This window comes from Trachypithecus francoisi, unplaced genomic scaffold (assembly GCF_009764315.1).
Source record: "Trachypithecus francoisi isolate TF-2019V2 unplaced genomic scaffold, Tfra_2.0 Lachesis_group9, whole genome shotgun sequence".
NCBI classification, from domain to species: Eukaryota; Metazoa; Chordata; class Mammalia; order Primates; family Cercopithecidae; genus Trachypithecus; species Trachypithecus francoisi.
The window spans coordinates 10,945,245-11,071,367 of record NW_022681474.1 but is presented as its reverse complement, the minus strand read 5'-3'; the positions used below and the strand labels follow the sequence as shown (position 1 = coordinate 11,071,367).

The following is a 126,123-nucleotide window of genomic DNA, read 5'->3' as shown; positions in this document are numbered from 1 at the left end:
TGACGAATTCTTCCCTCATTGTGTTCTTTGACTTTGAACAACTCTTGCCTCTGTTCTGCACCTCCCCTTTTTCAGTAGCCTCTTTAGATCCGATAGCAATCCAAGGGGAGGCAAGGGAGCCTGGGGTGGTGGAGGACACCCGCAATGACCAACCTGTGTGCTTGCCACTGCTGGCTTCTGCTCCAAAGGCACCCTCTCCTCTTCTCCACACCCCATCCCCTCTTCTTTCTCTCTTGCTCCTCATCTGAGCTCCTTTCCTAGGTTGGGGAATTCCCTACCTTATAGACTTATGAGGCATTATAGCTGCTGAAACCATCAGATCCTTCCCCAGCCTTCCCTGCAGCTGAGGGGGTAAGGTCGAGACCTCCACGGGGGAGCCAGACGCTCCTGCCCAGCCTCTGAAGGTGACTCAAGAGACAAAGTAGCAGCTCAAGAAGTGGTGCCCATGCAGATCTAGCATCCTGGGTTTGCCAGAGCCATTCTCTGATGTGAATTTGGCCAGAGTCCTGGCAGCTTTGACTAGTTCTCCTGACTTTCTCCCAAACGTGTGAGCTACTCAATACCTTCCAATAAATTCCTCTCTGATTAAATCACCCAGAGTTGGATCCCTAGTTTGCAACCAAAACCCCTGACTGACACACATGTTATCTCATATAACACTCACAGCCACCCTTGGGGCAGGTGGTGTTATGGTCTCCACTTTACAGATGAGAAAACCGAGGCACACTGAGGCCAAGGAGCTTGCATATGAAGTCACATAGCTGTGAGGGGTGGCAGCCCCCAGATTATGTCACCAATGCAGCCTAAGACGCGGCAGAAAATGCTTCAGGAATGAGGCCAGGTGTGGTGGCTCATACCTGTAATCCCAGCACTTCGGGAGGCCAAGGCAGGCAGCTCACTTGAGCCTAGGAGTTCAAGACCATCTTGGGCAACATGGTGAAACCCCGTCTCTACCAAAAATACAAAAAATTAGCTGGGCGTGATGGCACATACCTGTGGTCCCACCTATCTGGGAGGCTGAAATGGGAGGATCGCTTGAACCCACGAGGTTGAGGCTGCAGTGAACTGTGATAATGCCATTGCATTCCAGCCTGGGCAACAGTCCTGTCTCAAAAAAAAAAAGAAAAAAAAAAGAAAAAGAAAAAAGAAGAAGAAGAAGAAAATGCAGCAGTGACAAGAAACTCCTGGTCACTCAGCACAGGCTTTTCCTGAGGACAGAGATGTGTGGTGAGAGCCTGTACAGCCCTGCCTGTAGAACAAGAGCTGTTCCATCTCAGCTTCATCTAGAAAGGCGATGTTTCCTACAGATTTTTGTTTTAAGCGTGGAGCAGAGGACCATACTGTATAAACAGCAGATCAGGAAAATTAAGCATACTGTTTTAGTGAAAGAAAACTGAGTTTTATTCTTCTTCTTTTTTTTTTTTTTTAAGAAACACATCTCTCTCTGTTGCCCAGGCTGGAGTGCAATGGCATGATCATGACTCACTGCAGCCTCAACCTCCCAGGTTCAAGCCATCCTCCCTCCTCAGCCTTCCGAGTGGCTGGGATTCCAGGCGTGCACTGCCACCACACCCAGCTAATTTTTAAAATTTTCTTGTAGAGATGGAATCTTGCTATATTGCCCAGGCTGTCTTGAACTCCTGGCCTCAAGTGATCCTCCTGCCTTGGCCTCCCAAAGTGCTGGAATTATAGGCATGAGCCACTGTACCTGGCCAATCTGAGAATGCATCCTCGTGGTTCAATGACTTATGACTTTATCCTTCACTCAGATTCCCTAAATGTCAGATAACCCCAGCACAATTATCAAAATGTGAGAATTCATAACTGTCTAATAATAAGTTAAAAATAATTAACTTGCATGTCATCAACTATCCTATGAATATCCTTTTGGGGGTTCAGGATCAGCCCAGGGGTCCCCCAGTGCGGTTGTTGGTCATCGTGTCTCTTCAGTCTCCTTGAATGTGGAACGCTTCCTCCACCCCGCTTTGTCTTTCGTGATTTGGACATTTCTGCGGACGTCCTGGCTGGGTATTTTGTTGCACATCCCTTATTTTAGGTGTCTCGTGTTGCCTTGTGATTAGATTCAGCGTATGCATTTTTGGCAGGAATACCACAGATGTGACTTGGTATCCTTTTCTATGAACCGCGTCTGGGAGGACGTGACGTTGATTCCGCCCATTCCTGGTGAGGTCTGCCAGATTTCTCCCCTATAAAGTTACCATTTCCCCCTTTGTCATGGATAATTATCTGGTGGCGAGATGCTTTGAGTCTGTCCATATCCTGTTTCTCATGATATTTTGCCCACTAATTTTAACATCCACTGATGATTCTTCCCTGAAACAAGTACACTATGGCATTTGCCAAATGGTGATTTTTCTAGTTCCATGATTCCTCCTACATGTATTGGTTGGAATTTTACTGTAAGGAAAAGCTTTCTCTCTTCCCTCATTCATTCATTCATCTATTTATTTAAATCAGCATGGGTTCAAGACTCTTCTTTAATTCCATGGGTCACAATCCGTCTACTACCATAATTTATCTTGTTCTTCAGACTGTCCCAGAAGAGCCCCTTCAGGTCAGCCCTGGTGTCTCTGGGACACGCCCCTATCATTTTGGGGCATCACAGATGCTGCCGGCTCATCTTGTGCTTTCCCACCCTAATCCTCTAACCCTCTGAGATCTCCTGGTTCCTTTAATTGCAGGATGGTATTCAGAATGCCAAGACCTGGGAGGTAGATGCACTTATTTACTTTCTTTTTTTTTTTCTCTGTTTCTTGTTTGCTTGCTTTCTTGCTTCTTTTGAGACAGAGTCTTGCTCTGTCACCCAGGCTGGAGGGCAATGGTGCAATCTCACTGTAGTCTCTGCCTCCTGGGTTCAAGTGATTCTCATGCCTCAGCCTGCTGAGTAGCTGGGATTACAGACATGCGCCACTATGCCCAGCTAATTTTTGTATTTTTAGTAGAGACAGGGTTTCACCATGTTGGCCAGGCTGGTCTCAAACTCCCAACTGCAGGCGATCCACCTGCCTCGGCTTACCAGAGGCCTGGGATTACAGGTGTGAGCCACCGCGCCCGGCTTCATTTACTTACTTTCCATGTTAATAGTTCTCTCCGATGCTGTGGATCATGAATCCTTTCACAGTCATATGCATGTGCGTGCACACACACAGGAATGGTCTAGGAGCCCATGCCCAGCAGGTGGGGTTTCTCTCAGCAGCGGTGCCCACCCAGGCACCCCCTCCTCCTCACTCCTCTTGGAGACCACAGCTTCCTATTCACTACCCTGGGGCAGTTAAAGCAGCCCCTCCCTGCTCCCAGCTAAATAATAATGATGATATGGCAATGATCATAATGATGAAGATAATGTTAATATAATAATGATTATGATAATGATAATACTGATGATAACAACAATAGAAGCACCTATTTTTTAAGCTCTCCTTGTGCTGTGTGGACAAAACATTGAGGCTCAAAGAGCATTTTTCACACAGCATAGGAAGGGACTCAGCAGGGACTCAGACCCATCCCAGATCCCCCAGCCTTCTGGCAAACTCCAGGGAGGTGGGAAGCTTGAGGAGGGGGATCCACACCACACGTGGGCCGTGGCGTGGGGACAGCCAGGCAGTGGGAATGGCTCTGGACTCTCACGTCGGGGATGTGGCAGAGGCCTGGGGGTGGGCTCTGGACTCTCACATCGGGGTGTGGCAGAGGCCTGGGGGTGGGCTCTGGACTCTCACATCGGGGATGTGACAGAGGCCTGGGGGTGGGCTCTGGACTCTCACATCGGGGTGTGGCAGAGGCCTGGGGGTGGGCTCTGGACTCTCACATCGGGGTGTGGCAGAGGCCTGGGGGTGGGCTCTGGACTCTCACATCGGGGATGTGGCAGAGGCCTCAGGTGGGCATGGACAGGAAAGGCATCGGCCTCAAGTACTCCGTGGACCTAGCTGGCCCTGCCCCCGGCACTCCTTCACACACATTCTTTTTTGCCAGCGTCCCAGCCCTCATCAAAGGATCCCAGCATGCTTCCCAAAGCCTGCAATTCCTTTGCTGGGAATGGGAGACAAAGCCGTACATTCTGTCATCAGAGAGGAAAGGCCCAAAATGCAAACACACAGCCATAGAGGCTGTTGCAGGCAGGAATTTCCGAGTAGAGAGTGTCAGATCCCCTCCTACTGAGTGTCACCCTCCCTTCCGAGACAACGTGGGAGCCGTCAGCCTACAAACTGGAGAGAACTCCAGGAAGGAGCCCTTTTCTTCCTGCAATGAGGACAACCAGAAGCTGTGGCCACGGCACCTGCTGTCCCCGGAGCCTGGGCACTGACGTGAGGGAGGAAGGCGGCACCTCCCTTTCCCCCTGCCCTGGCCACAGGAGCCTCAGGATTGAGAGCTCATCTGCAGGTAGGTCTGCCCAGGGAGGGGTCCCTGCATAATGGGTCTGAAGCCCCTGGGGCCCTGGGGTCCCTACCCTAGGTCACCTGTAGGTGTAAGTCGTTCCTTTCTCTTCAGCTCTCAGGTGTGGTCAAGAAGTAGTGGAGTGGTCAGCATCACCTGGGACTCCGCCTAGAATGCTAGAAATGGGCATTCTTGCCCCCCATGCCCACGAGACTTACTGAGTTAGAAACTTGGGGTAAAGGCCAGCAATCGGTGTGCCCAGCCCTCCAGGTGGGTGGTTCCGATATCTGTTCAGGTTTGAGAACCTTTGTGCTCAGGACCTCCGGTTACCAAATCATGCCACTTACGGTGACCATTCTCAAATGATGACAGAAGGAAGAAGGATGAGGAAGACTTGAGCCTGGCCTGGCAATCCTTGGTTTCCTCACGAACCCTTGTGATCGGGTTACATTTTGAACACCACTGGGATGTGCTAAGAGCTCCTTTGGACCAGAGAGCAGTGCTCACATCAGTAGTCCAGCAGTCTGAGCACGGAGATGTCAGCAGACACACTTGAAAGTTTGGTGAGTAATAATGAAAGTACTCAGTTCTGGGACTCATACTATATTGTTGACAGGTCTGGGAACAGAGTCTCAACTTAAAATTACTTCAGATCTTTTCTCCAAGTCTGAAAACCAGAGGGACCGTGCCCACAATCCCCTCCGTTTCCCCGACCAGCATGGCTGTGGCGAGTTTGTTGTTCAAACCCGGATGGCTCAGCAAATCCAACCCCCTCTGCCTGGTACTATCGCCGCATGGATCTGCAGGGGCAGCCGTTCCTGCCAGGCGGCTTTGCCTTCTGCGAAGGACAACACAGAACCACTCTTTGAATTATTTGACATTGACATCAATCATAATTGGCTGACTCTGGTTGGTGGTGAGAGAACCAATGTTTCCAGGGATTATTAAACAACCACAAAAATCTGAGAGGGCGGTTATCTGAACGTGGAACAGAAACAAGACAGTAACGAGTTCCAGTGTTCTTTTTTTTTTCTACACAGGATTCAAACGAACTCAGAGTAGCGAGATCAGAATACATCAGTCTGACTTGTTTTTACTCATAACACTTCTGATACCAAGTGCGTGGGTTTTTTTCACACTGACAACCAGTTTCCCAACTCTCCAGACACCAACTGGGTGGTCTACGACTCCATTCAAATGTGACACTAACTCCACAGGCTCTGAGGCTTGGTCCCTCAGGACTGCCCTGAGTTCGGACACCACCCTCCTGGCTCCAGCCTAGAGTACCCATATTTCTGTCCAACTTGGCTACAAAGTAGGGGGTTTCCTACACTCCTCCCTCCCTCCCCCCAGTTTCACATTCAGTAATTTGCTAGAACAGCTCACAGAACTCGAGAAGGCACTTTACTGGTACTGGTTTATTATTAATATAAAGCACTGGACTCAGAACAGTCAGATGGAAAAGATGCTTAGCATGAGGTGAGGGGGGTGAGGGCCAAGGGGCTTCCCCATCTTCTCCAGCCTGCCACCCTCCCAACACACCTCCATGTGTTCACCAACCCAGAAATTCTCCCCATTCTATCTTTTTTTTTTTTTTTTCTTTTTGAGTCGGAGTCTCGCTATGTCACCCAGGCTGGAGTGCAGTGGCATGGTCTTGGCTCACTGCAACCTCTGCTTCCTGGGTTCAAGCAATAATCCTGCCTTAGCCTCCTGAGCAGCTGGGATTACAAGCGTCGGCCACTATGTCTGGCTAATTTTTGTACCTTTAGTAGAGACGGGGTTTCACCATGTTGACCAGGCTGGTCTCAAATTCCTGACCTCCAGTGATCCACCCACCTCGGCCTCCCAGTGCTGGGATTACAGGTGTGAGCTACAGTGCCTGGCTCACATTCTGTCATTTGGGTTTTTTGTTTGTTTGTTTGTTTGTTTGTTTTGAGGATTCATTACATAGGCATGATTGATTAATCACTGACCATTGGTGATTAACTCAATCTCCAGCCCCTTTCCCCTCCCCAAAGGTCAGAGGTCTAAGCTGAAAGTTCTGACTAATTCCAGCTCCCAGCCCCCATCCTGAAGCTGCCCAGTTCTCTCACTGACATCCAAAAAACACTCATCCTTCTGGAGATCCCAAGGGTTTTAGAAGCTCTGGACCAGAAAACAGGATCAAAGACCAAGTATCCAGCCACAGCACCATCCACCTCTGAGGGCATGTGCTTGGCCTTACCACGACAGCGGTGGTGCTGAGTCTGATATAGGCAGGATGACGCACGCTTTATCTGGAACCCCTGGCCTTGGACAAAATTTGCCTTCTGTAGCAGGTAAGTCCATGGAGCTAAGTCCAGGTCCACCTGCCATTGCAATTATGGCAGGGAATATTACAGAGGGAGCTGACGATTATGCCTAACTTTGGATTTGGGGTGCCCTTCTGTTCCCCACCTTCCTGCTCCACTGACACCCACACCTGCAAAGGCGGTGGCACAGAAGCTGAAGTCAGGGCTCAGGACCCGATCTGTAGCCAGGCCCATGAGCAGGATCTGTTTTGAAGGCTCTACCAGCAGCTGTGTCCCAAGACAACTGACAAGACACCGTTCCACTCCACAGTGGCTTCCTCCCCGTGGCGTCATCTCCCTTCCAAAGAGGGAGGAATTTGGACTATTACCCATGAACGATAGCAGGCTAAGAAACAAATTATGATTAAGGAAAGATTAAAGGAAAAAAAAAAAAAAAAACCACCCACATCTACTGGCTGTACCTTTCCTGCATGATTTTTGCCACCGCATGGAAAGCGGGCCAATTGATATTTGCATGGGTGTTTTAAATATCAGGAGATTAGGCCGGGTGTGGTGGCTTACGCCTGTAATCCCAGCACTTTGGGAGGCCGAGGCGGGCGGATCACAAGGTCAGGAGATCGAGCCATCCTGGCTAACACGGTGAAACCCCGTCTCTACTAAAAATACAAAAAATTAGCCAGGTGTGGTGGCGGGCGCCTGTAGTCCCAGTTACTCGGGATGCTGAGGCAGGAGAATGGCGTGAATCTGGGAGGCGGAGCTTGCAGTGAGCCGAGACGAAATGGTGCCACTGCACTCCAGTCTGGGAGACACAGTGAGACTTGTCTCAAAAAAATAAAAAATAAGTAAATATCAGGAGATCATGAGATTTGCTCCTGACATCTTTTTTTTTCAAAGTGCAACAGAAAATAGCACTTTTCACAACAATTAACTGTTAACTGGCTCCAAAGAAGGTCTGCTTTTTAGACATTTGGAAGGAATAAAAGGCATCTTCTCAGATGCTGGCCTTTGCAGAGGCAAGGTCAGTGGTGCTGGGAGTTGACTCCCTGCATTTCCGTATGTCCGTTTCTTAAGTCGCACTATTACTTCCCTTGAGTAAGGGACGTAATATTGAGTAATATTTACTGAGCTGTGTGTGAGAAACTGTTCCAGGCTCCAGGAAAACAGAGAACAAAAGAAAAAAAATTGGCTGCTTTCATAGACACCACAAACGAATAAGCACCTAGGGAGTCGGTCAGGCGGTGACCCGTGCGGTGGAGAGAACGCAGCTGGCGGGACGCGGCGGGGTCGAGTTAAACCGAGGCAGTGGAGAGGTCCCCAGAGAAAGAGGCGAGTTTCTGGGGTGCTCCCTCCAGCCAGCAGTTAATTTCAATTCTGCCGGGCGCGGTGGCTCACGCCTGTAATCCCAGGTACTCGGGAGGCTGAAGCGGGAGGATAGGTTTGAGCCTGGGGAGGTCGAGGCTGCAGTGACCTATGATCGCACCACGGCACTCCAGCCTGGGCGACAGAGTGAGATCCTGTCTCAAAACACACACACACACACACACACACACACCCCAAACCAAAACAAACAAACAAACAAAAAGAAAAAATTAAACAATTTCAGTTTGTTCAATTTGAGTCAGCTGGTGATTTGAGCCTGTCCCCAGTGCCCGTAAGACATAAAAGTAAAAATGGGATGGAATTCCCCCAAGTCCCGTCCTTTGGGAAGGATGGCTCGGAACAACCTGAGGCGCAAAAGGAGTTGGTTTCTTCCCCGACCAATTTTCCCCTGTTCCGTGGAGTTCGCAAAGGCAGGCGGCAGCTCCGAGGCCGGCAAGTTCTGCGTCTGGGGGCTGCGGGCCGCCCCTGCGGGACCGGGGGGAACTGGGCAGGACAGGGCGGCCCGGCCCACGCCCCGGCTTCCCCCTGCAGCCCGAGGGCACCCGGAGCTCACGGCTGGCGCCGCCCCGCGCTTCCTGCCTCGCCGCGGATCCTCCTCCGCGCCGTGACGCGCCAGGCTTTGACCAAATATGTCCCTTTCCCCTCCCTCGCCCGCCCCGCCGCCCGCAGGCGCCCCGAGCCGCGGGGCTGCCGCCTGGACGTCGTCCTGTTTCGGTGTCGCTGGCCGGCCCCGCGGGGAGCGCCCCCGGCGCGATGCCCTTCAGGAAAGGTAGGAGTCCCGGTAACGCGGCCCACGCCCCCAGAGCGCGCGGGGACCTGCACGGCCGCCTGTGGGTACCCAAGCCTTAGGTCCTCGCCAGGCGCGGAAGCACTGTGCACCCGGGCTGCGGCGGTGCCGGTTGGGGCCGAGCGAGACGCGCGCCACCTTGTTCCCTCCGCCCTGCGCTGCGCCCCGGCCCCGCGTGCCCCTCCAGATCCTCCCTGTCTCCTCCGGCCCCGCGTGTCCCCTCCAGCCCCGCGCGTTCCCCTCCGGCCTCGCGTCTCCTCTCTGGCCCCGCGTCTCCTCTCTGGCCTCGCGTCTCCTCTGCAGCCCCGCATTGTCCCTCCAGACCCACGCTATCTCCTCCAGACCCGCGCGTCCCTTCTGGCGACTCCGCGGCCGCCACCACGTGCCCCAGCCGGGGGCGGCACTTGCAGCGAATTCCCGCTTCCCTCTGCGCTCCAGCCCCGGGCCGCGGATAGACCAGGGCCCCGGACCCGGAGAGACCCGGAGGGCGGCGGGATCCGGGGTCCTGGGGGCGGGCGCGGTGCGCTCGGGGGCACGGAGCGGGACAGCGCGGCGCGGGAGGGAGGCAGCTCGGGCCTGAGTCCCGCCTCTGCCCCTCCCGCCCTCTGGCCCCGGGGAAGTCATTTCAGCCTCCAGCCTCAGTTGCCTCCTGGGCAAAACTAGCGCTTGGATAGGGACGGTCGCGTGAGGATGGGAGCAGTCCCTAGAAAAGCAAACCCCGGCCAGCTGATGAGCGCGGCCCGCCCCCTCCTGCAGGGGCTACCCTCTGCCTTCTCCGCCCTGCGTGCCAGGACTGCCAGAAAGGGCCAGCTACCTCATGTTCCCTGCCCGCGCCGGGGGGCTCCCAGCGCACTGGACCCCGGTTTACAGGCCGGGTGGTTGGAGGCCCAGCACGGCCCAGAGCCCAGGGCCACTCTCAGCTCAAAGCCCCGGGAGAGAAGTGGGAGCTGCAGAAGTGTGGGAAGGGGGGCCTCGATTTGACTTTCAAATCGGAGTTGTGTGACTCCTGCGGACGGGTGGCGGTGTGGGAGGGTGGGGTCGGGTGGGGCGTGGGGAGCCTGGCCTCTCCCGGCACTGGGCCTGTGCTGTGCGGTCTCTCCCTCCCCTCACCCACCCTCCTGCCTCTCTTTTCTCATAACTCAGAGGCACGGCCAGGCCAGCCTGGTGCTACCGTTGCCTGGAGGTTGTACTGGACTTGTTTTTCAAACAGTGGGTGCCTAGGTATCAGCGTGGGCTCCTGGCGGTGAAGGGGGTGGCTGCTGACTCTCCTGTCCCGTTGGGGTAGGGAGATGGGGGAGGGTGGCCAGAAGGAAGGTGACAGCCAGCAAGCAGGGGCTCTGCCACTCACCTGCCACTCCTCCGTCAGCTGGACACGTTTAGGCTCACGCCCACTGTCCTCGGTGTCTCCATTAATCCAGGCGTGATGCGGCCACCTTGACTCTCTGGGTTCTCTGGAACCCGACTCCCCGCCCCCCGCCCTCATTGACTGCAGGGGACAGTCATTTATCTCTGACTTCATCACTTCTGCCCACTTTTGTAGATGTGGGCTCTGGTTGGGAAACTCTTAAAAGGGACCGACTTCTGTTTAACTTGTTAGGGCACTCAGTAGGGTGCCTTATGCGGCAAGGTATTACACAGCCAAGCTGCTAATGTATTATTTGCATACGAAGATTTTGCTTTATGACAACGTATTTTAGTGTATTATTAGATCACACGGGACAAAACATTTGCAAACTGCCAACCACGGTAAGCTTTGGTTTTGTTGGTTATTTTTATTATTGTTTAATCTGAAGAGACCTTGCTGCATGAGGAGGAAAATGTTATCCTTCCATTTGGCAGATGCTCCTTCCAGGGGTCCCAGGGTATAAGAAACAGACTTGTTTGGCATAAGTGCTGTCTGCATTGTCCAGATGCGCTGGTGTGAGCCAGGGCACAGGCTCTTGGAGGCTTTATCTAGGCAGAGCTTCCCCAGTTGCAAATGGGAGCTCTCCCTTAGAAGTAAACACAGCAAGTGGGAACTGCAGGGAGCCCGGCCCTTGCTGGATTTGGTGCTGAGCCGTGGTCTGAAGCAGCCTGGAGGGGACAAGGTCCTCCTGTGAGGGACAGCATGGCACCTCAACCCTGCACTGTTGGGAGGTGCAGGAGATGCCAGTGCAGCTACTCTTCTGTATTTTTTGACCTTTGAGCTATCTGAATGTGTTAACTATTCAGAAAAGTAATTTAAAAATTGGGAAATGGAGAAGGCATCCTGTGCAGGCTGGAAGCCGAGCAGGGACAGCTGCGGATTCCCTCCCCAGGATGCACTTCTGCCTCTTGACAAGCTTTAGACTTTGGGATCAGCTCCGTCAGGGGCCCGGAGGGTACCAGGCAAGTCAAGGAGTTTAATGATAGGGAGGTTTGGGTAGGAGATAGGAAAACCTTAAGGGATAGTGCAGAGCCCTGGGCATTAGCACCTCCAGGTTTAAAATGTCAAGCGGCAGAGCCAAAACTAGGGACAGCCTGACAGGGACTGTGGCCTCTGTCGGAGGGGGCAGGCAGTGTGTAGCCTGCAGAGAGGGAGCTGGGAGAATCCCCACCTACACCTCACTCCTTCCTCCCTCTGATCTCACGGCTTTGGCAGCCAGAGGGCCGGGGAGCGGTCAATACAGGGGAGCCTGACGGGGTGGTCCATACAGGGGAGTCTGATGGGGCGGTCCATATAGGGGAGACTGCTGGGATGCAGAGCCGGGTGGATTTCCCTTTCGGAGGAGAGAGGGTCTTCAGGGCACAACAGAGAAGCAACCAAGGGTCTTAGGTGCTGGTCCTGTCCCTCACTTATGGGAGGACTAGCGGACAGCTACTGAATGTAGTTACGGGAAAGGTGAGTGGTTGCATGCCACGTCATTCATTCATTCTCTAGACTGGGCACTTCCTATGCACCAGGACACACCAGGTACCAGCTGAACAGAAAGACATGGCGTCTCCTCCCAGGAGCCCACCTTCTGTGCTCTCCAGCAAGTGCCGGGGAGGGGAGTCAGAAGTCCCAATGCAGGGCAGCTCTCAGTAGGAGGAGCCTGAGGAGGCTGAACTCCACACTGAGGAGGTGTGGCACTGGTTGACCTCCTGAACTGTCACACAGGCTGTGGTAGGGTTGGTGCCATGGTGCTGGCTAGAATGGAGCCAGAGGGACTTAGACCTCATATTCCACCTGTCCAACATGGACCGCAGTGTATGGCACGTGGCAGGCAGGAACGATATCAGGTGGGTGATGGCTGCATCTGGGTCGTGTCCCCTATGCTCAGCGCGAGGCTGGAGCAGCAGCTGGCAGTGGCAGTCCCGGCCCAGATTGGGGAACGATGCCGCAAGCATTGCGTTCAGGGCTCACAGCTCTTCCTGTGGGTCTCCAGGGTGATGGTGGTTAGAGTGGGAGGAAGGTCTGCGTCTTTGGCCAATCTGTCTGGAAGAAGGAGAAGTTAGTATCTTGATGTGAAACATAAAAGAAATTCATGAGAAGAAAAGGAGGCAGGAAACACTTCAGCTGGACATGGAGAGGAAAGTCATGCATATCATGACTAACTTTGGGAACCACAATGGAGGTACGCTGGGGCAGTTCTTCCTGTGCAAGAACTTCTCTCCTTAAAAATCAAATAGATGGGCCAGCGTGGTGGCTCATGCCTGTAATCCCAGCACTTTGGGAGGCCGAGGTGGGAGGATCACTTAAGGACAGGAATTGGAGACCAGCCTAGACAACATAGCGAGACCCTCTCTCTACCAAAAACATCAAAAATCAGCTGGGGGTGGTGGTGTGAACTTGTAGTCCCAGCTACTCTGGAGACTGAGGTGGGAGGATCGCTTGAGCCCAGGAGTTCAAGGCTGCAGTGAGCTATGATTGCACCACTGCACTCCAGCCTGGGTGACAGAGCAAGACCCTGTCTCTCTAAAGAGAAATAAATAAATAAGATAGGTGGTGTAGATGGTGACTCATCTCAGGTGATGGAGGCATGGCTCTGCTAAGAGACTGTGGTCTTGAGCAAATTGTTGAGGTCCTTTTCAAGTCTAGAATCCTATAAAAATGTCTTCAGACAGCAGTGTTCCAAGGATTTTCTTGCACATTCCACCTTTAGAGGGACAAGGACTAGCAGGTGAAAGTTCTAATAATAAATAACAATAAGGCCGGATGCGGTGGCTCACGCCTGTAATCTCAGCACTTGGGAGGCCGAGGCAGGTGGATCCCCTGAGGTCAGGAGTTCGAGACCAGCCTGGCCAAACATGTGAAACCCCATCTCTACTAAAAATACAAAAATTAGCCAGGGATGGTGGCGGCTGCCTGTAATTCCAGCTACTTGGGGGGTTGAGGCAGGAGAATCACTTGAACCCAGGAGGCAGAGGTTGCAGTGAGCTGAGATCGCGCCGCTGCATTCCAGCCTGGGTGACAGAGTGGGATTTCCTCTCAAAACAAACAAACAAACAAAACCAATAAGATATAAAATGCACTGTGTGAGATGTGAGGGCAATCTGGCTGTGACATCTGTCACCCCCGTGATTGCCAGGGTTGACTTGGCTCATCTGGCTGGCTAGGTGGGTGTCCCCTTCCTCCCTCACCACTCCATGTGCACCCCTCCCGAAGCTGTGCGCTCGGTCCAAGAGGACCACCATCCCCGATAGAGGAGGACCGGTCTTCGGTCAAGGGCATACGAGTAGCTGCGTTCCTCTGCTAGAACCTCCAAACAAACTCTCAAAATGCACTGTGTGACCTTACTAAAATATCCTCCAGTTCCATCCCAAGGATTTCACTCTTTTTTATGGCTGAGTAGTATTCCATGGTGTATATGCACATTTTCTGTATCCATTCATCTGTTGTTGGACACCTAGGTTGATTCCATGTCTTGGCTGTTGTGAATAGCGCTGCAATAAACATGGGGTGTGGATGTCTCTTCTCGCCTTTTAAGTTCATGCCTTTTCTGTCACCTTTTCCATTGATTCTATGCACATAGCAGCTCTTGCAGGTATATCCTGTCCCGTAACTAGACTGAAACACTCATTTGTTCTCAGAATGCTTTCTGCATGGTCACTTGGTGAGCTATTTGAGTTACGATCTATACCTCATGCTTATATTGGACCTGGTGATAGCAAGTGTTTCATAAATTCTTCTACTTGGTTAATCTGTCGTTTTCTTTTGAAATGAATAGTTGCAGAGCCACATTAAGATCCTTATAGGCCAGGCGTGGTGGCTCATGCCTGTAACCCAGCACACTGGGAGGCTGAGTGAGGTCAGAGGATTATTTCAGGCCAGGTGTTCGAGACCAGCCTGACCAACATGGCGAAACCCCGTCTCTACTAAAAATACAAAAATTAACTGGACGTGGTGGCGGGCGCCTGTAATCCCAGCTACTCAGGAGACTGAGGTACAAGAATCACTGGAACCTGGGAGGCGGAGGTTGTGGTGAGCTGAGATCGTGGCCACTGCACTCCAGCCTGGACGACAGAGTGAGACTGTCTCAGAAATAATAATAATAATAAATCCTTATAAACCCTAAATGCTGAAAGATGATGGCCATCCCCCCATGTGTAATTTAAAATAAAGACAATACCCAGCCATAAATGTAGGGAAGATGAACACATTCCTGAATTTCACTATGGTCATCATTTGGTTCCTTTTTGGAAATACCAAATATCAAGTTCTAAATACCACTGCCACCCAGGGCGGCAAGCATGGACACTGTCTGCATGCTGGTTAGTCCAGCCCTAGACCCAAAAATACCAAGGGCTCCTAAGTCCTCAGGACTGTAGATCTCCTCAATTCCCAAGCACGCATTGTATTTCTCTGCCCCCTGCGAGTCTGTCCTTTAATTTCCGACGTCACTGGGAGTTCCCAGGGTGGGGCCTGCATCTTCATCTTGGTCCCAGCACCCAGCACTGACACGGTGGTCTTCCTACTGCCTCAGCATTTGCTGTGGACACCTTTCGGGCTGGAAGCCCAATCACACTGTGTTCTCCTGTCCTTCCCAGTATTTTTGTACGTAGATGAAATTGGATAAAATGAACACGGGGAAAGGAACCACAAAGTCACACGAGAAGCATGGGAAGGGTGGGGAGGACCCAGGCAATCAGAGCGTCAAGTCTTTTCATAACACCCACCATCTCCTGGCCCTCAATATCATGGCTTTCTGAGCATCTGCACACGGAGACCATTCGCTTTGCTCATTATGCAGGACTGTGGTCATGTCTATAGATCCTTTGCTGCAGGGGACATTTCTGGAAGCTGTTCAAGCAGGAAGGCACAGGCGGTAGAAATCATGCTGCAGGCTGCATGATTGGGCGCTTCATGGAAGCCACTTAAGAGCACTTGGCCTCAGCTTACCCATCTGTCAAAGAAGGGGGTGAGCTAAGATTCTCTCCAGTTGGAGATTTGTGCTTCCTAATCGCTTGGATGCTTGTCACACACACTGAGTCTCCAGCCCCTCAGCCTTCCTGGCTAAGTCGGCTGCAGGAAGCAAAAGGAATTCCGCCTGCACCTTTGTCCCACAAAGACTTTGTCCTGGGCACGTGGCCAGGTATCTCCTTGCACCTCCAGGTCAGGCTGGCTACGTTTTCAGGCAAGTGGCAAATGAAGAGGCCATGACCTTGAATTCTCCAGGCGACGTGCTCCTGGCTTTGACTCCGGGACTGAAATTTATGTCCAAAAAATGTCAGTGTTGGGATCTAAGCTCTTGAATGCACATTCTAGGTTCTCTCCTATTAAGACAGTTTGGGACTGGGCGTGGTGGCTCTCACCTGTAATTCCAGCACTTTGGGAGGCCAAGGTGGGTAGATCACTTGACATCAGGAGTTTGAGACAAGCCTGACCAACATGGCAAAACCCCGTCTCTACTAAAAGTATGAAAAATTAGCTGGATATGGTGGCAGGCACCTGCAATCCCAGCTACTCGGGAGCCTGAAGCAGGAGAATCACTTGAACCTGGGGGGCAGAGGTTGCAGCGAGCCGAGATCGTGCCACTGCACTCCGGCCCGGGCGACAGAGCCAGACTCCGTCTCAAAACAACAACAACAACAACAACAACAAAAAGCAAAAATTGCCTATCATTCATGACTGCAGAGGAAGAGTTCCAAGATTCCCAGCCACGCGGTTGAGACGGTGGGCCAGGACAGCAGGCAGACAGACACAGGAAGGGAGCCCCAGTCTAGAACACCGTCCCACTCACTGTAGCTCCCTGCTGGCAGTGTGCATGACTCTTGGTGGTATCTTGTGTGGGGGTCTGAGCTAGGGGCCTGGCCCCAGGAACGTCACAGGTTCTGGTTGGGGCAGCCACAAGGTGTCTGAAGAGTAGAGGGTTTGGTCATCCTCGCACTTCCGCAAGCAGCCTCTCCAGCTGTGGCTCCGGAAGGTGCTCTGACATGACAGTTCAAAAACACACTTCCCCCTGGCCTGGGCTTCAACACTCACTTGTCAGAAAGTGAGGTCCTGTATGCCCCAGTCCTCAGCCAGAGGAGCAGGAAGCAGATTTCCCAGAGGCTGTGGCCCCTTGCATTGGTGAGGACACTGGGATGCTACCTCTGTTTGAGGGGTACCTGACAACTGTGCTTTCTTAGGGTGGAGTTGGTCTGGTGTCGTGACTGTCTGCTTGAGATACTGACCCCTGGCGATCAGATTCTGGAAGTCCTCTCCTGAGGCTGCTGAAGTCATCCCAGAGGCTTGTCCAGCCATGGGAGTGGAGAAAGATCCAATCAGTCAGGCAGGGGCGAACGGGAAGTCGGGAAGGTACCCTCTCCCCTCTCCCCTCCCCGAGAAGTGTGGACTTCAAAAGGAAGCGAGAAAGAGGAAGGTCTTGCCTAGGCATGGGGTAGACCTGTTTGATGCAGGCGGACTTCAGGGAAAGCCGGTCCTCAGCGCCATGGTGCTGTGACTGTCGGGCGGCAGGCATTGGCTCACAGCCATGGTGGGGACGCCCTTGTTTCTCACAAGGACAGAAATGCACTCCTGCAGCTCTTGTTCCTGGCTTCACATTAGAATTAACTGGGGAGCTTTAAAAAAAAAAACAAAAAACCTGATGCCCCAGAAATTCTGATTTGATAGTTTCTGCCTTGATGCTTAGACAAAAAATGTCCTGAAACAATACTTAACCTCAGACAATACTGTACATGCTGATGTTTTCTAGTCTGTTCCATTTCATTAAGAAAGATTCTGGTCTTATTCCAGTAAATTGATTTCAAGGCCACTAATGGGTGGTGACCCGCACTTTTGAGATGTCTGTTCCGGGCATCAGCTCCCACTGCAGAGGCTGGGGAGCCAGACAGCTCCCTTCCCAAGCTCTGCAGTGGGAACTGATGGCTGGAACAGTTCCTGCAGCCGGGCTCCAGTGTGATTCACGTCCTGCGGCAAGTTCTGGGTGGTCCAAGTGAGGCAGAAGCCTTGCTGGGGGCTTTACCCGTCCACACTGCTGTGGAGTCTCTGACCCTCCATGGAGGCTTCCTCAGCCAGGCAGCGGGGGAGGAAGCGTCTGGTAGGAGGGTGGAAGGCATCATGATAACTAGCCACCCGCAGGGGCCAAATCTCTCTGGGACGTTTGCACAAGGAACATTCCGAACCCACGAATAAAGGAGGGCTGCAGATCTTGTAGCTGAGGAAATTCAGTAGAAAAGCAAGAAATGTATGGCCAGGTGCCGTGGCACACACCTGCAGTCCCAGCTACTCGGGAGGCTGAGGTGGGAGGATCGCTTGAGCCCAGGAGAGCGAGACCGGTCTGGGCAACATAGTGAGATCCTGTCCCTACAAATAAAAAAATTAAAAACTTAGCTAGGTGTGGAGGCATGTGCCCGTAGTGCCAGCTACTTGGGAGGCTGTGTGGGAGGATTGCCTGAGCCTGGGAAGTTGAGGCTGCAGTGAGCCTTCATCGTACCGCTGCACTCCAACCTGGGCAACAGAATGAGACCTTGTCTTTAGAAAGAGAAAGAAGAGGCTGGGCACGGTGGCTCATGCTTGTAACCCCAGCACTTTTGGAGGCTGAGGTGGGCAGATCACCTGAGCTCAGCAGTTCAAGACCAGCCTGACCAACATGGTGAAACCCTGTCTCTAATAAAAATACAAAAAATTAGCTGGGTGTGGTGGTGGGTGCCTGTAATCCCAGCTACTCGGGAGGCTGAGGCAGGAGAATTGCTTGAACTAGAAGGTGTTGAGCTGAGATCGTGCCACTGCACTCCAGCCTGTGTGACAGAGCGAGACTCTGTCTCAGGAAAAAAAAGAAAAAAAGAAAAAAAGAAAGAAGAACAAAGAAAAGCAAGAAATGTAAATGAAAGGCCAATGGGCTGCCCTGTCCTGCAGGTGCCTACCCTCATCTGTGATGTCACTGAAGTCACTTTCATAAGCTCTTAAGTCCTTCAGCAGTACCCAGTAGGCCAGGGGCAGATGTAAGTGCAGAGGCTGCGGCAGTGAACAAAACAGACAAACCCCGGCCTTGGCGCTTACGTGTGAATGGGGTAAGCCTGCGTGGCTTTGTCCTTGGTAGATACTTTGAGTGGCTGGTAGGAGGTCATGGTGACCTCCCTGGGCTGGTGAGCAGTGAATGCTGCATGTGTCAATGGGTGTGAATACCAAGAAGAAAATAACTCAGGAAAGAGGAGGGAGAGGGGCTGGGGATGGTGGCTCATGCCTCTGATCCCAGCACTTTGGGAGGCTGAGGCTGGCGGATCACCTGGGGTCAGGAATTCGAGACCAGCCTGTACAACATGGTGAAACCCCATCTCTAATGAAAATACAAAAATTAGCTGGGTGTGGAGGCGGGCGCCTGTAATCCCAGCTACTCAGGAGGCTGAGGCAGGAGAATTGCTTGAACCTGGGAGGTGAGGTTGCAGTGAGCCGAGATTGCGCCACTGCACTCCAGCCTGGGAGACAGAGCAAGCCTCCACCTAAAAAAAATGGGGGGGAGTCAGGGACGGGGAGGGAGGATTGTGATTGCACACAGGATGGTCACTTCAGGGGACATTTGGACCGAGACTGAGGGGAGGGAGACAGCAGACAGTGCCATTGGCTCAGGAGTGTGTCCAAATGGGGAAGTGCGAGGCAAAGGTCCCGTGGCCAGAGCGGCTGAGCACGGGAGGAACCTGCGGGCCGGCACTGCTGCTGCAGGGTGAGAGGGTGGAAGCCAGGTGGATGCAGCCTTAGGAAGGGAGTGGCGGCTCAGCAGGTCCTCATCTGCCACAGTAGGGCCCTGGAGATGGGAAGGCCTGGGAGGTTTTGGTGGAGGTGCAGGCTGAATTAATTTTTTTTTTTTTTTTTTTGAGACAGGGTCCCATTCTGTTGCCCAGGCTGGAGTGCAGTAGCACGTTCTTGGCTCACTGCAACCTCTGCCTCTCAAGTTCAAGCGATCCTCCTGCCTCAGCCTCCTGGGCAGCTGGGATTACAGGTGCACGCTACCGTGCCCAGCTAATTTTTTTGTATTTTTAGTAGAGACAGAATTTCATCATGTTGGTCAGGCTGGTCTTGAACTCCCGAGCTCAAGTGATTTGCCCACCTCGGCCTCCCAAAGTGCTGGGATTACAGGCACAAGCCACCGTGCCTGGTGGGTTGAATTAACGTGATACCATCAAACGTCTCCACCACGTGTGGCTGCTCTCCTGCGAGCAGATTGTGGGGTGGTGAGGGAGGCAGGGAGACCAGGTGGGAGTCTCTGGGCCTGCTGCAGGTGGCTGGGATCAGGGTGGTGTTGGGGGTGGCTGGATTCTGAATATATTTAGGAGGCAGAGGCAGCGGGATTAGATGGATTCGCTGTAGGGTGAGAGAGAGTGAATCATGGGTGGCTCCCCCAGCTGCCTTCTGTCTGATCTGGGGAGACGCTGGGAGCGAGGTGGCCAAGGTGGTCCAGGCCTGGGTTGTAGTGAGCTACGGAGAGCCCACACTGCCACAGCAGCTGCACCTCCTCCAGGCCCTGTCCTTGGTAGAGGCTGTGAGTGGCCCATAGGAGGTCATGGTGACCTCCCTGAGCAGCTGTTTCTGTCCATGGTTCAAAAGGATGGGACCCAGTAAGCAGCCTTCCAGAAAAGTCCACCATGCCCCGGGTCAGTCATCAGACAAAGCCGTTTCAAGAAGAAAATGACTGGGACAATGGGGGCTGATGCTCATCCTCACCGGCAAAGAATTCCGAAAAGTTCCGAGGGGTTTACTCTGGGCACTGGGCATGCTCTCTTCCAAGCTGGGAGAAAAGCACTTACGAGTTTTTTCACTTTCCCAGTGTTTCCACGTAAATACTACACAATTGCCAACCAAATGTCTGTCCTTCCCTCCGTTTCCATAAATGTCAAGGGCTCCATTGTAAGGGGGAAGCATGAACCCGCACTCCAGGAAGGCTTCCTGAACAGACTCCACCCAGGCACCTGCTGACTGGGTTCGCTTCCAAATCAGGGTACCGGCTCTTCCTTCTTTGTCCAGATTTCCCTGGTTTTAACCTCGACAGTCAGGTCACCCCTACCTCCAGCTAACCCTCATGCCCCAGGCTTGTTGAAAGTTAGATGGCCTCATTTTAGAAAAATAGATTTAAAAACCTCATTCGTCTTTGAACACAAAAAGAAAGAATAAGAAAGTAGGCTTTGTGGCCCTGGGCTACTGGCTTGAAACTTTGGAAGGTATTTTTCTTTCTTAAAATGTTTTTTTTTTTTTTTTTTTTGAGATAGAGTCTCGCTCTGCCGCCCAGGCTGGAGTGCAGTGGCCGGATCTCAGCTCACTTCAGCTCACTGCAAGCTCCGCCTCCCGGGTTCACGCCATTCTCCTGCCTCAGCCTCCCGAATAGCTGGGACTACAGGCGCCCGCCACCACGCCCGGCTAGTTTTTTGTATTTTTTAGTAGAGACGGGGTTTCACTGTGTTAGCCAGGATAGTCTGGATCTCCTGACCTCGTGATCCGCCCGTCTCGGCCTCCCAAAGTGCTGGGATTACAGGCTTGAGCCACCGCGCCCGGCCAAAATGTTTTTATGTTTAGGAGATACTAGTGCAGATTTTCTCCATGCATATAGTGAGCATCCTACCCAATAGGCAGTTTTTCAACCCTCAACCCCCTACAATCCTCCCACCTTTTGGGGTCTCCAGTGTCTATTATTCCATCCTGTGTGTCCGTGTGTTACCCATTGTTTAGCTCCCAGCGAAGAGATATTATATATGTACATATATACATGCATATATGTGTGTGTATTTTTAGAGACAGGATTGTGATCTCTCTCCCAAGCTGGATGGAGTGCAGTGGCATGATCATGGCCCACTGCAACCTCCACCTCCCAGGCTCAAGCAATCCTCTTGCTTCAGCATCCTGAGTAGCTGGGACCACAGGTGTGCACCACCACAGTCTGCTTTTTTTTTTTTTTTTTTTTTTTTTTTAACTTTTTGTAGAGACAAAGTCTCCTTGTGTGGCCCAGGCTGGTATCCAACTCTTGGGCTCAAATGATCCTCCCACCTTGGCCTCCCAAAGTGCTGGGATTATAGGTGTGTGTCACCACGCCCAGCCTCCAAAGAAGAGCAAATTCTCTTTTTATTTAATTAAATTTAATTAATATTAATTTTTATTTATCTTTTTTGAGATGGAGTCTCTCTCTGCTGCCCAGGCTGTAGTGCAGTGGCACAATCTTGGCTCACTGCAACCTCTGCCTCCCAGATTTTAAGTGATTCTCCTGCCTCAGCCTCCCAGCACCATCATGCCCGGCTAATTTTTGTATTTTTAGTAGAGATGGGGTTTCGCCATGTTGGCCCGTCTGATCTTGAACCCCTGACCTCGTGATTCGCCCACCTTGGCCTCCCTAAGTGCCGGGATTAGAGTTGTGAGCCACCGTGCATGGCTCAAATTCTCTTTTTAAAGTATCCAGGCTGGGTGTGGTGACTCATGCCGGTAATCCCAGCACTTTGGGAGGCCGAGGCAGGTGGATCACCTGAGGACAGAAGTTCAAGGCCAGCCTGGGCAACATGGCAAAACCTCTTCTCTACTAAAAATACAAAAATTAGCCGGGCGTGGTGGCAGGCACCCGTAATCCCAGCTACTCTGGAGGTTGAGGCAGGAGAATCGCTTGATCCTAAGAAGTAGAGGTTGCAGTGAGCCAAGATTGTGCCACTACACTCCAGCCTGGGCCACAGAGTGAGACTCTGTCTGAAAAAAATAAAAATAAATGATAAAAAATTTTAAAAAGCAATTCTGCCAGACTTATTAGAAAATGGAAACAAGGATTTTATCATCAACTTGCTGCCTCATAATAACAGCAAAGGAATCTGAATCTGTAAATAGCTGTGTTTTCTTGTGAGAACATTCTAGAAGTTGAATGTCATCCGTTTATAATAAATGAGTCAGCATGTGGTCCCCCAAGAATCCCGTCTGCTGTTGTCACACCATTTCCTGGGTCCTGTTTATAAATGGGGTATGACAAAGGGAAGCCACTTTAAGCTGAAATCATCTTTTGTTCAAATCCTGGATTATAGAAAGGCTTTTTCATTATGATTTCAGTGAAGCGGAAGGTCATGTTATCATGACTGCTTTATAGGAAATGGATTTCTCAACCTTATAAAACTTTGGAAAATTCATTATTTTGAATGAGTAATATGTAACACACAGCATAACAGTAAATCCTAATCCACGATACGGAAAAACTGACTTGACTGAGTAAGAAGGCACTCCATTGTTTCTCTGTGGCTGTGTTCTTTTCTCTGGCTTCTGTGAGCAATAACTGAATGACTGGTAAAGCCTTTTAAAAATCAGGCCGTGTGTAACAAAAGGAAATAAATTTCACCTCTTTAGTGATCAGGAAAATGCAGATTGAGACCAAAATGAAGACATGTTTCACTTTGTGTGCCGGGTAGAAATGAGGAAGTCTGATGGCTCTCAGCGGCGACAGAATGTGGACCACAAAAGCCCCTCACACATTGCTGGTGGGCCTATAAGTGGTACAAATGCCTTGGAGGCAGTTTGGTCTTTTCTTTGGTGTAAAGTTGAAATTCATATACTTTGGCTAGGTGCGGTAGCTCACGCCTGTAATCCCAGCACTTTGGGAGGCTGAGGCAGGTGGATCACCTGAGGTCAGGAGTTCAAGCCCAGCCTGGTCAACATGGTGAAACCCTATCTCTACTAAAAATACAAAAAATTAGCCAGGCATGATGACACACACCTGTAGTCCCAGCTACTCTGGAGGCTGAGGCAAGAGAATTGCTTGAACCTGGGAGGTGGAGGCTGCAGTGAGCTGAAATCGCAGCGCCACTGCACTCCAGCCTGGGCGACAGAGCAAGACTCCATCTCAAAAAAAAAAAAAAAGACATTCACCTACTCTGAAACCAGCAGTACCACTCCTAGTATTGCTGATGCTCACACAGTCATGTTCATAGCAGCACTCTCATAGAAAAACCTTTACACAGCACAAATGCACTTTGACAGGAGGATAAATTATTCTTAGTATATTCACACAAGGCAATATTATAAATAAGCTACACTCAAATAGACAGCAACTCTCAATATTGTTGATGACTATTAAAAAATCCTAAAACAGGCCAGGTCGTAGTGGCTCTTGCTTGTAATCCTAGCACTTTGAGAGACGGAGGTGGGCAGATCACTTGAGGTCAGGAGTTCGAGATCAGCCTGCCCAACATGGTGAAACCCTGTTTCTACCGGAAATACAAAAACTAGCCGGGTGTGGTGGCAGGCACCTGTAATCCCAGCTACTCGGGAGGCTGAGGCAGGTGAATTGCTTGAACCTGGGAGGCGGAGGTTGCAGTGAGCCGAGATCGTGCCACTGCACTCCAGCCTGGGTAACAGAGCGAGACTTTGTCTCAATAAAAAAAAAAAAAAAAGAATGAAAGGAAAAAAAGCACCGGACACAGTGGCTCACACCTGTAATCCCAGCACTTTGGGAGGCCAAGGCGGGTGGATTACCTGAGATCGGGAGTTTGAGACCAGCCTGACCAACATGGAAACCCGTTTCTACCAAAAATACAAAAAAATTAGCTGGGTGTGGTGGTGCATGCCTCTAATCCCAGCTATCTGGGAGGCTGAGACAGGAGAATCGCTTGAACCCGGGAGGAGGAGGTTACGGTGAGCCAAGATTACACCGTTGCACTCCAGCCTGGGCAACAAGAGTGAAACTCCATCTGGAAAAAACAAAACAAAACAGCAACAACAACAAAAAATCAAAATCATTACATATGGTAAGGTACTTTTTATTTTTATTTTTTTTGAAACAGGGTCTTGCATTGTCACCTAAGTGATCCCCCCACCTCAGCCTCCCCAGTTGCTTGTGACTTCAGGTGTGTGCCACTATGCCTGGCTAATTTTTTTTTTTTTTTAATAGAGACGAGGTCTTGCCATCTTGCCCAGGCTGGTCTTGAACTCCTAGACTCAAGCAATCCTCCTGCCTCAGCCTCTCAGAGTGCTGGGATTACAGGCATAAGCCACCATGCCCAGCCTATGATAATTTTTAAAATAAAATTAAAACAACTAAAACTCAACAATGCTTTTTAGGAATATATACATAATAAAACTATACATTTTTACAAGATTCAGGATAATGGTTACTTCATTTGAAGGCAGGCAGAAGCAGAGGATGGGGGAACATACAAATATATGTCACTTAATGTCAATAATTGAGATGTCAACTGGCTGATGGAGTCATAGTTGTCTGTTATATGAAACAAGCAAATACAAAAGAGGGCCATTCAGGCATCAGTGATGAGAACCTGAGATGAGGCGAGGACTGTGATTGCTCCAACATCCTCTCTCCCTGAGGTCCAGAAAGCAAGAAAGAATGAAGAGTTTCCCTTTTGACTTGTTGCAAGATCAGCAGCTTCCTGGGCGCAGTGGCTCACGCCTGTAATCCCAGCACTTTGGGAGGCTGAGGCAGGCAGATCACCTCAAGTCAGGAGTTCCAGACCAGCCTGGCAAACATGGTGAAAACCCTGTATACTAAAAATATGAAAAATTAGCTGGGCACAGTGGCACGCACCTGTAATCCCAGTTATTCAGGAGGCTGAGGCAGGAGAATTGCTTGAACCTGGGAGGTGAAGGCTGCAGTGAGCCAAGATCCTGCCATTGCATTCCAGCCTGGACGACAAGAGCCAGACTCCGTCTCAAAAAAAAAAAAAAAAAAGGAGGATGAAGCAAATATGGTAAAATGTTAATAATTGGTGAACCTGGGTGAAGATATATGGAGAGATTCTTTGTACTACTTAAGCATTTTCTAAATTTGAAATTGTGTCAAAATGAGAAGTTAAAAGAGAAACAACAGGTCACTTCTCCAGTCATCTCCTAACCCTGATTCATTTGGCCTCTTTTTTAACTTCTTTATTATTTTTTTTTATTTTTTTGAGATGGAGTTTCACTCTTGTAGCCCAGGCTGGAGTGCAATGGTGCGATCTTGCCTCACGGCAACCTCTGCTTCTCGGGTTCAAGCGATTCTCCTGCCTCAGCCTCCCGAATAGCTGGGACTACAGGCGCCTGCCGCCATGCCCAGCTAATTTTTGTATTTTTAATAGAGGCGGGGTTTCGCCATGTTGGGCAGGCTGGTCTTGAACTCCCGACCTCAGATGATCCACCTGCCTTGGCCTCCCAACGTGTTGGAATTACAGGCGTGAGCCACGGCGCCCGACCTCATTTGGCCTCTTCTTTCTGTTGCTCAAACACTCAAGACTCATGACTCAGGGCCTCTGCAAGTTCCCCCTGCCTGGAGCACTTTAACAGCAATCTGAGGATCCCATTTGTTTGGGTCATTTGTAAAGGCAACTTTTCCCATTTGTAACTAACAAATTATCTGTGGAGAGCTTCTTTGCAATCACTCACAAAGTGTGAATCAAGTATCCTGTTCCCAATAATCTTTATAAAAAATTTAAAAATTTATTATTTTATTTTGTCATGTCCTTGAGTCATAGATATACGTATGTGTGTACATATATACATATATACACACACGTATATATATGCACATATATATATGTGGAGAGAGAGAGAGAGAATCTCGCTTTGTCACCCTGGCTGGAGTGCAGTGGTGCCATCAGGACTTGCTGCAGTCTGGAATTCCTGTGCTCAATTGATCCTCCCACTTCAGCCTCCCGAGTGGGTGGGATTACAGGTACGTGCCACCATGCCTGGCTAATTTTTTAATTTTTAATTTTTTAGAAACAAGGTCTCACTATGTTGCCCAGGGTGGTTTTTAATTTCTAATGTAAAAATTTTTAATTGTGGTAAATACACTCATAATTTACCATCTTTAACATTTTTAAGTATACAGCTCAGTAGTGTTAAATACATTCACAGTGTTGTGCAGCCATCACCACCATCCATCTCTAGAACTTTTTCATCCTGCAGAACTCAAACTCTGCACCCATTAAACAATAACTCTCATTCTTCACAATCTCCAGCTCCTGGCAGCCACCATTCTTTCTGTCTCTGAATCTGACTGTTCTAGGGAACTCATGTGAGTGGAATCTTACAATATTTGTCTGTTTGTGCCTGGCCTATTTCACTTAACATCATGTGCTCAGGGCTCATTCATGTTGTAGCATCGGTCAGAATTTCCATCCTTTTTGAGGCGGAGTAATATTCTGCACGTTTACTCACATTTTGTGTATCCACTCATGTTGATGGACACATGGATTGCTCTAACTTCTGGCTGTTGTCAATAATGCTGCTGCAAACATGGGTCTACAAATATCTCTTTGAAATCTTGCTTTCAATTATTTTGGGTATGTATATACAAGGAATAATCTTTTGTTCAATAGTTTTAGCATCTATTGATGATTCTTGATTGAAACACTTATTATCAGAGTGTCTGTAAAATGGCTATTTACCATTTTTGTCATTCTTTCCACATTTATTAGTTGGCATCCTTTTGTAAAGAAGCTCTTTCCTGCCCATCCTCCCTTTTTCTAGCTTTAATTTCATCATTATTAATAGTAGTAATAGTACCAGTGTGGACTCGGGGATTTTTAAAATTATGATTGCATGTGTTAGAATCCATTCCTGACATACTCAATTGGTGCTCAAGCCACTCCCAGTTTGGCTGAGAACCCTTTCAGGCCGGCCGCTGTGTCCTTGACACGTCCCTTCAGCTTTTGAACTCTGTCTTAGCTCCTGTTCCAGGCTCCTTGTGTCCTCCCCAGTCTCAGCCTTGGGATCAGCCACTCCTCCAAGGAGCCCTGGGGACTTTCAGTGGAGGATGGTCCTTAGAAGGCTGGATCTGGGCTTTTGTGTGCCTCTTCTTGCTACCGGATTACTGTCCGTGTTTCCAGGGCCTTCTCCCCGGATGGAACTGGGAAACATTTTAAAACTGTAAATTCAAACGGATCAGTTATTCCAGTCCAGCAGCAGAGTTCTTCCTCTCCTTCCCCCGTCCCGTAATTATATCTTTCATTTGCTTTCTATGTTTTCCCTAGGAATGTTGTCTTCATCTTGAATCTCCTTTGCTACTGGCTGTACTCATTAGCAACATAAAATTCCTCGTGATAACCTCTGACCCCCATCCCATGTGTGATGACACGGAATAGAAGGAGATCAGACATTCAGTGCAGAGGTGGGGGCCAAAACCAAGCCTCCCGGAGCTTAAAAAAAATATCTGCAGAGACGGGAGAGTCTGGAAGGGAGCTCCACCACAAATATTTTAGGTTCCTTCTATCGTTCTCAATCATTGCACGAGTGTATATTACTTTCTTAATAACAAAAAGGAACTTTTAAGGTAACCCCCCACAACCCTATATAGACTGGATGTCAACTCTTTAGTCCTAGATACACCTGGAGCCTGGCGTCGTGGGGACAGAGGCAGGTCCCTGTGCTGAGGGCGGTGAGACAGGGCGGGCAGGCGGGGACCCAGCTGGGAGGTCGGGGGGCCAGACGGGACACCAGCTCCCGGGAGCCCCGCTCTGGGCATGGTGCGCGCCCCTACACCCCCATTGCACCCCGCGCCTGCTCCCTCCCGGGTGCGCGACCCCACCCCCCCATCCTGCTCCCTCCCGGGTGCACCTCGGGCGCCTAAGCCAGCTGGGTCCGGGCCCCAGGAGCGGTTGCAGGTCCGACGGGGGCGTGGCGGAACCGGCGGGGGCGTGGCGGAACCGGCAGGGGCCTGGCCTGGGGATGGTTCGTTCGGATTGGCTGCTGCCCCCGTCGCACGAGCCGGTCAGCGCGCGCCCCGCCCCTCCTGGGCTGTGCGGCACGCCGCGTTCACGTGCCGTCGCACACCCTCCCGGCGTGCCCCGCGCCGCCCCAGCCTGCCCTGCGGCGTGTGTCCAGCTCGTGAGCTAGGCATGGATCTGGCGCTGGGTCCTCTGCGCTCTGGGGCTTTGAGGTTGTGTTCCCGGCAACGGATGTTTTCCAAGAAGGCCTGGGAGCGGCTGTAAATAATACCCGAGAGGAAATAGGCCCGGCAGGTGTTTTTGCGAGTCCCGGAGTTGGGTGGGGCTGCGGCGGGCTTGCAGGCCGCAGAAGAGGAAACAGACTAGAAAGGCTTTAGGCATATGGACTCTGCGGGGCGGCTCGGCAGCGCAGCCCCTTTCCCTCTGGGTTGAGGGCCCCGGAGAACTGGACGGCCCACCCCGCCCCGCGGGTGGATGCGGGACCGGGGCGGGTCCGCGGTGGAGGCGCCGCCCAAGCTCTCTGAGCCCCTGGGGACCGCTCCTATCCCCTGGTATGGGACCCAGACCCGGTGAGGACCTCTTATGCAGTGGGTCTGTGGCTCCATCTGAATCTTCATGAAGAGGGCCTGCAGTGAATTTGGGGAGAGTGAGTGAACGGGTGAAGGGTCAGGAAATAAGTCTCATGAAGCATGGTTGAAGAATTGGGGATGTTTAACCCAGCCATGGCAGGACGGGGGACACTTGACCCCTGTTTGGAAGTATTTGAAAGACTTTGGAGGGGGCCAGCTGCTCCACACCTGTGGGTATTTCTCGTCAGATGGGAGGAGACACTGAGAAAACAAGTAAGGCACAGAGACAAAGTATAGAGAAAGAACAGTGGGCCCAGGGGACCGGGCATTCAGCATTCGGAGGACCCGCACCCGCGCCGGTCTCTGAGTTCCCGCAGTATTTATTGATCATTATTTTTACTATCTTAGCGAGGGGAATGTAGCAGGGCAACAGGTGGGGAGAAGGTCAGCAGGGAAACATGTGAGCAAAATAATGTGTATCATGAATAAGTTCAAGGAAGGGTACTGTGCCTGGATGTGCACATAGGCTAGATTTGTTTCTCTTTACCCAAACATCTCAGTGTAGGAAAGAGTAACAGAGCAGTATTGCTGCCAGCGTATCTTGCCTCCAGCCACAGGGCGGCTTTCTCCTATCTCAGAATAGAACAACGGATGGGAATATTCGGCTTTACAGGGAGACATTCCATTCCCAGGGAGGAGCCGGAGACAGAAGCCTTCCTCTTAGCAAAGAGGCCTCCCTCTTTCACTCCTCCTCCTCAGCACAGACCCTTCAGGGCTGTCAGGCTGTCGGGCTGGGGGATGGTAAGGTCTTTCCCTTCCCATGAGGCCGTATCTCAGGCTGTCTCAGTGGGGGGAAACCTTGGACAATACCTAGGCTTTCTTAGGCAGAGGTCCTTCCGGATTTCCACAGCGCATTGTGTCCCTGGGTCATTGAGAATGGAGAATGGCGATGACTTTCACCAAGCACACTGCCTGCAAACATATTGTTAACAAGGCACAGCCCTAAATCCATTAAACTTTGATTTAATACAGCACATGTTTCTGTGAGCATAGAGTTGGGGCTAAAGTTAAAGGTTAATAGCATCTCAAAGCAGAAACAATTTTTCTTAGTACAGGGCAAAATGGAGTTTCTTATGCCTTCTTTTTCTATGTAGACACAGTAACAATCTGATCTCTCTCTTCCCCACAACTTCCTTACGAGGAAGAGGCTAGGCTTTTCATTCTGCCTCCGGGCACAAAACAGACTTTTTCCCAGGTGGAGAATTTCAGGTCAGTTACACAGAGCCAGGCAGGGATGAACGTGTCTGGCATTCTCTGCTGGAGCCAGCTGTTTACCTATGTTAGTGGGAGAATAGTGGAGCTCAGATGTGAAGTCTCGTCTGCCAGACTCCAAAGGCCTTGCCTTTTCTTGATGCATGTATTTTTTTGTAAATGTTTAAGTTCAGAGGTACAAGTTCAGGTGTACAGAGATCCACCCGTCTCGGTCTCCCAGAGTGCTGGGATTACAGGTGTGAGCTACCACGATGGGGTTTCGTCATTTTGGCCAGATTGGTCTCAGACTCCTGACCTCAAGTGATCCACCTGCCTTAGCCTCCCAAAGTACTGGGATTACAGGCATGAGCCACCACCCGGCTCAGCATTTTTTTTTTTTCTGAGTCTCTTCCTCCTTCCACCTGATGCATCTATTTTAGTGGAATGGGTTCCTTTGTGAACAATGATGTTGCAGTCATTCATGAAGTAATAAAGCATTTGTGTATTGATTGATTTCTTTGGACTGGAGGGTTTGTCCAGCCCTGTTGAGCTTTGTCATTGTCTACTTCAGGGGAAGAGGGAGATTGTCGCTGGTCAGAGGAGAATGCCAGGGCTACTCTCAGATGGAGGCAGCCTCCCATCTCACCAGCAAGTTGGATCTTGAGTAGTACCTGTTTCTGGCCCATTACCCCTTTAACAAGGGGCACAGATGCCTTTGGACTTGCTAAAAGAATAATCATGACTTTGAGTTTAACAAACATGGTTACAGTATTCCACTGCCATCCACCTTTCCCACTTCTCCTAGCCCCTGTTCTTCTCCTCCTCCTCTTCCTCCTCCTCCTTTTCCTTCTCCTTCTCCTTCCCCTTCTCCCTTCTCCCTTCTCTCTTCCTCTTCTTTTTTTTTTTTGAGACAGTTTGGCTCTTCTTGCCCAGGCTAGGGTGCAATGGTGTGATCCTCAGCTCACCGAAATCTCTGCCTCCTGGGTTAAAGCAATTCTCCTGCCTCAGCCTCCCGAGTAGCTGCGATTACAGGTATGCACCACCATGCCCGGCTAATTTTGTATTTTTAGTAGAGACGGGGTTTCTCCATGTTGGTCAGGAACTCCCGACCTCAGGTGATCCGCCCGCCTCGGCCTCCCAAAGTGCTGGGATTACAGGCGTGAGCCACCTTGCCTGGCCTCCTAGCCTTTCTTTTTTGCAAACCTGACACTCCTCCCCTCCACCCCATATGCCTGGACAAGGCCAGCAGTACGACTCACACAGGAAGAGCTGAGGACTGGAGGAGTGAGTAACTTTTACCTGAGTACGTTTCAACCCTCCAGGTAGTACCAGGTACAGTATACTGAGAAGTCAGGACGAAAACGCCTGTGCTGGTCTCATTCAGCTCTGCAGCCCTCAGTGTCCATCTGATACTGAGTCTGTAGTGAGGATGCGTAACAGGGTAACTGTCTCTGAGCTCCTGGATTCATTTGCTGAATTAATAGCTTCATACTTTTCTCTGAAGAGAGGAACACTTTAGGAGTCTCTCTTTTGTCTCTGCCACATTTATTAAATTGTCACATTTTAACACATTTTAAGCCATTTTAACATCTCTTGGGAGAAGGTAAGAGTTGTGGAATGTGTATAAAGAGACAGTATCTTGTTGTTCTTGGATCCCTGTCTAGCAGGTGTGATAACAGTTTCTTATCAAGAACCCAGCCAGGAAATTACCAGCCAAACCCTCTTCCTCCATTGGATTATCTGAGGCAGCAACCCTATCTGGTGGCCTCTCTGCTCTGAGCAGTTTGTGGAGCTCCAGAAGATACCTCTGATGATCCTCTTTTCTTCCTTTCGAGGGATCTCCTGGATTATTCCTAAACTTTGGTCTTCTTCCTCTCCTCTGCCCTCAGGTGTTAAGGAATTGAATATCTATGGAGGTAGCCAGCCCAGCCCTGAGCGACACTGTAGAGAAGGTGAAATTTTGTTTCTTTGCCTGTTTCTGGTCCTTTGTCTCTTGCTAAGTCCCTAGATCTTTCCTGCTTTCTTCGAAGTCACATCCTCAGATTCTTCATCTGCATCATCTCTAAATGAAAGATAGTAGCTCAGTTTGCATTTTAATTGATAGCTGAGATCTCTAACTCCAGAGATGCTATCTAACAATTTAGGGACAGGTTAAATCACATTGTCTTCCTTCCCTAGCCTGCCCCACTCTCCAACCCCAGCATTTTCATACAGAAAGGCAGCTTAGGTAGGGGTGACTGGAGGCGGTGGGAGGCTGGTGGAAGATGAGGCAGTGAGTCCTGGAATCCTCCACTTTGCTCCCACTTGCTGAGCGAGGGCCCTGGCCACCCACCCTGACCATGCTTGTATTCATGAGCTGTCCTAGAATGGCTGCCTCAGGCTGGCAGCTGAGGATGCCAGGGGGCAAGGCAGCACGGTGGCTTCAGTCAGCCTTCCTGGGTTCTGATGCAACCTCCGCCACTGAGTAGCTGTGTGACCTTGGAGAATTTCCCAAACATCTCTGAGCTTCAGTTCCCTAATGTGTCAACCTTATGCAGTTGTGAGGATTACACGAGCAGCTAAGCACAAAAGGCTTCTACATGGCCTGGTAGAATATCAGGATCCCACCCTGCTTGTGGCCACTGGAGACCCTATTATAATCCAGAGTGCTTCCTAAGTGGGCCTTATGATTCCTGTCTTAAAGGAACTCTGCCCAGCAATGACAACTTGGCTGTTGCTACCACCATTATGCTTGAGTTTAATGGGCCAGAAAATGGAATGGGATGGTCCACACAGCAGCTGCCCACTCGCAGGTGCTGAGGATATTTGCAAGTCTGTTTGAGCCCTTAACATTCAGGCCTGGGGGTGAATGTGGGTGAATGCGGGCAATAGGAGCGAGGCAGCTCCAGTGGTCTGACATATTCAAGGCACTTCCACAGAATCCATCTGCCCAGACAGCCTCCTAAAGTCCTTCGCTGAATGCCTGTCCTTCCTCTCCCCCTAAAAGTTATCTAAAAGTCCCCACTCCTTATACTTTTCTTTTTTTTTTTCCTTTTGAGCCAGAGTCTCGCTCTGTCACCCAGGCTGGAGTGCAGTGTCATGATCTCAACTCATTGCAGCCTCCCCCTGGTTCAAGCAATTCTCCTGCCTCAGCCTCCTAAGTAGCTGGGACTACAGGCGTGTGCCACCACGCCTGGCTAATTTTTTGTATTTTTAGTAGAGACAGGGTCTTGCCATGTTGGCCAGGATGGTCTCGAACTCCTGACCTCAGGTGATCCACCCACCTCGGCCTCCCAAAGTGCTGGAAGGTGAGCCACCGCACCCAGCCTTCTTAAACTTTCTTGTCACAGTGGATCTGCTTGGGTGGCAGGTGCACCTACCTGGGGGAGAGCATGTTTTCTGTTCTTTTTTTTTTTTTTTTTTAATACTTTAAGTTCTAGGGTACATGTGCACAACGTGCAGGTTTGTTACATATGTATATATGTGCCATGTTGGTGTGCTGTACCCATCAACTCGTCATTTACATTAGGTATATCTCCTAATGCTATCCCTCCCCCCGTCCCCTCCCCACAATAGGCCCCGGTGTGTGATGTTCCCCTTCCTGTGTCCAAGTGATCTCATTGTTCAGTTCCCACCTATGAGTGAGAACATGCGGTGTTTACGCAGGGAGGATTGTGATTGGGTCTCTGGTGGCTACAAGCAGGGTGGGGGTCTTAATTTTAGTGAGCAAGGGGCATGAATGCTCAGACCTGGGCCACCATGGAGTTGTTGGGGTGTGGGTAGGAGACTGGCGTCACCCATAAATGCAGAGTAGACTCACTTCCCCTAGGATATTTGACTGTGATCTTGGGCCGTTGCATCTGTTCCTCAGGCCCGGAGGGTTCTCCTCGGATAAGATGGGCGTGAACTTGCTACGCTGATGGTGGAGGCAAGTGGCTGAGGAACAGGGAGAGTGTGTCCAGCACTGCCTAAGAATTCAGTGATGTCTCCTGGGCTTTCCAGAGGCTTACAAACATGCGGAATCTCTAAAAGTCACTCAGAATTTGGAACTCTAAATTTATGTCTCAGGGTGAAATCCCAGCCCTGGGCTGTATAAATATGGTAGGTAGTGGCCGGTAGGGTCCCAGCAGGGGGAAGGACTGGCTTCTGCCTGACTCCTGGTTTTACATTTCCGTAACATTGTTACGTCTTGGATGCGCATTTCCTCAAACCTTTCCCAGGTTCCTTTTGGTTCTGGGTCTAGGATACTGAGAAGGTTAAAACGTTGGGAGTGCGCTGGGCTCGCTCTCTGGAAAGGCTTTACTTTTTCTGTTCCCTATTTGCAGTTCCCTTAAATTAGTAACATTTTGGGACCTTCTTTTGCATTGAATTTCTGGAACGTCTGTTTGTGGTTATTTTGAAGTGGGGGTGGGAGGACATGCCTGGGCCCACCCCGTGGTTCTTTAATGAAGACAGTAGTTTTCCTTTTAAGCCAAAGAACCTTGTTTACCATTTACCAGAACTCTGGAAATAGATATTTAATCCCCAAACAGATGGTGATATAGATATTTAATCCCCAAACAGAGGTGATGGTGTGTCTAGAAGCAATATTTACCCTGCGTAACTTTTTGGATCGCCTGGTAATCTAGAAACGAGAGAGAACACTAATTGCTTCAACATTAAAGAAACCACCTTCCAGACTCACTCCCTCCCCCACCCCTCCTTTATGTTTTCTTTTTTTTTTTTTTTTTTGAGACGGAGTCTCGCTCTGTCCGCCCAAGCTGGAGTGCAGTGGCGGGATCTCAGCTCACTGCAAGCTCCGCCTCCCGGGTTCACGCCATTCTCGTGCCTCAGCCTCGCAAGTAGCTGGGACTACAGGCGCCCGCCACCTCGCCCGGCTAGTTTTTTGTACTTTTTAGTAGAGACGGGGTTTCACTGTGTTAGCCAGGATGGTCTCGATCTCCTGACCTTGTGATCCGCCCGCCTCGGCCTCCCAAAGTGCTGGGATTACAGGTTTGAGCCACCGCGCCCGGCCTATGTTTTCTTTCTTGTTCCTCTAAGAAATGAAATATAGAAGACGAAAATATAAACTGGACTACAGCAACGTGCAGTGGCTCATGCCTGTAATCCCAGCGCTTTGGGAAGGAGGATTGCCTGAGGCCAGGAGTTTGAGACTAACCTGGGCAACACAGTGAGGCCTCTTTCCTACAAAAAATTTTAAAAGTAAAAATAAATTTAAACCAGACTAGAAACTTTCAACCACAGAAATCCATGGGGCCATTGAAGTGCAAATGGAAAGACCAGGAGCAAAAGCAGAGGGTGGGGACAGTGTGGAGGTGAGGACAGTATGGAGTTGGAGACAGTATGGATGTGGAGACAGTGTATGGAGGTGGAGGTGGTGACTGATAGCCACTGGGGGCTGTGAGGAGCTAGGTTGGGCTGGGGTGGAATGGCAAGGGCTGGACAGAAAGTGCTTTCAGAAAAGCCCAAGGATAAAGTCCAAAGAGATTAAAGGTTAGAAAAAAAGTAAAGCTCAGGAAGAGGAAGATAACAGGTCCCCAGGGGAGCTCTGCCTAATCCAGCAGCTAGGAAGACAGGATACACCTCAGGCCCTTCCTTAGGGCAAAAGGATTACTCCTTGCAGGAAGGAAATATTACAAAGTCTTTCTTGTCTATTTTTTTTTTTTTTTTTTTTGAGACGGAGTTTCGCTCTTGTTGCCCAGGCTGGAGTGCAATGGTGCAATGGCGCATTCTCAGCTCACTGCAACCTCCGCCTCCCGGGTGCAAGTGATTCTCCTGCCTCAGCCTCCCGAGTAGCTGGGTTTACAGGCATGCGCCACCACGCCACCATGTCTGGCTAATTTTGTATTTTTGGTAGAGATGGGGTTTCTCCATGCTGGTCAGGCTAGTCTTGAACTCCCAACCTCAGGTGATCCACCCGCCTTGGCCTCCCCAAGTGCTGGGATTACAGACATGAGCCACCGTGCCTGGCCCTTCTCTATTTTTAACTCACGTTTTAAAATGTTTCTTTTTGTTTTTGGAGACTGTCTCGTTCTGTTGCCCACGTTGAAGTGCAGGGCTAACTGCAGCCTCAACCTCCTGGGCTCAGGGAATCCTCCCAGCTCAGCCTCCCAAGAAGCTGGGACTATAGGCATGTGATGCCACACTCGGCTAATTTTATATTTTGTAGAAATGAGGTCCCTCTGTGTTGCTCAGGCTAGTCTCAAACTCCTGGACTCAAAAGATTATCCTGCCTTGGCCTCCCAAAGTGCTGAGATGACAGGTGTGAGCCACCACTGCTGGCCTAGATTTCTATTTTTTATATGGAATTTCTATCATGTACATGATGTGTTCGTGCAGTAGCACATGTATATTAGATACAGATAAGTAGGTTGTGGGGGTAGTAGTTTGTGATCAGAAAAGGTTTTGGCTGGGCGCAGGGGCTCACGCCTGTAATCCCAGCACTTTGGGAGGCCAAGGCGGGTGGATCACAAGGTCAGGAGATCGAGACCATCCTGGCTAACACAGGGAAACCCCGTCTCTACTAAAGAATACAAAAAATTAGCCAGGCGTAGTGGCGAGCACCTGTAGTCCCAGCTACTCAGGAGGCTGAGGCAAGAGAATGGCATGAACCCAGGAGGCAGAGGTTGCAGTGAGCTGAGATTGTGCCACTACACTCCAGCCTGGGTGACAGAGCAAGACACCATCTCAAAAAAAAAAAAAAAGGTTTGGATATCTCAGCTCAGAGCCACAACGAGAGTGGGGAGGGAGCCTGCACTTCTCAAACTCAAATGCCTAGGAGTCTTTTGGAGATGGCGTTCAGATGCAGATTCTTGTTCCGTAGATCTGGCTGGAGCCCAGAGTTCTGCAGCTGGAGGGCTGATTCAGAAAGCATGAGTTGGTGCTTTTCCTCTTTTTGCCTCAGTACTCCACTGGGAGTCTTAGTCATGGAGGGAAACCCGAAAACCACCGGTGTTCGGGGCAGATGCTCTGACGCATTCTCCCAGAAAACCCTGGGGACTGCGAGAAAGCCCTCGCTGGCTCACTTGTTTGCTGGGATCAGTTCCCATCAGGCATGTGGCTGTGCTTCTTGGTATTGATTTGCTTCTTGGTCCCATGGCTTCTGCAGCCTGCATCAGGGGAAGGCAAGGTGCTGGTGCAGCCAGAGAGAAGCATACTCCTTTCCAGGGAGGAGAGGGAGGCGTACAGGCGCGCTTTTTGGAGCAGAGGAGGCAGAGGAGTCCAAGCTGGGTGCAGTTCCTCTGCTGTAGCCCTGAGCCGGGCAGAAAGGATACTCTGCTGGCCTTTCCTGACCGCACACTTGTCACTTGGTGACACTGTGACCAGTGTGAGCAAACGTTCAGAAAGCACATTTAAACACTGTTACTTAAAATTGCAACTCCAGAGGGCCAGTGTTCTTTTTACCATGTTCCAAATGAGGAAACCGGGGTGCTGAATGATTAAGTGACTTATCCAAGACCACAGGGCTTGCAAATGGCAAGTGGGAGGATTGCTTGAGCCCAGGAGTCTGAGACCAGCCTGGGCAACGTGTTGAGACCCCGTCTCTACAAAAAATTAAAACGTTAGCTGGGTGTGGTGGCACATACCTGTGGTTCCAGCTACTTGGGAGGCTCAGGCAGGAGGATTGCTTGAGCTCAGTAGGTCAAGGCTGCAGTGAGCTGTGATTGTGCCACTGCACTCCAGCGTGTGCCACAGAACAAGACTTGATCTCAAAAAAAAAAAAAAAAAAAGTTCACCTAAGGCAGACAACTTGTCCAGGGAGGACAGAGCTAGATGTTCCTGTGGCTGGCATGCTGGGGTGCATCTGTCCTCTGTCCTGCAAGCAGGCCGCTCCATGCCAATCTCCCGCATCTTCACCTCCTGTCAGGCCAGTGTCCATTGCAGTAGTCCGGCTCCTCCCAGCATCCCCTTACACAGGATCTGTGTTCCCTTCGTGGTTTAGCCTGCGTGTCCTTCCACCTGGGACGTCCACTCTCTCAGTGCTGTCCTCACTGTGCCCTACTTGTCTACTTCGGGAACTCTCCTTTACCACTTACCTCACACCCTTCCTCCAGGAAGCCCTCCCTGACTATTTAGGCAGAGTTGGAGCCTCACCGTGGGCATTTCCCCAGCAGAAACGGTCCCACCACAGCCGTTGCTTGTGGTCATGTCTGTGTTTGCCAGCAGCCCACAAGAGGTCGAGGTGCGGCCTGCAGTCCTCAGCTGCTGGGGCTAGGCAGTGCTGTCCTTTCAGCCTGAAGGGGGCACTCAGGAAGAGGCTGTCCACATGTGTGCAACTTTTGTGTGTCCTCTCCATATGGTTACAGCACCGCTTCCTGTGAAGGAGTTGAGCTAGGGGTTGTGCTGAATGCAGAGAACAAGGTACAAACTTAAAGAGGCTTAGGGTGTGGAGGGGAACACACACGCCTTCCCCCACCTGTGTATGCTCACATGAAAAGGTGCAGACAAGTCTTTGACGTAGTGCGGAGAGTAAATGCTCAGAGAACAGCAAGGGAGGGATGTTAGTAGACACGGAGGGAGTGGACAGAGGCAAGGGGGTTTCTGGGTCTCCAGAGATCTGGAGGGCTGGGTGCAGGAAGGTATGTTTTGGGAGAGCAGCAGATCAGCTGCAGGGGTGGAGAGCGAAGGAGGGGAAAGGTTGCTTGAGGCCTCGTTGCAGAGGACCTTCCATGAAGCCTGAGGAGGTTGGACTTGGTCTTAGTGGCAGTAGGGAGCCGGTGATCATTTTTGAGCAGGGGAAGAAGAGAACCAAAGTACTTACTGTTTTAGGAAGATGCGTCCCCGGTCAGCGGAATGCACAGTGGATGGGAACGGGAGGCCGGGGGAAGAGATGGGGAGTGAGGGCCTGTGGTCCAGGTGCGGCCTTTAGAGTTTCATCTGCACAGACAGTAGGCACGGAAAGAACATAGATTATATGTGCGGGAAACCTGATGTGAGTTGGGATTTGGGGACTGACCAGGTGTGGGGATTGGAGCGGCTTGAAGAGGCAAGTTCCAGTAAAAGGAACCATTAGTCCTTACAAGGTGCTCCTTACTCCAAAGCCTGGATTTTTTCTGCTGACCTCTCTGAGCCTCGGTCTCCTCTTCTGTAAAGTAACAGGCTTGGATCTCTTGTGATTCGTTCTGGTCTCCTGGCACCGATCTGCTGATCCCTTCATGCCAATGACCCAGGCCTGTTTACCAGGAGAAGCAGACATCGCGACCTTTCCCGTCCAGCCTTACAGCCTAGTTTATCTGTCCAGGACAGGAGTTCATAGAGGAGTCCTCTCCGGTAAACAATAAACAAGTGCCGTTCCGTCTGCCTCGCGGTGCCCCCGCACCTGCCTGGCCACGTCACACCAGCAGACGGGACGCAGGCATCGGCTCCAGTTCTGTGGAGTGAGAGATTCCGTGGCCTGGGCTGACCTGGGCTTGTAGGCCTGGAGCTGCCTGCGGGCCCCGCCGGGGAAGCCAGGAGCTGGGGCTCGTTTGTCGGGCGTGTGTCTGTTTCTGTGGCACTGGGCCTGCTGCCTCTGGACTGTGGAGGTTCAGTGACTGACGCAGGGTGAGAGCCACGGTTGGGGGGACCCAGGCGTGTTTCTGTTTCTGTGGCACTGGACGTGCTGCCCCTGGACTGTGGAGACCCAGTGACTGGCGCAGGGTGAGGGCCAGGGAACGAAGCCCCAGAGGAAAGTGTGTTCTGGTGGTTCTGGCCCTGTGGTCTCGGTGCAGTGCAGCCGTCCTGCGGCTCTGCTGGGGGCAGCTCTGGGGTGCCTGTGTGTGTAAAAACCCTGGGCCTCAGGAATAGCTTCTATTTTGTTTCTTCCTTTATTTTATTTTATGTTATTTTTGTTGAGACGGAGTCTTGCTCTGTCATGCAGGCTGGAGTGCGGTGGCGCCATCTTGGCTCACGGCAGCCTCCACCGGGATCCCAGGTTCGAGTGGTTCTCCTGCCTTAACCTCCCAAGTGGCTGAGATTACAGGCTCCCGCCATCACGCCTGGCTAAGTTTTGTATTTTTATTAGAGATGGGCTTTTGCCATGTTGGCCAGGCTGCATTCGAATTCCTGATCCCAAGTGATTCGGTCATCTGCCTCCCGCAGTGCTGGGATTACAGGCGTGAGCCAGCGTGCCCAGACTGCTTGGTTTCTTTTCTCTCAAAATTCAATTGTCCCCAACTTCTCTCCTCAACCCTCAGTTTTACCCCTTCTTTGCTTCCCATGCACAAGTAGAGAGAATATGAGGTTGTCATTTCAATGGCCATCATGACCAGAACATTTTGAGATTGCATCTCTCGGTCTTGCTCCGTCCCTTCTCTCTTTTCCCTCCTTTCCATCATGGCACTTTGGGGCACTTTCAGGTACACGGAGTGTTGGCATAACAGTAAATATCCTGAGGCAGGGAGCACTTGGATGTGCCTGGCATGGATTGCAGTGTTTGTAGGTGGGAACTCATCTGAGTGTGGGGACCACAGTGCTGTCGTCATCCCTGTTTGACAGATGGCACAGCTGGGGCACCGCAGGCGCTAACTAGCCAGGATCTCTCCCCAACCAGCTCTAGGGCTGCAACAGGAACCTGGCGTCTGGCTCCAGGGCCTGGGCTCTTATCTGGGAACAGTGTTGTTCTTATTTGTCCAGATCAACAAAGTCACTGTAGAGAAAGAAAAAAACAAAACAAAATCCAAACCAAGTAAGCTAAAAAAAGCTTGGCATGGGAACCCAGTTCTGCATTTAGTGGTGTTCATAAAAGAGGCTACCCAATTGGCCAATAAGCATAGAAAGCCATTCAACCTCCCTAATTATTCAAGAGATGCGATTGAAAGCCACAGTGAGATACTACTGTACACCTGTTTCAGTTAGAGTGGCCAACAAGAAAAAGACCACATGTTGGTGAGACGGTGACTCACAGGAACTCTCATATTGGAGTAGAAATCCATACAATCATTTTGGCGGCATTGACCAAAGCCGAGCATCTGCACGCAGAAGGATCCAGGAAGCCCCCGCCTTGGCATAGACGCATGCACTCAAGGGGCACAGAAGAATGTTCACTGCGGCGCCCCAAAGGGTGAGAGCCCCGAAGCAGAAAGAATGCAGTGTTCCACCAATGTGGAGAAATAAAGTGTGGTGTTCGTGCAGTGGAATACTACAGAAGGATGAAGAAGAACCAGCTCTTGCAGGAAGGGACACAGTGGAAGAATCTTACGGGAAAAATGTTGAGGGAAGGAAACCAGGCCGAGTAGAACTAATAGAAAGTTCAAGACCCTGCAGGTCGTCTGTGTCCGATGTCAAGACACGGGTTCCCTTGAGGTGGTGATGGGAGGGGCACGGGGGCCTCTGTAGTGACCTGGTTGATGGGTGGGGTTGCATAGGCGTGCTTTCCTGTGAGGATGGTTGAGCTGTGCATTTTGAACGTATTCCATAGTTCTCATTTACCTATTTAATTATGTAAGAGATGGGGTCTCCCTCTGTTGCCCAGGCTGAAGTACAGTGGGGCCATCACCGCTCACTGCAACCTCGAATCCTGGCTCAGGTGATCCACCCACCTCAGCCTCCCAAGTAGCTGGAACCTTAGGTGTGCGCCATCATACCTGGCTAATTTTTAAGTTCTTTGTTGTCCAGGCTGATCTTGAACTCCTGGACTCATGCGATCCTCCTGCCTTGGGCACCCAAAGCACTGGGATTATAGATGGGCACCACCATGCCTGGCCTCCATGTTCTATTTCAATAATATGATTATTTGAAAAGGGACTTGGGTGCCAGGAAACCTGGGCCCTCCCTAGTCCTGGCTGCTCCTAACTTGTGAGTGACTCAAGCTGTCTGCGGTTCCACTTTCTGAAAGACTGATGGCTTGGACTAGATCGTGGTTTTCAGATCTGTCCTAGCCACAGAACCCTGTCTTCAAACAAGCCCTTACCTGCAATCTGAGCGTAAAATGCTACCTGGTGGGACTCACGAGTGAGTTCTGGACAGGAGAGGAGACGGCTGTCGCTGGGCTCCAGGATGCGGGTGGCAGTGCCTGACTTCCCGCTACTGCCCCCTGTGGGAGACGAGCTTCTTGAACTGGGGCCTGATTTCCCAGGCCAGCCTCTTGGATCCTGTGGCTTCAGGTTCTCCTGGTCATGCAGTGTCCTGGTTCAGCACTGAGTTGTTCCCTAATGGTTTCTGTGTGACGGATTCCTTCGCTCTACAGTGAACTCTAATAGGGTAGGCTTGACTGGCTTCTGTGGTTTTCCTCGTAGTGGTCAGGATGAACATTCACAACCTGCCTGCTGACTGAAATGGGCATTCCTCTCTTACAATGCTCACCAGATTGCTTTTCTCTTACACATAGTGGAGGTCAATAAAATGGAGTTTGTGGGACGTTTCTTTTCTTTCCTCCCTCCCTCCCTTCCTTTCTTTTTTTTGAGATGGAGTGTCGCTCTTGTTGCCCAGGCTGGAGTGCAATGGCGCGATCTCGGCTCACTGCAACCTCTGCCTCCCGGGTTCAAGCGATTCTCCTGCCTCAGCCTCCCAAGTAGCTGGGATTACAGACGCCCACCACCACCCCCAGCTAATTTTGTTTTGTATTTAGTAGAGACTGGGTTTCACCATGTTAGGCTGGTCTCGAACTCCCGACCTCAGGTGATCCACCCACCTTGGCCTCCCAAAGTCCTGGGATTACAGGCGTGCGCCACTGTGCCTGGCCAGGACATTTCTGATGCAGGGATAAGGTGGGGAACTTGGGAAGTGGTATACACCACTGACGGCCTGGGGTACATGGGGTGGACACATTGGGAGTGGATACCTGAGGTGGGCATGTGGGGTGGACATGTGAGGTGCATGTGTAGGGGTTAGACAGCTGAGGTGGGCACATGGGGTGGACGTGTGAGGGTGGACACATGGGTGTGAGTGGTCACCTGAGGTGCACAGGTGAGGGTGGATATTGTGAGGGTGGTTGTCAAGAGGGTGGGTGCTGGTTCAGGGCTGGCATGAAGACCCTGGTTATGGGGGAGCCAAGGTGCCCAAGGAAGCCCTCAGGCTGCAGGTGTTGGTTTGGCCCCAGTCTTGGTGGTGACAGGACCTTTGGGAATCCGAAGCCCAGTGACTCCCGGCTGTGGGGAGCTGGCAGGCTTCATCTGCCCAGCTTCTCTGCCCCAGTTTTGGGCCTGTCTGTGACACCGATGTGTGCAGCTTCATTCATTCCTCCTCCACTCACCCACCTGACCACTGTGTGGGACGCCCCTACCATGGGCCAGGCTGGTTCCAGGGTCCATCAGCAACAGAAACAAAAATGCCCTGTCCTCTTGGGGAGACACAACCAGAAACAAGAGAACAGCAAAGGAGACGTAGGACATGCGGCTGATACGGGCTTAGGGGAAACGCAGGCAGGAGAGGAGGCTGCAAGCTCGTGGGGCCATGAAGGCTGGGCTCTGAGGGCGTTATTTTCCCCAGCCAGGGCCAGGGTGGGCATCTCGGCCTCGAGTTGATTTGAAAGGATTTGCTGCTGTCAGAGCCATCCCATCATGTGCAGCATGGACTGGGGGGCATTTGAAGGCAGAGGGCCTAGGGTGTGTCCAGCTCTGCCTGTCCCTGGGCCCCAGTGGGCACGGGCCCTTCTGCTTCTGGAGAGTGGCCTGGCTGAGCCGGGACAGAGCGCACTGGTCTCTACCTTGGAGGCCTGACTCCCTTGGGACGTGGCCCTGGCCCAGTTCCCGTCTCACTGCCAGCCACCACCTCCCCAGCACAGGGTCTTCCGCAAGTGATCTCATCTCTGGGGTGGCTTTCTTATCTCTGGAAGAGCAGTACTATCTCCCTGGTGGAGTCATTCTAAAAATGAAAGGCAATGTGTTCAGAGTGCCCAACATGCACCTGCTGTATTCAATAAAAGGGAGCTGGTATTCATTTAACAGCTGAGAAGAAAAATAGTTAACGCTTCTTGAGCTCTGTTTATCTGCCTTGTTTTATTGGAGGAGAAAGTGGGGCACGGAGAAATTCAGTTAATGGTCCGAGGTCACACAGCGTGAGTCGGGAAGGAAGGGGCAGCTGGAATTTGAACCTGGCAGTCTGGCTTCCCTCCGGGGGAGAGCAGCGGATGAAGGTGAAGGCAGCAAGAGCCCGAACTTGTCTGCGTTGCCCTGCTTTTGAGCCATACAAATTGAAGTTTTTAAATCATTAATCAGTTAACAGCTTGTTCCCTTCTGTGCTGGACAACCCCCAGCTGCAAGGGGCAGGAATGGAGCATGGGGGAGGCTGTAAAATAGATCACTCAGGCAGTTTCCCAGCGAGCCCCCCCAGGAATGAACAGAAGGGTTTCTCTCCTGTGGGGGGATGATGCCGTCCATGGGGGTCGTCAAAGGACAGATGTGGAGGCCCAGGAGGACTGCAGGCAAGGGGGAAGAAGTGGAGGAACCCGTCTCCCCTCAACTGGATCATCATAGGCTGTGTTGCACTGGTGAACCAAGGTGCCAAGGCTGCAGCAGCTCAGATGGGAAGGGGACCCTGTTTTCTGAGCATGCAGATGCCAGGATTATAGGACATTTCACCAGGCACAGAAACCATGAGACCCCACATTCCCCAAAGGCTGCTGGCTCCAAAGTGGGGAGGGAGTGGTTGTTCCCAGGTGATAAGTAGTGAGATGACCGTTCAGCCCTGAAGACAATGTTCTGTGTGAAATAAGCTAGACATAAACAGACAAATACTGGCCGGGTGCAGTGGCTCACGCCTGTAATCCCAACACTTTGGGAGGCCGAGGCAGGAGGATCAGTTTCCGCCCAGGAGTTCAAGACCAGCCTGGGAGACATAGAGAGACCTCACTGCAGGGTGTGGTGGGACATAATTGTGGGCCTAGTTACTCAGGAGGCCAGGGTGGGAGGATCACTTGAGCCTGGGTGCTCAAGGCTGCAGTGAGCCGAGATCGTGCCACTGCACTCCAGCCTGGGTGACAGAGCGAGACTCCGTCTCAAAAAAAAGAAAAAAAAAAAAACAAATACTGCGTGATTCCACTCTTTTGAGGTCTCTAGAAGAATCATATTTATAGAGACAGAAAGTAGGATGGAGGTAGCCAGGGGCTGGGGAGGGAGAATGGGGAGCTGGTGTTTAAATGGGGATACTGTTTCCATTGGAGAAGATGGAAAAATTCTGGAGCTGGATGGTGGCGATGGCTGCATAACACTGTGATTGTGCTTACTGCCCTGAACTGTGTGGCTAAAGATGGGGGAAATGGACAATTTTATGTATGTTTTGCTACAAGAAATCAAAAAGCAAAGGATGAGTTGGAGCTGAGGTTCCTGGTTTCTGGTCTCCTCAGTCTTGGCGGATTCTTCCTGCCTGTCTCCCCAAGTTTTCTCTCTAATCCCTCACCCGGCTTTTCTGGGCAAAGGCCAGCCTGCTTCCACCACCCCCTTCTCTTTTGCGTCTGCATCCCCCCAACATTCACATACACGCACACACTAGCACGCACGCGCACACACACCCCCCTTGAGGTCTAGATTGGGGGTCTGAGCAGCCGGGCTCAAGTGATCCTCCCACCCTGGCCTCCTGAGTAACTAGGTCCACAATTGTGTCCCACCACACCCTGCAGCGAGGTCTTGCTATGTTTCCCAGACTGGTCTTAAATTCCTGGGCTGAACTGATCTGCCCGCCTTGGCCTCCCAAAGTGTTGGGATTACAGTCTCAGGCCCCGTTCTCCTTTTAGGCTTGTGCCACACCAGGCTGAGAATCAGAGACTGGGTGTGGGGCCAAGGGGAGCTGGAGGAGGGGGCAGGACTGATGCTTCCCTGTCTTAGCTGGGCGACATCCAGTTACAGTGACGTTCACCATCCAGTCCAGTGTCGAGGGCCAGGACAGGAGGGCAGATGGCTGAGCCTCCGCCAGACAGGGCAGTGCCCGTCCCAGCCCCCCAGTGTCCTCACTTGCTTCACAGAGGTTCAGCTGGAAGGACCGTGGGGCCCCACGGATCCACCTGTCGCCACAGGTTCAGAACATGGATGGGGCGGTGCCCAGCAGGGTCTCTGGCTCCAGGACACAGTGCACAGCCACACCCCGCACACGCCCCAGCCCTGTCCCTAGGAGACTTGGTCCTTTTGTGTCACACCTCTGCTCTCCCTGGAGTTGCAGGGGATTTTCTCTGGAAACTACCTAGTAGTTTAGCGTTTTAAGAATGTATCCAACCGTCTTTTAAAAGATCCACCCAGTTCTTCATTCTCAAAAACAAAACACAAAGACCTTTGACAGCTGCTGAATGGCTTGTCATAGAGCACACAGGAGAAAAGGCCGCAGGCCCAGCACGAGGCCAACTTTGGGGCTGGCTTATTCTAGAATCTAGACTATTTTATTTTTGCTCACGAATTATCTCTAAAACACCTCCAGCTCCACCAGGATTCTGTTTACTAATCGCTTCCTGGGCACCTGTCTCTCATTTCCTCAACAAGGAAAAGAAGAATACTCGCAGTCAGGCGCCCTAACCCCAGCCTGAGGCTGGGCGTGTAATTGGCACCATGGTAGATGGTGGTGAAGACTGGAATCTGGCCTGGCATGGTGGCTCATGCCTGTAATCCCAGCACTTTGGGAGGCTGAGGCGGGTAAATCACCTGAGGTCAGGGGTTCGAGACCAGCCTGGTCCAAAAAAAAAAAATATATATATATATATAATATAAATACATATATAATATATAAATAATCATATGTATATATAGTTTCAAAAGCCAGAATCTTTACATGACAGGCATGAGCATCACTGGAGAAGCTTTGTGTTTTTTATTTTATTTTACTTTTGAGACTGAATCTCGCTCTGTCACCCAGACTGGAGTACAGTGGCGCTATCTCGGCTCACTGCAACCTCTGCCTTCTGGGTTCAAGTAATCCTTGTGCCTCAGCCTCAAGAGGAGCTGGGATTACAGGCACCCACCACCACGCCTGGTTAATTTTTGTATTTTTAGTAGAGACGGGGTTTCACCATGTTGGCCAGCCTGGTCTCGAACTCCTGATCTCAGGTGATCTGCCTGCCTCAGTCCCGCAAAGCTAGGATTACAGGTGTGAGCTACTGCATCCAGCCTGGAGAAGCTTTTTAAACATTGCACCACCAAAAGCCACATCCTGGCAATTCTCATTTAATCAGTCTGGGATGGGGTTGACACAATGGGTGGTTTTAAAGTTCCTTGGTGATTCTTTCTTTTGTTTTTTATTTTTTGAGATGGAGTCTCGCTCTTGTCGCCCAGGCTGGAGTGCAACGGCATGATCTCGGCCCACTGCAACTTCCACCTTCCAGGTTCAAGCGATTCTCCTGCCTCAGCCTCCTGAGTAACTGGGATTACAGGCTCCCACCACTATGCTTGGCTAATTTTTGTAATTTTAGTAGAGACGGGGGTTTCACCACACTGGCCAGGCTGGTTTTGGACTCCTGACCTCAGGTGATCCATCTGCCTTGGCCTCCCAAAGTGCTGGAATTACAGCACTTTATGAGCCACCGCGCCTGGCCTTTTTTTTTTTTTTTAAGAGAGGGTGTCTAGCTATGTTGCCCAGGCTGGTCCCAAACTCCTGGGCTCAAGTGATCCTCCCGTCTCGGCATCCCGAGGTGTTGGGGTTACAGGTGTGAGCCAGTCTGCTGGCCTCCCTCGTGGCTCTTATGTGCCACGGGTATTGGGAACTTCCCCCTGATCTCCATCATGGTCAGACTTAGCCAGCAGCTTCCCATGTTCACTCTTTTTCTCTCCCCAGATTATTTAGCAAATTAGCCTGGATCTCAATTTATTGAAACCTGACAAAAAAAAAAAAAAAAAAAAGCCCTGATTAAATAACCGGGAGACCCAGTTATTTCCATGAGGACACTAGAGGAAGAAGCACTCGGGTGACCACGACATGCCGCACGAGGGCTTCTGTGGCCTTGAGACACATTGCTCTCTGCCCACAAGGACTCTCAGTTCTTTCCCTGCTTCTCTCCTTTGATCCCTCTGCTGGGGGCGGATTACAGAAGGAACTGCTGGCTTCCTCCATAATCTCTTTACAAGGCCCCTTGGGGTGGGCTGTTCTGAGCTGGTTCCGCTCATCCGCTTACTCACAATGGCAGGAGGGTTAGCCACTAAGCTGTTTTATCAGTCATTGATAACTTCTCATAAGTGAGGGTCACATTCTTTTCTGAAAACACGTTTTGACAAGGAGAGAGAGAACACGCCATAGAAACAGGCCACCTCCGGGGCGAGGAGACAGCAGAGGGACACCAGGGTCTCCCATCGGCTTACCTCTGGTCTTGCCCCTTTTCCACTGGGTGCTGCTGGATCTGTGGTCCAGCCAGGGGCTCAGCCAGGTCACTACCTGGCAGTGAGGCCCTCATCCAGTTATACCAGATCAATACTTCCTTCCCTCCTCCAATTTTTTTTTTTTTTTTTTTGAGATGGAGTTTCGCTTTTGTCACCCAGGCTGGAGTACAATGGTGCGATCTCGGCTCACTGCAACCTCTGCCTCCCAGGTTCAAGCGATTTTCCTGCCTCAGCCCCCTGAGTAGCTGGGATTACGGGTGTGCGCCACCATGCCTGGCTAATTTTTGTATTTTTAGTAGAGACGGGGTTTCGCCATGTTGGCCAGGCTGGTCTCGAACTCCTGACCTCAGGTGATCCACCTGCCTCAGCCTTTCAAAGTGCTGGGATTACAGGCATGAACCACTGCGCCCGGCCCCCCTCCTCCAGTTTTAAGAACTCGAGCCCGTCTCCCAGTGGTATAAAGTGTTGCTGATAGGGAAGAGCAGGAACCTTGGTGGCCCCAGTAGAACTGCTGGTGACCCTGGCTGTCAGAGATACAGCAAGGCCAGAATAGGAAGGTGTTTGGTGGTATTTTCGGTGGTATATGATAGAGAAATGATTATAAATAAAACTTTTGTTTTTTATTTTATTATTAATATTCTAATTAGAAAGTGAGAATTTTAATGATATTCATAATATACTTAACAGGGATGCTTTTGGCTGTAAGGTACTGGATCCTGGACCAGCAGTGGCTTAACCCCGTGGAACTAATCACATGACCACATCATGTCGCATCCTCAGCAAAGAGGGTAGATGGGCCCAATGACGCCTCATTCCTGTGGATGGAATGGAAGATAACTTTTTCTGAAATTAGGGGTCTCTGTCTCCCTCCATTAGCCAATCAAGGTTCGTTCAGCTGAGCAGTGTGGAGTGGTCGCAGGTATACCAGTGAACAGTGCCCCCACAAAAAGTGAAATTCAGCTTCACCTTTCTTTTGTTATTACTACATGCTATTTAGTTATCAAGGGAAACTGAATTTTTCACAGATCGTTTCAAGAATGGCATTGTGTATGTGAATTGGAGATTAAGTGTATAAACACCATGGTCTTGTCTGGTTGCAAAGTCTAGTATCTTTCCTCTCTCTTAAAATTTTTTCGTTTTTTTGTAGACATGGGGTCTTGCTATGCTGCCCAGGCTGGTCTCAAACTCCTGGCCTCAAGCCATCCTCCCTCCTCAGCCTCCCAAAATGCTGTGATTACAGGAGTGAGCGACTGCACCTAGCCTTTTTTCCTTCTTTTTATGATAAAAGGCTATCTTTTAGAAGGTGCTTGTTGAAAAAGCATGTTATAGGAAGAAGATACTGTGGCTGAGACTGCTGGCATCCCCCATTACCCCTTCTCTCTGCTTTCTCAGTAGCAGAATCCCAGGCAGTTGCCCAGCTGAGAGGCTAGGTTGCCTCCCTGCATTTGCAGGGAGGTGTGCCGCCAGGACTGAAGCTGGCCAGGGAGACCAATGTGGAAGTACGGTGTGGACTTCTGGAAAGTTGTCTCAAAAGTGAAAAGGCGGCCGGGCACAGCAGCTCATACCTGTAATCCCAGCACTTTGGGAGGCCAAGGCGGGCAGATCACTGAAGGTCGGGAGTTTGAGACCAGCCTGGCCAACATGGTGAAACCCTGTTTCTACTAAAACAAAAACAAAAACAAAAAAAACTGGGCATAGTGGCAGGTGCCCGTAATCCCAGCTACTTGGTTGGGAGGCTGAGGCAGGTAAATTGCTTGAACTCAGGAGGTGGGGGTTGCACTGAGTTGAGATTGCACCACTTCACTCCAGCCTGGGCCCCAGAGTGATACTTTGTCTCAAAAAAAAAAGAAAAAGAAAAAGAAAAAGTGAAAAGGCCAAGTGCCTTTTTGTCCTCTCTCACTTCCTCGTACTGCCAGTAGTAGTTTGGTATTTAAATAGTGTAAAGGTGCAGTGTGGTATATATTACGCTGTCTCATGTACAGTAAGTGATGAGATGGGAGAAGTTTAGGCAACTACTGTAGGCTGCATCTCTACAAATTACTCATTCATGTTTGGCAGGTCTTTCATTGTCAGCAAATGGAAAGTCAAATTAAATGTATTTGTCGTTATCTTTCAGCATTGGTGTTTGAAATATTAGTCATGTCTTGATTCATTGTTTATTCAAAATAAGAATTTTTAGCTGCCATAACCTAAGATGGGTTTAAAAAAGGTAAGAATTTTGCTCGGAAAGATGCACCTTCGGAAACTGAGGATCATCCTTTTGAGGTGAATGTGCAGAATTATTACCATTTATACTTCTCATGAACTTTAACGTTTTTGAGTTTTAGCTGTTTTGAAATAATTCCAGACTTACAGAAAAGTTGCAAAAATAGTGCAAAGAGTTCCCATAGCACTCTCACCCAGATTCTGCAAGTGTTACCATTTGACTCTATCATTCTTCCCCTCTCCATTTCTATCTATCTATCTATCTATCTATCTATCTATCTATCTATCATCTATCTGTCCATCCATTTACCTACCTACATATATATACATATGTATATATATCTGTCTCATAACGAGGAAGAGAAAATGTATTTATATGGGGGTGTGTGTGTGTGTGTCTGAAGACAGAGAGAAATACGTGTCGCGCCTGGCCCACATTTTTTTTCTGAACCATTTGAGAGTTAGACGCAGACATGATGCCCTTTTGCCCCTAAATACTTCAGGGTGTATTTCCTCAAAACAAGCGCAGTATCATGATTGAAATCAGGATATCAACGCTGATACAGTTCTGTTATCGAATATGCAAACTTCAACTCTCACCAATTTTCCCACTGCTGCTCTTTACCTTTAGCAAAATCAAGAACAACATTTTGAGTGATCCAAGGTTTCCTCCAGGTTCACAAGCTTATCATCTAGTGTGTCCTCACTCTTCCCTGCCTCTCATGGCCTTTGTATTTTTGAGAAGTGCAGGCACTGATTTTTTTAAAACATTTTTTAAAAAAAAGTTTAAAATGTGATAAAAATGTATGACACAAAATTTACCATCTTAATCGTTTTTAAACGTACAGTTCAGTAGCGTTAGGTATATTCCTGCCATTGTGCAATAGAGCTCTAGAACATTTTCATCTTCTAAAACTGAAACTCTGCACCCAGTAAACAGCAATTCCTAATTTCCCCCACCCCCTGCCCCTGACATCCACCTTTCTGCTTTCTGTTTCTGTGGATCTGTTGTATTGACCTTGTGTAAGCAGAATCAGATGGTGCTTTTCTTTCTGTATCTGGCCTGCTTCGCTTAGCAAAATGTCCTTAAGGTTGACCTCTGGTGTAGCTGTGACGGATCTCCTTCCTTTTTAAGGCTAATATTCAATTGTCTGTAAATTCCACATTTGACTCATCCATTCATCTGTCGATGACACTTTAGTTGCTGTACCTCTTTGCTATTGTGAATGATGCTGCAATGGGCATAAGTGTGCACATATCTCTTCAAGAGTCAGGTCACTTATTTTTTAGAATGTCCCGCAACTTGGGTCCATCTGTTTCTTCTTTCTAATTAGCTTTAGGTTCTGTGTGTTTGGCAGGGACGCTCGAGTAGTAGTGATGTGCCCGTCACAGACCAGACTGGTGATGGTGAGGTTAACTTTTTTGTTTTTTGGGAGACGGTCTCATTCTGTCACCCAGGCTGGAGTTCAGTGGCGCGATCTCTGCTCACTACAACCTCCACCTCCCAGGTTCAAGCGATTCTCCCGCCTCAGCCTCCCCAGTAGCTGGGACTACAGGCATGCACCACCAAGCCCGGCTAATTTTTGTATTTTTAGTAGCAATGGGGTTTCATCATGTTGGATAGGCTGGTCTTGAGTCTCGGAACTCCCGACTTCAAGTGATCCGCCCGCCTTGGCCTCCCAGAGTGTTGGGATTCCAGGCGTGAGCCACCCACCGCGCCTGGCCTGAGGGTAACTTTATCACTTGCTTAAAGATGGTGTCCGTCAGTTTTCTCTACTATATGGTCACTATATTGTCCCTTTGTGATCAGTAAGGATTCGGTGGGGAGATATTTTGAGTCTCTGCAAATATCTTTATTTTATTTTATTTATTTATTTTTGAGATAGAGTCTTCCTCTGTCACCCAGGCTGGAGTGCAGTGGTGTGATCTCGGCTCACTGCAACCTCTACCTCCCGGGTTCAAGTGATTCTCCTGCCTCAGCCTCCCGAGTAGCTGGGATTACAGGCACCCACGACCACGCCCAGCTATGTTGGCCAGGCTGGTCTTAAACTCCTGGCCTCCAGTAATCCACCCGCCTCAGCCTCTCATAGTGCTGGGATTACAGGCGTGAGCCACCGTGCCCAGCTGCAAATGTCTTGTCTGTTATCAAACTTCCACCTGCTTGGTGATTCTTATGTGAAACAATTATTCCTGCAGTGATTACCCAGGGATGACCTACAGATGCCATCATTCCTTCTATACTTATTTGTTGACATTCTACCCTAAGGAAAAGCTTTCCCATCTCCTGCACTCATTCCTTCATTCATTGTATCCACAGTTGAGTGGGTTTATGGGTTTCTCTGTTTCTCCAGGTCATAGTCTGTTACTATCAGCATTCATTTTGTGTTCACATTGTACAAGATTTTGGGTGCAGTGGCTCATGCCTATAATCCAGCACTTTGGGAGACTGAGGCAGGGGGGATTGCTTGAGGCTGGGAATTTGAGACCAACCCGGGCAACATAGTGAGACCCTATCTCTATAAAAACCAACCAACCAACAAACAAGAAAAAACACAACGAAACAGATTGTACCAGATTTGACCAGTAGGGAACCCTTTAGAATAGGCTCATGTCTTTCTTGACACATCCACATCATCTTCCCGTTAACTTCTATTTCAACATCAGGATTTTTTGTGCTTCCTGTCTCTACTTATTTTGGAGATAGGGTCTTGCTCTGTCACCCGGGCCGTAGGACAGTGGTGTGATCTTGGCTCAGTGCAACCTCCGTCTCCCCAGTTCAAGGAATTCTGATGCCTTAGCCTCCTGAGTAGCTGGGATTATAGGCGCCATGTCCAGCTAATTTTTGTAGTTTTTGTAGAGATGGAGTTTCGCCATATTGGCCAGGCTGGTCTCAAACTCCTGGGCTCAAGTGATCCTCCCACTTCTTCGGCCTCTCAAAGTGCTGGGATTACAAGAGTGAGTCACCACACCCAGCCAGCTTCCTGTCTTTCAACAGTGATCAATTATGTGTGTACATGACGTACTAAATAACAAAGATTAACTCTGTTTCAAGCTGTCAAGTGTCCGAACACTGAAGGCTGTCACAGGAAAATTATTTAAAGATACATTTGTTAAAAATACATTGATTGATTAAGAAATTAGAAATTGAAACAGAACTATTTCTACTTGGGGCGTGAACCCCATATCACACTCTGCATCCCCACCAGCAGGGACTACTCAAGATCCATTGCATACCAAGGGTCTTGACTAAGGAATGTCCCACTCAGTCTAGGGCTCCTAGCCCCTGGACTACCCAAGTTGGTCAAATGTATGCCTAACTGTTACATCAGCCATTTCACTTAATATAGCAGTTCTAGATTCAGAGACTTTTACACAGAGAAGAACCCCGAGATCATTCTGAACTTGAGGTGCAGAACAGTGTGTTGTGCAAAGTCACAGAGTTGCTGAGAGGCAGAGCTGGGATGGGGGCTCAGGCCCCGCCTAGAATCACAGGATCCTTATGTACAGGGCTAGTCAGAGGCCAGCGAGTCTGATTTGCGGCTGTTGGGGAAGTCCCTCTGGAATGGTTCTGACAAGTAGGCATCTGGCTGCTGCATTTGCCATCTCTCTGGCCCACCGCTGTCCACTGTACAGCAAAGGCATCTCCTTCTGCCTTCAGATCAGCATCTGGTTTCTGTTCACAGGAGCAGCGCGATGCAGGACAACCCCCGTGCCTTCATCAGTGGCTCCATCTCCGTTCACAGCCTTGTTCTTTCTCCCGTCTCGCTCTTTAGCCATTTCTCACAGGGATGGTTTCCAGGTGGCTCGGACACCCTGGTCGCCATTCCCTTTGGGTAGATTAGTTTATGAAGACCAAATTGGATATGAGCAAAAGCACTCTTGGAAAAACGGTATTCAATCAATCCCTAGATAAGCATTTTTTTAAGTGTCCAGGCCCACCCCAGGTGTCTGAATAGATTTCTTCTGATCTTGGCTGCTCTGTGATTTGGCCTTCACCCCTTGATTTACCCAGCAGATCAATGACATTCCCCAGTAGACACACACACACACACACACACACACACACACACACACAGCTTCCTGAGGAGGAGTACACAGAAGGGAACACGATCCAGTCTCAACACTGGTGATTACAGACCGTCCCATTCTCTCATTTGAACCCTACACATTGATCCAGCCCAGCTGGGAGGTTTCCCAGCATCTCGTCAGCAGCCAGCATCGCTGTCCAAAACCTGCCCGTTCTTTTTTTGTTTTTGTTTTTTTTTTTTTTTTTGGCTTGATTTGGCTCTATTTTTAGAATGTTTTCCCCTGGGAGAAGGAAGAAATATGAGGGGAACAGAGCAGGGAGAGGTGCCAGCTGTGGCTTGCCAGCCTAGGATTGCTCCACGGCATGCGTCTACACTGCATTCATGGGCCGGCCTTGCCACACAGAGCCTGGCCCCTGCGGGTCACCCAGGCACGCTTCCCGTACCCAGCAAAATGTGATCTGGGTTCCAGTTTCTGTTCTCCCCAGTCCTGGGTTAAAACTCCGTTGTTTTGACATTGACTCTTCCCCTCACCCGTGTGTGTGTGTGTGTGTGTGTGTTGGGGGATGTCACTGATCTGCTGGGGAAACCAAGGGGTGAAGACCAAATCATAGAGCAGCCAAGATCAGAGGGAATCTATTCGGACATCTGGGGTGGGCTTGCACAGTTACAAAAAGTGCTCATCTAGGGATTGGTTAACCTAATACTTCATAGTTTTTCCAAAAGTGCTTTTGGTCATATCCAATTTGGTCTTCGTAATGACCTCTTGAGGTAAATGGGGTTGCTGTTCTCATTCTACAGATGATTTTACTATGAATGGCTGTCTGTCCACCTCAGAGCCCTGCAGGATTTACGAAAACTGCTTCCAGCTTATTATGTGAGCCAGTACTCGCTCCTACTTAGGATCATATATTGAGGTTGGACATGGTGGCTTATGCCTGTAATGTCAGCACTTTGAAAGGCAGGAGATTGCTTGAGGCCAGGAGTTGGAGACCAGCCTGGGCAGCATAATGAGACCCCCGTCTCTACAAAAACAAAATGTAAAAATTAGCTGAGTGTGGTGGCATATGCCCATAATCCCATATACTTGGGAGGCTGAAGTGGGAGGACAGTTTGAGCCCAGAAACTCTAGGCTGCACTAGAGTTTGTATAATTGTACCAGTGCACTGCAGTGTGGGCAACAGAGCCAGACCCTGTCTCAACAAAACAAAACAAAACAAAAAAAGGATGATATATCAATGAGTTGAATTGCTGCAAATGTAAACATTCATTCATCAAGCAAGCATAGATTGAACACCTTCTCTGTGTCGGACACTGTGGTAGGGTCTGGTGATTCAAAGACGAACAGCTGTCCCTGTTTCTAAGTTGCCTGTAGTCAACTTAGTGATTACTCTCAGGTTTCTATTAATATTTGTATTTCATTGAGAGCAATGGGAACCATTGGTGTCTGCCATTTGGGAAGTAGAAGAGATGCTTAGACAGATAAGGGAGCAGAGGTCTAGACGAGGTGTAGAGAGGGTCAGAACCCAGGTTGGGGTTCCTAACTCCCAAACAATGTCCCCAGCCACACACTGCAGTCACTGTCTTGCCCTTCCATTTCTATTGAATAAGCTTTGGAGATAAGACAAGCCTGGTTCATCACGATTGAGTCTCTAAACCTAGATATGCAGAGGTTCCCTGGAATTGCTTCTTGAGTCCCTGCTTAATTCAGCTCTTGACATCACAAGATGAATTCACTCTTTAGTGAATTGCACAGACTCTTGAAAACTATGTTTCTGCTGCGCTGAAGTCCCTGAGCGGGCTCCTTAGCCTGGAGGATGCGTGCTTCAATGGGACGTGACAGCTGCTTTCAAACATTTGAGGGCGAGCACCTGTTGTTGGAGGAAGGGTGCAGGCTTACCCCATGTCCAGCAACAGAAAGAGACAAGGGGGTATGTTCCAGGAAGATCAGCTCGACTCAGTGTAAGCAATGTCTTCTTAGCCAGTAGTGCTATCTAATAATGGAGCAAACAGCTTGGAGCCAAAGAGCCAGGGGTTCAAGCTGAGGATCCCAGGACTTTTCAACAGGGGTTTGCGGATTCAGTGGGAAGCTGGCCTGAGAGCTTTCAAGGCCCTTGGAGTGACCACCTGATTTGCCCTTTGTACAGTTTGCTTAGTGCAGAACTTAGAGTTTCACTTTGTGAAGGGCGTAGAACACCAATACTCTTCTTATGGCAAGGATGGGCTTCTGCTCCTGTTCCTTTTCTTTTTTTTTTCTTTTGAGACTGAGTCTTGCTCTATCACCCAGGCTGGAATGCAGTGGCCCAATCTCGGCTCACTGCAGCCGCCACCTCCCAGGTTCCAGCTATTCTCCTGCCTCGGCCTCCTGAGTAGCTGGGATCACAGGCACCTCTTAGCACACCAGGCTAATTTTTGTATTTTTTTGTAGAGACGGGGTTTCACCACATTGGTCAGTCTGGTCTCGAACTCCTGAGCTTGAGTGATCTGCCTGCCTTAGCCTCCGAAAGTGCTGGGACGTGAGCCACTGCACCCCACCTCCTGTTCCTTTTCCATTCATGATTTGGAAGAAGGTGGTGTCAGGGTCATAGAAGACCCTTGGATGGGAGACATGGGGCGGGGTGGTTTAGGGATTAGTAGTGGCCATGTTTCCCCTACCCCAAATGGGGTTTTGCCCAGGGCTGTTCCATTGGTTTATCTGGGCCTCACAGACGTCTAGGGTTTTCTTCATCTTGCTGTGTCTGGATCTGCACAATACTGAGAAATTGTCTGGCAAGAAACAAAGCTACTCGTGTTCTAGGTCATAGTTCCATGGCTTAGCATGAAAACAAGCAAGATCCAGGTGTCCAAGGGCCCCTGCATCCCCGACATGCCTCCTGGGTGGCTGGCCACGTCTGCATGGTGTCACTGTGGCCCAGGACTCAGACTTTCCTCTAGAAGTTGGTTTTGGCAGTGCACCCAGGGACACTGAGTCACCAACCAAACTGGTAAGAGAATGCAGATAAACGTGGGTCGCTTCCAGGAGGATCACAACTGCCAGCAGAGAGTATCTGGGGGGCTCCCTGCAGAATTCTCTTGAGGGAGAAGGTAGGTGGGAGTTAGGGGCCATTGTGTGTGGCCAGGCAGAGAAGGGAGAATTCGGGCTACTGTACTGGCTACTCTGGCAGAGCCAAGGTGGCGTGATATGTGAGTTTCTCCGTCCATTTTCCATTCACTTATTCTCATGACAGATGCTCGTCTCCTTTGGAGAAGTAGGTCCCTCACTATTTAATGTGGCATGGTTGCAGGTTCCAACATCCTGCTTTTTTTCTACTCTACCCGGCCCCTTGTTTTCAAGACTTTGAAAGGAATTTTCCAGAATCAAGCTTTCTGGCTTGCCTTCCTCTTTTGCTTTCGTAAGGATAAACACTGTTCGGGGGAGAGGGCGGGAGAGATATTGAGAGCCAAGGCACGTGAGACAACGCGGGCAGGGTGCTGCCTCGTGAGCTTGCCTTTTTGTTTTTTTTTTTTTTTGAGACGGGGTCTCGCTCTTTCGCCCAGGCTGGAGTGCAGTGGCGCAATCACAACTCACTGCAACCTCCACCTCCCAGGTTCAAGCGATTCTTCCACCTCAACCTCCCAAGTAGCTGGGACAACAGGCGCCTGCCACCACACCCAGCTAATTTTTTGTATTATTTTTTTGTAGAGATGGTGGATTAGTCAGGCTTCTCTAGAGGGACAGAACTAATAGGATAGATGTATTTATAAGGGGAGTTTATTAAGGAGTATTGGCTCACACAATCACAAGGTGAGGTCCACAATAGGCCGTCTGCAAGCTGAGGAGCAAGGAAGCCAGTCCAGGTCCCAAAACCTCAAAAGTGGGAAGTCAACAGTGCAGCCTTCAGTCTGTGGTCAAAGGTCCAAGAGTCCTAAAGCTGAAGAACTTGGAGTCCGATGTTTGAGGGCAGCAAGCATCCAGCACAGGAGAAAGATGTAGGCTCAGAGACTCAGCCAGTCTAGTTTTGCCACGTTCTTCTGCCTCCTTTTGTTCTGGCCATGCTGGCAGCTGATTAGATGGTGCCCACCCAGACTGAGGGTGGGTCTGCCTCTCCCAGTCCACTGACTCAAATGTTAATCTCCTTTGGCAACACCCTCATGGACACACCCAGGAAGAATACTTTGCATTTTTCAGTCCAATCAACTTGACATTCAACATTCACCATCACAGATGGGGTCTTGCTGTGTTGCCCAGGCTGGTCTGAAATCCCTGTCCTTAAGCAATCCTCCCCACCTCAGCCTCCCAAAGTGCTGGGATTATAGGCCTGAGCCACCGTACCTGACTTGTTTTAATCTTTTATGCTGCATTTTTACTGTACTTCTAATTTTTATTATTATTATTATTTTTAAACGGAGTCTTGCTCTGTCTCCCAGGCTGGAGTGCAATGGCACTATCTCGGCTCACTGCAACCTCCACCTCCCGGGTTCAAGTGATTGTCCTGACTCAGCCTCCTGAGTAACTAGGATGATAGGTCCCTGCCATCGTGCCCTGCTAATTTTTGTACTTTTAGTAGAGACGGGGTTTTACCATGTTGGTGAGGCTGGTCTCGAACTCCTGAACTCAGATGATCCACCCACCTTGGCTTCCCAAAGTTCTGGGATTATAGGCGTGAGCCACAGCACCCCGGCCTTACAGTACCTTTTCTATGTTTAGATATACAAGTACCTACCATTGTGTTACAGTTGCCTACAGTATTCCGTAGTCACATGCTGTACAGGTTTGTAGCCTAGGAACGACAGGCTGTACCATGTCGCCTAGATGTGTGGTAGGCTCTGCCATCCAGGTTTGTGTAAGTTCACTCTGTGATGTTTGCACAATGCAAAAGTGCTTAGTGATGCATTTCTCAGAACACATCCCCATCATTAGGCAACACGTGACTGTGTTTCTTTCCTTCTTCTTTTGCTTGACCAATAAATTAGGACATCTTAAAACTTTTGAGAAGTACACAAAAAGCCCAAGCCATCCTCCACATCTTTTATAATTTTTTTTTTTTAAGGAAGAGAAACCATATTCATTATTCCTTAAGTGGAAGTGAATCCTCATAAAGGTCTTCATCTCTGTTGCCTTCATGTTGAGTAGACTGGGAAGGAGGAAGAGGGGGTTAGTCTTGCTGTCTCAGGGCTGGCAGAGGCAGGAGAAAGTAGGTGGGCCCATGTGATTCAAATGTGTTGTTCAAGGGTCAACTGTATATGGTTGGCTCTCACCATCTACTATTTTACATAGGAATCTTAGAGCTCTGTCTGTCACAAATAAAATGAACTTTAAGTTTCCTTTTCTTTTACTTTTTGTTTTACCAATCAAGGTTATGCTAGCCTCAGAAATGACTAGAGTTGCTTTTATTCTTTTCTATTTTCTGGAACAGTTTACTTAGATAAATCATCTGAGGTCAGGAGTTCAAGACCAGACTGGCCAACATGGTGAAACCCCATCTCTACTAAAAATACGAAAAAAAATTCAGCCGAGTATGGTGGCGCAAGCCTGTAATCTGTTACTCAGGAGCCTGAGGCAGAATCGCTTGAACGTGAGGGGCAGAGGTGGCAGTGAGCCAAGATGGTACCACTGTGCTCCAACTGGGCGATAGCACGAGACTCCGTCTCAACCAAAAAAAAAGAAAAAAGAAAAGAAAAAGAAATGCCCACAGGAGATGGAATGATAGGGTCGGGGCAGAGGGAAATGGAAACTTACCGGAGGGTTTGCTGGGACTTAAGTTGAGCAATTTGAGTCACTTTACCCACAGCCAGGCTATGGCTGCTGCATATCTTCCTTACACCCACCTAATGAGACACTAAGTCCACTAGATGGGAGAAAAAAGTATATGATATTTGTAGAAAAATAATAATCTTTTTTTGAGACAGAGTCTTGCTCTGTCACCCAGGCTGGAGTGTAGTGGCACAATCTTGGCTCACTGCAACCTCCACTTCCTGGGTTCAAGTGATTCTTGTGCCTCAGCCTCCCAAGTAGCTGGGATTACAGGTGTGCACCACCACAACCAGCTAATTTTTATTTTATTTTTATTATTTATTTATTTATTTATTTTTTGAGACAGAGTCTCGCTCTGTCGCCCAGGCTGGAGTGCAGTGGCCAGATCTCAGCTCACTGCAAGCTCCGCCTCCCGGGTTTACGCCATTCTCCTGCCTCAGCCTCCCGAGTAGCTGGGACTACAGGCACCAGCCACCTCGCCCGGCTAGCTTTTTTGTATTTTTTAGTAGAGACGGGGTTTCACCGTGTTAGCCAGGATGGTCTCGAACTCCTGACCTCGTGATCGCCCGTCTTGGCCTCCCAAAGTGCTGGGATTACAGGCTTGAGCCACCGCGCCTGGCGATTTTTATATTTTTAGTAGAGACGAGGTTTCGCCATGTTGGCCAGGCTGGTCTCAAACTCCTTACCTCAAGTGATCCACCCAACTTGGCCTCCCAAAGTGCTGGGATTACAGGTGTGAGCCACCGTGCCTGGCCTCTCCGTGTCTTTTAATGACTTGATAGCTCATTTCTCTTTAGCATAGAATCATATTCCACTGTCTGGATGTTCCATTGTTTATCCATTTACCTACCAAAGGACATCTTGGTTGTTTCCATATTTTAACAGTTATGAATAAAGCTGGTATAAACATCTATGTGCATGTTATGAATTGTTTTTTCGAACCCCCAACGTGACATTGTGTGGATCGTCTCAGTCTCTGTTTCCAATCTTGTATGAGTTACAAATAATTTATTGACATAAAAGCCCCCTCCCGTGTCTTTGGCTGCTGCTGATGGAAGGGTTTGCTTTCAGTGTTTTGTTTGGTGTCTCACTTCTCTCCCTCATACATGGGATTTTTCACAGGAGCAAATAGTGACACTTGGTGTCTAATGAACAACTTCTGATTGCTCCCAGCCTGCCATGCTTGTCACCTCTCTCACTCTCTCTGGGCAGTGGGTAGGTCCTAGCATGGTTTAAACGTTTTAACCTGGCTGTGGCTGGCACAGGATCACAGAAATGCGGTTGCTTGTGTTTGTTGTTACAGCAGCATTTGGAAGCACTGGTAGGAGTTAGATGACACTGGCTGCCACAGAAGTGTGGGAACAAAGGTGATCCTGGAGAAAAACCACTCCACTGTCCTCTCAAGGCTGGACTGAGCTCAGTGAATTCAGCTATGTGAGCACCTCACCAGGCACTTTCTTTTTTTTTTTTTGCAACAGGGTCTCACTCTGTCACCCAGGCTGGAGTGCAATGGTGCGATCACAGCTCACTGCAGCCTGTGCCTTCTGGGCTTAGGTGATCCTCCAACCTCAGTCTCCAAAATAACTGGGACCACAGGTGAAGCCACCACGCCCAGCTATTTAATTTTTTTTTTTTTTTTTTTTTTTGCAGAGATGGGTTTTCATGTTGCCCAGGCTGGTCTCTTAACTCCTGAGCTCAAGCAATCTGTCCACCTGAGCTACCCAAAGTGCTGGGATCTGCACCGGCCAGGATCATTTTCAATAATTGCCCTGCTAATGTCTCATTCTACTCAGGGAAGGTCCTTCTCTGATCTTTCCTTCCCAAACAGCTCAATTGTTCTGGGTGAGTCTGAATCACAGCCTGATCAGCTGCTGAATTAGGATTCCACTCAGCACCCTGGGGTTAGGGTGGCCCTATAATGAGTCTCCTAGGGAGCTATCTATCTGTGTCTGTGTCAAGTAGAAGGGAAAAACAAAAACAAAAACAAACAAACAAACAAAAAACCCAACAAACCCTGCTCCTAATTGGCTTTCTTTCTTGATCTCTGACCTGGTTCATTGACTTTTCTAATCTCAACTCCCTTTACTTCTTCCCATAAAGCAAGTGGGGTTGACTAGGTAGTCTTGAAGTTTCCTTGTATCTGTCATAGGTTCTAGGACAATGACCGAGGAGAAATCATCAATCTGCGCTAGCCTTGGTGTTATTGTAGCTGTAAAAGAATTATCGTATTAGAGGAACGTTTACATTATTGGGGGTGTTTTCTGAAGGACCGCCTTTGTGATACACAGGTTAGGAGCAGGGAAGTTGGCAAAGCCCTAGTTGGACATTTGGGGTGAAGATGGGGTATTAGCAGAGCTAGGGAAGGAGTTAGGAGGATGTGCAAACTAGTAAACTCGGAACCAGTAAATTACCAGAATACAGTTGCAGTTGGTTGTTCATAAGTGATTTTGTAGTGAAGCAGTTTCATCTCTCATGAGGGCTCTACCCTAACTTACCTGAGGCTGTAAAGGCTGCCAGGAGTTGTAGCTGGCCATTAAAAAAACAAAACCAAAAACAAGTGTGCATTCGTCCTTGCTCCCACGCACTCCCAGTTTGCACTTAGATGTAAGGAGCAGGGGGGGATTGAGTTAACTTCCTTTTGCCTGCTTTCCCTCTAGACTCGCAACGCCTTAAGGAAAAGTGCCCAGTCTGCGAAAGTTCAGCTGGACCTCCGGGACATCAACTCTCTGTGCTCTAAGAGCTGACCGCTGTCAGATGCGTTGTCTAGGTCAAGAGATTAATGATGTGCCTCTGCTGGGGCGGACGCCATCTCTGTGCTCTCCCTGTGAGCTGAAACCAGCAATGTGTTTGCAAGCTTGGAGGGAGTGTGGAAGAAGGCCCCCTGGTCCGCTTGCCTGGTCTGTAGGTGTGCAAAATTGGTGTGCAAGCAGCGGGCGCTCAGGTGCACCGTCATTCCCCAGGAACCGCGGGCGCTCTTTGCAGGGGTGCAGCCGCGCTCCCCGCGCGCAGCCTGCAGCCCTCCCCGATCCCCCCGAACCCCAGGGCGGGGACTCGTCCCAGTGGCGCGGGCGCTCGCTGCCTGCTGTTTCCCTCTTCGGGTCAGCTTTTATTTCAGGAGTGGAGTGGGACTCTCCCCTGGGCGTTTAGGGTGTCGCCTCTGGCATGTGCTCCCACTGCAGAAAACAAGTCTAAATGCAACGCATCGAGTTTCTGAACAGCCGCCAGAGCGCGGAAACCAGACCGTCAGCAAAGCTGTCGCGGGAACAGGGGCTCTGAGAGGGTGGCGCGGGGGGCGGGGTGCCGGAGTGGGGGTCGAGGCGGGGGATGGGGGCGGGGCACAGTCCAGGTGGCAGATGTTGCGCGTTCCGGGGCCCCTCGGCAGGCGACGGGGCGGGAGGAGTGGAGGCCCGGTGGGGCGGGCGCGCGGGGCGGGAGCAGCCCTGGTCGCCGCCTGGGCGCGGGCGCCCTCCCTGTGGAGCATGCGGGACGTGAGCGACGTGTGGCAGTCTCTGCCCAGACTTTTCCGCCGCCGTGTAGATTTCAGCAAGCGCCGCCTTCCCTCCAATCACAGCCCAGCCTCAGCGCCAAGTGTGCACCTCTCTGCAAGGCGGCGCAGAGGTCCTGTACTGAGGCTTCGTTTGCAAAAATTACATCCATGTTGTGCTCCGGTGCGGGCGGCGGTTCCCCCACCAAAAGCAGCCCAGATCTTCCCCGCACGCCTCTGACTGACTGCACGACTGTCACAAGTCGCGAGCTGGTGCAAACTGCGAGGACCGGGAAAGGAGACGGGGCGCGCATACACCAAAAAGTGGGGAGGCAGAGCTGCAGGGTGTGCAGGATAATGGAGTTAATTTTAGGGGTCTGCATAATAAGGGGCCGCCCCCAAGTTTTCCCGCGACTTAGGTAATGAATTGCAGATCGAAATGGGTCTAGTTTTATTCATTCTTCTACTCGGGGCGATAAAGGTTTATTGAATGGTGTGCATGGTGAGTGTGAAAACCAGATGCCAGCTGCCCTCAGCCCCAGTCCACTTCAGTCCAGCTCCTTGGGGCTTTCCCGCCCCCTCTTCGTGCCCAGCATCGCAGGCCTCTCCAGGTTTCCAGTCTTTGGGCTAAGGCAGGGGGAGCAAGGCTCGGTTCAAGTCCAGGTTTCTAAGGGATTCAGGAAAGTGGACAGGGCGAGGCAGGAGGGTCAGGGAAGCTTCCTGTCCGCGGGTGGTCCGGGTCGTGGTGGGGGATGGGCTCACGAGTATTATCAGGGAGCAGCCTGGCCCGTGTCCTTATCTGGACTGCGCCTGCCCCGCAGCGCGTGTTAGGAATGCGGAGTATCGAGGCTCCACGGCCCTAAAGGAGCTGCACTGGTAGGATGCACTTTAAGCAACTTCCCAAGGGATTTGGCTGCGGGGTCCGGGGTCCACGGTCCACACTGAGCAGGACTGCGTCGCTGCTCTCCTCCCGGCCAGTACAGTTGAGTTGAGGGGCCGGAATTATTCGGGGAAGCTGTGCCAGACGTCCCAAAGGGACAACATGACCAGGGGATAACAGCAGCCAGGACCTTCAGCCGGGCTGGGCGGCAGGAGCTGGTGCGCCGCCGTCGCCGGCCCGCAGAGGGAGCCCGCACGCCGCCTCCCGGCTCGCCCACCCTCCTCCCCACGTGGAAGGGGGCTGGGACCCAAGGAATGCGGCCCGCCCCGAGGCTGACGTGCGCGTCTGCGGCCAGCCCGGATTCTTTAAAAGCCGGTGGTGCGCGGGGCATCCCAGCCGAGTCGGAGAGGAGGCGAGCGGCAGGGCCTGGTGGCGGGAGTGCGGCTGTCACTGCGCCTGAGCATCCCAGAGCTTTCCGAGCGGACGAGCCGGCGGTGCCGGGCATCTCCAGCCTCGCACCCCTCGCAGCACACGTCGAGCCCCGCACCGGCGAGGGTCCGGAACTTAGCCCAAAGCACGTTTCCCCTGGCAGCGCAGGGAACGCCCGGCCGCGCGCCGGCGCACGCCCCCCTCTCCTCCTTTGTTCCGGGGGTCCGCGGCCGCTCTCCTGCCCGCGTCGGGATCTCGGCCCCGGGAAGCGGGCCGTCGGGCGCAGCCGCGAAGATGCCGTTGGAACTGACCCAGAGCCGGGTGCAGAAGATCTGGGTGCCCGTGGACCACCGGCCCTCGTTGCCCAGATGTGAGTGCAGCTGCGTCTGGCCGGGCGGCAGGGCGCGCTGCGCTGGGCTGGGCCATTGTGTGGGGCGGCTTTGTGCAGACGCCCCTCTGCGGGGGGCGCGCCCGTGAGGGTCGCGCCGGCGGGGCGGGGCGGGGCGGGGCGGAGGCCGCGGGCTGCGCGTCCTTGGCCCGGCGGCGGGGGCGCTGTAGCCCTGTACCCGTGGCTGCCCCGCCGGCCCGGAAACTGCGAGTACGCCCGGCAGGGCTGCATGCGCGGAGACGGAGGAACGCGAGCGCCTGGCAGGCGGGTGAGGGGATCCACATGCTGCACGATCCCTTTCCTCGACCCCCGTACCGGGCGCCCGCGGCCGGAGCGCAGCCAAGGACCCGGCCGCTCACACCTCCGCCCCTCTCCACCGTCCGGATCTCCTCTCTCATCCTGTTTCCATCTCCTCGTCCCACTTGCTGTGCATTCCTGACCCCTCGCTTCACTTAATAACCTGTTTCTCTGTCCTGTTTTCTCTTTCGACATGTATGTTTCTATTTTTCTCTCTGTTTCTACCTCCTTCCTCTCCCACTCTGTTTCTTTCTGCTTTTAACTCTTTCTCTCTCCTTCACTCTCTCTTCGGCGCATCTCTAGTGCCATGGGGTCGCCCGTGCTGGGGGCGCCAGGAGAGCCACCTTGAGCCACGTCTGTGCCCCAGGCTTTCGGGAGGGTCGGGGGGGTTGGTGAGTGCACAGTTGGCGCTGCTCCACGCGCCCCGGGCGCACGCACTCCCCGGTGCTTGGAATTGCCTGGCAGTGCCCTGCCCCGCCCCGCGGGTCGCCCCGTCCCCCCTCGTTCCCCTACCCCCCGGCAGCCCCCCCCCCCCCACGCCACCCGGCGATCGCTTGGGAGACGGTTACCTCGAGCTCCATCCACCTCAGCTGCGGAGTGCCGCCGCGGAAAAGAGCAGGTGGGCAGCGCAGAGAGGCGACGCTGCCTCTCCAGGTAATGCGCCCCAGCACCCATGGACTGGACAGGGAGCTGCGTGGTGCTGTTTTGCCCAGGTCAGGTCGTAGCCTGAGCAGTGACCGTGGGATCCAGGTGCAAACTCTCGAGGTGGCTTCGGGTTATCCGAAGGCGCCTGAGCGCAGGCGGCTGGCAGAGTGGCCCGGCTACCACGTTTCTTAGGACGGCCTCCGCGGGACTTGACAGCTCTTCTGGAGCCCTGCCCAGTCTGAATCACCGGCCTTGTCCAGACTTGCCCCTCTCCCCACACCGACCCCTGTGGTGTGCCCTGGGTGGGGACGTCAGCAGATCCACCCTGCTGGACTTCAGGGTTCTAGGGTAGCCCTCAGGAGAGATCTTGTTCCCCCTGTTGGTGGGGTAGCCCGGGACTGGAGGCCGCAGGTGTGTTGCCCAGCCCTGTCAGATGTGCTTGAACTGGGATGGCCCATGGTTCTCTGGTCTTTGTGTAAAACCTGTAAGTGGAGTGGAATGTAGCCCTTAAATCCTCAAGGAGGTTTGGCCAAGGCCAAATGCAGAAACAACTTTTGCATAAAACAAGTATTATATCTATAGCACTTTGTAAACTGTAATGGGAGCTAGTCCCATATATGTAAATACATGTGATTGTATGCATATGCCCACGGGTCTGGGAGGAGTGTCTTCCAGGGCTCTGAGATGGGTAGGCATCAGCTCAGTTGTGATCTTGAGAAACATCAGCATGCACCAAGGCGTTCTCCCTCCAGGCTTGGATCCTGATCCATTAGACCCCATCAACCTGCACGTCTCTCAGGAGAGATTTGCCTAAGAATCTCTGTCAGAATCATTCAGAGCTGGAGGGTGGGAGTTTGGCTAAAGCCGATGGATTAATTCTCTTGTCCCGCCCACTGTTGGCATTCTGTGTGGCCCTGGAGTCTAGTCTCAGATACATTCCTTATTTTATTTTATTTTATTTTATATTTTTTTGAGACAGAGTCTCGCTCTGCCACCCAGGCTGGAGTGCAGTGGCCGGATCTCAGCTCACTGGAAGCTCCGCCTCCCGGGTTCACGCCCTTCTCCTGCCTCAGCCTCCCGAGTAGCTGGGACTACAGGCGCCCGCCTCGTCGCCCAGCTAGTTTTTTGTATTTTCAAGTAGAGACAGGGTTTCACCGTGTTAGCCAGGATGGTCTCGATCTCCTGACCTCGTGATCCGCCCGTCTCGGCCTCCCAAAGTGCTGGGATTACAGGCTTGAGCCACCGCGCCCGGCCAGACACATTCCTTCTTGTAAAAAGATCTGCAACCTGGGTATCACACATCCTTATTTCAGGTGTCTGTTTATGTAGTCACATTTATCTCTTACTTGGAATGGAGGGAAGAAGGTATTTCCATTCAGTGTCTTTCCTGACACCCTCCCTAATTCTCTAATGGCATTTGGGACATTGGGTGGGTTTTTCTTTCTTTTTTTTTTGAGATGGTTTTTCACTCTGTCACTGAGGCTGGAGTGCAGTGGTGTGATCTCAGCTCACTGCAACCTCTGCCTCCAGGTTTCAAGTGATTCTCATGCCTCAGTCCCCCCAAGAAGCTGGGGTTACAGGCATGCGCCACCATGCCCAGCTAATTTTCGTATTTTTAGTAAAGATGGGGTTTTACCATGTTGGCCTGGCTGGTCTCCTGACCTCAAGTGATCCGCCCACCTCAGCCTCCCAAAGTGCTGGGATTATAGGCGTGAGCCACCATGCCCAGCTGGGTGGGTTTTCTTTCTCCTAAACCTGTTGCCATCTTTATAAGTGGCCTTCTCATTGGGGGTGTGCAGCAGAGTCCCCTGAGGTTTATTCTTTATTTATTCATTTTTGAGGCGGATTCTCACACTGTCACCCAGGCTGGAGGGCAGTGGTACGATCATAGCTCACTGTAACCACCAACTTCTGGGCTCAAGTGATACTCCCGCCTCAGCCTCTCCAGTAGCCGGGACTTCAGGTGTGCACCACCACACCCGGCTAATTTAAACAATTTTTTTCGTAGAGATGGAGTCTTGCTATGTTGCTCAGGCTGGTCTCGAACTCCTGGCCTCAAGTGATCCTCCCACCTTGGCCTCCCAAAGTGCTGAGGTTACAGGCATGTGCCACCATTCCCAGCCTCCCTGAGGTTTATTGCTGAAGGAGGGTGTCTAGGACACTGCTTTTTATAGACAAAGAACAGTAAAACAACAAAACAAAAACACTATATCAATAAGCTGCATTATATTCTGGCCTCGGAGGCACATTAACAGGATGCCCTGTTGCTACATCAATGTGGTGGTAAATGTTTCTTACAAAACCTATAGCTTCCTTCGCATGCATCCTGTAACTCCTGCTGACTTATTGAATTTGTGAGTCAGCATAATGGGCAGGAAGTACCTTTTTGACTGGCAAGGTCTGACTTTCCTTTCTATTCTTCGTCACTAAAATTCAAGAGCCTCTGTGTTCTGAGGGATCCTGGGTACCGGGCTGAGTCCTAAGACAGTGCTTGGGACTTGGCATTAAATCAGAAGTTGCCATGATCAGTGGAGCAAAGGGGGTATTGATCAGGCCAGCGCAGGGTTGTAAACAACAGGTAAAAGAGCCTTTTAAAGCACCAAACTTTCTTTTTTGAGACAGGGTCTCACTCTTGTCACCCAGGCTGGAGTGCAATGGTGCAATCATGTCTCATTGTAGCCTTGAACTTCTGGGCTCAAGCAATCCTTCTGCCTCAGCCTCCTGAGTCGCTGGGACTATGGACATGTGCTACTGCGCCCAGCTAAGTTTTAAAAATATTTTTGTACAAGTGGGGACTCGCTATGTTGCCCAAGCTGGTCTCGAATTCCTGGCCTCAAGCGATGCCCCCTTGGCCTTCCAAAGTGCTGGGATTACAGGCATGAGCCACTGTACCTGGCCTTTTTTTTTCCCCCTCTTAAATACAGTGAAATGAGACACACTGCTAGCTTGTCTTTGCTCAGGATTTAGATAGACACCGCAGGAAATTGAGTCTGAAGAAAGGTTGATGTGGTACTCAAATACAGATAGAAAGACTTTCATCTCAGTAGGGAGTTAACACCAGCTGATGGTGTTCTACCTTAAGGAAGCTGGGTGGGTGATGTCCTAGAGAAATCCCTGCCTTATCCCTGGGTAGCCCCTGCAGTTTATTTTCTGGGGATGCTTTCTGTGTTAGGGTTTGAGTCAGTGGGGGATACAGGCAGTGTGGGCCGCTGCCTGTCTGTCTGCGCACTGCATACCGTTGGAGAGGTTAGTAACTTAATCTAGCTGGGAGAGCAGGAATAGGAACCCAGGGGTGCCAGCCTCTCACTGTCCAGGTGAGGGATTCACCATCCATCTGGCTGCTGCCTTCCATAACTGGCTCCTTGTGTGACTGTATCCCAAAGCTGAGTGTTCACCAGCCAGCCTTCAGTTTTCTTTTGACTTCCTGTGTACGTTTAACTGCAGGGAACGGGCCCCAGTAGGCAGTCTGCATTGTACACGAATGGTACTGCGGGCTTGTAGACATCAGCCCAAAGGCACTACTCAGCCACGCTGACCCTGTCTTCCCCAAGTAGCCTCTGTCTCACGGGTACCCAGTGCATGTACCTGGCGCATGTGCCCAGTGAGCGAGCGTGTCGTGAATGTAGCAACCTTGCAGAATCAAAGCTCCGTGCTTGGGACTTGGTAACTTTGTGGGAGGATTTGCCCAAGTGGCCATGGTCATAACCATGACAACACTTTGAGCATGAGTCCCCCAGAGTCAATTCGGGTGTTTAGTCTGTTACCCAGGGTCTTTACACAGTTGCTTCCTTCCCCTGTAACGCGGTGACAGCTGTGTTCCCCCAGGCATGTTTCAATTGGCATATAAAGTCCACATCTAAATACATTCGAGTTTCACAACTTTCAAAACTTTGTGTGTGTGAAAAAGAAGTTAAAATATTAAACATTTACATAAAATGAAATGAGACATACAGTTACTCTTTGGAAAATCTTGTGTTAAACTCTAATTTTTGTTGTGTTTTTTTTTGAGACAGAGTTTTGCTCTGTTGCCCAGGCTGGAGTGCAGTGGTACAATCTCGGCTCACTGCAATCTCTGCCTCCCGGATGCAAGCAATTCTCCTGCCTCAGCAGATGGGATTACAGGTGCCTGCAACTAAGCCTGGCTAATTTTTGTATTTTTAGTAGAGACGGAGTTTTGCCATGTTGGCCAGGCTGGTTTCGAACTCCTGACCTCAGGTGGTCTGCCTTCCTCTGCTGCCCAAAGTGCTGGGAGACCGTGCCCAGCCAATACTTATCTTTTCTAATCCCTGTGCCTTGCCAGGGAGGGTGATGAGGCGGGTGGGGGTGTCTCTTTTTTGGTGGTAAAAAGGCCCATTGAGAAGAGAAGAAGAAACTGAGGGTCGCAGAATTGGAAACATGAGGTGTGCTATGAGGTTTTAAAAGGGGCTGGGGTTGGAAAGTAAGACTCAAAGATTTAGTGAGGATTTGTGATTGCCTCATCTGTCCAAGACAGTGGTGGGTGTCTGAAGGGAGGGACAGCTGCAAACACCTCTGGCGCCCTGTCTTTGAATCTTACTATACGAGAAACCAGCGCATTGGCAGAATGGCTCTGCTTTGCCAAAAAGGGACTGGCAGTTTATTTGGGTTTGAAATCCAGTCTGAACTTTTGCCCTATGGTATTTACTCTGCTGTCTTTATTGTTGTTGTTTTTCCCTCCCTAAATGTCTACTGCCAGAGGATATTTGTTCCTATGATTAATGTGTAGACATAATCCCCTGTTGGATAAATCAGTCAGCCTCTCCTTCCTTGGCGTGGTTCTGACAGAAATATTCTGCACATGTGCACAGCTGAAAGTATGTGTGTGCATCGGTCTCTGCATATCTGGGTGTCCTTAGGAGCAGCGGTGTGGTGGGGACGCCTGGTAAGACCAGGAGGGCCCCTTGGCCTGGGGGAAGGGTCAGTGGATGGGTATTGTTTCCAAGGAGTTGCTGCTACTTTTCTGATGTGGCAGCTACAGCTGCCAGAATGACCCTGGGCACAGTGGGGTGTGCCTCACTGGCTTTCAGGGAGGCCACCATCTCTCTGTGTGCTCCTGGGGACACAAGAAAGCCCCTGAGTGCTTTGTGCTTGTTTGTTCCACTTATGTGCCCAGGATGCCCGGCTCACCCTGGGCAATGAAAAGCGTCTGTTTTCAAGGAACTGTTTGTTCTAGGTCACTGGACAACAAGGGCATGCCAGCCCAGGACTCGTAGTATCTCCTGAGCATCTCCTTATCTGCAGATAGCCTGTCTGTCTCCTCACTCTGCCTGCTGAGAAGGCCACTAATGGTCTCCAAATAGCGTGGAAGGGACAAAGGCCTGACATTTCATGCCTGCCTCCCCGTCCCCGCCTCCAGGCCTCGGAGCAGATCCTGGACCTTGACTCCAGCTTGGAGCCCTGTTGGGGGATCCGGCTTAGAGGGACTTCTTCCCTGAGCCACTGTCTCTCTGAGGGGTGGTGGCTTCCACAGCCTAAGCCTGCTCAGTTCGGACATCAGGGCCTCTGTGCAGTCTGACATCTGCCTGGTTCTGTGTGCAGCTTTCAGAGGTTTTCCTGCAGGCCATGCAGGCTGTGTCTGGGAATGGTGAGGACAGCCAGGCTGACCACGTGGCAGTGAGCGCTGGGCAGTGCCGCCCAGGCGGGAGCTGGCGGGTATCATCTGGCCCTGGAGCTTGCATGTCGGCAGGATGCAGGAGTTGCCTGAGACTCTCAGGGCCAGGCAATAGCTGGGATGATACTCGGTCCTTGGCTACCAGAACAGGGGCTTCTGGCTGCTTTCTGAAAAACCCAGCAAAACTCCCCTCCCTGCTGAGATGCCGAGACCGTTGTGTAGCAGTGGAAGCCAGGAGGGAGCTGGCAGGCAAGAGCATATCCAGGTTTCCTGGAGACGGCTCTGGCCCCTGCCTGAGGCTTCGTAACCATCCCTTCCCTCGGCAGTACCCCAGCATTCATCCGAGCCTGGCATCAGAAGAGGGGGTCAGACAGGACTTGAGAGGCTCAGGGGTGGAGGATTTACCTGTCCACTGGGGTAATTTTAGCATTCTGCCTCCCTGACCTACTTTCATTTGATAAACTCTTTTCATTTTCCTCTAATTTTTTTAAAAATTTATTTTTTTGTAGAGACAGGGTCTTGCTATGTTGCTCAGGCTGGTCTCAAACTCATGGTCTCAAGTGATCCTCTTGCCTCGGCTTCCCAGAGCACTGGGATTACAGGCATGAACCACCGTGCCTGGCTGTAAACTCCTACTTTTCAAAATTACCTTTTTAAAGATTTTTTTTTTTAGAAATGCTGCCCATACGTCCTGTGTGGAGGTTCGGATATTGATGGTGGGCCTCTCTGTCTCTTGACCCCAAGGCCCCAGACCCCTGCTCTGTCCCCTTGTTGTGCTAGAATCCACCCTCTCGACTGTGAGCCCCACCCTCCCTGGGGAGGGCAGTCCTTTCCTCCCCTCAGGGGCATTTCCACTTCCACTGTGGTGTCAGCCACTGGTTCCCTGCTGGGTTTAGCGCCCTGGGTATCAGCTCGGGAATTTGGGGTTGGGACTGTCTTTGCCAAGTAGAACCTAAAGGCAGAATTGAGGGGCAGCGTGTGGCTGGGGGGCTGTGGGCACTAGGGTTGCCTGGTCCCTCTCTGGTACAATGCCAGGGACTGCAGGATGGGGAGACGAAATGAAAATTTCAATGAATGCTGGGTGTGGTGGCTATGCCTGTAATCCCAGCACTCTGGGAGGATTGTTTGAGACCAGGAGTTCGAGACCAGCCTGGGCAACACAGCGAGATCCCATCTCTACAAAGATAAAAAAAATGAGCCAGGGATGGTGGTGTGCACACTTGTAGTCCCAGCTATTGGGGAAGCTAAGGCCAGAGGATTGTTTAAGTCCAGAGGTTCGAGGCTGCAGTAACCTCTGGTGGCCACTGCACTCCAGCCTGGGCAACAGAGTGAGACCCTGTCTCAAAAACATTTTTGGTGAAATTCTTCAGCGTTATTGTTGGGCGTGGCATCTGCTCCTCTTCTCCGGTCACTTGGTCCATAACACGCTCTTCTTGCTTGTGTTTCCAGCCTGTGGGCCAAAGCTGACCAACTCCCCCACCGTCATCGTCATGGTGGGCCTCCCCGCCAGGGGCAAGACCTACATCTCCAAGAAGCTGACTCGCTACCTCAACTGGATTGGCGTCCCCACAAAAGGTGAGGCTGGGTCTCGAGGCCAGTCCCCTGCAAATGCAAAAACTTGACCTTCCAGCTCAGTTGCTGGTTTCACAGGCAGGACCACCCCTGGGCATATCTGTCCCCTGGTCTGGGAGTCTGATCCTGCCTCCTATGCAGCTGGGTCCTCCTCCACACTGTGTGTATACCCTTCTTCTGTTGGGGTTTTTTCCTCATTGGCCATTCTCTTTCCCACTCCCCTAAATCCTGCCCTGACTCAAATTTCACCTCCTTCAAAACCATCTCCGGCCACCTTAGTCCTTTACATTCCTGTGGCGCTCAGTCCTAGCTAACATTCCTCTGCTGATGGCCCTCAGCACTGCATACCATAGATCAAGGGTCTTCAGCCCCCCGGGGCTGTGGACTGCTATGTGGGTGGCCTGTTAGGAACCGGGCTGCAGGAAGTGAGTGGCAATGAGTAAACATTTCCACCTGAGCTCCTCTTCCTGTATGATCAGCGGCGGCGTTAGATTCTCATAGGAGTGAACCCTATTGTGAACTGGGCATGTGAGGGATCTAGGTTGTGTGCCCCTTATGATAATCTAATGCCTGATGATCTGAGATGGAACAGTTTTATCCCAAAGCCATATACCCACAACCCCTCCCTGTCCATGGAAAAACTCTTCCACAAAAGTGGTCCCTGGTGCCAAAAAGGATGGGGACTGCTGTTGTAGATGATGCATTTAAGAATCTCTGCTTGGTCTTCCCAAACTAGATGGTACACATCTTGTGGATAGGTGAATAGGCACTGTTTTTTTTTTAATTTTATTTTAGATTAGGGGTACATGTGCCTGTTACATGAGTGTATTGCATATTGGTGGGGATTGGGCTTCTAGTGAATCTGTTACCCAGATAGTGAACATTGTACCTAACTGGTTATTCTTTAACCCTTGCTCATCTCCCACCTGCCCCTTTTTTGAGGGGATGGTTTTTATGTTTACCATCCCCGCTGTGCCCAGCTCAGTGCCCGGGAACCATGGAACACATTCCCCTGGCCCCGGCCTTGGCGGCTGCACCAGCAGAAGGGCTGACCCAGATCTGGCAGTGGGCGTGAGACCCCACCCACTTTCTGATACCATTGGTGGAAATGTGTTGTCCCTGTTTTTGCTAGACTTGGGGCCTCCCCCAACCCATCCTCACTGTCTCAGTCTCTGGTTTAGAATGTCGTGAGACTGGGATGAGACTGGGATTGTAGACTTGGCTGGAGGGGACAGTGTTGCAGAGCACATGGCAGGGGCATTGCAGCTGGATTGGGGAAGCCGGGCTGCCTGTGGCCTGCTGTCCTCAGGAGTTGAGGGTAGCGCAGGACTGGGCACCGGCATCGCTTCCATGTCATGTCATCTCATTCAAGTCGGCGTGGTTGGCTGGGTGGCTCTGCCTTTGGTCGATCCCACGATCCCAGTGTGAGTTGGCCCCTTCCTCCTGCTCAGTCATCCAGGCTGTTCTCTTTCCCGTCCACAGTGTTCAACGTCGGGGAATATCGCCGGGAGGCTGTGAAGCAGTACAGCTCCTACAACTTCTTCCGCCCCGACAATGAGGAAGCCATGAAAGTCCGGAAGTAAGGCTGGGCTGCGGGAGTGAGGCCCGGCTGCGGGAGTGAGGCCCGGCTGCGGGAGTGAGGCCGGGCTGGGGGAGTGAGGCCGGGCTGCGGGAGTGAGGCCCGGCTGGGGGAGTGAGGCCGGGCTGGGGGAGTGAGGCCGGGCTGCGGGAGTGAGGCCGGGCTGGGGGAGTGAGGCCGGGCTGCGGGAGTGAGGCCGGGCTGGGGGAGTGAGGCCGGGCTGCGGGAGTGAGGCCGGGCTGGGGGAGTGAGGCCGGGCTGGGGGAGTGAGGCTGGGCTGCCGGCTTCGGCTTGCTTTGTTCTGAGCCAGGCTCTGTAGGAGGCAGAGAAAGCCGGCCTGCGGGGTGGCTCCTGTTGGTGGCCTTCAGGACTGTGCAGTGTGGGAACAAGCCCCCCTGCCCCTCTGAGGTTGCTCTCATTTGTTGCCTGAGGGTCTCACTGAGCTGACCCTCACTGGGACAGCCGCAGAAGCACCCTCACTGAGAATTAGCAAGTCCTGTTTGCTGGTCGTGTCTGTTGATGTTTGGAAAGGATTTCTTGTGAAGTGCGAGTTGACTGTGAAACCCCAGTGCAAGGGTGTTTGGCCCCGGCTGCAGGGGCTGCATGTTGGAGTGTCCTGGGGGATGCTAAAACCCCTGATGCCAGGCCCCACCCCAGACCAGTTGGCGCAACTCTGGGTGGCTCTGGGCAGCCATTTCTTAGCAGCTCCCCAGGAGTGGTTCCCGTGTGCAGCCCGGCGCGAGCACCGCCTCCCCAGGGTGCCTGAGGCCACCTGTGCAGGGCACCAGGTTGGAAGCCTCTGGGCCTGAGGGGTGCTGGCCAGCCTGCCCAGTGCTGAGCAGTGTAGAATGGAACCACCAGTTACTCTGCCTGTCGGGGTGCGTCGGGGGTTTCTTGGGCTGCCCCAGCGGATGCACCGGCGCTGACATTTGGCGTCTCTTGTGCATTCCAGGCAGTGTGCCTTAGCTGCCTTGAGAGATGTCAAAAGCTACCTGGCGAAAGAAGGTGGACAAATTGCGGTAAGTCCAGGGAATGTAGCCGGCTCTGTGTCCAGTCCCACCCAGGACGGTGCCTCACTGGCCTGGGGTGTACCAAGACCCGTGCCTCTGCCCCTGAGGGTGGAGGAAAAGCAGGGGGCCAGGGCAGTGCAGTGGCTCAGGCAGGCGGATGTGGGATGGACTCAGGGACCCACTCCCTCTGCGGCCAGTCCCCCACCTCCAGGGCGGGCAGGACCACTGGCCCTTCCTTGTACACTGTCCCATTGCACATTACTGTTTTGCTTGTTTGCTTTTGGGGTATTCCCCCCACGCTACCACCCCTGAGTGCTGTTGGTAGTTGGGGGAGGCCTGCCCCGTGGGTGTGCCCTGGAGAGGACTGTGGGCAGGCACTAGCTCCCCTGAAGCGCTTTTGGGGCTTATTGCTGGAGATGATGGGCCTGGCATCCTTGCTGTTCTGGTAAACGTTGTTCAAGTCAAACTTAGAGTCTTCTTCTTCTTGGCCCTTTGCTCTCCACATCAGGTTTTCGATGCCACCAATACTACCAGAGAGAGGAGACACATGATCCTTCATTTTGCCAAAGAAAATGACTTTAAGGTGAGCTGAGCGTCTTGTGTTGTGCTAGAGGGCTCAGGAGACAGGAAAAGGCCTCAGGAAGCAGCTTGAGTCCTGCTTGGTCCTTCCCCTCCTGCTGCCCATGTTCCTGAGTCCTGCTCAGTCCCTCCTCTCCTGCTGCCCACGTTTTGCGGCCTTAAATTAGGGCCTTTGTGTGGTAGGGCTCTTGGGGGCTGTGGGGTGTTCCAGAGGGGTGGTGGCGGGAGGCGGCAGTGAGGAGGTGGGCTTTCCTGTCTTTGGGAGTTGGTGGGCGACGTGCTTCCACCTTGTCCGGACGATGACATCGCAGTGATGGCAAGGTTGGTCCTTCATGGTGTTTGTTTTCTAATGTCACCACTTCACTTCCGCCAGGCATTTTTCATCGAGTCTGTGTGTGACGACCCTACAGTTGTGGCCTCCAATATCATGGTAAGACGGCCGGGAACCCCACGCTCCTGCAGCAGTGTAGACCACAAGAACATTTGCAGTCTGAGGAAGTGGGGGACCGGGTCCGGCTCGGAAGCGCAGCTGAGCCCTTAGGACGAGCAGCCCCCAGTTGGCTGTTGATTGGGAGGTCAGACCTACAGAGCCGTTTTTAACCCAGAGACCTGTCCTGTGAGGGACCAGCTCCATCTAGGGCAGTGGGCAGGCTTGGATGGGACGTAGGAAATAATTCAGGGAGACAGGAGTAGTTTCTGTTGGTGGCAGGAGACTGACAGCTAGTGGTGATGGGGCTGCCGGGGCAGAGGGCATCTCATTGCCCCCAGCGGGACAGGAGGCAGCAGGCGGGTCGCTTGCTTTGACGGCTCCGGGAGGTAAGAATGCCTGGACGTTGGCAAGAGTCCATAGGGCTCAGCAGCCTCCTAAGTTTGGGAGGTAAGACTGTCTTTCTGCCGATGCATCTCGTGAACCTGCCACAGACCCTCCTGTCTGTGCTGTGCAGGGGAGCTTGCCCAGATAAATTGAGGGCACTTGGCATCATAACTTGATGAATTTCTCCAGTGTTACCACTTGATAGCAATATATATAAACAGGAATTGTTACTATGGAGACTTACTACAGGCCGCCACCCTGTGTTGGAGACAATTTTCTCTTCAGCTTAAACATATTAGAATATGACAATACTATAAAGAAAAGCAGTTCTGAAAACAGACACTGGGACGCTGTGGTGTTGGCATCTCTGTATCTTTAGAGGGAATGCTAAGCCTGTGTTCGCCCCGGTATCTTCCCCAAAGTGGTGGAAGTATTTCTAGATATCTTTAGGAAATGAACTCCTGTTTCAGGAAGGGCTATTTGAATTGTGAAAAGTCAGTTTAGATTTGTCCAGTGGGTGCAAAGGAGGAGGCTCAGAGTACGAGGAAATCACCTAAACAGAGGGTTTGCCACCTTCCTTGGGCTCGGCACTCCTCGTTCCCCTTGGTTGACAGCAGGGTGCAGCTGTGAAGTCATCTTTCCCAGTGAGTGGTCACCAATGTGCTTAGCAAGGAGTTTAGCATTTGTCTGGTTGTCCACTAACAGATAATCATTTGCCCCAACCTGCCATGTTCAGAAATCTCTTTCTGATGAAATCTCAAAGCAGCTTTGTAGATCCAGGCATTTGTGAACTTAGATTTTTTTTTTTTAATTGTGGTAAAATATACATAATGTAAAATTTACCATCTTAACCATTTTATTTATTTATTTATTTATTGAGATGGAGTCTCCTGTTGCCCAGGATGGAATGCAGTGGTGCGATCTTGGCTCACTGCAACCTCTGCCTCCTGGGTTCAAGCGTTTCTCCTGCCTCAGTCTCCTGAGTAGCTGGGATAACAGGCGTGCGCCACCATGCCCGGCTAATTTTTTTGTATTTTTAGAGGAGACAGAGGTTTCACCATGTTGGCCAGGCTGGTCTCAAACTCCTGACCTCAAGTGATCTGCCCGCCTTGGCCTCCCAAAGTGCTGGGATTACAGGCATGAGCCACCAAACCCCACCATCTTAGCCATTTTTTAAATGTGCAGTTCAGCAGCAAATTATATTCGCATTGTTGGGCAACCGCCACACTCTATCCCCAGCACTTTCTCATCTTCCCCGGCTGAAACTCTGTGCCAGGACACAGACACAGCTCCCCGTTGACACGAGTCTTTGAAGAGTGGCTGTCTCTCAGTGACAGCAGTGGTTGATGAGAAAAAGAGCCCAGGCATTCAGAAATGCTGAGTTTCCCTCAAATCCACTTGGTTTCTGGGGCCTGTGCCACTGTGGGTGTTAGTAGCCCTGTGTTGTTGCCTAGGAGAGCGAGCCCTGCAAAGGAGCGGGCACAGCCCTAGTTGGAGAAGCAGTTAACCACAGGCTGGTCACACTGGGGCTGCCTTGGGTGGTGGGGGGGTGGAGGAGAAGCCACACAAGGCCAGAGGCATCTCTGGGAACTCCTGAACACACCTTAGAACCAGCAGCCTCCTCCCGGCCCCGGGATCATTGCGGGTGCTCACGTGGAGCTCGGTTGAGTTCAGCGCCAGGCTGCCTGGCGGTGATTCCGGCACCGGACAGATCCTGACTTGCTGGAGCATTCAGAGGTGTTCATTATGGAATCCCCGTGGGTTTCCTGTCTCTGTCCTTCCGGCTGCAGTTCTCCATCTCCCCAGGGAATCCTCCCCATGTAACATCAGGCTGTGACTCAGACCCCGGGATCTTTTTCCCTTTCTCTTACATGCTGGGCCAGCTCATCTTTATACTGAGGCTTCTGTGCGCTCCCCTTTTGAAAGCCCCAGATCCTGCTTAATCTCAGCAGAAAGCCTTCCAGCGTGATTCATCAGCTGCCCCTTTGTGGTGTTGCAGGAAGTTAAAATCTCCAGCCCGGATTACAAAGACTGCAACTCCGCGGAAGCCATGGACGACTTCATGAAGAGGATCAGTTGCTATGAAGCCAGCTACCAGCCCCTAGACCCCGACAAATGCGACAGGTGATTCCCATGGCTGGCCGTCTCTGCAGAGCCACATGAGAGTTCTTACTGCATTCCTGATGTTCCCACAAAGCATGTGCTCCTGGATACCTTAAAAACAAAATTTTAAGACAGTTTTTTTTTGTAGAGATGAGGTCTCGCTATGGTGCCCCAGCTGGTCTTGAACTCCTGGCCTCAGGTGATTCACACACAGCCGCTGGATACCTTTATCAATTCTCTCTGAAAATATCTTTTAAAAACAATCCTTGATGACAAACCATATTCAGTGGGAATATTTTGAACACTGTAGAAGTACAGGAAGTCAACGTAGAGTTGAGCCTGATCTTGCTACTGTCCCTCTGATAGTTCCTTTCTTTTTTCTTTCCTTTACTTTCTTTCCATTTATTTATTTACTTATTTGCTTACTTACTTACTTACTTATTACTTGCTTACTTGCTTAGAGACAGGGTCTCCCAGGCTGGAGTGTGGTGGCATGATCATAGCTCACTGCAGGTTCAAACTTCTGGGCTCAAGTAATCCTACCGCCTCAGCCTCCTGAGTAGCTGGGACTACAGGTGTGGGTGTCCACGCCCAGCTAATTTTGTTTTTCTTTAGTAGAGATGAGGTCTTGCTATGTTGCCCAGGCTGGTCTTGAACTCCTAGACTCAAGCAATCCTCTTGCCTCAGCCTCCCAAAGTGCTGGGATTATAGGCATGAGCCACTGCATAGACCCCTTTCTTTTTATCTCCATTTTCTTTATTTTTTCTCCCCCTTTTCTGGGAGGCAAGCCAGTCTCACAGCCAGACACCAGCTGTGGGAGTTGTCGCACGCGTATGCTCTGCCCCTTAGAAGGATTCGGTCTGTGCTCTGGAGGGGCCTACAGTCCTGCCTTGCTGTTCCCTGGGGAACGCATCTTCTGGAGACGGGCCGGGCCAGGCCGGGTGCGTCCTGCTGTGGGCGGAGGCCTGAGCTGTGGTCCTTGGTGGGGTCTCCTCTCTGCAGGGACTTGTCGCTGATCAAGGTGATTGATGTGGGCCGGAGGTTCCTGGTGAACCGGGTGCAGGACCATATCCAGAGCCGCATCGTGTACTACCTGATGAACATCCACGTGCAGCCGCGCACCATCTACCTGTGCCGGCACGGCGAGAACGAGCACAACCTCCAGGGCCGCATCGGAGGTGACTCGGGCCTGTCCAGCCGGGGCAAGAAGGTGCGGGGTGTGCTGCGGCATGGGCTGTACGGCTGCAGGGCGGTTGCAGGGTCTGCAGGGTGGGTGGGGAGGTGTGTGCTGCTGCTGCTGCTAGTTGGTATGCTTGCTGTGTGTGTGATCTGTGTGTGTGCCTGCGTGTCTCTATGCATAGCTGTGTGCATCTCTGTATGGCTCTCTCTCTCTCTGTGTCTATGCCTATCCATGTGGCTTTGTGTGTGTGTGTGTCTTTGTGTTACATTGTATGTATGTGTGTGTGTATGTGTGTGGTGTATCTCTGCACATGTGTGTGATATGTGAGCAATTGTGCACTAGGAAGGGGAGGGGCAGGAAGAGCTGAGCCTGGTCTCTGGGGACGGTGTGTGCTACGGTGGCTGTCCGAGTGGCCTGGGACCCCCACGGTGTAAGCAGGTAGCGCACAGCCCCACGTGGGCTGCCTGCTCCAGCCCCTGGCTCTTGGAGGAGCTGCGGGCATCTGGAATGAGTGGCCCCTCTCCACCACTTCTCAGTTTGCCAGCGCCCTGAGCAAGTTTGTGGAGGAGCAGAACCTGAAGGACCTACGCGTGTGGACCAGCCAGCTGAAGAGCACCATCCAGACGGCCGAGGCGCTGCGGCTGCCGTATGAGCAGTGGAAGGCGCTCAATGAGATCGATGCGGTGAGTCCCGGGAGGCAGGCAGGTAGCCTCCCCCTCGGGCATGGGGCGGCTTCCCAAGAGGCCCTAGACACCCCTGTGGTTTGTTCCCCTGAGTGACCACTGGGTCCCCACAGGGCGTCTGTGAGGAGCTGACCTACGAGGAGATCAGGGACACCTACCCTGAGGAGTACGCGCTGCGGGAGCAGGACAAGTACTACTACCGCTACCCCACCGGGGAGGTGAGCGCGGGCTGCGGCGGGCTGAGGGACCCCAGCGCACACGGCCACGGCTGTGCAGGGCTGGGCTGCCCCTCCGGGGAGTTCGCTTCCGTGTGGGTTCTGGGGGCTCCTACACCCCCCACCTTGGAATTGAGTCCCCCCCAAACTGAACCTTCTAACAGCCTGGGGAGAAGTGCATTTTCCCATAAGCAGAAATGAGATATGTTTCCCTACGGACACAGAACCGTGTGGGAGAGGAGGAAGGTGGTGTGTGATGGTCCACTGGGCAGGGTGGTGGGCAGACTGGCAGGAGGGGTGGCTCTGCATCCCCTGGGCAGCGTCTGTGCCTCCCCAAGCACGGTGCCCGGGTGGCTGTGGCTGAGGACGCTGCTGCCTCCTCTGCAGATGGGATCCTCCTAGGCCGGGTGTGTCCTCCCTGCCCGGGTGTGTCCTCCCTGCTGAGCAATGTTGTGCCTCACTCAGGCCTCTGTGTCCTACTGTCCTCTGGCCTCAGACTGGGCCTTAGACACCGGGGCCCTGGTTAGCACAGCAGAGAGCCGCCAGGAGCAGGAGCTTTTCTAGTCTTTTTCTAAAGTCACAGCCCTTCTGTTGCTTTTTACATTTTTTAATTGACAGAAAATACACATAACATAAAATGGACTATTTTCATCAGGTTAAAGTTATGATCTAGTGCATGTTAGTGTACTCACAGTGCTGTGCAGCCATCACCACATATTCCAGGCCTTTCCCTCGCTGCACAAAGAAACCCAGATCTGTTAGCAGCCGCTCCCGCCTGCCCCACCCAGCCCCGGCACCGCCCGTCTGCTTCCTGCATCTGGATCTGCCTATTCTGGGCATTCCATGTAAATGGAATCGGATGCCACGCATACCTTTGTGCCCAGTTCTTTCACACAGCATTGGGTTTTCCAGGTTCCCCCATGTGGGAGCAGGGGAGGGCTTCACTCTGTTGATGGCTGAGCAGTAGTCCACGTTAAACCCTGCCGCTTCTCAACCACTGCTGATGATGGATGATGGATTTTACGTGGCTCTCTGGCCGGTCTGATACAGGCCATGGCCAGCGGCAGAGCCCCTCCCGAGTGCCCTGAGCTCACGTGGGCCCGGCCCTCTGTGCTCAGTCCTACCAGGACCTGGTCCAGCGCCTGGAGCCGGTGATCATGGAGCTGGAGCGGCAGGAGAATGTGCTGGTCATCTGCCACCAGGCCGTCCTGCGCTGCCTGCTGGCCTACTTCCTGGATAAGAGCGCAGGTACCTCGGGCGGGCCGCGGCCCCGGGATGGAGGGAGGAGGGGACTGGCACTCGAGGGGTCAGCCGTAGACCTGCCGTGGCCTGCCCTGTGTTGGCTGCTGTGCCATGGGGTGTCAGGAGAAGGGCACAGGTGTCAGCTCCTGGCTGCTTCAGGTCCTCTCTGTCCAGTGCTTCCTTGAACCCCTCGGGAAATGCCGTGGTGCCCAGGTTGATGCCTGGGCCTTCACTGCTTCATAAACAGCTCCCCGAGATCCACCCCCACCGGCTCCACACATCCCAGGGTCTTGTCTTGGGGTAGGGGCTGCTCGTCTCTTCAGTACCCTCTAAGGAACAAACAGCCCGGAAAACTCTAACAATCAGATTGAAATGTTAAGTCTCAGCATGTCCAATCCAGTGCAGCTGAATCCCTAGACAGACCTGAATTGTTTGGGAGTGACTTTTTTTCCCAACTCTAAGTCACTGTGAGGGCGAGTGTTTTGGTTTGGTTTGATGGTGCTCTTTGGGCTAAAGTCTTCTTCTGGGGCCACCTGCTGCCCGGGGCAGCTTGTGGCTGGGGACAGATGCCCCTGCCCGACAGTGCTTCCGAGGGTCCTTGTGGGGGGACCATAGAGGTCTTCCCATGCCTCCCCCACCCTCATGTCTCATTTCTTTTTTTGAGACACAGTTTTGTTCTTGTGGCACAGGCTGCAGTGCAATGCATGAGCTCACTGCAACCTCCACCTCCTGGGTTCAAGTGATTTTCCTGCCTCAGCCTCCTGAGTAGCTGGGATTACAGGCACGTGCCATCACACCCTGGCTAATTTTGTATTTTTAGTAGAGATGGGGTTTTGCCATGTTGGTCAGGCTGGTCTCGAACTCCTGTCCTCAGGTGATCCACCTGTTTCAGCGTCCCAAAGTGCTGGGATTACAGGCCTGAGCCACCACGCCTTGCCGTGTCTCATTTCTAATGGTGGGTGTACAATTTCCATTTCAGAGGAGATGCCCTACCTGAAATGCCCTCTTCACACTGTCCTGAAACTGACGCCTGTCGCTTATGGTGAGTAGCAACCCCTGCTAAGCCCAGTCTCCCTGAAGGCGGCCACAGCAGCTTCTTGTGGCCGTAGGCTGTGAGTGGGGCTGTCCCTTTAACAGCAGCTTCCTCTGCCCCCATCCCACGCCCTCCAGGCTGCCGTGTGGAATCCATCTACCTGAATGTGGAGTCCGTCAGCACACATCGGGAGAGGTCAGAGGTGAGTGGAGGCCCCAAGCCTCATCCTGGCCATCATCACACGATAGCCCTGGTGGGTGATGGGTGCTCAGGAGGCCCCGGGGCCGCTTGCCTGCAGGTGCTGGCCTGTATGTGGCCATGGGCCTGCTGGCTGCCTTCCTCAGCACCTCTGTGTTCCTGCCCATCTGTTCTGTGGCCTTCTCTTTTTTCTTTCTTCCTGTATCCTCTTCCTCCCATTTCTGCTGAGCTCGAGATGTGAATATTAGTGAGGAAGATACGTTCTCTCTCTTTTCTTTTTTTTTTTGAGACAGGGTCTCAGTCTGTTCCCCAGGCTGGAGTGCGGTGGCGCAATCACGGCTCACTGCAGCCTCAACCTCCTGGGTTCAAGCGATCCTCCCACCTCAGCCTCCCGCGTAGCTGAGACTACAGGTGCGCACCACCATGCCCAGCTAATTTTAATTTATTCGTTTTTTTAGAGATGGGGGTCTCGCTTTGTTGCCCAGGCTGATCTTGAACTCTTGGGCTCAAGTGATCCTCTTGCCTCAGTCTCCCAAAGTGCTGGGATAAAGGTGTGAGCCTTTGTGCCCAGCCTCTGTTCTCTTTTAACATCAGCATAGCACAGTTCTTGTTGCCTTTCCTTTCTGGCAGCTAAAACCCGCGCTTTCAGTCTCCAGAGTTACTGTTTCAAACAGGAGCAGCAGGTCAGCGCCGCCACGTGCATGTGATTAGGCTCAGAACCACCAAGAACACGGTGTTAAAAGAGGAGTGGTGTGGAGAGCGGAGGCCTGGCGGATGGCGGGTGGGGAGGTGTTTCGGGAGACTTCGAGGCCTGGCCGTGCAGCTGCTCTCTACCTCGTGGGGAGGCCTGACATTTGGAGGTGGGCCAGGCTGCCTCTGACTGAGTAGAGTGGAACTCTGCCCAGGTGGAAGTGCGTTGTGAAAGGGAGTTTGAATTCACGGTGTACAGGCTGCCAAAAAGTACACTTTGCTAGTACTAGACCTTTCTCTTAGACCGAGCGTGACTTTCCGTCATGGCATTCCCAAAACGGGTGACTGTCCTAGTCCCAAGAGGCTTGGCCGTCAGATTTTGGCATGAAGGGATGAGGTGTCCGCCCCAGTCGTTGCCTGGCTGGTGGGCTGACCTGAGAGAAGACGGGGTCCCTTGGCCGCCTTGGTCCCTGTCACCCCCTCCCCGTCGGAATGTGGGTCACTGGATGCTGTCCTGCCTTTAGCCATATGACAACAGCCCCGGTCAGGGAACCACTGTCCCAGCTATGGGATTGGGTCTGAGCCGGTCCTGGAGCTCTTCCCTGCAGGGAATGGGGGCAGGGCCATGACGGAGACAGACCCTGGTTCTGAGGCTGGAGACCCGCACCCCATCATGCTGTCCCTCCCGTGGGAGCGCTGGGTCTGCTCGTGGCTGGCAGAACGTGCTTCCTGCTGCGCGTTTTCTGCCCCTTTGGTCTCCAGGCTGATTTTGCAGCCTCCGTGCCCCATCCCAAGCCAGGGTGCCCTTTGTGTAGTACAGATGGCCTCAGGGGTCGGCGGAAGGGAGTCAGCACAGGTGCCTTCCTCTCCCCATCCTGGGAGCCTCAGGCCCAGCCTCTCCCTCCTAGATGCCCCTCCTCAGCTCTCAGAGAGGCTGGAAGCAAAGCTCTTTTCTCCGACTTCACGCTCTGCTGTGATTATCATTCTTTCCCTCCTTGCTTTGCAAGCACCGTGTTTGTCTGTGTGGAGAATCCTTTGGAACCATCCGAGGAAGGGGCATGGGAGGGAATCACCCCCATTCTCGCTGCCTGGGAGTTGCCACACACTCAGCAGCCCGTGGTCCCTGGTCCGTGGTCCGTGGTCCCTGGTCCGTGGTCCATGGTCTGTGGTCCCTGGTCCATGGTCCGTGGTCCCTGGTCCCTGGTCTGCGGTGCCTGGTCCGCAGTCCCTGGTCTGCGGTCCCTGGTCCATGGTCCCGGCCACTCCCTCGGTCAGTCTTGTTGCCTCCCTAAAATCCAGGAGCAGAGAAACTTTGTTGGGGCTAATTTTCCTCCCCTTCTTTGTAACTGTCGCCTTTCTCTCTTTTGTCTTTGTCTTGCTTAGGATGCAAAGAAGGGACCTAACCCGCTCATGAGACGCAATAGTGTCACCCCGCTAGCCAGCCCTGAGCCCACCAAAAAGCCTCGCATCAACAGCTTTGAGGAGCATGTGGCCTCCACCTCGGCCGCCCTGCCCAGCTGCCTGCCCCCGGAGGTGCCCACGCAGCTGCCCGGACAAGTCAGTGCACTCCCGTTTCCTTCCTGCCTGGGGGACGCGTGCCGGGCGTGACGCCACAGATCTGTGATCGCGTGTGTGGTTGCTGGGATGCGTGCGTGGGTGTGTGGGTGTGCATGTGTATGTTGTAGGTGTCTGTGCACGTGTGTCATGGGAGCATGTGCACACACTTGTGTGTTGAGGGAGAACATGAGAAATGCCCTCCGAAGTTGAGACCCTGGGGACTTTCCTTGCTGGTGACAACTGTGACTGCGTTCGCCTCCTTTCTGAGGATGGGGTCTTTACAGGGCAGAAGCAGGCAGTGCAGAAGGAAGAGTGAGATGTCCAAGACCTGTTCACGTTCGTGAATGGTTATTTCTAAAACAAAGTGGCCACTTTCTCACATAAATAACACGGTTATCCCAGCGGTAGTGAAAAACCTAAGCAAGGCCGGGCGCGGTGGCTCACGCCTGTAATCCCAGCACTTTGGGAGGCCGAGGCGGGTGGATCACAAGGTCAGGAGTTTGAGACCAGCCTGGCCAACATGGTGAAACCTTGTCTTTACTAAAAATACAAAAATTAGCCAGGCGTGGTGGCGGGCACCTGTAGTCCCAGCTGAGGAGGCACCTGTAATCCCAGCTTCAGGAGGCTGAGGCAGGAGAATTGCTTGAACCCGGGAGGTGGGGGTTGCAGTGAGCCTAGATGGCGCCACTGTACTCCAGCATGGGTGACAGGGAGACTCGTCTCAGGAAAAAAAAAAAAAAAAAAAACCCAACCCGATTTCACTTATTTCATTAGTTTTGAAGGTTACAGGCTGGAAGATTTTGGTTATTAGACATTGATTTGTTTTCAGAAAACTAGTCTTTTCCTTTAGAGCCAGGAACCCTTGCGAATATGTGAGATGTAGAAATTTCTGGGCTCACATTCAGGTACCACCCAAGGGTCTGTCCCACCTCCACCCTCCAGGCCTGGCCCCACACATCAGCCTAGTGCAGCGTCCGGTCAGGTCTGTTGATGAGCCGGATGCTGTTGCTGGCTCTGAGCACCCTCTTCAGTCTGCCCTCTCTTCCCGCCTTTCCCGAGACTTCCTTAGACCTGGTGGTGTCTGGAATGTGACCTGCGAGATGCTGCAGCCTCCACAGGTCACTTAACCTCTGCAGGCCTCAGTTTTCTCATCCAGGCAATGGGGGAATAGTGGCAGTGCAGAATGCAGATCAGATGAGGGGATTCATGCCCTGCATCAGGCCCCGTGTCGGGCACGTGGTGAGGTGGCTGTGATCAGCAGAAGCCTGGAGGCCTGGCTTTGGTGGTAGTTCAACACTAAGCTGAGTGCAGCATTTAATTGCCCAGATTCTTCTCCTCCCAGGCCCTCAGTCTCCTTGGCTTTCCACATGACGGGGGCAGGACTGGGAGAGCCCTCATAAATATTCCCTGGCGGGTCTCAGATCTGAGGGTTTTCATGAAAAGCCAGCAGAACGGAAGTGGTGTCCCTGTGACATCCGTTCTGATGGAAATGTGCGGTTGTATTTGAAAGTTCAGAGGCCGCTGCTTTGACGCTTGGGGGGACCAGGCTGGGGAAGGGGGTTGACATCCTGATCTGCACAGACCTCCATCGTGGAGGACGCAGTGGCAGGGGCTGCATCCTCCCGTCCGCTTCAGAGCTTCCCCTGGTGTTGGGAGGACAGTCCTTCAGGCTGGCCAGGTTCTTAGGGACGTCTGAAGCTGCTGGCTGGGCCGGCCTGGGGTTTTGCAGGGCTTCGTCCCTGCAGATTGCGCCTCCTGACTGACTTCTCTCTCTGCTTCTCCTCCGCAGCCTTTGCTAGGGCAAGCCTGTCTGTAAGTATCTCTCTGATCATTGCTGCTGCTTGCACCGCTTTCTTCCTGCTTGCTCAGTTGGCCTCCTGCCTGTTAAAATATTGAGGATGAGAGCAGTTTTGTGATCCGAGGTCTTCGTCGGGGAAGGAGGAGATGGGCGTGGGAGCAGGGAGGAGAGATTCCTGAATGTTTTTAGAACAGGGTGCAGGAGGTGGTGGTGGCTCCACTACGGTTACGTGTGTTCTAACACCACCGCATGACAGCTGGCTTCTCCCTGACCCTCTCAGGGCTGCAGGTTGTGGTTTGTAATGGCCGTGGTTTAGGGCTCAGCATAAGTCCACATTTCCTTCTCCGAATCAGATCTTAGTGGCGAGCTGCATCTGTGCCAGGTGCCATTAGCCTTAAAGCTCCCTCCTGCCCCAGGAGTGTCTTTTGTTTTGAAAGGAAAACTTACTCAGAGCCTAATCTGTAAAACAAACCTGTGTGAATAGTGGGAGTGTGCTGGGGCCTGAGCTCTGAGCCTCTCCCTCCCCATGAGGACCTCCCACACCCCGAAAGAGCTCCAAGTGGAGCCCTTCTGGAGGATCCGTTTGTCCTGGGTTGGAGCCTGCTCAGTGTCATAGTCACACCCAGGGCTGGTTGCGGCTTCCATCTCTAACCCATGTGGTCACCTCTGCTCCTCCCAGAGCTCTCTGCAGAGTTTCAGGTTCAGTCTTAGCGCTGGCAGCCCCTGGATAGCTGGGGCTGTGTTCCCACCACTCTGGGATCCTGCCCCCACCGGGAGCAGAGGCTTTTCTGCCACAGAACTTTAATGACAGCCAACATGAAGTGTCACCCTCTTGCCCCCCAAAAACACACCTCCCCTTTATTTCCTCTCTGCTCCTTAAGTTACCTTTGCTACTTTATGCAGAAACTGGAGAGGTGTAATGAGGAGTGCAGCCTGAGACTGAAAAGCATGGCTGGGTTTTGGAAACGGGAGAGGTTGGGCATGGCACTCAGATTTTGGTGGCGAAGGGGTGAAGGGCCAGAGGATATGCCAGTGTCCCCCATGTCCACATTCCTTAAGACTACCCTGGGAGATCGGCAGGGCAGTCAGTGCCCTGTTTAATGGGTGAGGGGCTGAGTGACTGCCCCGTGCTTCCAGCAGGGTTCCCCTTTCCCTGCCGCTGTCCTGAGGCCCCTGCCCTGCAGCCTGCAAGGCATAGGCAGCTGTTGGACCCTCGTGTCCCCCCACAGCCACTCCCTTGCAGCTACTTCCCACGGCCAGGCTTTGCTTACCTAAGGTGGGCCTGCCCTTAACTTCCAGCTTCTGGGGGCACGCCCTCCATCCTCAGGGCCAGTGTCTGTGATGTGCCGGGCCAGTGTGCAGCACTTCAGGATCTGGGCTTCTCCTTGTGTGAAACCTGCCTTTGCATTTGGAGCCTGAAGGTTTTATGTCTGTGCGTGTCCTGATCCTCTAGCCCAGCAGTCCCCAACCTTTTTGGCACCAGGGACCCGTTTCATGGAAGAGAATTTTCCCCACCACAGCAGGTTGGGAGATGGTTTGGGGATAAAACTGTTCTGCCTCAGATCATCTGACATTAGATTTTCAGAAGGAACGCAGAGCCTAGATCCCTTGTGTGTACAGTTCACCTTAGGGTTCATATGTGCTCCTCTGAGTCAGGTGTTAGTGCTGGCTGGCCCACCCACCGCCCACCTCCTGCTGTGTGGCCTGCCTCCGTATGGGCTATGGACTGGGTACTGGTCCATAGCCCAGGGGTTAGGGAACCCTGCGTTAGACCCGTGGGCTGATGTTGCCAGGCAAGAAATCTTTGTACTCGGAGGAACCATTCGGGGATAGCCTCTGACCTGCTAAAGTCGATCTTACCCATCTCCAAGACTAACATAATAGTGCCTTTGCTAGAATCCCTCCTGTTCAGCAAAAATACATGCTGTGGACCCATCACACCTGACTCAGGTCGGAATTTCACTCTGGAGTCCCACTGTCCCGTCCATCCTGGGTGCGTGACCCCACGTCTAGGATTGTAACCACATCTGATTCTAGGAGTCCACCTGGGCTCTGTGACCAGAATTTATGATGAAAGTCAGACCGAGCCAGGCCTCCGTCTTGGTTCTACTCCTCCTGGCCTCTGTCCTTGGCACGGGCGCGTGAAAGCAGTTCTAGGACCTCAGCTTCCTCATCTGTAGTATGGGGATAATAACTTTATAAAGTTTTCCTAATGAGACTATAGATGCAGCACTTAGCAAAACATCTGGCCCCTAGGAAGTGCATGGCGGACGATGGTGCTGTTCTTGTCAGGGAGGAACTTGGTGCTCTGGGCCTGTGGAGACTTCCGGGCTCGCTGGCATTGGGTCAGCATTTGGATACCCTTGTGTAACCTGAGGGATTTCTTCTCTGGAGCAGCAGGAACACTCAGACTTGGGAAGGGGACACCCCTGGGGTCTCAAGGCAGTGGCCTGAAATCTTTCTTTTTTGAGACGGAGTTTTGCTCTTGTTGCCAGGCTGGAGTGCAGTGGTGCAATCTCGGTTCACTGCAGCCTCCTTCTCCCGGGTTCAAGTGATTCTCCTGCCTCAGCCTCTCGAGTAGCTGGGATTACAGGTGCCCACCACCACGCCTGGCTAATGTTTGTATTTTTAGTAGAGATGGGGTTTCACCATGTTGGCCAGGCTGGTCTTGAACTCCTGACCTCAGGTAATCCACCTGCCTCGGCCTCCCAAAGTGCTGGGATTACAGGCGTGAGCTACTGCACCTGGCCTAGAGTCTTTTGACCCCTGTGATCTTGGTTTCCCAGTACAATGGGGGTGAACGACTGTCCGGACCCGGCGCTCTGCAGTGCCTTCCTGGGGGCTGTGCCGGCTGCTTGGGATCGAGAGATCACCTGGCATTTGTGATGCAACCTTCGTTTTTAAAATTTCAAATGCACACTAGAAAACCCTACTAAAGATTTTTTTTTTCCTTTTCCAACCTGTTTCTTCCTCTTCCCCACTCTGCTTGAAAGACGAACTGTCTGTCACATTTTCTCAAAGTTTTCTCCTTACTAACCGTGGAAGGTAAATGCCTGGGTGCATGTCCCTCCGTTCTGCACCGCGTCACGGCACCTGGGTCTGTGTGCAGATTGGCCATCGTGCAGTGCGGGGCTCATTTGTCTCCATGCTGAGGGTGTGAAGTGCAGCACCATTGTCGTGAGGTCCTTTCTAGTCTGTCTCTCACCCCCCACGTGTCCTGAGCCAGGGCCCCTGGGTGAAGGACATGGATGTCACCCGGTCTTGCAGGCTCTCCACTGTCATTGTTGCATCGCCATCATCTGTGGGTGCCGGAAGCCGTGGGCTGGTGGTGGTGAGGACAGGTTGGAGCCAGCGGATGTGGAGGGAAATGTCAGCCCTGCTCTCTGATCCCACAGCCCGGCTGGGGCTCTCCCTAGATATGAGGACCCAGGGCTCTCTGGAGAGAATTGCCCCCTGCTGGTGGGCACCCATCACTTCCGTCACCCCCCGGCGGGTACCCATCACCCCCTGACAGGCACCCATCATGCCCCGATGGGCACCCATCACCCCCTGGCAGGCACTTATCACCTCCCGGCAGGCACCCATCACTTCCATCACCCCCCGGCAGGCACCCATCATCCCCCGATGGTACCTGTCACCCCCTGGCAGGCACCTATCACCCCCCAGCAAGCACCCATCATCCCCTGCCAGACACCCATCAACCCCCAATGGGTACCCATCACCCCCTGGTAGTCACCTATCACCTCCCAGCAGGTACTCGTTATCCCCTGGCAGGCACCCATCACCCCCCAGCAGGCACCCATCACCCCCTGGCAGGCACCCATCATCCCCCAGTGGGCATCTATCACCTCCTGGCAGGCACCCATCACCCCCCAGCAGGCACCTATTACCTCCCAGTGGGCACCCATCACCTGGGTTCCTGAGTCCAGCCCAGGCCTGGGCGAGAGCTCTGAGGCTGCCCAGCCCTGTGACTTCCCTCCCTGTGGATGGCTGCAGCCTCGGACCCCGAGTTCTGTGTGGGGTGGGCATGGGCCGTGGTGGCCCTGTGTGCCTGGGCTCCCCCACCCTCTTTAGAGCAGTCTGGGTGGAGACACTCAGGATTGGAGAGAATAGTTTTAAACATTGTGTGTTTTCTTGTTTTTTGAGGCGCAGGTGAAGGAGGTCGGGGAAGGAGGCCTGCTGTGCAGTGGCTGCAGTCAGTCATGTTCCCCACTAATACTGGAACATGTTTTCGGTGGGGGGGGGGTTGGTACTGGCCAGTGCCTTAGGGGTGGGACTCCCTGCGAGGGCCATTGTGATCAGAAGTGGGGCAGGATTTTAGCGACAGCCCCCTCTGCCTGGCTTCCCGCCTGGGCCTCCCCACCATGTCCAGCCATTCCATGTATCACCTGTGTTCTGCCTGTCAAGCTGTATTCCCAGAATCTGGATGCAGGAGCTGGGAGTGTGGCTCTGCTGTGGGCTGAGTTGAGAGGAGGGGGCCTGTGTGTCTTTGGAGGCCCCAGGCTCATCTGCCTGGCTGTGGCTGGTGAGGTTCCCCGTGTGGGATTTCTATGGGGTCATGAGCATGAGGCTCCTGGCCTGGCGCCCAGCACTGCATAGCTCACGGTCCTCCCGGAGCCACACGGCCCCCACCAGGCGGGCTCCTGGCCTGGCGCCCAGCCCCTTCTCTGAGACTCTGGGGTTATCTTCCGTCATGTTCTGGGGCCCATCTGGGCTGTCTTCCACCTGTGGGATTGGCAGCACCTTTCTTGGGTCCTGTTCTTTGTCTGGGATGGAGGGAGAGAAGAATTCTCTGTTGCATGACTCGGCGTCTTCTGCTTTAGAAGCCAGCCAGCTGCAAATCTTGACTCCCTCCCCACCTTTCTTTTCTCCTGAAAACAGAACATGAAAGGCTCCCGGAGCAGCGCCGACTCCTCCAGGAAACACTGAAGCAGACGTGTTGGTTCCATTCCGTTTCCATTTCTGCAGCTTAGCTTCTGTCCTGCCCTCTGCCCGAGGCGAAACGTATCCTGAGGACTTCTGGAGAGGGTGGGATGGAGCAGCGGGGGAGCCTTGGCCGAAGAGAACCATATTTGGCATCCTCTGTGTCCCCTCAGCCGCTGGACACCGGAAAGCCACGTGGGTCCCTGGCACCCTGCCTTTAGCCGCGGGTCCCCAACCTCCACTCTCTGGGTTTCCTAGGAGCATCCAGCTTCGGAGATCTACAAGGCCTTGGGAGGGTGATGAGTGCTGGTCCTGACAAGAGGCCGCTGGGGACACTGTGCCATTTTATTTTGTTTCTATGATCTCCTGGCACATTTGGAGCTGGGAAGACCACACTGGTGGCAGAATCCTAAAATTAAAGGAGGCAAGCTCCTAGTTGCTGAAGGTCAAGGAATGTGTAAAAACTTCCACGTGGCTGTTTGATGCATCTTGACCTGGGAAGACGCCTCATGGGAATGGACTTGGATAGGTGTTGGGTTGGGGCGTCTTCTGCAAGAAGTCCCTGAGCTGAGATGCAAGTTGGCTGAGTGGTCCACACTTTGGCTGTCCTGCAGGTCCACACACCTTCCAGGCCTGTGTTCTGCCTCCAAAGATGTTCAAGGGCAGGCTGGCTGCACGGGGAGAGGGAAGTATTTTGCTGAAATACGAGAACTGGGCCCTCCAGGGCCCCTCTCTCCTCCAACCTGGACTTGTGGGGAACTGAGAAACACTTTCCTGGAGCTGCTGGCTTTTGCACTTTTTTGATGGCAGAAGTGTGACCTGAGAGTCACACCTTCTCTTCAGGAATGTAGATGTTGGGGTGTTTTGCCCTGGGGGGGCTTGGAGCCTCTGAAGGTGGGGAGCGGAACACCTGGCATCCTTCTCCAGCACTTGCATTACTGTCCCTGCTCTTCCCAGGTGGGGACAGTGGCCCAAGCAAGGCCTCACTCCCAGCTGCTTCTTCCAGAGCTGCCTGCACAGTGTCTTGGAGCATCTGCCGGTGCCTTGGGGAAGTCGGAAGAGTGGACTTTGTCCTGGCCTTCCCTTCATGGCATCCGTGACATTTCTGCGGTGATGGAAAGCATGGGACCTGTCATCTCAGCCTGTTGGTTTCTTGTCATTGCCTCAAACCCTGGGGTAGGTGGGGCGGGGGGGTCTCGTGCCCAGATGAAACCATTTGGAAACTCGGCAGGCAGCAGAGTTTGTCCAAATGACCCTTTTCAGGACGTCTCAAAGCTGGTGCCAAAGGTCACTTTTCTTTCCTGCCTTCTGCTGTGAGCCCCGAGATCCTCCTCCCAGCTCAAGGGACAGGTCCTGGGTGAGGACGGGGGATTTAGACAGCTGAAACTGGGTGTGGAAAGAAGAGCCGTTGCTCTTTGTTTTTCAAGAAGAGCTGTTGCTGTTTGTTTTTCGAGAAGAGTTTTTAAAGAATGCATGTTTTTTTCCCGGTTGGAATTGAGTAGGAACTGAGGCTGTGCTTCAAGATATCGTACAATCGAGTGGGGGATTGTCACGCTGAACCATTCAAGCCCTCCCTGCCCATCACACCCGCTTTGGCTGGCATCTGCTGGAGAGGATGTCTCTGTCTGCACTCCCGTGCAACTCCAGACTCACGCAGTTTTCTCTCTCTCCCTGGATGTTGAGTCTCATCAGAGTGTGTGGGTAGGGGGTGGGTGTGCATGGGTACATGATTGTGCTTAACTTGGTTGTATTTTTCGATTTGACATGAAAGGCCTGTTGCTTTGCTCTTGAGAATAGTTTCTCGTGTCCCCTTCGCAGGCCTCATTCTTTGAACATCGACTCTGAAGTTCGATACAGATAGGGGCTTGATAAAGCTGTGTTCCCCTCTCCCCTCAGACTACCTAAAATCAGTACCTAAATACAGAAGCCTTGGCCTAATGCAGGCCTTTAGTTTGGGAAGGGCCTAGATAGGAAGAGAGGGAACATGAATCTGGACAGGGAGGGAGATATTACAGAAAGGAGAACACTGCCCACTTTGCAAGCCAGTGACCTGCCTTTTGAGGGGATGTTGGACGGGGCAGGGGTGGGTTTGAGCTACAGTCATGAATTTTGGCGTCTACTGATTCTTACCAACTCCCCACCCCACAAAAAAATAATGGGGACCAATATTTTTAACTTTGTCTATTTGTTTTTGGGTGAGTTTCCCCCTCTCCTTATTCTGTCCTGAGACCATGGGCAAAGCTCTTCATTTTGGGAGAGAAGAAAAACTGTTTGGAACCACACCAATGATATTTTCGTTTGTAATACTTGAAATTTATTTTTGTATTATTTTGATAGCAGATGTGCTATTTATTTATTTAATATGTATAAGGAGCCTAAACAATAGAAAGCTGTAGAGATTGGGTTTTGTTGTTAATTGGTTTGGGAGCCTTCTATGTGTGACTTACGACTTCTCTGTGTTCTGTGTATTTGTCTGAATTATAACCTGGAATATAAAGCTATGCTAGCTTTCAAACAGGAGATGCCTTTCAGAAATTTGTACATTTTGCAGTTGCCAGACCAATAAAATACTTGGTTGAAATAGATGGACGAAGTGAGCCTGTGGTCTTTTCGTGGGGGAAGGAAGTCTTTGATTGATGTTTACGGCAGATGTACCACGGAGCTGCCAGCTCACTGCTTCATTATCTTCCCTTCAACAGGATGTTCAAGTACAGAGTGTCTACTGCCTGCATTTGGGGAGAATGAGCTGTCTCAGTCTTTCTTCTAATTGATAGACTTCATGTTTTATTTTTAATAATTTTTATTTTATTTTTATTTTTGAGACTGAGTTTCTCACTCTCTTGCCCGTGCTGGAGTGCAGTGGCACGATCTCAGCTCACTGCAACTTCCTCCTACGAGCTTCAAGCAATTCTCATTCCTCAGCCTCCCGAGTAGCGGGGATTACAGGTGTGCGCCACCATGCCTGGCTAATTTTTGTATTTTTGTTAGAGATGGAGTTTCACCATGTTGACCAGGCTGGTCTTGAACTGGCCTCAGGTGATCTGCCTGCCTCTGCTTTCCAAAGTGCTGGGATTACAGGCGTGAGCCACCGTGTCTGGCTCTATGTCGGTTTTACTCCCTTCCTTCTATACCCCTTCCCCACACCCTTTTAAACAGCAGCAGTTCTTGCCCCAGCGGCACCACAGAAGGTATTCATTTTAGGTTCCTTTCACCCGCCCTTCCCCATCCCCTTCTGGCCCCTTCCAGTTTCTACAGGGAATGACTTTTTTACCACTCATTGGCTGCCAGAGGCTGAGCCGGTTATTTCACTTTCAGCCTCAGCACCTGCATCTCTGCAGACGGGACAGGGTTTAGGGTGGAGCGTGGCACCCGCTGAGTGGAGGAAGCCCTGGAGCGGCTCCTTCTGCAGCCGGTCTGCGTGACCAGCATCTTGCTTGGTCGGAATTTTTTCCGGAGCCCCCCACTGCTATGCTCCAGAAATAGCCTTGACTCCCCAGTGAGTCTCCCTTTATCCCTCACGCACCTGCCGCCCGCGCTGTGAAGAGAACAGGCGGCAGAGACTTGGCACCTCCATTGCGAGATGACTCCCAGGGTTGTGATCTGGCCGCAGTGTGCTGGGGCAGAGCATTTTGGTGAACCTGAGGCCACCTCCTGAAGCTCTGAGTCACGTTTGATGGCGTGAGATGTGTCAGGTGCAGGCGTAGAGCAGTGGCCTTGTCAGGAATCTGGCCTCGCCTTCAGGCTGACTACCCAGAAAATGAGAAGACTGCTCCCAAAGAGGATGTCTATGTATCGTAAGGTCCTGGGCCGGCCGGGCTGTGGGGATCTGCAGGGGCTCTGTGACCTTTTGGGGCAGCTCTGAGATTCATCCGAGAGACGGGCTAGGTCCACAGTACCTGACTAAATACAGAAGATTCAGTAACCGGGTGGATGCTGTTGGAGAGAGGAGGGCTGGGGAGGGTGGACGTTGTACACACCAGTCATTTCCATTTGCTCCCTGGGCTCGGTTCCTTTCACTTCTCACTCCCTCAGCCCTGGCCACACTGGCCTCCTGCAGGTCCTTGAACTTGCCAACGTACACCCACTGCAGGGCCTTCGAGAGTGCCGTTCCCTCCCCTGGGAGGTCTCCCCAGCTATCCAGGGTTCTCCCCGATATCTCCTCTCTACTCCCATTCAGTTGTCAAAGCCTACACCAAAAAAGGCACCCCTGTCTCCCAAGTCCATGCACGCCTTTCGCTGTGTGTGTTGACTGCCTTGGCCTCTGTCTCCTGAACCTGAGCCTAAGATCCCTGAGAGCAGGGCAGCTCCCTGTGCCTCCTCATCGTCCATACAAACCTGGCCCGCGGTGGGCTCTGTCACTACGTGGATAACTAGACCCAGACGATGCGCTGGTGAAGAGGGAGGCGTTCATTCAGCTTGGAGAGGAGGCTTAGAAAGACTTTATAGAAGAAAGGAAATGTGAGCAAACATGTCATGGAAGGTAACTTTTTTTGAATTAAAAATATTATATTAACAAAAATAAATTCAAAGCCTTCTGTGAGTTTTCAAAATCTGAATTTCACAATGCTTGTGAGTTCTAAAGTGTGTTTGTTTTTTGAGACAGGGTTTTGCTCTGTCTCCCAGGCTGGAGTGCAGAGGTGTGATCTCAGCTCACTGTAGCCTCCATCTCCAGGGCTCAAGTCATCCTCCCACTTCTGCCTCCCCAGTAACTGGGACTACAGGCATGTGCCACCATGCCCAGCTAATTTTTGTATTTTTTGTCGAGATGAGGTTTCGCCATGTTGCCCAGGCTGTTCTTAAACTCCTGAGCTCAAGTGAACCGCCTGCCTTGGCCTCCCAAATTGCTGGGATTACAGGCATGCGCCACCAGGCCCAGCTAAAGACTGTTTTATAAACTTCATTTTAAGCTCACATTTTGCAAGACAGCATAAGTGGCTTTGGATTCAGTTGTTCTCGGCGTGTGAGCTGGTTTTTCCAGTCAATTAATTGATGGTCCAGATAATCTGTGAAGGTGCTGGTTTCAGCCTACAGGTTCTGACATACTCCTAAGACCAGGTGCAAAGAGAACGCCCGTAAAGACACCAGACTTACCTCAAAACATGGCACTTCAGGCCGAGACGAGCGGATTATGAGGTCAGGCGATCGAGACCATCCTGGCTAACACGGTGAAACCCCGTCTCTACTGAAAAAAAATACAAAAAAACTAGCCGGGCGAGGTGGCGGGCGCTTGTAGTCCCAGCTACTTGGGAGGCTGAGGCAGGAGAATGGCATAAACCCGGGAGGCGGAGCTTGCAGTGAGCTGAGATCTGGCCACTGCACTCCAGCCTGGGCGACAGAGCGAGACTCTGCCTCAAAAAAAAAAAAAAACATGCCACTTCAGCCCTTGGGACTAAAGAGGACCCCTGGTGCAGTCCCTGAGAAATGTCTTTGGAGAAACTTTTATTTATTTATTTATTATTTTTTTTTGAGACAGAGTCTGGCTCTGTTGCCCAGGCTGGAGTGCAGTGGTGCAATCTCAGCTCACTGCAACCTCCACATCCTGGGTTCAAGTGATTCTCTCGCCTCAGCCTCTTGAGTAGCTGGGATTACAGGTGCATGCCACTAAGCCCAGCTAAGTTATATATTTTTAGTATAGACGGGGTTTTGCCATGTTGGTCAGGCGGGTCTTGAATTCCTGACCTCAGGTGATGCACCTGCTTTGACCTCTCAAAGTGCTGGGATTACAGGTGTGAGTCCCTGAGCCTGGCTGAGATGCCATCTCAAAAAAAGAAGAAGAAGAAAAAAAAAAGATGTGAAGGAATGCCATAGTTTTCAGGCTTATTGGGAGGACTAAATCTTTTTTTTAACTTTTATTTTAAGTTCAGGTGTACACGTGCAGGATGGGTAGGCTTTTTAAACAGGTAAACTTGTGTCATGGGGGTTTGTTGTGCAGATTATTTCATCACCCAGGTATTAAGCCCAGTACCCATTAGTTATTTTTGCTGATCCTCTCTCTCCTTCCATCCTCCATCTTCTGATAGGCCCTAGTGTGTGCTGTTCCCCGTATGTGTCTATGTGTTCTCATTATTTAGCTCCCACTTATATGTGAGAACATGTGGTATCTGGTTTTCTGTTCCTGCGTTAGTTTGCTGCGGATAATGGCCTCCAGCTCCTCCCATGTCCCTGCAAAGAATAGGATCCATTCCTTTTTATGGCTGTATAGTATTCCATGGTGTGTATATACCACATTTTCTTTATCCAGTCTATCGTTGATGGGCATTTGGGTTGATTCCATGTCTTTGCTATTGTGAATAGTGCTGCAGTGAACATACGCGTGCATGTGTCTTCATGGTGGAACAACTTGTATTCCTTTGGGTATATAGCCAGTAATGGGATTGCTGCTGCATCAGATGGTATTTCTGACTTTAGGGGTTGAGAATTGCCCCACTGGGGAGGACTAAATATGAATGAAACGTGCCTGACAGTTCCTGGCACGGAGAAAGTGCTGCTGCGGTAGTTTTTCTTCTAAGCATGCATGCCCGGTGTTTCAAATGCAAGGTAGACACTGTTATCCCCACTTTTCAGATATGGAACTGTAGCCACGAGAGCTTAAGGACCCTGCTTGGTTTTGCTCAGCCATAACTGAGGTAAACCAGGTTTGTTAGACTCCCGGAAGGTGCTGTTAGCCACATCACAGCCTAAGGGCTCCACAGACTGCCAGGATACTCCTGCATGAGTCAGCAGACCACAGGAAAGGGAGTTGAGTTGCATATTAATTAGCAAACAGGGTTTCCTGTCCCTGGGGCTGTGGAGAGGTTTGTCAGTGTCCAGATGAACAACAGATTTTCTGGAGTGGGTCATAACTCAGGATGCTCACATAACCTTGGGGACCAGATGCCCGTTCTGTAAGGTTATGTGTTTTTCCCTCCCTACCTCTTCCAGACAGCATCCTCAGGGGTTTCCTATTCCTGGAGAACATGAAGACGTTCTAATGTTTTTTTTTTTTTGAGACAGAGTCTTGCTCTGTTGCCCAGGCTGGAGTGCAGTGGCATGATGTCGACTCACTGCAGCCTTGAGTTCCCGGGCTCAAGCCATTCTCCCTCCTCAGCCTCCCAAGTAGCTGAGACTTCAGGTGTGTGCCACCACGCCCGGCTAATGTTTGTATTCTTAGTAGAGATGGGGTTTCACCACGTTGGCCAGGCTGATCTCGAACTCCTGGACTCAAGCGATCTGCCCCTCTGGGCCTCCCAAAGTGGCGGGATTACAGGCGTGAGCCACCGTGCCTGACAATGAAGACTTTCTAAGGGGTACATTTGCATAGATGATTTTAAGGGAATGTTTTCGGATCCCCAACTTCCACATTCACCCTTTTCTAAAACAGACTGAGAAGTTTGCTTACATTCACAATAGTCTTTTTCTGCTTTGCAAACAACAGGCCAAGCTCCTACTTATCACATACTCAGTGCTAGGATGCAGGAACTTTGCAAGTTAGCATTCCTAGATTTCTTGCATGCACAAGAAAGGGCTTAGACTAGATGGTTTTTGGAAAACTTTTTATTTTGAAATTATTTTATTTTATGTATGTATGTGTGTATGTATATATGTATTTTTGAGATGGAGTCTCGCTTTGTCTCCCAGCCTGGAGTGCAGTGGCACAATCTTGGCTCACTGAAACCTCCGTCTCCTGGGTTCAAGCGATTCTTGTGTCTCAGCCTCCCTAGAAGATAGGATTACAGGTGCCTGCCACCACGCCCAGATAATTTTTGCATTTTTAGTAGAGATGGGGTTTCACTGTGTTGGCCAGGCTGGTCTCTTACTCCAACCTCAGGTGATCTGCCCGCCTCAGCCTCACAATGTGCTGGGATTACAGGCATGAACCACTGCACCTGGCCTGAAATAATTTTACATTTACGGAAGAGTTGCAAAGACAGTACAGAGAGTTCCTGTCCACGTTTCACCCAGCTGCCCGTAATATAAACATCTTACAACAACATGGTGCCCTTGTCAAAACTAAGAGTTAACATGGTTAGTACAGGACTAGCAACAAAACTACAGACTTCATTCAGGTCTCACCAGTTTTTCCACTAATGCCGTTTTTCTGTTTCAGGATCCAGAGTCCAGGATGTCACCTTACCTCCTTAGACTCCTTCAATCTGTGACAATTTCTCACTCTTTCCTTTTTATTTTTATTACCTTGATGCTTTTGCAGAGTACTAGTCAGGTATGTTGTAGAATGTTCTTTTTTTTTTTTTTTTGAGACGGATTCTCACTCTATTACCTAGGCTGGAGTGCAATGTGCGATCTCAGTTCACTGCAACCTCCACCTCCCCGGTTCAAGTGATTCTTCTGCCTCAGCCTCCCGAATAGCTGGGATTACAGGTGCCCACCACCAAGCCTGGTTAATTTTTTTGTATTTTTAGTAGAAACGGGGTTTCTCCATGTTGGCCAGGCTGGTCTCAAACTCCTGACCTCATGATCCGCCTGCTTCGGCCTCCCAAAGTGGTGGGATCACAGGCGTGAGCCATCGCACCTGGCCTTAGAATGTTCTTCAGTTTGGGTTTGTCCCATGTTTTCTCTTGATGGGACTGAGTCTGGTTAGGGATTTCGGGAAGAATCCCACCGAAGTGAAGCGGCCTTCTCATGACATCCTCTTTGAGGGGACGCGGTCACACAGGACTTCCTTCTGGGGATGTTAACTTTGATCTTTGGTGAAGGTGGTGTCTGCCAACTCTTGCCAGGCTGGTATTTTTCCCTTCAACTTTCCATTTTTTAGGAATGAGTCACTTAGTCCAGCTCCCTTTCAAGGGGAGGGCAGTGAGCTCCACCTCCTGAAGGGAGCAGTATCAAATAATCTGTGGCCATGTGTTCAGACCACCACCAGGCCAGGTGCCATGGCGCACGCCTGTAATCCCAGTGCTTTGGGAGGCCAAGGTGGGAGGTTCGCTTGAGCCCAGGAATCCGAGACCAGCCTGAGCAACATAGTGAGATTCCATCTCCACACACAAAAACCACCAATGAAGGAGATACTTTGAGGGGATGTAAATACCCTGTTTCTCCTTAAAGTTTCACTTTCTAATTTTAGCATCCATTAGTGTATTTTCCTTGCAGCAGATATTATTTGTATTGTGGTGTTCTAATGGTGGCTTGCTTTCTTTTTTCTTTTTCTTTTCTTTTTTTTTTTTTTAAGAGATGGGGGTCTTACTCTGTCACCCAGGCTGGAGTGCAGTGGCACAGTCATAGCTCACTGCAGCCTCTAACACCTGGGCTCAAGCAGTCCTCCCACCTCAGCCTCCCGAGTAGCTGGGATTACAGGTGTGAACCACCATGTCCTGCTTAATTTTTAAATTTTTTATGGAGTTGGATCTCACTGTTTTACTCAGGCTGGTCTTGAACTGGCCTCAAGTGATTCTTCCCACGTCAGCCTCTCACAGTGCAGGGATTATAGGCATATGCTACCTTGCCAGGCCCTTAATAGTGCGTTTCAATTTTCCTTATTCCTTTTACGCTTATTATTTGTAGTTCTTCCATAAGGAAAATCTGTCCCTTCTCCCCATTTATTTACTTATTCCGTCATTTATATATACCACTGTGGACTCATGATCATTCCTTTGTAGATGAGTTCTTAGGTCTCTGAACTAAGTCTCTGCAATGCAAGCTCGGATTTCCATGAACTCCTTGCCTCCCACTCTCCAGAATATTTCACACTTAATATTCCTGCCCAGGACAGGCCTGGCCAGGGCACATGGTCACCCCTATGTGCAGAAGCAGGTACCTCGTTTTCCACCCTGATGGCAGCCCAGCCACATCCTCACTTGGTTTTTCCTCATGTGCCTTAACTATTATGCTCGGTCTCTAACGTGTGCAGGCACACCTGTGGGGTGAAACTGTTGCCACTGTAGTGCCCTGAAGCAGTGTTCTGTAAATATTTTTTTTTTTTGAGACAGAGTCTCGCTCTGTCACTCAGGCTGGAGTGCAATGGCTCGGTCTCAGCTGACTGCAAGCTCCACCTCCTGGGTTCAAGCGATTCTCCTGTCTCAGTCTCCCGGGTAGCTGGAATTATAGGTGCCCACTACCACACCCGGCTAATTTTTGTATTTTTAGTAGAGACGGAGTTTTGCCATGTCGGCCAGGGTGGTTTCGAACTCTTGACCTCAGGTGATCCACCCACCTCGGCCTCTCAAAGTGCTGGGATTACAGGAATGAGCCACCGTGCCCAGCCTAGACATTTTATTTCTATAATTTGCTTTATAGCAGATTCAGTTACTGACCAGCCCAAAGGGGCTCGCTTTAGTTTTTCCAGTGAGGCTTTTATAATATGACTTAGAGGAGGCTGTCTATACCAGCAAGTATCTGTTGAATGCCTGTTATATGCAAGTCACTGTTCTAAGTATTAGGGATAAAAAAGCACTGGAAGACTTGGCACCACCCTACCAGAGCTAATGTCTAATTGATTCGCTAGGAATGCTCAGGTCCTTCAAGTTCCAAGACAATCAAGAGAGTTGTGAAGAAAGCCAGTGCTCCAGAGAGCGTTTCATTAGAGAAAAAAAGAGAGATCCCTTTAACAACCACGTTGTAATCCTCGGAAGTGGAACTGCCGCACGTCCCAAGTAGCTGGTCCTGGGACAACATATTGAGAATATTTTGTCAGTTCTGAGATTTGAAGGAAACTTAACCCAAGACTTTCTTTACTTAGTTATGAAATCCCAGAAGGCATCATGGATGAAGTTAGTCAGGAATGGCAAGCATAGAGAGAGGAGGAAGAAAGGAAGAGGAAACCCACAGTGTTTGCTTTGAAGATGCCCTTTCTTCCCTTGGGAAGGGAACCAGGACACAGCCCCGGGCAGGCTCTGGGTACTGTCACCCTAGTGCCGTCAGTGGAGGCAGCTGCTTCCTGCAACGCTCCCCATAGAGGCTGAGACGTTTTCCTTCTGGGGTCTGTTGTTCTCTTTCTTTAATTCAACTTTGCAGATCTCCTCAAATGGAGTGGGGAAGGTGTGAGAGAAATTATTATTCTGTCATTTTATAACTGCCAGGGCTTAGGAGTGAAATGTGTCAGCTATTTCTTTCTTTTTCTTTTTTTCTGAGCCAGTGTCTTGCTAGGTCGCCCAAGGCTGAAGTGCAGTGGCACGATCGAAGCTCATTCTAACCTTGAACTCCTGGATTCAAGTGATCCTCCCACCTCAGCTTCCCAAACAGCTGGGGTTGCTTAGTGTGCGCCATCATGCCCAGTTAATTTTTTTTATTTTTTTTGTAGAGATGGGGCCTGGTCTTGAAGTCCTGGGCTCAAGTGGTCCTTCCACCTCAGCCTCCCCAGTGTTGGGATTACAGGTGTGAGCCACTGTATCGGAAGGTGGTGTCAGTGATTTCTTCCTCATCCCATTGAGGGGAGAGCATGGCCTTGACTCAGCTGTTTGGCTGTCAAATGAAGAGCAGACATCAGCTCGCTTGCCAGGGCTGAGAATGTACCACACACAGGGAACATGAAGTGAAGGCCATTTAGTGACGACCAAACTTCCTGTTTCCCAGGCAGCTTAATCACCACAGGCTGCAGGAATATTAGTGAAGCCCATGGGGAAGGGAATTCCTGGAGGGACCATCGTCTTTCTGGACCAACTTGGCTGCTCATTCTTTCTGAGGAAAACACTAACTCTATTCCAATTTGGGGCAGGCCTGAGAATTCAGGTGCAGCATCCAGAAAAGCTGTATTCAGCAGGTGCTTTGGGGCAGGTCCTCCTACAAAGCACACCTCAGCCCAGTCAAGAATCTGGGCTAAGATTCTGTTGGTGTTCTCTTACACGGTAATAAATTAGTTCTATTGCAAGCAGATTAGACCTGGACAAGTAATTCTTGGTTTTCTAAATCCGCAGCTCACAAAGGATTGGGGGGGATGAGAAGCTGGAAAGGGCAGCTAAGGATATAGGCACGTTGGATGACTGGAGATGCCCTCATCACCCAGAGGGTGTTATGTAAAAGTGAGAAGGGCTGGGTTAAATCAGGTTCATTTGTTCATTCATAATTTAGAGGGAGAGTTCCTATTAATGGCCCAAGATTGTGCTGAAAGTTGAGTTCATTTTACAAGAGATGAATGAAAAAAACAGTTCCTAGCATACACTCACCATAAAATGAGATTTTTAGTCTTAGAAGCCCAGATTGCTGAAGCTGGGATCTTCATGATCTGCAAGTTTAAACTCCACCACTTTATAGATGGGGAAACTGAGGCTCACAGAGGGAAAGCGAGGTCGGATGTCACAGCTGCTGGGACTAAACAACTTGACTTCTGGTCTAGCTCTCTTGTTTATTTATTTATTTATTTATTTAGAGATGGAGTCTTGCTCTGTTGCCCAGGCTGGAATGCAGTGGCACGATCTCAGCTCACTGCAACCTTTGCCTCCTGAGTTCAAGCAATTCTCCTGCCTCAACCTCCCGAGTAGCTGGGATTACAGGCATACACCACCACTCCTGGCTAATTTTTATATTTTTAGTGGAGATGGGTTTTCACTATGTTGGCCAGACTGGTCTGGAACTTCTGACCTTGTGATCTGCCCGCCTCGGCCTCCGAAAGTGCTGGGATTACTGGCGTGAGCTACTGCACCCGGCCTATTTGATTTATTATTATTATATTATTATTATTATCGAGACAGGGTCTGGCTCTGTCGCCCAGGCTGGAGTGTAGTGGTGCAATCAGGGCTCACTGCAGCCTCAACCTCCTAGGTTCAAGGGACTCTCCCACCTCAGCCTCCCCCATAGCTGGGACTACAGGCGTGCACCACCACACCCAGCTAATTTTTGTGTTTTTAGTAGAGACTAAATTTCTGCTCCATGTTGCTCCATGTCGTCCAGGCTGGTCTCAAACTCCTGGGGTCAAGTGATCCGCTTCCCTCGGCCTCCCAAAATGCTGGGATTTCAAGTGTGAGCCTTATGTTTTATTTTTAAAGGCTAGTCAAGTGAAGCAATGGGAGTGGAGAAGAACAAAGTAATCTGTAATGGGTTGTGATCAATTAGTTGTAAGCACCACTGCACTCAGACCAACCTGATGTAGCTCTCTTTTCAGTTAAAACTACTTACCTGGAAAGAGTGAGGGGTAAACAGTGTCCTAGAAGGTGTGAGAAGCTCTAAGCAGCATTAGGGGGAAGGCTCTAGGATGCCGGATATAGCAGCTACTACTAACTGATAAGAAGACAATTTCTTTCTCTCTCCTGAAAGCCCCCTCCTCTTCCTTCTTCTCAAAGACCCTCCACGCAACCCCTTCAGCCTCCCACTTCCTCCTCATGGCCCCGGTGCCCTGGGTTGCTCTCTGATGATGGCCATTCACCAGGCTAGGCCCAGGCTTCCTGAGCGTCTCCTGTTTACAGAGTGAATTTGCCATGTAACTTGCACAAGGAAATTTGGACAGAATTTCCCAAAGAAAGGACTGGAGCAGTTTACACTCAGATGAAAAGCACAGAACACAATCCTTTAATCCAGTAACAATCACTTTATTTTTTTCTTGATGTACATTTTTATTTATTTTATTTATTAATTATTATTGTTATTAATTTTTTTGAGATGGGGTCTCACTCTGTTTCCCAGGATTGAGTGCAGTGGTGTGATCTTGGCTCACTGCAACCTCCACCTCCTGTGTTCAAGGGATTCTTCCTGCCCCAGACTCCCAAGTAGTGGGGACTGCAGGCACCTGCCACCATGCCTGGCTAATTTTTAAAAAATTTTTAGTAGAGATGGGGTTTCACTATGTTGGTCAGGCTGGTCTCGAGCTCCTGACCTCAGGTATTCCACCCTCCTCTGCCTCTCAAAGTGCTGAGATTACAGGCATGAGCCACTACGCCCGGCCAATTTTATTTATTATTTATATATTAATATTTTTAAAATTTTAGATTCAGAGGGGAGATGTGCAGATTTGTTATGTGGGTATATTGCATGATGCTGAAGTGTGGACTTATAATGATCCTATCTCCTAAGAAGTGAACAAAATACCCTTGATTCCCCCACCTCCTCCTCTACTTTTGGAATCCCCAGTGTCTGCTGTTCCTATCTTAAACAATTGTTTTAGACAGCAGCTTTAGAACACGGGAGAAAAATGTCCATTTTACAAGTTGGGTGCTGAAGAATCCACCTGAGATGCAATAGCTTGCATCCCTAACCCCGAGGCTGGTGCGGTGCCCTTGCCCTGTGAGTCTGTTGCACAGACCCGGAAATGCAACAAGTCCCAAATGAAGTCAGATGAAGGGCCGAGGCCATTATGTCCACAAACCAAGGGCAACATTGGCTTCATTCATTCACTGGAAGCAGAAGCAAGATGTCTAAACGACTGTCTTCATTCTCGGCTTGGCTACCACGGATCTCACCTCCTGGTATTTGGATGTTAGGATATGTCACGGTGGGGCCAGTGTTTCTTTTGGGTAGAAAACTTCGGTTCAGGCTCTGAGGGAGGAAACATTGTCAGTTAAATGAAATAGAGCCAATATTTCTTTTATGTTTGGAGCCAAACCTTGGTCTAAAATGGAAAGACTTTGCCTCTGAGACAGCCTGATTTAATTGTTGAACAAAGCCCTCTTCTTGTGGGGAAGAAAGATGAGGACTATAACAATTAGCCTTCTAAAATGTAGGCCTGTACAAACAATTGGGAGGAAATAGGCAGTGACATCCATCCACCCACTACTTCTTGGCCAGTTCAGGCCAAGGCCAAACAGAGGAAAAATACATCCAATCGGTTCAAGAGTTCAGCGCTCCCTTCATTAAGGGAAAAGCTCAGCTCCCCTCTCCCCACCAGCCCAGAGCCCTGTCCCATTCCACTGTGATGGTGTATCCTCCAGACCCCTCCTAAGGAATCCCTCCCTCTCCTCTCCCGGCCAGTCCAGAGCCCTGTCTTCATTCCACTTCCATGATGGTGTATCCTCCAGACTCCTCCTAATGAACCCTTCCTCGTGTTGACAGGGGTCTCTCATGTGAACCTGATTTTCCTACTAGGGAATGAATAAATCAATGGTCTCAAAGAAGAAACAAGGGTCCTATTAGAATACCTGCTGTGGGTTTTAGTCTTAGAGCATCACATGAAATCTTCCCCACCACTTGATGAGCTGGTTATATATTTTTTCCTATTTAATATATGAAAAAACTCAGGCTGAGAGGTTTAAAAAGGTAGGAGGTTAAAATATTTGCCCCAGATCACACAGGTCATCATGAGTAGAGCAGGGAATAAGTCAGGTAACAATGGTTGCCAAGTGGCCATCAAGCCAATGCCTTTGTTATTTTCCTGGACTCACCTTGATTAGAGAAAAGTCAATCAGTTTCCGGAAAGGTAAGAGACCCAGTGGAGCAGGGCCTTTTGAGAATGAAAACTGACCGTTTCTTTCATTGTTATTGATATGATTTCCCTGGAAATATATTCACCTCCAGTTTTCCTGGGCCAATATAAAGTTGTTCATTTTGCTGGCTTGGAAATGTTATTCTCTGTCCTTGTTTTGAAGTGTTAAATGTGTGGTTTTTCAAAATGCATTTCTCAAACCACTCTACGGAAAGAAAACAAATAATCTGATTAAAAAATGGGCAAGGATGCCTGTAATCCCAGCACTTTGGGAGGCCGAGGTGGGCAGATGGCTTGAGGTCAGGAGTTTGGGACAAGCCTGGCCAACACACTGAAACCCCATCTCTACTAAAAATACAAAAATTAGCTGGGCGTGGTGGCGCACGTCTGTAATCCCAGCTACTCAAGAGGCTGAGGCATGAGAATCACTTGAACCTGGGAGGCAGAGGCTGCAGTAAGCTGAGATCATGCCTCTGGATTCCAGCCTGGGCAACAGAGCAAGACTCCATCTCAAAAAAAAAGGGCAGGGGATCTGAATAGATGTTTCTCAAAAGAAGACATGTAAATGGCCAACAGATATATAAAAATATGTTCAACATTACTAATGTTGATTAATGCATATTAATGCATTCATGTGGATTAGAAAATGAAAATTAAAACTACAATGAGATTTTTAGTTCATGCCTGTCAAAATGGCTACTGTCAAAAAGACAAAATGATAACAAGTGTTGGTGAGGATGTGGAGAAAAGGAAACCCTTAGGCCAGGAACAGTGTCTTACACCTATAATCCCAGCACTTTGGGAGGCCAAGGCGGGCAGATCACCTGAGGTCAGGAGTTTGAGACCAGCTTGACCAACATGGGGAAACCCTGTCTCTACTAAAAATACAAAATTAGCTAGGCATGGTGGTGCATGCCTGTCATCCTAGCTACTCAGGAGGCTGAGGCAGGAGAATCGCTTGAATCCAGGAGGTGGAGGTTGCAGTGAGCCGAGATTGCGCCATTGCACTCCAACCTGGGCAACAAGAGCAAAACTCGGTCTCAATTAAAAAAAAAAAAAAAAGAAAAGGAAACCCTTGTACACTGTTGGTGGAAATGTAAATTGGTACAGCCACTATGAAAAATTATATAGAAGTTCTTCAAAATATGGAAGGTAGAATTAATATTTGATCCAGCAATCTCACTTCTGGGTACTTACTCAAAATATTTGAAATCACTATATTGAAGAGATGTCTGCTCTTCCATGTTCATCACAGCACAATAGCCAAGTTATGGAACCATCATAAATGTTCATCAACATATGAATGGATAAAGAAGATATGGCATATATACAAAATGGGGTACTATTCAGCCATAAAAATAAACTTTGTCATTTGCAACAACATAGATGGAATTGGAAAACATTTAAATAAATTAAATAATGAAGGCACCGAAAGAAAAATACTGCATGTCCTCACTTATATGTGGAATCCAAAACATTAAAACTCAAAGAAGCAGAGAGAAGAATGGTGTTTACAGAGGCTGGAGTATGGGAGAAATGTGTAGCTGATGGTCAAAGGGTACAAAATCTCAGGCAGGTGGAATATTTGTGTGTGTGTGTGTGTGTGTGTGTGATATTGTACAGCATGGTAACTATAGAAAATAATAATGTACATTTCAAAATTGCTAAAGGAGTAAATTTTAAATATTCTCACCACAAAAATGATAAGTCTTTGAGGTGATATATACGTTAATTAGCTTGATTTAGTTATTCCACATTGTATTCATACATCATAACAATACTTTGTCCCCTATCCATGTATAAATATTATTTGCCAATTTACAATTTAAAAATATGAACACTTAAAAAAGCGTTTTGTTCCTGATACTGCATTCCTAAAGGCTAAATCTCCTGGGAGCATATTGCACCAACCACCTCACAAACAATTATTGGACTCCTACTACAGAGAAAGTGTTATGTTGGGTGCTGTGGAAGAGACAAGGGTGACCCAAAAATAGCCTGAGCCCTCAGGAGTTAAAAGGCTATGATATAAAATAGTTTAACACATAAAATATAAGAGATGTGCTGTGGTTTGAATGTGTCTTCTCCAAATTTCAGGTGTTGCCAATGTGACAGTATTAAGAGGTGGGGTCTTTAAGAGGTGATTAGGCCCTGAGGGCTCCTCCCTTGTGAATGGGATTAGGCACTCTATAAAGGGCCTTGATGGCGAGACCGGCTCTCTCTTCCCCTTTCCCACCTTCTGTGATCTGAGGACACAGCAGGAAGGCCCTCACCGGATCTGGCACCTTGATCTTGGACTTCCCAGCCTCCAGAACTGTGAGAAAATACATTTCTGTTTTAATAAATTACCTAGTCTCAGGGAATCTTGTTATAACCGGCCCAAATGGCAAATGGACTAAGGGACTGAACCTGCCTTAGTCAGGATGGTGTGAGTAGGTTGAACTAAGCCAGCGCTTCTTCATTTAGCTGCACACCAGAATCATTCTGTGACCTTTCAGAAGTGCTGAGGTCTGAGCCTCACCCCCACAGAGATTCTGTTTTAATTGGTTTGGATACTGCTTTGTCCCCCATCCCCATGGGTATTTTTAGGGGTCCTGTAGGCTGTTCTAATCTGCAGCCTAGGTTGAAATCATTGAACTAGGAAAACCCAAAAGATATTTTCCAGCTCAAATATTTCACAAGTTGAAATCAATGTAAATAGACTTTGGATATTCAGAGGGCAAGGATGGGGTGGAAAGAGAGTACTAGACTGATATCTTTTTATCTCATTGAGTCTTCAAAAAGTCCCTGCATCTCCCCTAGTCTGTGGCAGGACCAGCCCCCACCTGCCCATCCAGACTCAGCCGTCGTCTCCAGGGAATAGTGCTCATTTCCATTCACCCAGGAAAGTCCTTGCTCTTTCAGGAGTTCTTTGAATTTATAGTTCCCAATAGGTTTTTGAAAAATATGTCGTCGTTAGGTTTTCCAGTTTCCTTTTTCTTTTTTCAGTTGTTGCAGCTGTGGGTGTGATGGTTTGTTACAACCTTCCACATTTCAGTTGGAAGCAAAACTATTCCTGTTAGGCATTGGGAAGCCTCGCAAGAAGAGAAGGATGAACTGGTGTGTGGGGAAGATGAATCTGGTGGCCAAGGCAGGAAAAGTTAAATTTAGGAGAAGAGGGATGTGTGCAGAGAGGAGGGCAGCGTCAGATTGGGATGGAAAGAGATGAATAAGAGAGGCCTTGGCCAGGCGCAATGGCTCATGCCTGTAATCCCAGTATTTTGGGAGGCCAAGGAGGGTGGATCATGAGGTCAGGAGTTCAAGACCAGCCTGACCAACACAGTGAAACCTCATCTCTCTAAAAATACAAAAACTAGCCAGGCGTGGTGGCAGGTGCCTATAATCCCAGTTACTCAGAAGGCTGAGGCAGGAGAATTGCTTGAACCTGGAAAGTGGAAGTTGCAGTGAGCCAAGATTACGCCACTGCATTCCAGCCTGGGCAACACAGTAAGACTCTGTCTCAAAAAACAAAACAAAACAATACAAAAACAAAAAATGCCTTATGAGAGAATAAATTTCGATTTGTAGGGATAGATTCAAATTCATGCCTGTCCATCTTTAAAGCCTAGACGCTTTGTCTATGCCATCTGTGTAACTGGCTGCAAGAACCTGCTGCCCTATGGAGTGGCTAATACAGAAGTAAAACTCTTTGGCTTAAGTTGTTATCCTGGTGTATTTATGGGAGAGACTTTTGGCTTTTGTGACGCCTACATCCAACTCTATTTTATCTGAGAATGGCTGAGATGGTTCATGCCAAACTCATGGTATAATTGGTAACAGATACCTAGAACTTTCTCTGTAAGATCCTTTGTGATTTTTTCTTTTGATGTAGTTTGGAATTAACAGTAGTGTATACTTTTGGATTGGTAATCGGATAATTAAGCATGTGTTTCATTTTAACAAGTTAATCTCTCTTGATTCATTGATTCAGTTTCTAGAAATCTGTCCCAAGGCATACATGCAGACAAAAGCTTATAAAAAAAGTTATTTATAATAAGGACAAACTTAGAAATGATTGAAGTGTCTTATTTACATAAAAGAATGAGATATATATAATACACACATTTATAACCATATGTGATTATAAAAATATCTGATATAACTCAAATGGCCATCAATTTGGAATTGGTTAAAAGATATGGTATAACACTATGGAAAACTTTGTGATAATTAAAAATAATGAGGTCGTATATATGCAGATATTTGAAATATGTCTAGTACATATCGTTGTATCATATAATTCCATTTATGTCTCTCTCTCTCTGTGTATATATGCCAGTGCATAGAAAAACACTAGAAGGATACATGTCACACTGTTAATAGAGGTAAATAGTTTCAGAGAAGTGGGGGAGAGGGATGATAAAAGGACCTTTATGTTTTACTCCATAAACTTTCATATTTGGATTTTTTTTTGAAACGGAGTCTCGTTCTGTCACCCAGGCTGGAGTGCAATGGCGCAATCTCAGCTCACTGCAGCCTCCACCTCCTGGGTTCAAGCAATTGTCTGCCTCAGCCTCCTGAGTAGCTGGGATTACAGGCACCTGCCACCATGCCCAGCTAATTTTTTTGTATTTTTAGTAGAGATGGGGTTTCACCATCTTGGTCAGGCTGGTCTTGAACTCCTGACCTCGTGATACACCTGCTTCGGCCTCCCAAAGTGCTGGGATGTTAGGCGTGAGCCACCATGCCCGGCCTATATTTCTATCTTTTACAATGAGAACATTTACATCTGTTGCCTTTGTAATTAAAAATCATAAAATCGTAACGGCCCCTTTTGAAAAGGCTTGACTGTTCATTTTCTTCCTAGGTGGCTTCTCATAAGCTTGTATGCCTTTTGAAGGCTGAAAAACAAATTACTCTCTCCGCTAAAGTGCTCTCCGAAAATTTAACAAATTGGGCAATTGCTTTGAGGTGAACGAGCTACCAGGCCAGGTCGCAAACACGCTTGGCTAAGGTCCATGGCCATGCATCAGGGAAGTGGTACCCTGAAGGAGCTGAATTTGTCCCAGGTCAGGGTGACAGTGTGTCAGCCCACAGCCAGCGGGGGAGGTGTGTGCTGTGACATGAGCTCAGACATGTCTTCCCACCATCTTTGATTTCAACATTCTCCTGCCTCAGCTGCTACTGCAGAGAGGAGAAAGAAAAAAAAAAAAGATGCAGTCACAGCCTGGTGGAGGATGAGGGGTAGGGAGGGAAGTTTGGACTTCACCTGGACAAGAGAAAGCATAGTTGTCAGGAAGCCTTCACTGAAAGGTAATATGCTGGCTGGGCACGGTGGCTCACGCCTGCAATCCCAGCACTTTGGGAGGCTGAAGTGGGCAGATCACTTGAGGCCAGGAGTTTGAGACCAGCCTGGCCAACGTGGTGAAACCCCGTATCTACTAAAAAATATTTAAAAATGTAGCCAGGCATGGTGGTGCGCACCTGTAGTCCCAGCTACTTGGGAGGCTGAGGCAGGAGGACCGCTTGAACCCAGGAGGAAGAGGTTGCAGTGAGCCAAGATCACACCACTGCACTCCAGCCTAGGAGACAGAGTGAGACTCTCTCAAAAAAAAAAAAAAAAAAAAAAAAAGGGTGATGAGGAATGCAGGGTCTTTTTCATCTGTGTACTTTCAGATGGCTCTTTTTTTTCTCTTTAGCCCTTTCTGAGGTATCCACTCAATCTAATCCACAATGTATCCTTCATGTTTAGGAGTTAAAGAGTGGAATTCCTGGAAGGGATCTGGAAGGGACCCTGGGCCACCAGTTCAGCCCCCTGAAGGGCAGAGCATTCTCTGGATACCCAGAGAGGTGACCCTGGCATCCAGGAGCAGACCCAGGGCTGCACCAAGCAATCCAGAGTCCAGACTGGTACCGCTTCCTCACCTCTCTGGCTCTGCGGCAAGAGGCTGCTAACAACACCTGGCCAAAGAGACCATGTTAGCCTGAGCTGCAGAGGACTCTGAGAAGCTTCCCTTATGCTGTGGTTATGTGGGATTTCCTGGGTCAGTGTCAGTTGTGTAAAATATAGAGGTCTCCAGTGGATGGTTATGACACTTCCACTTTACAATGATGCAAAAGAGATATGCATTTCGTAGAAGCAGAAATGGTGCTTCGAGTTCCCACACAACCATTCTGTTTTTCACTTTCAGTTCAGTGTTCAATAAATTACATGAGATATTCAACACTTTATTATAAGATAGACTTTGATGGTTTTACCCAACTGTAGGCTAAAGCAAGTGTGCTCAGCATGTTTGAGAGAGGCCAGGTTAAGCTATGATGTTTGCTAGGATAGGTGCTCTCAACTGCATTTTTGACTTATGATATTTTCTTTTTCTTTTTCTTTTTTTTTTTTGAGAAAGAATCTCGCTCTGTCACACAGGCTGGAGTGCAGTGTCATGATCTTGGCTCATTGCAGCCTCCCCCTCCTGGGTTACAGCGATTCTCCTGCCTCAGCCTTCCGAGTAGCTGGGATTACAGGCACGTGCCACCATGTCTGGCTAATTTTTGTATTTTTAGTAGAGACAGGTTTTCACCACGGTGACCAGGCTGGTCTCGAACTCCTGATCTCAGGTGATATGCCCACCTTGGCTTCCCAAAGTGCTGGAATTACAGGCGTCAGCCACTGCACCTGGTCAATCTCTTGTTTCTTTTCTTTTTCTCTTTTTTTTTTTTTTTGAGACGGAGTCTTGCCCAGGCTGGAGTGCAGTGGCGTGATCTCGGCTCACTGCAACCTCCGCCTTCCGGGTTCAAGCAATTCTCCTGCCTCAGCCTCCTGAATAGCTGGGATTACAGGCACATGCCACCATGCCCAGCTAATTTTTCTGTTTTTAGTAGAGACGGGGTTTCTCCATGTTGGTCAGGCTGGTCTCAAACTCCTGACCTCAGGTGATCCGCCCACCTCGGCCTCCCACAAGTGCTAGGATTACAGGCATGAGCCATCGCACCCGGCCCGATCTCTGTTTCTTTCTAGTCCCCATGTAAGCGAAGCAAAATTTAATAATTTTTTTAATGAATCCATAATAATGCAAAAATGCAAGGTATATTTTCGGGGAAGATTACTTCAATGGGTGTGTCTCCCTTATCTGATTGTGTAAACCTGGGAGGAATAGAGTGTACTTTTCTGTTTCGTTTGTTTAGTAGCCAGAACTCTGCCAGGCCAAACAAACGATGTGCTTGATGGGACAGAATTTGTCAGGGCTGTTGGCTATGTGAAGGTGTGAGCGGGAACTCTGTGTTCTGAACAACAGCAGTCAGGCTGGGGAAGCTCCAATGTCCAGGCTCAGAGAAGCGGACTGGATAGGCAGGATGCGAAGCTGATGGAAAAGTACCCAGCTGCCTCCTCTTGAGTTCTTCAGCCTCACTGTGTGCGGGTGATGTGTCACAGCAGCATTCTATCATCATTATCCTGGAAGGGAGTATTGGCGGAGTGGGAGGGCAGCCCTGACATTCACCCGGTTCCTCCTGGGCTCGCAGTGGTTCTAATTAACCACGTGCTTCAGCGGGAAGAGCCCCGGGCCAGGAACAAGGGGCGTAGGCTGCAGCCTGACTTGCCACTGATGAGCTGGTTTGGGGTAAGCCACGTAAACTCAGAAAAAGTTATTCCGCCCCAGGCCCCGTCCGAGTCTGATCTCTAGGTTCCTTTCTAACCCTGAGAGTTTAAGGGCCTATGCCCTTTGAACCCACTCTATCTTCTGTTCTCAGCATCCGGACTGGTACTTTTCTGGAGAAGGTTGAAATCTCCTTTCCTGGGTGGCTTGGTGCAGTACTAAACCAGAGGACATGAATTCCCAGGGACTAAGCAGGATTTTGTTTTGGGATAGGAAGTGGCGGATCACTCGAGGACTTGGGGGTGTCGGTAACTGAACCTGCCTTCAGTTTCATCATCCCTGGTGGAAAAATAAAAAAGGATGGAGTCTGTCCTTCCAAGGATGTGCATGACAGTACCTGGAGGGGTCGAGGCTCTACATGGTCCGCAGCTGGTCCCAGGGTTGTGCCAATAAATTCAGGTCTGCAGCACCTTCTTTGCATACTTCATCTCCAGCCAGGCTGCCATGCGCATGGGAGATGGAACATGGCAGCCACCACACCTCCCTTTTCACAAGGCGGCTGTTGTCAGTGGTCTGACTTCATTCATTGCCCTGGAAAGCTTTAAAAATGAGGCGTGGCTCCTCCCAGCCGTATTTAATGTGATGAAGCTTCTGCATTTTGCAATCCTGAAACTTCACATAGAAACTATTCAGTGAGTAGAAACCTGTAGGCAGAGATGGGAGGGCCTTTCAGACCTGGATAGGATGTTCAAATCCACCCATTGGAGGAGGATAGGATTCAGATGATTGCCGTGGTGGGTTTTGTGCAAAGGGAACGGTGCGAAGGGAGACTCCACTCTGGTGCTTCCCCAGAGAGCAAGAGCTCAGCTTATTTTCAGAGATTTCCTAGACGAAAGTGTTCCAAATAGATTTCTATATATCTTAGCTTCACATTTCAAAAAGAAATATTCAACCTACTTAGAGCTCTTTCATTTCTAAAATTCCTAAGAAACATCACAGCATCATATTTTTAATTTTTTTCTTTCTCTTCCTTTCACTGTCCTCACAATTTGTTCACAACAGCAGCATCATAAATGAAATCTTTCCATCATCACAATTTCATCTTTAGTTGGGGCCATCTGAGGAGTTGGGAAGAGACAGGCTCTGCTGTGGGAGACCCCAGATTCTCGTACATAGGACCGTTTCTGAGTCACTGATCTGAAAACACATCAGCAGGATCCAGCCTATTGTATCTAGGCTGTGCGACAACAACCATTAATTACCTGGGAGTCTGAGCTCAAGGGGCTTCAGGAAGTTGTGTGGGCTGAACTTTTTGATCCTAACTTAACTCTGGGAAAAATAAACAAGCACACTGAGTCACTGATGTTCATGGTCACTAATAAATGTGGTGGGTTCCTTGCAGCCATGTTTACATTCTTTTTTTTTTTTTTTTGAGACGGAGTCTCGCTCTGTCTCCCGGGCTGGAGTGCAGTGGCTGGATCTCAGCTCACTGCAAGATCCGCCTCTCGGGTTTACGCCATTCTCCTGCCTCAGCCTCCCGAGTAGCTGGGACTACAGGCTCCAGCCACCTCGCCCGGCTAGCTTTTTGTATTTTTTAGTAGAGACGGGGTTTCACCGTGTTAGCCAGGATGGTCTCGAACTCCTGACCTCGTGATCTGCCCGTCTCGGCCTCCCAAAGTGCTGGGATTACAGGCTTGAGCCACCACGCCCGGCCGTACATTCTTATTTTTAAACCATGACGATAGGAGGTCAGACAAGTGACTCGATCATGGAAGTGACTTGTAAGAGTGGCCAGGGTGGAGGGCAGTTAAGGACCCTATTGTAGGATTAGTGTGCCAGCCTGTGTCCAGAGTGGTCTGTGATGGGAAAAATCGAAGACATTACAGTCCACTAATAGAAGACTGGTTAGGTAAATGATGGCGTGTCCTGTGCCATGGAGTATTGCATGCTGTGGGTCATCTTCCCAGACACACCCTGCGATGAGGGTTCCTGTGCATGGGATTTATTATGGAAGAGTTCCTAGGACAGCCTTGTGAAGGAGTAGGAAAGCAGGGGAGGCAGGTGGAAGGAACAAGTAAGGATGTGATTTCAGATCGGGTCTGGCACCCACCTGATCCCCATGCGGGACTCTGGAGTGTAGACTACACCCACTGGAGACAAGGAGCCAGGTGTTCGTAATCCTTCAGCCCCTCCTAGCAAAATGGCTCTGGGAGCCCAAGAACAGGTCTCAGAAGAGAGTTATAGGGGTCGACACCTAAAGAAAAAGCTCACCTAAGCCCAGACATGGACAGTTCAAAATGAGAAAGGGACTGGCGGGTAGGATCGAGGGCCTGCTTTACTATGCAACCATCAGTAAGAAGGACGTAGAGTTCAAAGTACATCGATGGAAAGTTCTTTATGATAAGCACTGAGTGAGAAAAGCAGGCTACTGAACAGCATATATATTTTGACCTTATTATTTTTTTGTAAAAGAAATGTGGGTGTGCACATAAAGAAAAAAGTCTGGAAGGAAACAGACCCAACTCTTAATTGTGTTACTACAAGAGAGTTTCAGATTGAGGAAGAGGGGTGAAGGGATCATGGAGACATTTGGATTTTATGAGCAGGCATGTCCTGCTTTATAACAGGAATAAAAAATACAGAAATGCACAAGGCCTGTGGCAGGAGCATGTGCCTGTGCAGTTAATGGGCTTCTCTGTTTCCAGTCCTAAGGACCGGACAGGCCACACTAAGTAGACCATAGGGACCACTTGGTGAATTTAGGGATGTTTCCCTTGAATGAACAACACTCTGAAGTCTGCAATTAAACATAACACTGGACTAGAAATTGTGGCCTCAGTGGTCCTCATTTCAGATGACTGATTGTCATTTTAGGCTGTCTTAGGAAAACATGCTCTTAGCCTAGTGTCTTCTCTTCCTGTTTGAATATCCACTGGATGTTCATTAGTTTAGCCTCTGCTCCCTGTAGGGGACTGTCTGAGTGGAAAAATTACTCTCATGCTTTGCCCACAGCCTGGATTGATGGCCTTGGCAGAACATTAAATTCGTAGGTGAAATAAGCTCTCTTCCCAGTTGGTGGTAGGTTAGAGATCCAGGCTGACATAATTCTTTCCCCTGGCCAGTAAACAGCCAGGAATGACCATGGAAAGGCCTGCAAAAATGGCCACCAACTTTCCTGTTACCACAAAGCCTAAAATTACACTGTGTCATATATGGTGTTGTGTTTAGCTCTGGGCAGAGAGAAAACTGCATGGAGCAAGCATTTACACCCTTGGGGTTGCAAGATTTTCATCAAAACCACTCTTGTTTCAGTTCATCTATCCATACACTCATCCACCCACCCATTCATTCATTCATCCATCCATTCATCTATATCCATCCATCCACCCACCCATCCATCTATCCATCCATCCATCCATCCATCCATCAATCCATCCATTCACCCACCCATCCATTCATCTGCTCACCCATTCACCCATCCATCTACTTATCCATCCACCCACCCATCCATTTATTCGTTCATCCCATCTATCTATCTGTCCATCCATCCATCCAACCATCCATCTATCTACATCCATCCATCCATCCATCCATCCACCCACCCACCCATCCATCCATTCACCCACCCATCCATTCATCTGCTCATCCATCCACCCATACATCTACTCATCCATCCATCCACTCACCCAATCCATTTATTCATTCATCCCGTCCATTCATCTATCCATCCATCCATCCACCCAACCATCCATCCATCCATCCATCTACATCCATCCATCCACCCATCCATCTATCCATTCACCAACTCATCCATTCATCTGCTCACCCATCCACCCATCCATCTACTCATCAATCCATTCACCCATCGATCCATTCAAAAATCTATCCACTCATCCATTTGTTCATCACCCCATAATTACATTCATCCATCACCCCACCCATCCATCTGCTCATCCATCCATCCATTCATCCATCCATATTTCTAGTAATTATTGAGTGACTCTCATGTGCCAAGCATTGTGGTAGTTACCTTGTCTCCTGGCATTTATTTACCTGTGGCAAACACACTTAAATCTTACCTCCAGGCTCTACCTGTGGTTTTTGAGAATATACTAGAAACAATTTTAAGTCCTCTCATTAGAATTTGCTGTCTCCCAGCCCAGCGTTAATAGTTATTTTCATTGCTCAGTAGTGGAACATCAGATAGTAATATCCATTATGTGATGAGTGCTGGCTGAATGGCACTTAGCAAAGCCTTCTGTACACCCTGGCTCATTTAACTCTAATGGTCATCCTAAGAAATGTGTGTTATTGTCTACATTGTAATCTTTTTATGGTGAAGTACAACATACATGAAAAAAAGCATGGAAAATGTAAAGTATGGTTCTATAATTTATCGTCAAACAAAGATGTATACAATGAGGTTAAAAAATTCAAACATTGCCAGCATCCAGAAGGTTCCTTCATGCCCCCTTTTAATTGCTACCCGCTTTCTGTCCCTGGAAGTGACCACCATCCTGATATATGTGGTGGTGGCTTCTCTGATTCTTTTTTTTTTTTTTTTTTTGAGACGGAGTCTCGCTCTGTCGCCCAGGCTGGAGTGCTGTGGCCGGATCTCGGCTCACTGCAAGCTCCGCCTCCCGGGTTCACGCCATTCTCCTGCCTCAGCCTCCCGAGCAGCTGGGACTACAGGCGCCCACCACCTCGCCCGGCTAGTTTTTTGTATTTTTTAGTAGAGACGGGGTTTCACCGTGTTAGCCAGGATGGCCTCGATCTCCTGACCTCGTGATCCACCCGACTCGGCCTCCCAAAGTGCTGGGATTACAGGCTTGAGCCACCGCGCCCGGCCCTGATTCTTTTTATAGTTTTACCATCTAAGCATGTATCCCCAAGTGCTATAGTTTCATTTCGCCTGTTTGTTTTACTTTAAACTTTACATAAATCACATTGTATGTCTCTTTCAGTGACTTTATTTTCCTCAACATTAAATTCTGACATTCATACTTACTGTTTCATTAGGCAGTGATCGATTCTCATTTCTGTGTAGTATTTTATTGTATGAATATGCTACAGTTTATTTTGCATTCTACTGTATTTGGTCACGTGTGTTTTTCCAGTTTTTCACTACTATGAATAATGATGCTAGGAGCATTCTTACACACATCTTCCACTGAAAAAGGGCAGTGCTTTCATTGGATACGTAAATGGGAGTGAGATTACTAGGTGGTAGGCATGTGCTCCATTTTGGTATCTAGTGCTGAACAACTTTCCTAAACAGTGGCACTAATTTATCTTCCCACCTGTAGTAGACAGGAGGTCAGTTCCCTGCATCTTCACCATCACTTGGTACCACCAGTCTTTGTAATTTCACCTTATCTGATGGTATATAGTGGTGGTATCTCTTCACGATTTCAATTTACATTCCATCTATGACAAATGAGGTCGAGTGTCTTTTCATACGTTTACTAGACATTTGGATACCATCTTTTGTGAAGTACATTTTGAAGTCTTGCTCATCTTTTTTTTTAAACTGAATTTTCTGCTCTTATTTGTGGGATGTTTTCTGGATGCAAGGTCCTTCTTTTGTTGTTAAATGAGTGGCAAATGGCTTTTCCTAATCTGTCACTTGCCTTTTAATCCATTAAAAGCTATCTTTGGAATGAGATCATGTCTTTTGCAGGAACATAGATGGAGCTGGAGACTATTATCCTTAGCAAACTAATGCAGGAACAGAAAAGCAAAGACCACATGTTCTCACTTACAAGTGGGAGCTAAAATGATGAGAATGCATGGACACAAAGGGAACTGCAGACACTGGGGCCTTCTTGACAGAAGAGAGTGGGAGGAGGGAAAGGAGCAGAAAAGACAACTATTTGGGGATGGGTGTGGTGGCTCACACCTGTAATTCCAGCACTTTGGAAGGCCGAGGTGGGCAAATCACCTGAGGTTGGGAGTTTGAGACCAGCCTGGCCAACATGGTAAAACCCCATCTCTACTAAAAATACAAAAATTAGGCCAGGTGTGGTGGCTCAAACCTGTAATGCCAGCACTTTGGGAGGCCGAGGCAGACTGATCACTTGAGGTCAGGAGTTCAAGACCAGCCTGGCCAACATGGCGAAACTCCATCTCTACTAAAAATACAAAAATTAGCCAGGCATTGTGGCACATACCTGTAGTCCCAGCTATACTCAGGAGGCTGAGGCAGGAGAATCACTTGAACTTGGGACACGGAGGTTGTAGTGAGCTGAGATCATGCCACTGTACTCCAGCCTCGGGGACAGAGTGAGACTCTGTCTCAAAAAAAAGATAACTATTAGATACTGGACTTAATACCTGGGCAATGAAATAATCTGTACAACAAACCCCCATGTCATGAGTTTACCTATGTAACAAACCTTCACATGTACCCACAAACCTAAAATAAAAGTAAAAACAAAGCTGTCTTCAGATATTTTCAATGTAATCTAACTTATCAACCATTACCTTTATGGTTAGTGCTTTTTGTGTCCTGCTTAACAAATCGTTCCTTGCCCTAAAGCCATAAGGATATTTGTGTATATTATTGTATCAGTCATGGTCAAGTTAGGAAAACAGAAATCACACTATAAATTTCAGGAGAGAATCTAATAAAGAGAAATGGTCACACAGGTTTCAGAGTCTGAAAACCAAAACAGGAGCCCTAAGGTAACAGAGACAATAGCTTCAGAAATGGGTACTGCCTCAAAGACTAGAGGAGCAAAGGCAAGAAGGTGGTGGTATCAAAACCTAGCAGCTCAGAGAAGGGATCCCTCACAGCCAAGAGGCTCAGACTTCTAAGCGGAACTGCTGTCCAGCGGTGCTGATAGCCCTGAGGGGCTGTGATGAGATTGGTTCCAGGGTTGTTGAAAGAAGCTGAAGGCTGGAACCAGAATGCTGCCCAGGTGATGGCAACAGGGCGGAGGCCATCTCTACTTCGTTCGTCCTGAATTTCCATCTCTTTCTAGCAGCTCCTGTTGCACATTCTAGCAGGAAGCCAACTGGCAAGGGGGAAATGAAGAGTCCTGGCCCCAGAATTACAAAGCAGGACAGAGAAGTGTAGGTGTGGAGCTGAGAGACAAGAGCTTAATAATGGTTATGTTCTTTTTGAGACATAGTCTTACTCTGTCACCCAGGTTGGAGTGCAATGGTGTGATCTCGGCTCACTGCAACCTCTGTCTCCTGGGCTTAAACGATTCTCGTGCCTTGGCCTCCCGAGTAGCTGGTATTACAGGTGTGTGCCACGATGCCCGGCTAATTTTTGTATTTTTAGTAGAGATGAGGTTTTGCCATGTTGGCCAGGCTGGTCTCGAACTTCTGGCTTCAAATGATCCTCCAGCCTTGGCCTCCCAAAGTGCTAGAATTACAGGCGTTAGTCACCGTGTCCGGCCACAGTTATCTTCTCGAGAAGCCTTGTGGTTTTGCCTTTTAGCTGTACCTAAAACCCGCCTGGAATTGGTCTTTGAATGATGACAAGGGTCTGGTATCACTTTTTCCCCATATTGAATTAACTTGGCACCACTCGTTGGAAGGTCGCCTTTTCCCATTGCACTCGAGTGCCATGTTTGTCATTAATCTGGAGGGCCTGCTTCTAGATGTTCCATTATGTATTCGTCTAAACTTGCACCAACATCACACTCCTTTAATGTAGCTTTAAAATCAAGTTTGACATCTGGTAGAGTAAGTCATCTTACTCTGTTCTTCTTCAAGATTCTCTTGGCTATTCTTGGCCCATTGGATTTCCATTTGATTCTAGAATAAGCTTTTTAATTTCTATAAACATTTTGCCAAGATTTTAATTTAAATCACGTTAACTCTATAGGTAACTTTGGGAAGAACTGATATCTTTACAATATTGACTTTTTCAATCCAGGAATATGGCTTATTTCTTCATATATTTAGGGTTTTTTGTTTGTTTTAATATTTATGTCTTCGGTGTAGAGGTCTTACATATATTTTATCACATTTATTCTTAGGTATTTGATTTTTTTAAAACTTATTATGAAATAATTTCCAAATTAAAGAAAGGCTGTAAGAATAGTACAGAGAAATCCCTTGTTCCCTTTACTCAAAATGTTTTTCAACACTTAACAGAACATTTTACCACATTCGCTTGTTTATTTTCTTTCTCTTTCTTTTTCATTCTCTCTATATGTGTATGTTATTTTAATTTTCCATCTTTTCCTTAATAATCTGGGAGTAGATTGCATAAATCAGGCTCCTTTACCCCTTTATGTTTCAATGTTTTGTAAGAACAAAGAGAGTCTCTCATGTAACCATAGTACAGTTATCAAATTCAGAACATTTGACCTTGATAGAATACTTGTATATAATGTCTATTTTCCAGTTCATCAGTCATCTTAATGATGTCCTTTCTAGCATTGTTTCCCTGGAGGTACAGGGTCTCATTCAGGGACACCTACTGCATTTAGTTGTCAATTTGTGCTGGTTTTCTTTAATTTGGCATAGTTTCTTTTTCTTTCTTTTTTTCTTTGAGATGGAGTCTAGCTCTGTCACTCAGGCTGTAGTGCAGTGGCACAATCTCAGCTTACTGACACCTCCACCTCCTGGGTTCAAGAGATCCTCCTGCCTCAGCCTCCCAAGTAGCTGGGGCTACAGACACGTGCCACCATGTCTGGCTAATTTTTGTATTTTTAGTAGAGACGAGGTTTCACCATATTGGCCAGGCTGGTCTCAAACTCCTGGCCTCATGTGATCTGCCCGCCTTGGCCTCCCAAAGTGCTGGGATTGCAGGCATGAGCCACCACACCTCACCTAATTTTACGTAGTTTCTTAAGCTTTTTGTTTTTCATAATATTGACAATTTTGAAGAATATAAGCCAGTTATTTTATCAAATGTTTCTCAATTTGAATTCGTCTCATGTTTCCCCATTATTATGTTTAGGCTATATATCCCTGGCTAGAATATTATGGAAGTCATGTTGTGTCTCTTGGGGTATCACCTATGAAGGCCTGTCACCCCACCTGCCTCTTGTGGGTAATAATTTCGATCACCTGCCCAAGTTATTGTTCAGTTTTCCACCGTATATTTACTATGTTCTCCCTTGGAGCTAATAAGTAATCTATGGGGAAACACTGGGACCATGAAGACATCCTTCTCCTCATCCAAATTTCCTTTTAATTTTAACTTTCATTGATGATTCTTGTCTCAACCAATCTTTGCTATAACGATTGCAGAAATATGATTTTCCAACTCCACCCTTCCTTCTGTGTTTATCATTCAGGATTCTCCTCGCTTGTCCTTCATTTTTTTTGTTTGTTTTTCTATTTGTTAGCATCATTTTTTAGAGGCTGGGACTAGTTCTGTTACGTAGTGGAGAGTGCAGTGGCATGATCATAGCTCACTACAGCCTTGACCTCCTGTGCTCAAGCAATCCTCCTGCCTCAGCCTCCTGAGTAGCTAGGACTATAGGCTTGTGCCCCGTGCCTGCAGGCCTTACTATGTTGCCCAGGCTGGTTTCTTTTTTTTTTTTTTTTTGAGACGGAGTCTCGCTCTGTTGCCTGGGCTGGAGTACAGTGGCCGGATCTCAGCTCACTGCAAGCTCCACCTCCCGGGTTCATGCCATTCTCCTGCCTCAGCCTCCCGAGTAGCTGGGACTACAGGCGCCCGCCACCTCGCCTGGCTAGTTTTTTGTATTTTTTAGTAGAGACGGGGTTTCACTGTGTTAGCCAGTGGTGGTCTCGATCTCCTGACCTCGTGATCCGCCTGTCTTGGCCTCCCCAAGTGCTGGGATTATAGGCTTGAGCCACTGTGCCCGGCCACTGGTTTCAGACTCTTGGGCTCAAGTGATCCTCCTGCCTCGGTCTCTCAAAGTGTTGGGATTACATGCATGAGCCACTGCTCCTGAGACTGTTTATTTTATGGATTCATGAATTCCCATGACATTTAATGGGATATAATCCATACAGTCCTTATTTATTTTGACACTCAAATTGTCCTATATTTGGGTCATAGCAGCATCTTCAGGCTGGTTCCTGCATCCTTCGGCATGCTCTCCTCTTCTGCTTTGAGCACGTCGTTGATTTCTAGGCCTGTACAATACTCCAGGCTCATCTTGTGCCTTCCCTATCTCAGCTCTAAGACTGTCGATGTCTCTAACAAGTGCTTGGTCCTAGATCTGGTTGTAGTTATGCTATTGCCAGTGGGTGTCATTGCTTCTAGGGTGTTTCAGTGGCTAGAGCTAGGATAAATACGTGTGTGTGTTCATATACGCATAAATAAAACCATGCAATAACTCTAATATGTATGTGTGTGGGTGTATCTATATCTATACATGGTTATATTATTAGAAATATACATTCATATTGAGATCTCCAATTCCAATTCAATGCAAATGTTCTTCTTTCACCCAGGACTGTCCACATATTTTGCAGCGTCCGAGTAAAATGTGGGACTCTGTTTTCAAAATTTATTCAGTATTTCAAAACAGCAACAGCAG

General features: G+C 50.2%; 1 protein-coding gene across 8 annotated transcripts; it reads left to right on the top strand.

Moving 5' to 3' along the window:
- Positions 1 to 8,511: 8,511 nt before the first annotated feature.
- On the top strand, positions 8,512 to 95,385 carry PFKFB3 (6-phosphofructo-2-kinase/fructose-2,6-biphosphatase 3). Of its 8 annotated transcripts, none has more exons than XM_033210002.1 (16): positions 8,512 to 8,832; positions 73,074 to 73,199; positions 74,679 to 74,775; positions 75,728 to 75,794; positions 76,294 to 76,368; positions 76,738 to 76,794; positions 79,178 to 79,302; positions 80,284 to 80,491; positions 80,998 to 81,144; positions 81,258 to 81,362; positions 82,478 to 82,607; positions 83,581 to 83,643; positions 83,772 to 83,836; positions 85,906 to 86,079; positions 87,869 to 87,891; positions 90,871 to 92,752. In XM_033210002.1, exons 1-16 carry the CDS (start codon positions 8,817 to 8,819, stop codon positions 90,911 to 90,913), a joined length of 1,521 nt encoding a protein of 506 aa, XP_033065893.1. In that variant the 5' UTR covers positions 8,512 to 8,816; the 3' UTR covers positions 90,914 to 92,752. The 8 variants fall into 8 exon arrangements, with proteins under 8 accessions (XP_033065893.1, XP_033065894.1, XP_033065891.1 ...); XM_033210000.1 differs by lacking the exon at positions 8,512 to 8,832 and adding an exon at positions 64,577 to 65,035; XM_033209998.1 differs by lacking the exons at positions 8,512 to 8,832; positions 90,871 to 92,752 and adding exons at positions 65,255 to 66,004; positions 92,759 to 95,385.
- The last annotated feature ends 30,738 nt before the right edge of the window (positions 95,386 to 126,123 follow it).

Excerpts from the sequence above, each read along its gene's own strand:
- PFKFB3 (XM_033209997.1), top strand. The coding sequence starts at position 65,548 with ATGTTTCTATTTTTCTCTCTGTTTCTACCTCCTTCCTCTCCCACTCTG. Across the intron at positions 80,492-80,997 it reads TGTCCAGCCGGGGCAAGAAG|TTTGCCAGCGCCCTGAGCAA; the intron begins GTGCGGGGTGTG and ends ACCACTTCTCAG. Across the intron at positions 81,145-81,257 it reads CGCTCAATGAGATCGATGCG|GGCGTCTGTGAGGAGCTGAC; the intron begins GTGAGTCCCGGG and ends GGGTCCCCACAG.